Here is a 109,864-nt window from a genome sequence, read left to right on the forward strand (position 1 = left end):
GTACTATTAAGTGTAAGTGGTTCTCCAGAAGTGATTTTTCAAAAAGGAAAAACTGCCATGCCTTTTTTTTTTTTTTTTAAGATTGATTTATTTATTTGAAAGAGTTACACAGAGAGAGGTCTTCCATCTGATGGTTCACTCCCCAATTGGCCGCAATGGCCGGAGCTGCACCAATCCAAAGCCAGGAGCCAGGAGCTTCTTCCAGGTCTCCCACACAGGTGCAGGAGCCCAAGGACTTGGGCCATCTTCTGCTTTCCCAGGCCATAGCAGAGAGCTGGATCAGAAGTGGAGCTTCCAGGTCTCGAACTGGCGCCCATATGGGATGCTGGCGCCTCAGGCCAGGGCCTTTTTTTTTTTTTTTTTAAAGATTTATTTATTTATTTGAAAGTCAGAATTACACACAGAGAGAGGAGAGAAAGGGAGAGAGAGAAGTCTTCCATCTCATGGTTCACTCCCCAATTGGCCACAACGGCTGGAGCTGCACCGATCCGGAGCCAGGAGCCAGGAGGTGCTTCTGGGTCTCCCATGTTGGTGTAGGGGCCCAAGGATTTGGGCCATCTTCTGCTGCTTTCCTGGGCCTTGGCAGAGAGCTGGATTAGAAGAGGAGCAGCTGGGTCTCGAACTGGTGCCCATATGGGATGCCGGTGCTTCTGGCCATGGCATTAACCTGCTGCACCACAGCACCGGCCCCTGCCATGCCGTTTTATTTCTGATAATGTTTCTAACATATCCGCGAACATGGGTCTTAATAAAGCTGATTTTCTTTACTGTGTGAAATTTTTTTAAAAAAAGCCTTGAAAAGATTGAACTCACTTTAAAGAGGATTTATACAATGATATGCTGCAATTTAAGTCAGACCTTCTGAGGAATATCTTTTTAGAAAGCACCACAAATTGTAGGCATTGGAACCGAATCACATTTAAATTGTGGTACAGTTTGCCGGCGCCGCCGTAATTCAATAGGCTAATCCCCCGCCTGCGGTGCCGGCACACCGGGTTCTAGTCCCGATCGGGGCGCTGGATTCTGTCCCGGTTGCCCCTCTTCCAGGCCAGCTCTCTGCTATGGCCCAGGAGTGCAGTGGAGGATGGCCCAAGTGCTTGGGCCCTGCACCCGCATGGGAGACCAGGAGAAGCACCTGGCTCCTGGCTTCGAATCAGCGCGGTGCACCTGCCGCAGCGGCCATTGGAGGGTGAACCAACGGCAAAGGAAGACCTTTCTCTCTGTCTCTCTCTCTCACTGTCCACTCTGCCTGTCAAAAAAAAAAAAAAAAAAAAAAAAAAAGTGGTACAATTTAAAGGTAGTTGAGGTAGTTGTTTGCTCAGAGCCTCTCTAACCTATCCTAAAACAATTGCCAGTCAACGTGGAGAACAGCCCCTTGACTTTATCTCCACTCAAAGTGTAGTTGAATTTTACTCTATTTTCTGACACCTATTTGACGCATAAGTTTTTTATCTGTCCTCCCAGCCTAATCTCCATTACTGACAAAGGATTCTGTCTGTAGAAGCACCCACTCCCATGCTGTTCATGATAGGGCTATGCTTTTAGTTGAGGTCAGGTGAGTGCACCTGCCATGTGCCAGCTGAACCTCTGTAGTGGTGCTGCAAGTCATGGTGTGCACTTTACCCTTGTAATGAATTCCTTGATCTTCAGTTACCATGCAGGACCTGGATGATCTGGGGCCTTTAAAATGGTTTTCCATACTTAGTATATAGACTGCATTATTTCCCTTAAAATCAGTATGTTGAAGCTTAATCTCCAATACCTCCAGAATATGACTTTATTTGGTAGTAAGGACTTTAAAAGTGATAATTAAAAATGAGATGTTTTGGGTGGGCTCTAATCCAGTCTGATTGGTATCCTTAAAAGGAAATTTGGGGCCAGTGCTGTGACATAGCAGGTAAAGCCACCACCTGCAGTGCCAGTGTCTCATATGGGTGCCATAAGCAGGAAGCTGGTTCAGAAATGGGGACTCAGCTGTGGTGCTCATATAAGGTGTAGAGTTGTTTGACTACCACTGTTTCTCTGGTTGTTCCTGCTTTTGGTAATGCAGGCTTCCAAATGCTGGTTCTCTAGTAAGATACATGTGTGAGTTCCTGGGTGGTCCTGTGGACAAGGAGGTGTTCCAACTTGTACAGATTACCTTAAATGGGAGGCCCACTCTGATTACCTCTTGAAGACTCCCCTCAGTTCAGTTCCCACTTGTGGTTTTTTTTTTTTTTTTTTTTTTTTTTTTTGTGACAGAGTGGATAGAGAGAGAGACAAAGGTCTTCCTTTGCCGTTGGTTCACCCTCCAATGGCCGCCGCGGCCGGCACGCTGCGGTCGGCGCACCGCGCTGATCCCAAGGCAGGAACCAGGTGCTTCTCCTGGTCTCCCATGGGGTGCAGGGCCCAAGTACTTGGGCCATCCTCCACTGCACTCCTGGGCCATAGCAGAGAGCTGGCCTGGAAGAGGGGCAACCGGGACAGAATCTGGCGCCCCGACCGGGACTAGGACCCGGTGTGCCAGCGCCGCACGGCGGAGGATTAGCCTATTGAGCCGCGGCGCCGGCCCCCACTTGTTCTTGGTGTTACACTTGACAAGGCTGAAAGCCAGCTACTTCCAGTGATGGTGGCCTCAGAAAGTTCATGGAGAAATGGAATTGAAAGATAATGCAGGGGCTGGCACCGTGGCGCAGTAGGGTAATTCTCTGCCTGCAGCGCCAGCATCCCATTTGGGCGCGGGTTCTAGTCCTGGCTGCCCCTCTTCCAATCCAGCTCTCTGCTATGGCCTGGGAAAGCAGTGGAAGATGGCCCACGTCCTTGGGCCCCTGGACCCATATGGGAGACCAGGAAGAAGCATCTGGCTCCTGGCTTCAAATCCACGCAGCTCTGGCCATTGTGGCCACCTGGGGAGTGAACCAACGGAAGGAAGACCTTTCTTTCTCTCCCTCTCACTGTCTATTACTCTACCTCTCAAATAAATAAAATCTTAAAAAAAAAAACAACAACAAACTTTGAAGTCCCTCATAATCTTTGACCATAGAAATCATGAAGAAACAAGTGTTTCATCATTCCCCATCTGCCCGCATGAAACTTTTTTCCAATCTTCACCCTCCTCACAAAGTTGCTACTCTTCGGCAGGTGCCTTCAGTTTTTGCAAATGATTTTGTTCAAAATTTTCTTTTTTTGCTTTGTGGGAAGTTGGGGCCCATGCCACTCATAATTTTGACAGATTTATTCTCTGTCAAATAACTTGGACAATTCATACATTGTTTCTTCATTCTTTCACATCTCTATTCAGTCTTCAGCTTCTATGGACAGTTTGTATGGTAAAGGGCAGTGATGGACTGGGGTAACTCAAGGCACCTTATCTCTTCACAAACAGCAAAGGGCATTAGTACTCTTTCTTTGGAAAGTGGGGTACTTGATTCCTTGGACAACAGAAAGTTCCAATTTGCATTCTGTTACATGAATACATCTTCCCTTACAAATTTTTTTTCTTTCTCTTTCCTGTGTATTATACTAAAATACAGGAAAATGTCTTGGGACTGGTGTCATGGTGTAGCTGGTTAAGCCGCTGCTTGGAACGCCAGTTTCCCATATTAGAGCACCAATTCGGGGCCCAGCTGCCTCCTTCCAATCCAGCTCCATGCTAATGTACTTTGGAAGGCAGTGGATGGTGGTCCAAGTAGTTGGGCCCCTTTGAGCCCCTGCTGTCCTCATGGGAAATCTGGGTAATAAGTAAATAAGATTAAAAATTTTTAAGTTTCAGAGTTGGAAAACAAAAATTTGTTTCAATTTCATTGAAAATGAATGCTTGGGGTGGGAGCTGTGGCGCAGTGGGTTAATGCCCTGGCCTGAAGCGCCGGCATCCCATATGGGTGCCGGTTCGAGACCCGGCTGCTCCATGTCCAATCCAGCTCTCTGCTATGGCCTGGGAAAACAGTGTAAGACGGCCCAAGTCCTTGGGCCCCTGCACCCATGTGGGAGACCCGGAAGAAGCTCTTGGCTCCAGGCTTTGGATCAGCGCAGCTCCAGCCGTTGCGGCCAATTGGGCAGTGAACCATCAGATGGGAGATCTTTCTTTCTCTTTCTTTCTCTCTCTCTCTCTCTCTCTCTGCCGCACCTCTCTCTGTGTAACTCTGACTTTCAAATAAATAAATAAATCTTTAAAAAAAAAAGAACCCAAGAACTTGAGGCAGCACTTGCTGTCTCCCAGAGTCTATTAGCAGAAAGATGGAAATCAGCAGAATTGAAATTCAGACCACAGCAGTATGGGATGTAGTGTCCCAAAAAGTTTCTTAACCAGCAAGCCAAACAAAAACAGTAACAAGATTAGTGGCTTGGGCCAGCACTGTGGCATAGTGGCCTTTTTAAGCCTCTGCCTGTGGCACCAGCATCCCCTATGGGCACTGGTGAGTTTCTTACTGCTCCTCTTCCAATTCAGCACTATGTTACGGCCTAGAAAAACAGTGGAAGATGTCCCAAGTGCTTGGGCCCCTGCACCCATGTGGGAGGCCCAGAAGAATCTCCTGGATCCTGGCTTTGGATAGGCCCAGCTCTGGCCATTGTGGCCATTTGGGGAGTAACCAGTGGATGGAATACCTTTCCCTGTGTCTCCCTCTCTAACTCTCAAATAAATTTAAAAATTTTTCTTAGAAAAAAGATAGTGACTGAGGATTAAATAAGTCAATGAATAAATGGGGGAGATGTAGAGATATCAGTAGGGGGCATAGTGGTGGCGGTGACAGAATTTAAAGGCATTCTTGGGGCCAGCCCTGTGGTGTAGCAGTTAAGGCCACTGCCCGCAATGCCAGCATTTCATATGGGCGCCGGTTTGAGTCCTGAATGCTCCACTTCCGATTCAGCTCTCTGCTATGGCTTGGGAAAGCAGTAGAAGGTGGCCCAGACACTTGAGCCCCTGCACCCACATGGGAGACCTGGAAGGAGCACCTGGCTCCTGGCTTCTGAGTACAGCTCTGGACATTGTGGCCATCTGAGGAGTGGACCAGCAAATGGAAGACACCTCTCTCTCTCTCTTTCTCTCCCTCTGTAACTCTGCCTTTCAAATAAATAAAAATAAACCTTAAAAAAAGAATGTGAAGGCATTCTTCCTGGTTAGCTTCAGTATTTTAAAAAAATATGGATTGTTTGCATCCCATAGCGGAGTGTCCGATTGTAGTCATGCCTCCTCTGCTTCCAATCCAATTTCCTGCTAATGTGCATCCTGCACATGATGACCCAAGTACTTGGTCCCTGCCATCCACTGTGGAGACCGGGCAGAGTTCTAGGCTCCTGATGTTAGCCAGGTCTAGCCCTCACTACTGCAGGTATTTGGGGAGTGAACCAAAGGAAGTGCTCTCTTGCAACTTCTCTCTCTTTCACGATCTCTCTCTCAAGGAAGTGCTCTCTCATGACCCCCCCTCTCCCTCCCTTTCAAATAAAATGAAATCAAAACAGATGAAAGATTTGGGTGTCTGCGGTGAGGGGAGAATGGATAAGGATGAGATAGCCCAGTATGGCATTTAGGCTGACTATAGGGAAAAGGGAAGACAGAAGGGTATCACAGGTTGTGAGTCTTGGGAGGGATGGATGGGACAGAAACTCCTGAGGATGAGGGGAGAATGTGAGAACATAAACATTTAGGAGGAAAGAGCGGGGGCATAGAGAAAAAGCATATGTGTGAAACATCCTGGATTAGATGGACCTGGGTCACACAGACCCCAACTCTTCACCTCTGTGAACTTGGCAAGTCACTAAATTCGGTTGTTTTCTCACCTGTCAATTACATTGCCCACCTCGTAGCATCATTGACCAATGAGATTTTATACACCCTCAACATCATCCATACCCTCAACCTCATCCACCCCCACCTCTGACTTAAGAAGTATTCAATAAATACTCTTTGCCTTTTATTTTCAGAACATGTTTTTCGGCATCTGAGAAGTTGGCAGGTACCCAAACAGATGATGAGATTCTAATCTTAAGCAGCTAAAGAGCTAGCCCTGTAGCTGCAGATGGTAAGAGGGTGCAGTTTCCTGGGTTTTAATGAACAACAATAGGTGGATGACTCGTCCCCTGCACTGTTAAATGGAGCTAAAAAGTTTTACAAATTCAGCTGTTTTTAATAATGTAGACTTTAATCAAAAAAGCCACCTGTGAGATGAAGGAAGTTCTTGGCAAAGTTGTATTGAAAAACAATCGTTCCAGATTTAGTCAGGTTAAACCCTCAACTAAAAATAAATTAAATCTAGTACAACAGCAAAAATATTAAAACAAAACTTACTATTAAAGAAGCTAGAGCTCTAATCTTTATACAACACAATTTCACTGCAGGAAAATAAAATTGAAATGCTATAAGAATTACAATGAGATTTTACCAACTGTTAATGTTTAAGTCCCTCAAAAGCAAATGGAAACACAAGTTTAGACGGCAGCGACCTACAAATAAAGTTTTAATAATTAGAAAATTAGTGCTCAATACCATGTCCTTTGTATGGGAGAAGGCATTTTTACATGATTTTTTTCTTAGCTATATATAATATTTTAAGATAAGGTGTAATATGTATTGACACAAAGAAAGTGTTCGATGTTCACATTGCATAAAATGAATCCTCTAGCTTTTGAAAGGAGCTTTTTATCTATTAGTGAAGCTAAGGCACTACTTAATTTTCCCCTGCAATGTGGATGTGTGTCATTTAAATCAAAGCAGTTGGTCTTGTGTGATGGTAGGTACCCCGAAGAGGCCATCTTTGAGAGTCATTATCCCCATGGCCCTTGGTAGTGCCTGAGGAAAGCATTCCTAAAACCAAACCAACCTTTTAATCAGAGCATAAGCAACATTTCACAAAAGCTTACAGAAAAGCCAGTTAGGAAATTATGTTTGTGGGCTAAAACCTGCCTGTTTATAAGTGAAGTTTGATTGGAACAGACGCATTCATTTGCTTGCTGTCTACGGCTGCTTTTCTGCTCCAAGGGCAGAGTCCAGTGATTGCAACAGGGACCCTGTGACTGCAAAGATCTGCTATGTGGCCCTTTACAGACTACACTGGCTGACCCATGACTAAAGTGATGATCTGATTTTGGGGACGAAGTCATGTTACGGGGGCCCAGTCTCCTGCAGAGGGGTCTGTTGACAGCATCCAGTGCCACAGACAAGGGAAGCGGCCTGACAGAGGCATCTTCCCACCGACCCGGTGTCCAGGCAGGGCAGGCACTCACTGAGTGCTTAATCCATTTGCTTGTTCCCGATCTGCTTTGCCCACCGGATAGAAAAAGCAGACTCCTTTGAAAGCAACTTAGCCATGTTCCAAGTTTGTCAAAGGTGATAGTTACATTTTCATCCAGGTTTTCCCAGAATAGGACATGCCCTTAACCCTATTTTGTTTCTAGTATGAACTGAGTAATCAAAATAAATTATAAACAATTAAGCTTTTGGACAGGGCCCAATTGCTCTCACTGTTAAGTACACTGTTGCAGTTTTCAAGTTGTAACAGCAGCTGTGGAGGGCTTTCTGGTTCATCAGTTGAGAGGCAAAAGGCTTAGACTCATTTCTCGTTCCGGCCACTGTTTCTCCTGTGTTCTGTGCCTCTCGTAGGGCACCTGATGCAGGGAGCTGCAGACAGCTCTCCCATCCCATTTACTTGTCAGACAGTTACTCCTGTCCTGTGTATTGCCACCTTCCCACCAGCGAGACCAGCAGCCCCCTGGCTCAACCTCACCCGAAGCTTTACCACATGCTTTACAGAGGCAGAAAGCTGTGAAGTCACTGCTAATGCAGGAAAGGTATCCGCTCCCATGATGAGTTCTGGTGTCAAGGTCACTGAGCTGCACAAAGGGCACACTCCCGTGGAGTTCTGTGCACACCTGTGAGCGCTGGCCATTAGGTCTTCATGATGCTTTTGGTTCTCAGAAATGGAAGTAAACACAAAATACAAATACTTATCTGTATGACTTAATGCCACTACCTCCCTCCTGTGGAGAAATTAATAATAAATGAGCAGCAGAATAAGGATTATATTAGGAGAGCAAAGAGGATTCTGGTAGAAATGAGACCAGAGGTTCCTTTTGCATCTGTCAGGGTATTTTTCTGAACCCCCTAAACCAGACACTTGCATGCATTTACATTCTCATGCTCTGCAGATTAACTTCACAACCAATAACTTTCTCTAGAAGTTAGGACATCTGTTAACATTTCACAAACCCCAGAGTATTACAAAGTATTTTGACCCTTTCTCCCTAGTCCAGACACCAAAAGCCAGACTGTATTTTAGATGCTGACAGAACTATTTGCTTAAAGTAACAATTTCCAGTGAGTTCATGGTCATACAAATTATAATAAAACACCAATTTCATTTCTTCAGGTAACCTTTTGCAAATGTAAGACCAAAAACTTTTATAATAGTTAATAACTGGTGCAACGACTGTAGTTTTGATGTATTCAACACTGGAATTCTTTTAAATTACAAAGGATTTTGTGTGCTTGAAATCCTAGGGGGGAAAAAAGAAAAAAAGTTTAAATATAATGTACTAATCCACATTTAAAGATGCATATAAACCTTATATCAAGCTACACGCATGCACTGTAAGAATCTTTACAAACCAGCATATGTAATTGGTCTATTTTAGGGGGAAATTATATACTAGAAGACAAGGTGCTCTGAAACTTTGCTGAGAGTAAAAAAAGTAGCACTGGAAGTTAGAGCAAGAGAAATCCGGTTAGGGGTGTGCTGCTTGCATCGAGGGGGTAAGGGCCAAGGCTGTTACTAAATGTCCTATAGCATAGCCCCCTCACAATGAAGACTTATGTGACCCAAACTGTAAACAGTGCTGGGGTTGACAAATCCTGCTGTAATGCAAAATGAAACTCAAGGAGATTCCAGCCCATAGCTGAGGAACGCAACTGGGAAGACAAAGGAAAAGGCGTTTGTTCTTTAAATTTAAACACAAAAAAAATGCGTCTTACGGCGGATGGGAAGGGACTGCTTGCTGCCACACTCAGGAGTACTTTCCACAAATTGTAAGAATAAATATGGAGTGCTACATTGCTTTTCCTCTAATTAAATAGTACGCTTTTGATATGGTGAAATTGCAACATAAGGTGACTTCTGCAACAGATTGTGGAGTAGATAACTTTTCCAAAATAAAATTTTTATGTCAAGAACTCTACGGAGCAGTAAGTGGTTGTTAACCATGAGCGTCTGCTAGGATAGTTTAAAATACTGATGTCCACGCCCCACTCCACTCTCTCTTGAAAGGAAATCTGAGAAGCTCTGCCATAATGCACTCGGGAATTCAGGGAACCCATGCACTATTTCTCAAGTGTAGGCCTCTAAAAATACTGGAGACTCCCCTTGCCCCACTGTATTCCTAAAAAAACAAAAACCAAGGTTGAATATCCAGCCAAAAATAGACCAAAACGTGAGCAATGATGCTGTTTACTGTTTGACTATATTATGTATGATGTGGAAGTACAAAATGTCTATCTCGTGTTCCTAAATCATCTGAATTAGATAATTAGTGCCTTTTTTCCAGTATTGCTGAAATGTTCCCTTCAGCAGCAGCAGGGGATAATTCGTATCCCTCAATTTTCCAAGTGCTTTGACTAGCCAATGGCAAGTTCCAGAGCTACAGATCTGCTGCTGGTCTGGCTGCCATGAAGCAAGGGTCAGGGGTCCAGCTCAGCCATTGTTACCCCTTGAGAACTCACATCTCAATTTCATCATCTCGCAAGTAGAACCAATAACACCAGACCTAGGGATACTAAAGAGGCAGACTCATAATAGCAAACACCATGTGAAAAACAATGATGGGATGAAGATCACTTTCTGGTACTGCCTGCTTATGCCAGGCACCTTTATCACGCCATCCCAGACAGGGGAAGAAAGCTAACATTCATTTGGCTCCTCTAAATACAAGTGGTAGTCACAAACACAAAGCATATTGAAAGTAAAAATTCCCAACTTCCATACGATTGTTTCATTTCCCTTGCCCTATTCCTAAACACGTCTGTTCTATAAATATGCTTTTAAAAATACTCACTGTTTCACTCATTGTAGTGGCTTTAGATGAAGAACTACTCTTCCTGTATATGCAAAAAGAAAATAATATTTACTACATTATTGCTTCCAACTCTGAAGCACACAGTTTCCTTCAGTTAATGTAACTTGCATACATTTTCTCAACAGGAAGATGAATATTTATCCGAACTAGGTAGAAAAAAGCCAACAATCCTAACTGAATTTCTTACATTCATGGAAAATATTCAGAGAAAGACATGCAAAGTCATGGACATATAAATGTAGCCTAGCGCTAACATACTGAAGATATTTTTGGAATACACGACAAGAGACTGACTTTTTACATATTAACGTTTACTATTTGAAAGCTTCATGATCATCTCAAAACACTTTCTCCCCACATGGAAAGTTGCCTATTATGGTAATCAGGGCTCCAGTTACCAGATTCATCATTCAACAAACCGTAAAGGCCATAGATGCACAAATGGTAGGAAGTATGTCTAGGAATAGATATTCCTTCCTGGATTATTATCTCGCTCCATATACAAATCAATGGGGGGAAGAGTAACCCCTCAGCCACTGCAGCAAGGTGAGCCTCTCTCCTGGTGTAAGATGATCTGTCTCTGAGAAAACCTGTCAGTTACTTGCTGCCTCAATAAAAGAAGAAATCCTGGTAATCGCTTGGGTGAGGGCTACTCATACAGGTTGCTTTGTTCTTCTGAACTCAGTCCCTTGGCTACTGCTACTCTGGTAACTTGGATTTTATTTGGGAATAGTACTGGGATATTATAAAACTGAAAGACCTGGGGGCCGGCTGTTGTGGGGTAGCAGATAAAGCTGCCGCCTGCAACACTGGCATCCCATATGGGTGCTGGTTCGTGTCTTGGCTACTCACTCAATTTCTGATGCAACATCCTTCTAATGGCCTGCGAAAAACAGCAGAGGATGGCCCACGTGTTTGAGCCCCTGCCACCTATGCGGGAGACTTGGATAACGCTGCTGGCTCCTAGATTCAGCTTGGCCACTGTGGCCATCTGGGGAGTGAATCAGAAGTTGAAAGACAGATCTCTCTCAATACGTGTGTGTGTCTGACTTTCAAAAAAGAGTGAGAGTCCAGGGTTCAGCCAGGCTTCTAGCAGCGGGAAGTCAGTGGCAGCTCAGTCTTCCTCTTTTTTTTTTTTTTTTTTTTTGAAAGATTTACTTATTTGTTTGAAAGGCAGAGTTACAGTACAGATAGGCAGAGGCAGAGGCAGAAAGAGAGAGGTCTTCCATCCACTGGTTACTCCCCAAATGGCTGCAATGGCCAGAACTGGGCCAATCCAAAGCCAGGAGCCAGAACCTTCTTCTGGGTCTCCCATGCAGGTAAAGGGACCCAAGGACTTGGGCCATCTTCTACTGCTTTCCCAGGCCACAGCAGAGAGCTGGATCAGAAGTGGAGGAGCCAGCACTTTAACCACCCATATAGGATGCCAGCACTGCAAGTGGTGGCTTTACCCGCTATGCCACAGCGCTGGCCCCAGTCTTTTTTTTTTTTTTTTAAGATTTATTTATTTAAAAGTCAGAGTTAGAGAGAGAGGGAGAAACAGAATCTTCCATCTGCTGGTTCACTCCTCAAATGGATAATGGCCAGTGCTATGCCAGGCCAAAATCAGAAGCCAGGAGCTTCTTTCGGGCCTCCCATGTGAGTGCAGTGGCCCCAACACTTGGACCATCTTCTGCTGCTTTCCCAGGTGCATTAGCAGGGAGCTAGATTGGAAGTGGAACAGCCAGAACTCAAACTGGTACTCTGTTTTCAAAGGATTTAGGAGAAGAAGCCATAGCAGCTGAGTGTGGAAGGGAATGCCTATGCAGCCAACCTTGGGTCTGCTATGTACATACACACAAGAAGAGCCAGAAATCAAAAGCACATAAACTACAGCTCTGGTGATCTCATGCACCAAAGACTCCAACATTTCTATTTCCAGTTAGGATAGTTTCCCTACTCCAGATAAATATATGCAGTTACTTACTGGTTACCTCTACAACATCTCCCAATACTACCACTTTGGTACCTGTCACAGTTCTCTCTTGAATTACTGCCGTAGTCTCCAAACTGGTCTGCTTGCTCCCACCCTCTGTCACCTGATAGTTCAGCACTGGCTATGCTGAGTTTTGAAGAATTAAGATGATGCTACTACTCATTCTCTCCAAGCCCTCCAGGGACTCCCCATCTTACTCAGAACCAAAGCCAAATCCCTCACAGCTACCTAGAAAGGATGCCACACAGTCTGGCCCCTGCTACTTTACTGCACTCCTCTCCCGTCTCTTGTTCCCCTCACTGTTCCAGCCATACTGGTCCTCTTGGTGACCCTTAGACATTTTAAGCACACCTGGCCTGGAGCACCTTCTAACTATATCCTATGCCCATACATTCTTCTAGTGGAAGTCTGCATGACTTGCATCCTTAACTCCTTGGGTCTTTTTCAAGTACCACTTTATCAGGCCTTCCCTAACCACTTCACTTGAAATGACAATCTCTACTCCTGCCATGTATTCCCTATTCACTCACCTGCTTTATTATTCTCCTAATATTTATTCTAGTCTGACATATTGTATAGAATACCTGTGTAGACTTTCCCCCTTTCTCTACTAGAATGAAAGTTTAAGACAGGATTTGGTGGAATTTTTTGTCCTGTCTTATCCATGGCTGTATTACCAATCCCACAGACAGAATAAGGCATAAAATCAGTATACAATTAAATGTAAAAAATAACTGCTGGGGCCAGAACTGTGGCATAATGGGTAAAGTCACTGCCTACAGTGCCAGCATCCCATATGGGTGCTGGTTCGAGTCCCAACTGCTCCATTCCTGATCCAGCTCCCTGATAATGTGCCTGGGAAAGCAGCAGAAGATGATCCAAGTCCTTGGACCCCTATACCCATGTGGGAGACCCAGAAGAAGCTGCTGGCTTTGAATTGGCCCAGCTCTGGCCATTGTAGCCATTTGGGGAGTGAACCAGCAGATGGAAGACCTCTCTCTCCCTCTCTCTCTCTCTCTCACGCTCTTCCACTGTCTCTCTGTAATTCTGCCTTTCAAATAAATCAATCTTTAAAAACAAAAACTGTTTAGTAAAATTTTACTTAAAATTTTCAATTTAACAAAATATATTAAATGCATATTTTTATAGTAGTTCTTAAAAATGTCTACAATAGGCTTGGGGAACTGTTTTCCTGCCAAGGGTCATTTTGATTATTTATAACATCACTCGTGGGCTATACAAAATGATCAATTTAAAAATTGGCCTGCTGGGGGCGGTACTGTGGCATAGTAGGTAAAACTGCCCCCTGAGATACCGGCATCCCTTATGGGCGCTGGTTCAAATCCTGGCTGCTCCACTTCCAATACAGCTCCCTGCTAATGCACCTAGGAAAGCAGCAGAGGATGACCCAAGTGATTGGGCCCCTGCACCCATGTGGGAGGTCCAGAGGAAGCTCCTGGCTCCTGGTTTCAGATGAGCCTAGCCCTGGCTGTTGCGGCCATTTGGGGAGTAAACCAGCAGATGGAAGATTTCTCTCTCTCTCTGTCTCTCCCTCTCTCTCTGTAACTCTGCCTTTTAAGTAAATAAATAAATCTTAAAAAAAAAAAAAAAACTGGCCTGTATAGATTTATTGAATTTCCAGTACGCCCTGCAGTTGCTTTGGCATACCAAATAATTTCACAGGCCGTATGTCTCCCACTTCTGGCCTACAAAGCCAAATAAGTGGCTCTCTTTCTTTTGTTAACTAATGATCATTTACAAGCACACATGAGGTAGAATACATTTCTTGATGAAATTTAGTACTTCCCGTAAGATTAAACCTACATAAATAACCCAACTTTCCATTTTTTTAAAACACTTTTAAAAAGTGTTATTTAAGGTATACAAATTTCATACATACAGATTTAGTAACATAGTGATACTTCCCACCCCACCCTCCTCCTTCCTCTCTCATTCCCTTGGATGACTAATGGGAAACTACTTCATACAGGGGAAAAGGAATAAACTTAAAGAAGGTATACTTACTGGAAGGCGGTTTCTTCTACAAAAAAAAAAAAAAAAGTATGTGTCATTAATGCAAGAGATAACACGGAATGATACAGAGTCACAGAGCTTAATTTCTAAAACACCTCGGTTCTCACCTGCTGACACTTGTACTTTCTAAATCAAGGACTGGCAAATTTTTACTGTAAAGAGTCCAGACAGTAATATTTTAAACTTCGGGGGTCTGGAGGCAAATATCAACAATATACACAGGTACTTTTACAACAAGACAGAAAGCACATTTCTAAAATTTCTATTGATGACATTCAAAACTGAATAATAATCAAAGTCTTATAATACAGGTTTAATAGTTAGAAGAAAGGAATTTTCCCCTTAATTTCAGTTGAAAGCTAGTGCTCCCTATCATCGTATAGACTGCAAATTTTCATCTGTAAAAGCTGTTTTTAGCTCATGGGCCAATAGACAAACAGATGGGGGGCCAGATTTGGTCCTCTTGTCATAGTTTGCCAGCTCCTATTCTAAACGCAAGTCAAAGTATTATGGCTCTCTTGACTAGGTTTTCTGCCAGATTAAATGTGAAGCAACATTCTTGGCAAATGAACTCCTAGTATCCAAGTATGCTCTTTAACTAATTCACTATTTTAAGAAAACTTTGCTCAGGAATGCTTCATTAAAATACTCAGATGATAAATTTTGAATGTGTACAGGCATCGTACTAGTGTGTACTTTCATTGGTAACCAGCAGGGGGACACAGGTGGAGTTCATTCATAAAATTATATTACAATAGAGTACATTGGAATACTATAAACATGAATAATTATTATTAATTCACAGAGCAGTTATTCTTAGTTCTAGAAAATCTCTTTGGATCCATGTTCACAGAAAAAATTTATCACATATAATATTCAATGTATCTCCTGATAGAGTTCTACTGTAAACTTGAAGAATGAAAATCCCCGTACAGAAACAACACTAATACATTAGGTTCCTAGTTTTGACTGAACAATTCTCATCTAAATACATCTGTGCATTTGACATTCAATAATTCACTATTCTGTACTTATAAATATTTCATTTATTACAATGAAACTGCTTACAAAATAAGAAATTAGTTTATCTCTTGAGACATATAATTCCTAACTTAAAAAAAATCTTAAACACATATAAATAAGCTATAAATATTGGCCTACAATGAATATATCTATCTCATGGCAGAGTGCCATGTCTCGGATGTCTCACATATCTCTGTTGTTTCCTGCAATTTTATAATGAGATAGTTCTGTCTTTTCTTCCTAGGGTTGCCACGGTGCTTTGTAACCCACCTGCATGTCATCATAGAGATTTTCTGTAGTAGAAAATCAACAACAAACATTTTCCAGAGTTTTCTAGAAAGTCTTTAGGGTATGTCCATCGGAAGTTGTGAAAGTGCACTTACTTGAAAAGTAACCTTTCCTCTGAGCATAGCACACGCCAAGGCCACAAACCGAAATCACTAAGGCCACCACCACTACGGCTGCTATGATGCCACTTATGTTGAGGTCATCTAGAATGTGAAGTAAACCACGCATGAATCCATTTCAGGTAGCTGAGCAGAGGGAGCATGACATGGAAAAGGTTCAAACAAAGCTCCCGCTTTATAGTCAAATCACAAAGCAAAGTTTCTTATTTTTGTAGCTTGTTCAGCTAATTCACTTCCAGGACATGGCTCAAAATTGACTGCAATATTAATAGAACTAAGTTTTATAAGGATCTTAAATTTTAAAAAAGTTCTATGATCCCGAAATAAAATGTATTTATTTGGTATTCTTTTACATTAATTTGGGCATGAGATAAGTCACAGAATTTAATATTGGTTAAAAGCAAAATTAAAAAAAGAAAACAATACTGTTTGGGTTGGCGCCATTGTGGGTAAGCAGTTGCCTGCAGCACTGGCATCCCATATGGGCACCAGCTTGAGTCCTGGCTACTCCACTTCCAATCCAGCTTCCTGCTAAGGCACCTGGAAAAGCCGTGGAAGATGACTCAGGTACTCGGGCCCCTACACCTATTTGGGAGACCTGAATGAAGTGCCCAGCTCCTGCTCTGGCCTGGCCCAACCCTAGCCATTGCAGCTATTCAGGCAATGAACCTGCAGATGGAAGATATCTCTATCTTTCTGTCGATCCATGTCTCTCTACGACTCTAACTTTCAAATCAATCAATAAATATTTAAAAAGAAAAAAGCATATAGTTCTGGGGCAAGCATGGTAGCACAGCAGGTTAAGCCGCTGCCTGGATGCTGGCATCCCATATGAGTCCCAGTGAGTGTCAGCCACTCCACTTCCAATCCAACTCCCTGCTAATGCTCCTGGGAAAGCAGCAGAAGAGGGCCCAAATGCTTGGCTCCCCGCCACCCAACTGGGAGACCTGGATGGAGTTCTAGGCTCCTGGCTTCAGCCTGCCCATGCCTAGGCTGTTGTGGCCATTGTGGGCAAAGCAGCAGAAGGAAGTGCTCTTTTCCCCTCTCTGTAACTGCCTTTTAAATAAATAAATCTTCAAACAAAAAACATATAATTCTAAAATATACTCTTTTTTATAGTAGTAGTCCATAAATTTGATATATACAGTAGTATGTCCAATCTAAGGGCAATTATTTGACAAAAAAAAAAAATGTCCTGTACTTGGTAGGAGAATTTGACATCCATGAATATTTTACCCTAAATGCAAATTCTGACAAAAAATTTCTTGTCCAGTAAGTGCTAAGTCAGGATACACATTTTACACTGTTTTCTTCAAGGAAACTGAGGATGGAAGAAGAGTGAATTAGAGGTACGTTGCATTCATTTGTCATCTTCTGTGAGGTACTGAGCAAGTCATACAACTGTATTAAGCTTCAGCAAAGAGAAAATGTAACAATAAGTCTGAAAATGTTCTGTGTTCTTTCTTTGGGGGAGAAAAGTCCACTTTAAAAGGAAGATGCCATTATTCTACAGTAAAAGAAAGAAGTCGAACTGGTGAAAGGGAAAGTAGGATTGGGATCTGCTGAATCTGTTCAACGAGGCATCTTGGAAATCATCAGCAAGTCCTACAGAATTTCTGCAGAACAGTTAACAGAGTCTGGTTTTCTTTACAAGTTACTAGTAATAATTCACAAAGAAAATGAATTCAAAAATTCATATAATGAGAGGTCACCACAAAAATCCATGGAAATGCATATGATGAGAAAAATACACATGGATTTCAAATTCCTTTTACATGAAATAAGCTTACCTTTCAATTCCATTTTCCAGAAACTTTTTGAAGTTTCTTTGTATTTCAAAAGATGGAAATGCCAAACCAAGTCACGAAACACCTAGTCTTAATGGATGAGTACTAAACTAATTTTAACTTTTAAGCTAGCTTATACCTCAAGAGTAGATAAGTAGGAATTATTTTCAAATTAAAGTGGTCCTCCTGGAAAACAAAGTTTTAAGTTTTGTTTCTTATATAGTTATTGGGTGCTAGGGAAAAAGTAACTAGAATATCAAAATCACAAGTTCATAGATATTATTCCTTAAAACACTTATGATCATTTAAATGGAAGCAAAAATAAATAGAAATAATGCATATGACACAAGGTTATGGTAAAAACCATGAGGCTAGTACATGAATGAATTTAATTAGGGAAATGCTTCATTAATGCTTTAATTTTTAAACATATTCAGATAAATGTTTTAAATGATAATTCCAAAGTAGCATTGAAAGGGATAATTTCTAATAGTTCCAATAACTGCTTATGATGGACTATAAATACCAGCACTTGAGTGAGCTTGGTGGGTAATATCAATGCTTTACCTTCCTAAATTAAAAACACAACAAACAAACAAACAAAAAAAAAACAGGAGCAGGTGTTTAGATTAGTGAATAAGAAGAAATGACAATATACTCATACTATTGACTATCAAGATATCCTGAATTCTATTAAGATGACATTTAACTGCACATAGACAAAGCAAATTTGTCCATTTATATATGCAGACCTCTAAGGCTCTGAAAAAAATGAATCTTATGAATTTCTGATCCCAAAAATCTGAAGATAAGTTGCTGCAACAAGGAGTATTCTCTGTATTCTGCTGCCAGGGGCAGCCCTCCTGGGTGCTCTGTAACCTTTAGGGACCAACTCCAGCACATACCTCTCTATTATACAATTATATTCAAAATACATGGCTTTTATGCAAGGAAGAACTTTTATGCAAGGAAGAAGGAGCCAAATTTTTCAAAATCAAATGAAAGAATAATAAATAATATATTCTGAAATTCATATAACCTAGAAAAGATTCTTTAACATTAATTCTTTTTGACTCTAAGAAGCTCACTTTGTGATACATAGATATATATGGCAGCTATGCTGTATAGCAAGCTAGATCCGTAAGTACTTGATATATCTGATTTTATTTTCAGAGACAAACAGAAAGATGCTTTATGCTGCCTCACTCCTCAAATACCAACAATGGCTAGGGGACTGAAGCTGGGAAATGGGAACTTAATCTACTTCTCTTATGTTGGTAGCAGGAACCCAACAACTTGAGCCATCACCTACTTCCTCTCAGGGTTTGCATTGGCAGGAAGCTGGAGTCAGGAGCCAGAGCCAGGAATCAAACCCATGCACTCCACTGTGGAATGTGGGCATCCTAACAGGCGTCTTAACTGCTAGGCCTAATGCCCAGCTCTTGATATGTTTTCTGGAAGACTACTCTGCAGTAAGTATAGCTTAGTATTTCAGGGGCTTGAAAAAAATTATCAACAGCTTGATATTAATAACTAAAGCAGCTAATACTTATCAAATGCTTACATTATACCAGTGCTATTCTAACAATTTCAAATATTATTTTAATATTCATATCATCTAAGAGAAAGACATGGGGCTAGCATTTTAGTATAGCGAGTTAAGCTGCAGCCCGTGACACCAGCATCCCTATTAGGTGCTGGTTTGTGTCCCAGCTGCTCCACTTCCAATCCAGCTTCCTGCTAATAGCCTGGGAAAAGCAGCGGAAGATGGCTGGAGTGTTTGGGCCCCTGCGACCCATGTGGGAAACCTCAATGAAGCTCCTGGCTCCTGGCTCCTGGCTCAGCCAGGACCAGCGCTGGCCATTGTAGCCATCTGGAGAGTGACCCAGTGAATGGAAGGTCTCTCTTTCTGTCTCCCCCTCTCTCTGTAATTCTTTCAAAATAAATTTAAAAAATTTTTAAAGACAAAGACATATTACTACTTCCATTTTGGAGAGACTGAGGCATAGGTTGAATGATTTGCCTTAGAGAATGTAACTAGTAAATAGAAGAGTTAGAAATGAAACCATATACAGACTCCTGCCCCTCCACAATTTATAGACTATAAGACCCTTAGCTTTTGTTTGAAAGATTACTCAGGAGAGGATATACTAAACACTTATTTGAAAAATTAGAAAATTTGTTAAAGATAATGCCAAGGGGCTGGCACCGTGGCGCAGTAGGTTAATCCTTCGCCTGTGGTGCTGGCATCCCACATGGGTGCCGGTTCTAGTCCCGGCTGCTCCTATTCTGATCCAGCTCTCTGCTGTGGCCTGGGAAAGCAGTGGAAGATGGTGCAAGTCCTTGGGCCCCTGCACCCACATGGGAGACCAGGAAGAGGCTCCTGGCTCCTAGCCTTCGATTGGTGCAGCTCTGGCCGTTGCAGCCATCTGGGGAGTGAACCAGCAGATAGAAGACCGACCTCTCTGTCTCTACCTCTCTCTGTAACTCTGTCTTCCAAATAAATAAATAAAATATTTATATAAAAAAAAGATAATGCCAAATATTCCTGGCTTGCTTGGGAGACATTAAAATCAGCATCTTTATTGCCTTGTAATATGTCAGGCAAATTGTAAACATTCCCTCATATCTCTTCTTCAAATCACTCCACCTTCTCTATCTCTTGCTCCTTCCACTCCCAAATATTTACACTCTTTAACTGCACATCATTTGATTCTCCCAGTATTTCATGCTTACCTATTTGCATTCGTTTTCCAGGACACCTGCGATATCCGACAGAATTTCGGGCTTCACAGGAATATTCTCCACTGTCCAGTTTGGAAACTGTGTTAAATTGCTATTTGTGGAAGGAAAAATGAATATATATTTTTAAGCAACAAACTACTATGTCTTTTGAAATTTTTTCACATTTTATTTAAGGCTTACAAATGTCATGCATTTCTTATATATTCAGGAACACAGTGATACTTCCCACCCCACCCTCCTTCCTGCCCATGCTCCCATCCTTCGTCCTCCCCCCTCTCCTAGTCCCACTCTTAATTTTTACAAAGATCTATTTTCAGTTAACTTTATACTCATTAAGATTAACCATACACTACATAAAGAGCTCAACAAATACTATGAAGGAAATAACTGTTCCTCAACAGTCAAGACATGGGCTACAATCATCGAATCTCAAAATGTCAATTTCATTCTATTACATTACATTTTAGGTACTCTATTAGTTACCACAGATCAGGGAAAACATATGGTATCTGTCTTTTTGGGTATGTCCCTTGAATTTTATCATTAACTTGGTCTTTCCTTTTTAATGACTCAGGACTTCGTATCTTCAAAACTCTGGTATGACTTCAAGGAGTAAATATATACAAGAAAGCTTTTTTTCTTTTCTTTCATTTATTTTTCTCTTGTGTAGTATCAAGATGTAGTAGGATGCCAAAGGGCTTTTTTTTTTTTTTTTTTAGAAAAAAAATACATTATAGATTACATATTTGGACTTTTTTTTTTTTTTTAAGATTTACCTTATTTATTTGAAAGGCAGAGTTACAAAGAAGATAGGAAGAAACAGAGAGAGAAGTCTTGCATCTACTGTTTCACTCCCCAGATGGCCATAAACAGCCTGGGCTGGGCCAGGCTGAAGCCAGTGGGCAAGAGCTTCCTCCAGGTCTCCCACATGGGTCAGGGGCACAAACATGTGGGCCATCCTCTGCAGCTTTCCCAAGTGCATTAACATGCAGCTGGATCAGAAATGGAGCAATCGGGACTTGAACTGGCACCCCTATGCGATGCAGGTGTCACAGGCAACAGCTTTACCCACTGTACTCTAACACCGGCCCAGTAAAGAGCATTTTAAATTCATTTTATTTTAAAGATTTATTTTATGGGGCCGATGCTGTGGTGCAGTGGGTTAACGCCCTGGCCTGAAGCGTTGGCATCCCATATGGGCGCCGGTTCTAGTCCTGGCTGCTCCTTTTCCGATCCAGCTCTCTGTTATGGCCTGGGAAAGCAGCTGAAGATGGCCCAAGTCCTTGGCCCCTGCACCCACGTGGGAGACCCAGAAGAAGCTCCTGGCTCTTGGCTTCAGATTGGCGCAGCTCTGGCCATTGCAGCCATCTAGGGAGTTTTCCATAGGACGGAAGACCTATCTCTGCTCTGCCTCTCCTCTCTCTGTGTAACTCTGACTTTCAAATATACAAATAAATCCTTTAAAAAAAAAGATTTATTTTATTTATTTGAAAGGTAGAGTTACAGAGACACAGAGAGAGAGAGAGAGATCTTCCATCTGCTGGTTCACTCCCCAAATGGCGGCAATAGCTGGGGCTGTGCCAGGCTAGAGCCAGGATCCAGGAGATTCATCAAGATCTCCCACATGGATACAGGGGCCCAAGCCCTCGGACCATCTTCCTCTGCTTTCCCAGGCCATTAGCAGGGATCTGGAAGGAAGCTGAGCAGCTGGGACTCCAACCAGAGCCCACAGGGGATGCCAGCATTGTAAGTGGAGGCTTAACCTTCTACGCTACCGTACTCACACCAAAAAGGGCATTTTTAAAAGTGCATCACACACAGTAGTGTTCAGGAGTCTAGGCATTTCTAATTCTCAGCAAACATTTACAAATGAAGGCCTCCCAGGTAAAAGGATGGATGTACTTTCCTAAGCCACAGGGGTTCACTGCGGTAGCAAACAATGACTTCTTCCTCTGTAGAGCCAGAGTTACTGCCAGCAAGTAGCTTAGGGCCTAGGAAATCCTAACTGCATCATGCATAGGATTGCATATTCTATCAATTCTAAAATTTTTGAAAATTTTGAGAAGAAAATGTCTAACATTTGCTCCTTCTAGTTACTCCCAAAGCAACTGAAAGGTCAGACTGATATAATAGACTTGATGACTTTTATCAGTACTTTTATCCCCCTTAGAGAATTTCTAGAAGGAATGAAAGCAGACAGGAAGAAAAATAGAAAAAAGAAAGGAAGGAAGGAAGATAGATAGGCGGGTAGGTAAATGCCTTCCTGGACACCTTGACAGACCCCTACAAGACCAGTGCAGAGGTGAGAGGGCTTCAGATCACTTTCAGGAGCTGTGGGGTCACATCCTCAGTGCTGCAGTGGTCACTGCTGACCTCCCCCAGGGAGCCATGAACCTCCAAGGAACAGCGACTTACTGTCCTGGCTCCTACCGCAATGTATGTTACTAAAAACAACTAGGGGCCAGCACCGTGGCTCACTAGGCTAATCCTCTGCCTGCGGTGCCCGCACTCCAGGTTCTAGTCCCAGTTGGGGGCGCTGGTTCTGTCCCAGTTGCTCCCCTTCCAGTCCAGCTCTCTGCTGTGGTCCGGGAGTGCAGTGGAGGATGGCCCAAGAGGAGGAAGAAGCACCTGGCTCCTGGCTTCGGATCGCCAGCCGTAGCAGCCATTTGGGGGGTGAACCAATGGAAGGAAGACCTTTCTCTCTGTCTCTATCTAACTCTGCCTGTCAAAAACAAACAAACAAACAAACAAACAAACAAAAAAAAACTAGGGTTTTGAGCTATGAGTTCCTTTTCCCCTTCTAGGTTTCTTTGCCTACTGGCCACATTCCCCCTTTTCTGGGCCTATTTTCACTGAGTGGGATAGAAAGTTTTTCCTGGTTTGTCTTCATTCTATGAAATTATCTCCCGCTGCCCCCAAAAGCCAGAATGCTTTTGAATATTCACCATGAACTATGGACCACGATTATGTATGAATAATAAGTTAGGCTAAAACCTCAAATGATGTTCCAGGACATTGTAACTGGCAATTAAAAGAACGTCTTTGGCATTTGTACACTGGAGACTATGGTGTTCATTTCTCTCTCTCTCTCTCTCTCTCTCTCTCTCTCTCTCTCACACACACACACACACACACACAAAACCCATTCCAGCAAAACCCAAGTGCATTCCTTTGGCATCACAGGATATTTCAAGGGTAGAGGTTAACTGAGGAAAGTGAATCTATATCATTTTAGACTTGCCTTAGGGCTTTTATCACCTGCTCTGAGAAAAAATAAATTTGATGAAAAGTAAATATAGCCAAGTGTGACGGCAGATTTTCTGCCCAGTTTCTCGGTGTAAAGTCATTTGGACCTGCTGACTGTGCCTGCTGCTGTCCAAAGGGCCAAAGCACAGCCTCACTCAGAGGGCTGCTGCAGATCTTGAACTGCCTAATTACGCAGGCTCTTGACAAGTTTGCTTTATTATTTATCAGAAGATTTAGTTCTAAATGTTATTGTACATTTGTAGATTGAACAAATGAGAGAAAATATTATATCCTCCTTGTAAAATTGTGATTATGATCATGGCTTTAAGGTTCTTTTTTTTTTAAAGATTTTATTTATTTATTTGAGAGGTAGAGTTACAGACAGTGAGAGGGAGAGACGGAGAGAAAGGTCTTCCTTCTGTTGGTTCACTCCCCAAATGGCCGTGACAGCCGGAACTACGCCAATCCGAAGCCAGGAGCCAGGAGCCTCCTCTGGGTCTCCCATGCGGGTGCAGGGGCCCAAGGATTTGGACCATCTTCTACTGCTTTCCCAGGCCACAGCAGAGAGATGGGAAGAGGAGTAGCCAGGACTAGAACCGGCGCCCACATGGGATACTGGCGCCGCAGGCAGAGGATTAACCTACTGCACCACGGCGCCGGCCCCTAAGGTTCTTTTGATGATGGCTGTTTCAGTGATTCTGGAAGTCAGGAATTTTTTTTTTTTTTTTTTTGTATTTTTTTTTTATCTTTTATTTAATGAATATAAATTTCCAAAGTACGACTCATGGGTTACAATGGCTTCCCCCCCCATACCGTCCCTCCCACCAACAACCCTCCCCTTTCCCACTCCCTCTCCCCTTCCATTCACATCAAGATTCATTTTCGATTATCTTAATATACAGAAGATCAGCTTAGTATACCTTAAGTAAGTATTTCAACAGTTTGCTCCCACACAGAAACATAAAGTGAAAAATAATAGATGATTTTTTTAAAATGATGATGAAATCAGATCAGACCTATTGTCATGTTTAATCCCAGTGAGAGTCAAGTTGGGAATTGAAAATTTCTTTCTTTCTTTTTTTTTTTTTTTTTTTTTTTTTTACAGAAGATCAGTTTAGTGTACATTAAGTAAAGATTTCAGTCGTTTGCACCCCCATAGAAACACAAAGTGAAATATACTGTTTGAGTACTCGTTATAGCATTAAGCCTCAGTGTACAGCACGTTAAGGACCGAGATCCTACATGAGGAGTAAGTGCACAGTGACTCCTGTTGTTGACTTTACCAATTGACACTCCTGTTTATGGCATCAGTAATCTCCCTATGCACCAGTTATGAGTTTCCAAGGCTATGGAAGCCCCTTGAGTTCTCTGACTCTTATCTTGTTTAGACACGGTCATAGTCAAAGTGGAGGTTCTCTCCTCCCTTCAGAGAAAGGCACCTCCCTCTTTGAAGACCTGTTCTTTCCACTGGGATCTCACTCACAGAGATCTTTTTGCCAGAGTGTCTTGGCTTGGAAGTCAGGAATTTTCAGATTAACATGTAATATTAATTTGATTGGAAAGAAAAAACCTTGAAACATGATTATCATTTTTTACTCCTAACCCTACCCTGAAAAGCCACAGAAGAAAAAGGAGAAATACTTTTTATAATCAAATCTCATTAAACTTATATTTTTAATTATTTGAAAGAGAGTGAGAGAGGGAGATATCGAGAAAGACAGAGACAGAGATATCTTCTATCTGCTGGGTCAGTCCTCAGATGCCTGCAAGAGATAGGGCTGGGCCAGATTAAAGCCAGGAGCCTGGAACTCAGTTTGGGTCTTCTACGTGGGTATAAGGATGCACCCACTGAACCATCACCTGCTGCCTAGCAGAGTGCCTATCGGCAGGGATCTGGAATCAGGAAGCGGAGCCACGGCTAAAACCCAGGCACTGTTATATAAGATGTGGAGTTTAACGCATTGTGCAAAAATGCCTGCAACTTAAAATGTCATGAATTTTAAAGAGCTTATTTATAGATTTCCATCAGTATTCCTAGAAAAGCCTCTCAATCAGAATATTTTTCAAGAGGGAAACAATCAGAAAATCCGGATGAACTCTAAAGCCATACCTACTCAAGTCCTAGGATCAAATGCTAATGATTTAGAGTCATGGAAAAATTTAATGACCCTGACACCTTCCTATGGATTGACGACAGTCACTATTCTGACATGGTTGGCATTAGGGTCAGGGTATCCCAAAAATGAGCTTGCCTGCATTTCCCTGGTATTATAAATATGGTACTTCACTTGGTAATTTTCCGGACCAGGAAGCTGGTTGTCAAAGACTTCCTGACCAACTATCATGAGGTGGGCTTGGCCTGCTTCAGGTCACTGACATGACCCCACGTCCTCAGCTCCTGGGTTCCCTGTACTGTCTTCTCATCACTTGAGGTGGTCCTTTTTTTTTTTTTTTTAACTTTTTAACTTTTATTTAATGAATATAAATTTCCAACGTACAGCTTATGGATTACAATGGCTTCCCCCCCCATAACGTCCCTCCCACCCAAAACCCTCCCCTTTCCCACTCCCTCTCCCCTTCCATTCACATCAAGATTCATTTTCGATTCTCTTTATATACAGAAGATCAGTTTAGCATACATTAAGTAAAGATTTCAACAGTTTGCTCCCACACAGAAACATAAAGTGAAAAATACTGTTTGAGTACTAGTTATAGCATTAAATCTCAATGTACAGCACACTAAGGACAGAGATCCTACATGAGGAGTAAGTGCACAGTGACTCCTGTTGTTGACTTAACAAATTGACACTCTTGTTTATGGCATCAGTAATCACCCTAGGCTCTTGTCATGAGCTGCCAAGGCTATGGAAGCCCCCTGAGTTCACTGACTCTGATCATATTTAGACAAGGCCATGGTCAAAGTGGAAGTTCTCTCCTCCCTTCAGAGAAAGGGACCTCCTTCTTTGATGACCCGTTCTTTCCACTGGGATCTCACTCACGGAGATCTTTCATTTAGGTTGTTTTTTTTTTTTTTTTTGCCAGAATGTTTTGGCTTTCCATGCCTGGAATACTCTCATGAGCTTTTCAGCCGGATCCGCATGCCTTAAGGGCTGATTCTGAGGCCAGAGTGCTGTTTAGGACATCTGCCATTCTATGGGTCTGCTGTGTATCTCACTTCCCATGTTGGATCGTTCTCTTCCTTTTTTATTCTATCAGCTAGTATTTGCAGACACTATTCTTGTTTATGTGATCCCTTTGGTTCTTAGTCCTATCATTATGATCAGTTGTGAACAGAAGTTGATCACTGGGACTAGTGAGATGGCATTGGTACATGGAGGTGGTCCTTTCTAACACTTCTTTGTGAAGGCGCTGCCATCTTCCTGCATCTCCTTCTCTCTCTATGTGGCAAGTAATCTGTCAGTCTTTTACTCTCCATCACCGTGTGATTTAATCATCTTTTCCTCCACATGCGAGAGTTAGTTATTAGCCCAGCACTTGAAATGACCTTACCAGAGTTCCAGATTTTGTATTCACTGTGTATGAGCTGTTAGTGCTTTGAGAGCCAAGTCTGGAATCCCCTAGCAAACGGACGCCATCCTTAAACCACGTATACTCAGGAGCCGGCTTTCCTTCTTTGTCTTGACATCGTAGCTCTACCACCGTCCCACTCAGGGCAGAAGCGGGGACTTCACATGATGGAACCGCGGGAGCCACTGAACAATGAAAGTCAGATGTTGCTGGTTATTTATAAGCTACACAAGAGTTTTAGCAGCCAGTAGAAATGTATTTACTGTAACCTCCTGGAACAGAGTGGCTACTTGGTCAACAGATCGATTTCTTCATGGGCACAGGGTAGACCGGAATGCCATTCCCCTTGTTGCCAGATGGGGTCATATGCTGATGGAATTTTGGGAAAAGTAATCTATGGCTTTTTCAGGCCTGACTCATGAAAACCTCCTGCAGGATGCTCCATTCATTCACTCTCTTGCCCACTCCCACTCCCACTCCCAAGTGGGTGTCAACAGAAAGCCACATGTTGAAGACAAGACCCTATCAGGCTACCCATCTCTAATGATTTAATGGAGTAATATCGACACGGCCGCCCTTGCTCAAACTATCTAGGCTTGACTTAGGTGAGAAAAAAAATTCTCTTCTGTTGAGCCATTCACTGGGAGTTCAAGGGCTTAACTGTTATAACAATCATTCCTTTAGTTAATACTAAAGTATTAGCTATTATTTTTTAAGCAATCTCTGTTTTTCTCATCTATGGCTTAATTTTTTAAAAAATATTTCTTTCTTTCTTTCTTTATTTGAAAGGCAGATTACAGAGAGATCTTCCATCTGCTGGCTTCACTCTCCAAATGGCCACAATGGACAGGGCTGGGCTAGGCCAACGCCAAAAGACAAGAGCTTTATCTGGGTCTCCCAAATGGGTGGCAGGGGCCCAAGAACTTGAGCCACGTTCTGCTGCTTTCTCAGGCACATTAGCAGAGATTTGGACTGGAAGTGGAGCGGCTGAGACTCGAACTGGGTTTCATACGGGATGGCAGCACTGCAGGAGTCAACTTAAACTGCAGTGTCACATTGCCAGCCCCTCACCATCCAGGGCTCTAATGTTTTATTACCAACTACACTGAAAAGAGAACAAGCCCGAGTATATTTCTCAGGCTTGGTACTCAATTAAAATCCCATTCTGCCTAGAACCGGCCAAGTTATAAAATATCTGACTTAAGAGTTAGGGAGACCAGGATAAGTACCTGGCTCCTGCCATTGGATCAGTGCGGCGCGCTGGCCGCAGGGCGCCGGCCGCGGCGGCCATTGGAGGGTGAACCAACGGCAAAGGAAGACCTTTCTCTCTGTCTCTCTCTCTCACTGTCCACTCTGCCTGTCAAAAAAAAAAAAAAAAAAAAAAAAAAAGAGTTAGGATTATTAAAGAAGAGTTTATTAGGTGACCTAACATCCAGGAAAATCCAGAACTGGCTGTGGCTGGCTGAACTCTAAGATGGTTCTCCAAGACCCATGTCCTTGGTGTACATATACTTTCTTTAAGTTACTCAATCAAACATTTATTTAGGTTCTATTGTAAAGACATTTTGGAGATGTATTTAAGGCCCCAAATCCATTGTCTTCAAGTTGAGGAGATTCAGTACATGGGTTTGACTTAATCATATGGCCCCTTTAAAAGCTGAGAAGTATTCTCTGGTCGCAGAAGGGAAAGTCAGAGATTCAAGGCACAAAAAGGATTTGTCATGCTTCCGTTTCTTGGACAATGGAAGCTGCCAAGTGTCAAGGAATAGGGTGCTCTCTGGTAACTGCATGTGGCTTCTAGCCAACACGCAGCATGGGCTGGCGACGTCAATCTTACAACCAAAGGAAGTGAAACTGCCAACATCGAGAATGAGCTCGGAACCAGATTTTCCCCAGAGCCTGCAGACAAGAACTCAGTCCAGGTAACAGCCTTGTGATACCCTTGGCAAAGAACTCAGCCATGTTGTCGACTTCTGAACCATGAGCTAATAAGTGAGGGCTCTTTTAGATTGCTGCATTTGTTACATGGCAACAGCAAGCACAGACACTGGCTAAATCTGCTACAAGGTTCTGAATTAAATTTCTCCTACACTAGTACATCACTCATATTTCAGAAGAAGCCTGGCCAACACAACATTATGCTAACACCAGTGAAGGAGAAGAGATCAGGTTTCTTTACCAATTATGGTTACAAGGTCTTGATATCTGTCAGTGATTCACATAGTAACTAATCATACTGGCTTTGGAGTTAAACCCTCTGTATCCAAATGGCCTTGGGAGAATTATTTACCTTCTATTTCCTCATCTATAAAAATCAGATTTTTGGTAAAGATTAAATAAATTAGATAGTGCCTTACATACATTAACTGAACAACAAATTCTACCTTCCTTCTGTATCAAATAAATTCTAATGTTACTTCTCATCTGCTTTTTTGCTTTACTGCTTTTCTATCGTCTAATGGACAATAGAGAAATAGTACCTATGCCAAGATCTATTGACAAATAACTGTCTTGAGGAAAGTGCTTCTAGGAACAGAGTAGGAGCATCAGGAATGACCTCAATCTTATACAAAGAAATATTCTGTGATAATGAACTGAGTCACTGTAAAATTTCAGTAGCCAGTGAGGTGACCGGAAGAAACAGCCGAGATCTCGCTGGGAAGGTAGTGCTGGTGAACTCTGAAACTTTACTGGCTGGGGATCCTAGTTATGATGCTGCTGTGTTCCTGGCCCATGACTATTCTGTTGATGGGGGAATGAGAGTGGAGGCAGGGGAAAGGGGATGGAGAGGGAGAGGTGGAGGCAGGGGAAAGGGGCACAAGGAGGGAAGGTTGGAGGTGGGGGCATGTGGTTACGGAGAGGGGTTGGGGACTGTAGGCAACAACACATACACATCACCTAGTACTTCCAGAGTGACTGTATCCTCTTCCAGGTTTTGGCCTTGCTCAGATGGGGCACTAACTTCACAACGATATTTCCCAGCATCATTTCTTGTAACGTTTTTGATGCGTATACTGAAATCTATCATCTCAGCCCGATCTTTAAATTCACCTTTTACAACAAAAAGACAACAATATTAGCAACAACGCAAAGAATTTTCTATGTAATACCCTCTTCAAGTTACTTCATTCGGTAACTAAAGGCATTGATGTTCCTATTAATAAACTTACTTTTTTTCTTTACAATTTAAACATACTTGTCCTTTAAAAAAACATTATTTATTTGAAAGTCAGAGTTATAGAGACAGAGGGAGAGGCAGAGGCAGAGACAGAGAGAGATCTTCCATCCGCTGGCTTATTCCCCAGATGGCTGCAATTGTCAGGGATGAGACAGGCTGAAGCCAGGAGTCAAGAGCTTCATCTGAGTCTCCCATGCAGGTGCAGGGGCCCAAGGACCTGGGCCATCTTCTGCTGCTTTCCCAGGCCATCCGCAGGCAGCTGAATCACAGTAGAGCAGCCAGGACTTAAAACAGTGCCCATATCAAAAGCCGGCTTTGCAGGCAGTGGCTTTATCTGCTATGCCACATCAGCCCCTATACTCAGTTTTAAAACTTCAGAATTATATATGTATGCTGTTATTTTTAATTTATAAGGACCTTTTTGACTATTCAAAAATAATAGTTTCATATGCTTATACTGTATTTTAAAAATTCAACCCAAAGTCTGCCTCACCTCCTTTCTAGTTTATAAAAATAATCCTATCTCCAAAAACGATGGAGAGCTGGGTTTAACTGGCCAAGATCAATGCTGTACCTGTGGTGGCCCACCTGATACTGCCACAGAGGAAAAGGTAAAGGCAGGACGGTCTTAAAGACATTATTTTGGTTATCTTTTAATTGTAATACAGAATCAAAATACGATTTTGAAGAACATGTAGGTGCCAGAATTGGCAATTGTAGAAAATTTAAATAAAGGCAGTTGTGCTATTTTAGCTGTTTCTAGCCTGCAGACATGCCTTGATAATATCAAAAACAGAGAGAATATGTTAAATTTTCTATGAACTTGAAACAGTTTTTTCAATTAATAATTTAAATCTTTTAAATTTTTCTTCTCAAAGTTGAATACATTGTATTTTTAAATATTATTCATGTTATAAAGTTGTACTTCCTGCAGTGCCGGAATCCCATATAGGTGCCAGTTCTAGTCCCGGCTGCTCTACTTCCAGTCCAGCTCTCTGCTGTGGCCTGAGAAAGCAGTGGAAGATGGCCCAAGTGCTTGGGCCTCTGCACCTACGTGGGAGACCTGGAAGAAGCACATGGCTCCTGGCTTCCGATCGGCACAACTCCAGCCATTGCAGCCATTTGGAGAGTAAACCAACGGAAGGAAGACCTTTCTCTCTGTCTCTCCCTCTCACTGTTTGTAACTCTACCTCTCAAATAAAATCAATAAAATCTTCAAAAAAAAAAAAAAAAGTTATACTGCCGGCGCTGTGGCATAGCAGGTAAAGCTGCCATCTGCAGTGCCGGCATCCCATATGGGAGCTAGTTTGAGTCCTGGCTACTCCACTTCTGATGCAGCTCTCTGCTATGGCCTGGGAAAGCAGTAGAAGATGGCCCAAGTCCTTGGAACCCTGTACCCATGTGGGAGATCTGGAAGAAGCTCCTGGCTCCTGGCTTTGGATCGGCGTAGCTCCGGCCATTGCAGCCAACTGGGGAGTGAACCAGAGGATGGAAGACCTCTCTCTCTCTCTCTCTCCCTGCCTCTCCTCTCCTCTCTCTGTGTAACTCTGACTTGCAAATAAATAAATCTTTAAAAAAAAAAAAAAGGCTAGGAAGCAGGAGCTTCTTATGGGGGTACAGGAGCCTGGGGAAAAAAAATTAAAAAAAGAAATCTTCAAGCCAATAAAAAGTCAATTACCTTATTTTAAAAAAAGTTGTACTTCCAACTTTAAAAAATAATTATAATGGGGTCTGGCGTTGTGGGTGTAGTGGGTTAAGTCCCTGCCTACAGCACCAGCATCCTGTATGGGGTCCTAGCTGATCCGCTTCCAATTGAGCCTCCTGCTAATGCACATGGGAAAGCAGCGGAGGATGGCCCAAACCCTTGGGCCCCTGCACCTATGTGGAAGACCCAGAAGAAACTCTTGGTTTACTCTGGCCCAGCCCTGGCTATAGCAGCCATTTGAAGAGTAAATCAATAGATGGAAGACCTCTCCCCCCCACTCTGTAACTCTGCCTTTCAAATAAACAAAATAAATCTTAAATATATATATTTTTATAATGGAAAAACTGAAGCATACACATACTTAAAGAACAAAAGAACTCAATGTACCTGTCGTCCAGTTATAACAATCCATGCCTTATCATTTCATCTGTGCCCCTAACCACTGGACATCTAACATTTTGAACTGTCATTATAAACATTCTAGCTGAAAAGTGCATCATGTATTCAACAGGATGAGCAGAGAGTGGAAAGAAACGTGTAACAGTTAAAAAGCCAAAAAGGCAAACAAAAACAATCACTGTTTCTAGTCACTGTGATTACCCACCTGAAAGCCCAGCTTCCTAAGGTTCTCAATAATGACCTCGCTTTCTAGATGGAAGGAAGGAAATATTACGGAGATATTTATACTGAGCTGCAACTCCTGTCCCAACCTGATATCATGTTTCATTCCATTCTCTCAAGGGTTAACCTACTAGGTGAGCAAGGACAATTGCATTTTTTTAAAAGATTTTATTTATTTATTTGACAGATAGAGCTACAGACAGTGAGAGAAACAGACAGAGAGAAAGGTCTTCCTTCCGTTGGTTCACTCCCCAAATGGCCGCAACGGCTGGAGTTGTGCTGATCCGAAGCCAGGAGTCAGGAGCCTCCTCCTGGTCTTCCATGCGGGTGCAGAGGCCCAAGTACCTGGGCCATCCTCCACTGCTCTCCCAGGCCACAGCAGAGAGCTGGACTGGAAGAGGAGCAACCGGGACTAGAACTGGCGCCCCTATGGGATGCTGGCGCTGCAGGCGGAGGATTAACCTAGTGCGCCATGGCGCCAGCCAAGAACAATTGCATTTTGCATCTTTTAGAATGGCGCCAAGAAAGGAGGACGCAGGGCCTCCACAGGGTTCACCTAATTCTATTTTCTCCTCAGTTTTTGTGATTGTTGTGTTTTAGGCCTCAGACACTGTTGAGTTCATTTCACACGTATAAAAACACATTTTCAGTAATCAGTCATGCCCTGTTCTCATTTGTAAATTTAAGAATCTGGGCTGTACATGGCATTCTCTTGCTCTGAGTTGACCAAGTCAACAGCTTCTTACCTTGGAGAGCCTGTTGATAGTATACAAAGGAGACGCTCCGTCCCAGTTTCTTCCACTCTAATCTGGAAGAAGTGGTCTTCTTTGGGTTTTTACAGGCTAAGATAACCTCTAGGAAGAACAACAAAAATATTTATTTTTAATTGTTCATATGAATTTGTATTTTACTTACATAGCAAACATTTTTAAACATCCTTATACTACTTCTTTATATCTCTGTTTATTCATTCATAAATTACATCTACATATACCATGTTGACTTAACCCCAAAATGAACTGGAAATATTAATTCTTCCACACAACAAGTGGGTGATACTATGTTGCTTCTCCTAGTTACTGGGTTTCCATCTGAAAAATGGGATAGTACCTCATAGAGTTGTGAATCTACAAATGTAATAATACATGCAAAACACACAGACCTGGATATAGTAAGAACTTAACAAATGGTAGTTATGGTTAGTTATTTATCTTATTATTTCCAGTCACAAGAGGCAAATAAGATAGTGTCACTTCAGTCCAGCACTGATAAACTGGCCAGCTCAGACTATTCTGTAAAACCCAGAGAAGGTCCATTAGCAGCCTGCATTCTCACACAGATTCTCGGTCAACCTTTTATACAAACACAATAATACAAACCAATATGGTCTTCTAATACGTGCTGCATTCCTACCCCCAAACAACTGCCTATACCCCTGCCTCAATCCAAAGTATTTCAAAAATGTAATTTTGGGTGGCATAGTGGGTAAAGCCACCGCCTGCAGTGCTGGCATCCCATATGGGCACTGGTTCGAGTCCCGGCTGCTCTACTTCCAATCCAGCTCTTGACCATGGCCTGGAAAAGCAGTGGAAGATGGCCCAAGTCCTTGGGTCCCTGCACCCACGTGGGAGACTCCAGGCTCCTGGTTCCTGGCTTCAGATCAGTGCAGCTTCGGCCACTGTGGCCAGTTGGGGAGTGAACCAGCGGTTGGAAGACCTCTCTCTCTGCCTCTGCCTCTCTGTAACTCTGCCTTTCAAATAATAAATAAATAAATATATAAATCTTTAAAAAAATAAAATAAATAAAAATGTAATCTTAGCGTCAAGTTTAACTGCCTTGATGAACTAAGTTCACTTGGTTACAGGAAATTTACTACAGTTACATTATTAAAGAATTCCTGGAACCTCCAAAGGAACCCCTCTTTTGATTGTCCAAACAAAATGACTGTAGGCAGAAAAATCCAGTGTTTGTTTACAAACTGCTTTAATTCGCCAACTAGAAACTCCATTTATAAATATTTCTCAAGTAAGTTTCAACCAGGGTCTCTAGAATATAAATCTCAAATTTTTGAAATATTGCTTTTCCCATATGCATCTGTTTGACCTAAAAAAGCACAGTATCTTTGGCTAGAAATTATGTTAAACTCTTTTTCATACCTCTGATTTTGATGATAAGCAAATTTAGTGGCATATTTTTAAAGAATGCAGGATATTATTTGGTATAGATTAGATACAGTAGTAGTTACCTTACCCCAGGCTTTATTAAAAATACATCCATAAACATAGACAAAAGGTCTATAGAAATATTATGAAAATCATAACCAGCAGATATTTGTATGTGATATAATTATGCTTTTTTTCTTATTATTATATGTGGTTTCTAATTATTTTTAGTTCTACACATATTGCTAAAGAAATATAATGAAAGGTAGTGAAAAAACAAAGTAGGGCAGAGAAAAGAAAGGTAAGGAAACAAAAGAATTGAAAGTTGTTTTCAAGGATGCCTAAAGTTTTTAAAACAGGTTTTACACTATAAAGAGACACCATTTTACAGATGTGTTTGCAACTACAAAGACAAATGTGTGCTATGGGACCCGTCTGAGGAAACAGAGTTCTGTTCTGTTGATTAAGGAGAATGGGTGGCGACCTTCCGGACTCTTGAGCTTTAGATAGGTTTCCTTCCCGTATTTTGTAGAGTTTTCCAGCAATGAGACACACACCCACCTTCATTTTAGCCCATGTCTTATGAACGTGTCTATGTCTTAAGTATAATTTTATACTCAATATCACACTGTTTCATATATTTAATCAAACACACAGTTGTACACACCACTCTTGGTGAACTCTTACTGATTTCTGTCCTCCCTACTCTGCAGAAATAATAGAAAATGTAACCAATGATTCTCTCAAAGCCAGTGATTACACTCCAGATTCTCCATCATTAACATGTAAGATGTGGAAAATGGTCCTATCTAATTTGCTCCAGCTGCGGTGAGTACTTACTGTGTGCTCAGCATAGTTCTTGAGTTGTATCAGTGGACAGAACAAAGATCCCCTGTGCTTGGGATCGTTCAGTCTAGCAGGGGAAGTCAGGCAAACAGGAAACTCCGTGGAGTGAATTACAGAGTAGGTTAGGAGGTGATGAATGCTGGGGAGAGCAGAGTACAGACAGGAGTGTGGGGACAGAGATGTAAAAGAGGGAATTCATGTAAGAAAAAGTGTCCCAAGTAAGGAAGAGCCATTGCCTAGTCTCTAGGATGTCGATATCTTGATCTTGAACTTCCAGCTTTCAGAACTGTGAGAGAATAAGTTTCTGCTATTTTAAGAAACCTGGCTTATGGTATTTTGCTATGGCAACCTAGGAAGTGAATTCAGAGAAAAATACTGGAATAATGCAGGCATCATCTGAGAATAAAGAACTACCTGAACTTAGACACTAATTTCCTTGAACTTCTCTTTCTGTAGCTAAAATGAAACACTCACGGGCAGGTTTTGGCAGAGTGGTTACAACGCTGCCTGGGACACCGTATCCCCTATCAGAGTGCCTGTGTTGGAGCCTGTTCCCCTCCCAATTCCATCATCCTAATCATGTACAGCCTGGAAGGCTGGAGGTGATGGCCTAAGTCCCCGGGCCCCAGCCACCCACACTGAGGCTCAGATGGAGTTCCAGGCTCCTGGCTTCAGCCTGGCCCAGCATCAGTTTGGGTGCATCTGCTGAGTGAACCAGAAGATGGGAGCATTCATATTCATTCATTCATTCATTCATTCTCTCTCTCTCTCTCTGTCTCTGTCTCTCTCTCTGTCTCCTTCTCAAATAAAATAAAATTAATTAGCTAAAATTAAATATATGTCAATATACATGAACAGCATAATTCTCTATATTGAGCTGCTGGGCTATTACGCCATAAAATGTTAGCTTATAGCCTAGGCTTGGAGTCAGACTTCTGCCATGTATGAGGAATTTCCAGAGTTCTTTATGAGCCTCCGCCATGGACCCTGCGTAGACACACATCTCTCATTCGCATTGTTTCCAACGTGGACTGGTCTCAGCACAAACTGTCCCCTTTTTCTTGGAGGTACCGTTTTTTTTATTTTTTTTCTCCTTCTTGTTTATGAGCAATTCTTTGGCCCACTCATGTTGGGTATTTCTCTGTGTGAGCGACTCACGCTTGCACGTGAATGTATGTTTATTCCCTCACTGCCAAGTAAATTCTGTTCCTATTTGCACACTTATCAGTCTCCATTGAATATATCTGTCCTTGCGAGAGGCAGTATTCTGGATCAAAAACTGATATATTCATTTTAACATCACTAGTGCGGCCATGTCAGAGCTGGGGAAGGGGAAAAGACGGTCCGGCCACCGTCAGCATCCCAGGACTGACCTGATAATCCTGGAGGAAGTGAGGCAGGACTGCTGGTGCCCACAGCCTCCTCACCCTACCTGGACGTGACCTTCCTGGCTGGTACCACTTAGGGGAACCAGAGCTACCCTTACAAAGACACCTGTGAAATGCAGTCTCTGAAACGGGGCGGTTACCCTATGGATTTCAACTTGAGGTCTCTTTCCCCCTTCCCTGGAGGGAGAGAGAGGAGGAGTATGGAAAGCTGGCCAGATGGGTACAAATGTTAACAAGCCCAACAGATCACATGGATATAACTGACTGAGTTCCCTGCTTTCCTTGTTAGCTATGAGAAACTGATTTAGTGAAGTTTCTCCTAAAGGGGAGATCACTTTCCACTGCCTCCTTGTTGTCTTTCTGCCCACAGCAAGGATGCTGGGAATTGCTGCCAAAGGATCAGAAAGAAAGCAGGGTTAAGACACTGCTGCTGATGCCAGCATCAGATAAAAACGCTGGTTCGAGTCTTGGTTGTTCCACTTCCAGTGCAGCTCCCTGTTAATGTTCTTGGGAAACCAGTGCAAGATGGCTCCAGTGCTGGGATCCTATACCCACATAGGAGACCTGAATGAAGCTCCTGGCTTCAGCCTAGCCCAGCCCTGGATATTATGGCCATTTGAGAGTGAAGAAGGGCATGGAAGATCTCTCTCTCTCTCTCTCTCTCTCTCTCTCTCCCCCTCTCCCTCTCTCCCTCTCTCCCTCTCTCCCTCTCTCCCTCTCTCCCTCTCTCCCTCTCCCTCTCCCCGTAACTCTTTCAAATAATCTTAAGAAAGTAAAGAAAAAAGAAAGAGTTATTTATGAAAACAACTGTGCATGGATTTCAAACTTTGTACTGGTTGGACAACTGGCATAATGGCTAAGACACTGTTGGTTGGAGCCAGCATTGTGGCTCATTGGCTTAAGCCACTGCCTGAAATGGCAACATCCCATAGGAGCAGCGGTTCAAGTCCCAGCCAGTTGCTCTACTTCAGATCCAGCTCCCTGCTAAAGCACCTGGGAAAGCAGCAGAAGATGGCTCAAATGCTTGGGCCCCTGCCACCCACATGGGAGACCAGGATGGGGTTCCAGGTTTATGCTTTTGTCTTGGCACAGCTCCAACTTTTGCAGCCGTTTGGGGAGTGAACCAGTGCACAGAAAAGCTCACTTCCTCTCCATAACCCAGGCACCCACATGTCTAGCAGGCAAAACTGCTGCCTGTGACACTGGCATCCCATAAAGGCACCAATTTGAGTCCTGCCTGCTCCACTTCCAATCTAGCTCCCTGCTAATGGCCTGGGAAAAGCAGCAGAAGATGGCTGCAGCACTTGGGCCCCTGCCACCTGTGTGGGAGACCCGGAAGAAGCTCTTGGCTCTTCCCTTTGGCCTGGCCCAGCCCTGGCTGTTGCGGCCATCTTGGGAGTTAACTAGTGAATAGAAGATCTCTTTCCCTCTCTATCTCTCACCTTCAAATAAGTAAATAAATCTTTAAAAAAAAAAATAAAAAGACACTGCTTTTTGATGCCCACATCCCTTTTGGCAGTACCTGGGTTCGCATTCCAGCATTCCTGCTAAGGTGCACCCTGGCAGGCAACAGCTGATGGATGACCCAAGTAGTTTGGTTCCTTCTAACCATATGGGAAACCCAGATCAAGTCCCCAGCTCCAGGTTTTGGCCTGGCCCAGTCTAAGCTGTGCTGGCATTTGGGGAGTAGACAAGCAGATGAGAGATTTCTCTTTGCATCTGTCTCTGTTAGTCCCCCTCCACCCCCAATTCTCAAATTTTTTAAAACATTTAAGTTGTATTTACTACTAAAAACAAATTTTTGGAGCTGGCATTGTGGTGTACCCAGTGAAGCCACAGCTACCAGCACCAGCATTCCAAATGGACACTAGATTGAGTTCTGGCTGCTCCACTTCCAATCCAGCTCCCTGCTCATGGGCCTGGGAAAGCAGAGGAAGATGGCTCAGGTCTTTGGGTCCCTGCTGGGACCTGGAAGAAGCTCCTGGCTTCTGGCTTCAGATTAGCCCAGCTCCGGCCATCACGGCCATTTGAGGAATGAACCAGGTGATGGAAGATCTCTTTCTCTGTCTCTCCCTATCTGTTACTCTGCCTTTCAAATAAATAAAATAAATCTTTGAAAAAATTAAATGAGACCATGTATTATATACAAGGATATTTCAAAAAGTTCATGAAAATGGAATAAAAAATATGATTTATTTTGGTACAAAAAATTTTTGATATGTATCTTTCACAGATTTTTGAAGATTCCTCATATTTGGTACACATAGTACCTTGCATCAAGTATGTGCTCTATAAATGGTCATTATTATTTTCACCCATGAAGAACTTCTCTTTAGTTGTAATGGCAAGTTGACAGGACAGAAATCCATATCCTATGCCATCACAAGATTATCTATGAATGAATCGCAAACGAACTAACATGTTACCTACATCTGGTTGGAACAGCAAAGAAAATGATATACAGATGTCCTATTTTTATTTTATAGAAAAAATATATATCATCTAGACACTCTTTTTCTTTTTTTAAATTTATTTTATTTATTTGAAAGAGTTATTCCCCAAATGACCACAATGGCCAGAGCTAAGCTGATCTGAAGCCAGGAGCCAGAAGTCCCCTCCAGGTCTCCCATGTGGGTGCAGAGGCCCAAGGACTTGGGCCATCTTCCACTGCTTTTCCAGACCACAGCAGAGAGCTGGATGGGAAGAGGAGCAGCTGGGACTCGAACTGGCACCCACATGGGATACCGGCACTGCAGGTCTTGGCTTTAACTCGCAGCGCCACAGCGCCAGCCCCTCTTTTTCTTTTAAAGTGACTATTTCACTGCCAAATATTCGTTTCACTTGGATTAAGAAAAGGTAGTTATTTACAAAAAGCATTAGTCACAACTTGCAGTGAAATAATCACTTGTAGAAATCATAAACCAAGGTCTTCAAAAGGATCATGGAAAAGTTGAATTAAAATTTTTGGTACAAAACTGTTTTGAAATCCATGCATAGGTTTTTCCACAATACTCCTCTTCCATGAAGTTTCATTGAAAGACCTCTTGCAAATAGAATCATTATGAACTTCTACTAGGATTCTGTCCTGCTATCTTGTGTGTATATTCTCTGTGCTCAAGTTTAAAATCCTCAAAATCTTATGCAATATTTAAAAAGTAGTTCTGAGGAATTAGCAGAGATTGTTTCTGTGGGAAATGTTTGCTAATAAACGTGGATGCACAGCTGTCAGAGGGCTGAGCACTCGGCTCGAGGCTGCGTGCAGAACTCACAAGGTCGGCAGAGCTGCCCTGATCTTGGTCTCACTCTGCTTGTGGCAGCCCCGTGGAAGTGAGACAGAATGGCAGCACTGGAGAGGTGCACCCCTCAACATCTGAGAAACCAGAGGCAAAACACGGAGTGGAGCACACAGACACGCGGATACAGATCATCAAATACTAGAGGCTTTGAGTAAAATCAAGGTACCCAATACAATAGCCCCAAACCATGATGTGGAAGAAGGTATATTTATTGTCGATTTACGCAGAGTCAAACTGGAGAAATTGCGGCACATACAAATAGAATTCAAATATAATTTTTTAAAACAAGGTTTATTTAGGGGCATGCCATACCAGCATCTCAGCCCGGAGCGCAGTTCGAGCCCCAGTCCTGACTGCTTGACATCCAGTCCAGGTCCCTGCTGCTGTGCCTGGGACAGCAACAGAACATGGCCCATGTACTTGGGCCCATGTCACCCCTGAGAGAGACCTGGATGGAGCTGCAGGTTCCTGACTTGTAGCCCGGCCCAGCCCTGGCCGTTGTGGCCACTTGGGGAATGAACCAGCAGATGGAAGGTCTCTCTCTCTCTCTCTCTCTCTCTCTCTGTCTCTCCCTCTCTCTGTAATGTTGCCTTTCAAATAAACAAGTAAATCTTTTAAAAAAATATGTGTTGATTTATTTTCAACTACTTGAAAGGTAAGAACAACACAGAAAGACAGAGATCTCAAATCTGCTGGTTCCCCAAATGAATGCAACAGCTAGGGATAGCCAAACCAAAATCAGGAACCACGGATTCCCTCCAAGTTTCTCATATGGGTGGGTGACAATAAACCAAGTATTTAAGCCATGATCTGTGGCCTTCTAAGCTCATTAACAGAAAGCTGGATTCGAAGCAGAGGTTCTGGGGCTTGAACCAGCACTCTGATATGGGGATTCAGGCATCCCAAGCAGCGGCTTAACCTGCTGCACCAAAAATCCCCGCTTCTTTTTTTTTTTAAATATTTATTTATTATTTTTTTGAAAGTCAGAGTTACACAAGAGAGGAGAGGCCAAGAGAGAGAGAGAGGTCTTCCATCCTCCGGTTCACTCCCCAATTGGCTGCAATGACTGGAACTGCGTGGATCCAAAGCCAGGAGCCAGGAGCGTCTTCCAGGTCTCCCAGGTGGGTGCAGGGGCCCAAGGACTTGGACCACCTTCTACTGCTTTCCCAGGTCATCGCAAAGAGCTGGATCAGAAGTGGAGCAGCTGGGTCTTGAACCGGCACCCATATGGGATGCTGGCGTCTCAGGCCAGGGCCTGAATCTACTGCGCCACAGCGTCAGCACCCCCACATCTAAAATACAATTTTTAATTAAAAAGAGTAGAGGTTGGGGCTGGCACTGTAACATGGCATGTAATGCCACTACCTGCAGGGCTCACATCCCATATGGGCACTGGGTCTATTCCAGGCTGCTCCATTTCCGATCCAGCTCTCTGGTATGGCCTGGGAAAGCAGTAGAAGATGGCCCAAGGCCTTGGGCCCCTGTATCCATGTGGGAGACCTGGAAGAAGCTCCTGGCTCCTGGTTCCAGATCGGCCCAGCTCTAGCTGTTGCAGCCAATTGGGGAGTGAACCAGCAAATGGAAGCTTCTCTCTCTCTCTCTTTCTCTCTCTCTCTAACTCTGCTTTTCAAATAAATAAATAAATCTAAAAAAAAAAAAAAAAAGAGTAGAGGTGAGAAAATAGAAAACACTTGTTTTGGAGTGAAACTAACATTTGATTAAATAAACTGGGGCTGGCATCATGGCACAGCGGGTAAAGCCACTGCCTAGGACTCCAGCCCCCCATGTGGGCACCAGTTTGTGTTCCAACTGCTCCACTTCCGATCCACCTCCCTCTAACAGTCTGGAAAAAACAGCAGAAGATGGCCTAGGTGTTTGGGCCCCTGCTACTCTCATAAGAGACTCAGAGGAAGTTCCTGACTCCTAGCTTTGGCCTGGCACAGTGCTGGCTGTTGTGGCCATCTGGGGAGTGAACCACAGATGGAAGCGCCCTCTATCTGTCTCTCCCTCTCTCTGTATCTCTTTCAGATAAAAATAAACAAACCTTTTAAAAAACAAATTAAGAAAGAGGTTTTTATGTTAAAAATAATACATTAAAAATCATGTACATGGGTACAAAGTTTCATTTTGAAGTGATGGGGGTGCAAACGATTGAAATCTTTACTTAATGTACACTAAACTGATCTTCTGTTAAAAAAAAAAAAAAAAGAAATTATCAATTCCCAACTTGACTCTCACTGGGATTAAACATGACAATAGGTCTGATCTGATTTCATCATCATTTAAAAAAAAATCATCTATTATTTTTCACTTTATGTTTCTGTGTGGGAGCAAACTGTTGAAATCCTTACTTAAGGTATACTAAGCTGATCTTCTGTATATTAAGATAATCGAAAATGAATCTTGATGTGAATGAAAGGGGAGAGGGAGTGGAAAAGGGGAGGGTTGTGGGTGGGAGGGACGGTATGGGGGGGGAAGCCATTGTAACACATGAGTCGTACTTTGGAAATTTATATTCATTAAATAAAAGATAAAAAAAAAAAGAGAGGTGGTAGTTGTATAACACTCTGAATATTCTAAGCGCCACTGAACTGTTCATTTTAAAATGATGGATATTATGTTATGTAAGCATCACCTCAAAAAATCTCTTCTAAAATAATACAAAACTGAAGAGTATAATTTTGACATCCTGGCTCAGATACTGTGGCACAGGGCTGAGAAGCAGGGGTGCATATCCTGTGTCTAGTTGCACCTGTCCGTAAGCACCTCCAGGAAAGTGAGAGGTAGGAGAAATGAACAGGATTTCCTTTGTCCCTTGGGGACATCCTGCTCCATTTTTTCCCTCTCCCACTGTGCTCACTCTTGGCCCTTCCAGTCTCCTGGCTTCTCGCCCAGCCCTGTTTATCCTCCAATAAGCACTTACTGCATAGTCCAAATTACTCCCTAACATTAATTCCCTCTCCCACCACTCCCCACTGGACACTAACTCACAATAAAGAGTATTTGTTGTATTAGCTTATTAGCTTAATCATGTAAAAATGAGAACTCAGGAGGACCTAATTAACCTAAAAAAATTCTTAAGCCGTCTGTTACTAAGTGATTCTTTATTTTTGAATGATGGACTGATTCTTATACAACATATTTTTACTTATCAAGCACATGTAACTTACTATGTGCTAGGCACTATTGTGCTATATAAATATTTAACCTGCATCCCCACCCCTTTCCAGTCCTCTTCTTTTATCTTTTTCTCTTTCCTTCAGATCTACTTCTCTCCAAACCAACATGAGGAATCTCATCTAAAATGACCAGTTTCTTTTATGCATTTATTTTAGTTATTTGAAAGGCAGAGAGACACAGAGAGAGTCAGATGGACAGAGATCTCCCATTTGCTGGTTCACTCCCCAAATGCCCCCACTAGTCAGGAGCCCAGAACTCAATGTGAGTCTTGTACATGGTGGCAGGAACCCAAGTACTTGAACCATGACCTCTGCCTCCCAGGTGGCACATTAGCAGGAATGAGAGTGGCTGGGAATTGAACCGAGGCACTCTGCTATGGGATGGGGTCGGGGGTGGAATCTCTCAAGCAGCATCTTAACCACTATATCAAACATCTGCCCCCGCTTCTTAAATGTTTACAACCCCTGGCCTAAACAAGCATTCAGTTTAGAAATAGTAACTCTTCTAGTTACCTAATATTATTGTGCTCTACATCCTTTGGGAAAGTAGCAGGTGGTCCACATTTGAATTATACTTATAAAGCTTTGGTTAATCTTTTTTATTATTAGCTCCTTTAAATTTTTTTAACTGGTAAAATATGCAAAACATAAAATTTTCCATTTTAATAATTTTAACTCTACCATTTAATAAACGTTCGATGTATTCACATTGTTGTGTATATAACAGTGTCCAAAACATTTTCCTCTTGCAAAACCAAAAAATATACTTTTCCATCGATTTCTCCTTATTAGTAGCTACAAGAAATATGGCACCCCAAAATAGGCCACATTAATGTGATCTTAAATACAGAGAGTGAGGGGGCTAGTGCTGTGTTGTAACAGGTAAAGCCACCTCCTGCTGAGCCAGCATCCCACGTGGGCACCAATTAATGGCCCGGATGCTCCATTTCTGATTCAACTCTTTGTTGTGGCCTAGGAAACCATTAGAAGATGCACCAAGAGCTTGGGTCCCTTTCTCAGCAGGGGAGACCTGAAGAAGCTCCTAGCTCCTGGCTTCAGATCGGCCCAGCTCTGGCCATTGCAGCCACTGGGGGATGAACCAGTGGATAGAAGACCTCTCTCCCTCTGTCTCTGCCTCTCTGCAACACTGCATTTCAAACAAACAAATAAATCTTTAAAAAAAATACGGAGAGTGAGGTTTGGAGTGTTAATTTCTATGTACCATATCTAGCTGGCTAGGAACTTTTCAAAATCTCCATCTGTTTCACACACGATTAGAAGACTTCCTGGGACATTCAGTCTTTCATCAAATGTCCAAAATTCCCACTGAAGAGACAGAGAAAGTATTCCTAACACGGAAACAACATGGACCAGCCTTTCAGGCAGAGGGGCTGGTGTAAGGTGAGGCAGAGGATTCTAACAATGAGATAGCACCCCCTGTGTCATCCGAGCCAATTATTTAAACAATACAGCCTGGGCCAGAGTAGCAAATATGCCACCTGTAGCGCTGGAATCCCATACAGGCCCCAGTTCAAGTCCTGGCTGCTCCACTTCAGATCTAGCTCCCTACTAATGCACCTGGAAGTAGCAGAGTACGGTCCACATCCTTGGGCCCCTATACCCACATGGCAGACTGGAGGAAGCTCCTGGCTCCTGGCTTCTGCTGCAGCCCAGCCCAGCCCTGACCAATGCAGCCATCTGGGGAATGAACCAGCAGATGGAAGACTTCTCTCTGTCTCTTCCTCTCTGTCTCTCTGTAACTCTGCCTTTCAGATACATAAAATAAATCTTTAAAACAAAAAATAAAAAAATAAGCAGTATTAGTCCATGAGAATCAGTAAGAGACTATACCTTGGTACTCAACTGCTGTGACTACTTGTTGGTCTTTTGGGGCAGAGAATCCATAGGCCTTATGATCTGAAAGATTAAAACAAGCAAAAAAGTTAAAATTGTGCAAAACGTACATTTTTAAATGTTTGAATAGGATGCAATATTGAAAAAAACTTTTGGATGATAGCTTTTAAAATATCAGGATATGAAAAATCATACCAAGCCATATATGTCTCTTCCATTTTCTGTATTATGGTTTTGGCCTTTAAGCTTAATTTCCCAAAGCAGAACCCATGAATCTTCTTGAGCCTCACCAGCCCAATTGTAAATAAGAAATTACATCTTCAGTTCAGCTCAATATACAATCTAGCAATCGTCCATCCATCCAGCTTTTCATCAATGCATCCTTGCGGAAACTGCTTTTCCAACTCAATTATCTCCCTTCTATATAGTCTGTTATCCTCTCATTGTTTAATTTACTAATTTATTTGATGAAAAGTCATAAACCTGTATCTCCAGCTATGATCTCTGTCCCCGAGCCCCTTTCCCTGCTAGACATCTGTATCTCCACTTCCCAGAGCACCAGAAAAATCTCATGGGCAAAAGTGACCTCATCGGCTGACCCCACAACTTTGTTCCTTTTTACAACCCCATCATGGTAAAAGGCACCATAATTTACACTCATGCCAGAAACTTCGGTGTGGCCCATGATACATCCATCCCCTCATTCATTCACTCGACTGTGGCCACCTGCAGACTGAGAATTGTGTGTTGTCTAAGATACATTTAAAAATACTTATCCTTCCTACAACTGTATTAATCAGCCTTTCATTCCTACGATATATACTGGATGGAAGCTGACTTTATAAACACAAAAGGCTTATTTTGGCTCATAGTTCTAGGGGGTTCCCAGTCCAAGATCAGGCGATCCAATTGGTTGGACATCTGATGAGGCCATTCTTGCTGGCAAAGTCCTAAAATGACACAAAGCATCACATGACAAGGGGGAGAATATGTGTCTGTCACTCCTTACAAACCCACTGTGATTCAAGCTCAGAGCCCACCCTAAAGGTCTAATCTAATCTGACCATCTCCCAGAGGCCACACCTTCTGGCACCATAACTGCATTAAATTTCCACCCTCACCGTACCACCAGCATAACACTTTGGGAACCAAATCTTGAGCACACAGATCTTCAGAGGGCACCCAAACTGATATCCAATCCCACCTTCAAGCAACCAAGGACTCTGCTTCAGAGACGGGATGTGGATAGCCAAGAAAAATTACAGTGCTTCGGCCTTTCTCCACTTAGCCATCAGAGGAATGGGAAAAAACTGCAGCTTATGTCTAAAAGAGACCATCATGGGTAAAGCACACCTGCTTCTCAGATTTGGGGTAGAGAGGAAGAAAGGAGCTGGAAAACACGGACGTCGGTGGGCTCTTGGGGAAGACCACTATTCGTTAATGTTTATTAAGTACTTAGGTGTCATGTAACATCCCTAGTGCTTTTCAAGTAGTAACTCATTTAACTCTCACAACAGTTCTCAGTGGGAGTGGGCCATTTTTATCCACACTTTTTTCTCAGGTGGGAAAACTGAGGCACAGAGAGAGTGAGAACTTTGGCCAACATTACACAAATATTAAGTGGTGGCATTGGGATTTGAACTCTGCCAGTCTGTACCCAAAGCCCACATGGTTAATTACCACCACACCATGTTCCCTGCAAGCTGAACTCTGAGGAAGGATGCACAGCATTGCTCTAATGTAGATGAGACAGGGTGAGAAAGTGGTTATAATGAAAGCCGGACCTGCTCTAAAGTTCAAGAGGAACATGGAAGTGAAGGGGCTGAGACTGGGGAATGAAACACCAAGGGAACCTCAGGCGACCCTGACAAGGGTTCTGTGTGTAAGGGGCTGTCCTGTGCATGGCAGCAACCCTATCTTCTACCCACGAGATGCCGGCAGCACCCCCACTCCAATCATGACAACGATAAACACTTTCTAGACACCGAGAATGTCCCCCGAAGGTAGGGACGGGCAAATCACCCTTGGTTGAAAACCACAACTCTAAACTTAGGCTAGACTTATCACCAGACTAAAGGAGAACAAAGAACCATGCGTTCAATGATTTTCAAAGTTCCTATAAAATTAGGAGTTCCTAACTATGAAAGATAATTTATCATACCCCTGAGAAAGACAGAAAAATCTTCCAAATGACATGGCATCTTGTTTTTGATTAATTCTTCAGTTGCTACACCAACATACAAATCAGTCTTCCAGTACACTAGACTTTATCACTCACAAAGAACATGATGTTCTGGAGAAAATTTTTTTGTTTTCTTGCTTTCTGTTCCCTTTAGAAGTCTGGAGAGCAAAGTAATTATGAAATCAAAGCTCTCATGCCTACAGGACTCAAATTTCTATAAACTGCAAATGTCTTCATCAGGGAAACTGGCCAACCTGCATGAATGGGAAGGTGGAATTGAATTGATCCTTTCTACTGACCAAGAGTTGTAGAAAGCAGTGACCGAGGTGACTACGTCTTAGTGAGGCATCAAGCCTCTCTATTTCAAAATAGCTCATTTGACTGCATATTTCAAGAACCATGAAATGGGTCCAAGCAATCTTTTTAAGTATCCTCCCTCCCCCTGCCATTTTTTTGTACTCTGTCATATAGCAGCCATTCTTTCTTTTCTCTTCTCTGTATTCCTCTGAAACCCTCAGGCCCCATGCCCCCAAATGCTTTTCCTTCCTGGCTTTGCCTCTCCTCCTGTAATTTTTTTTAAATGTTTTTATTAATTTTTCATTTCATGGGGAAGCCAGAGAGAGAAAAACAGAAAGAGATCAACCATTGGTTTACTCTCAAAATGCTGGCAACAGCTAAATTTGAGCCAGACCAAAGTCAAGAACCCAGAACTCCATTTAGGTCTCTCACATGGGTGCTAGGGACCCAAGTATTTGAGCCATCTTCTGCTGCCTCCTAAGGGTGTGCACTATGGGAAACCAAACAGCTGGGACTGAAACACTGATATAGGATACAGGCATTCCAAGCAGCGGCTTACCCACTGTGCCTAACTTCTCCCCTTCAACCTCAATTTTATTTTATGGCATCCAAAAGTAGTCTGGATCTTCAGAAAGCAAAGGAAGGGACATGACTAAGATAGCCAAGCCAGATCTCTTAAATGAGCTAAGGTCAAGATGGGACCTTCCGTGGTCTTGCTGCGTTATCCTACACTCAATGACAGAATCTCAACACTTTTTCCAAGGACGCTGATTCCAAATCATCATTCTGTGAGACTTTCAAAGTACACTTGGAGAAAGATTTCTTTCTTCTTGAGCAATGTACTAGAGCCTCAGAGAAGCTCTAATCAAGACGGACAATTCTTTCCATTTTTGCAGTACACTTTTTAGACAAAACAATGAAGTCTCATACTCCCTAGAAACCACTTCAGAGGAAAATCTGGGCAAAATAGGAAGAGCTAATCTTTGATCTCTCCACATCATCATTTCTTTGAACTTTTCAAACACCTACTTCCTACCGAGAGGGCTTATTTTCTTCAGGAAGTCCCGGCTTTCTTTCGTTTGGTGTGAATTTTTGTACAATCTGAGACAGGGAAGATCTAAGAGTTGAGTTTCAGGAATTGAGAAAAGGAATAATTTCTCCCATCTTTCTCAATTTTAGTTTTCTACTTAAAATTCCCTTGAGAAAGATTTCTTAAATTTTCAGAAATATCTTAAAAATTTCTACAGAAAATAATAACCATTAACTCCAGAAATTTCATTACTTTCCCCCTGAATTTTAAATGTATATATTTGAGGGGCTGGCGCGGTGGCATAGCGGGTAAAGCCGGTACATGCAATGCCGGCATCCCATATGGGCACTGGTTTGAGTCTCCACTGCTCCATTTCTGATCCAGCTCTCTGCTGTGGCCTGGGAAAGCAGTAGAAGATGGCACAAGTCCTTAGCCCTTGCACCCATGTGGGAGACCCAGAAGAAGCTCCTGGCTCCTGGCTTTGGATCAGCATAGCTCCAGCCCTTGCGACCATCTGGGAAGTGAACCAGCAGATGGAAGACCTCTCTTTCTTTCTCTGCCTATGCCTCTGCCTCTCTGTGACTCTGTCTTTCAAATAAATAAATAAATCTTTAAATGTATATATTCAAATAGAAAAAATGGGTCGCAGATGTTAAAACAAAGGATTCAATGAACTGACAAAACTATAAAGAAAAAGAATTATATAAGAGTATCAATTTTTTTTAAAAGATTAACTTATTTACTTGAAAAGCAGGATTACACACATACACATACACACACAGAGGTGAAGGGAGAGAGAGAGGGAAGAAGAGATCTTCCTTCTACTGGTTCGCTCTCCAAATGATCATAATGACTAGGGCTGAGGCAGACTGAAGCCAGGAGCCTGGAACTCCATGGAGTCTCCTACATAGGCGGCAGATGCTGAAGTACTTATGCCCTCTTCACCATTTTCCCTTGCTTTCTTGGGCACATTAGCAGGGAGCTGGATCGGAAGTGGAACAGCCAGGATGTGAACTGGTGCTCACATGGGATGCTGCGGGTGTCATGAGCAGAGCTAAACCTGCTGTGCCACAATGCCAGCCCCGAGTGGTCAGTTTTAACAAATAGGTAGCATTTCTTAGTAGCTGAATATTTATCTCTGTTAGTTTAAGCATCTTGTTCTCCCAGCCACCCTGCTTCCTCTTATCCTACTTATTTCAATGTTTGCTTTTTAATTAATCAAAATATTTAAGTATCTGGTCACCTATTTAAACTTATTTTAGCAGGAACTTTTCAATCTTTATAATATTTATTTATTATAAGATTTCTGCCAGGGCCGGCACTGTGGTGTAGCGGGTAAAGCTGCTGCCTGCAGTGCCAGCATCCCATATGGGCGCTGGTCCAAGTCCCAGCTGCCCCACTTCCTGATCCAGCTCTCTGCTGTGGCCTGGGAAAGCAGTAGAAGATGGCCCAAGTCCTTGGGCCCCTGCATCCACATGGGAGACCCAGAGGAAGCTCCTGGCTCCTGGCTTTGGATCGGCACATCTCCGGCCATTCCAGCCAACTGGGGAATGAACCAGTAGATGGAAGACCTCCCTCCCTTCCTCCCCCTCCCTCTCCCTCTCCCCCCCCCTCCCCCCCCCTCCTCCTCCTTCTTCTTCTTCTTCTTCTTCTTCTTCTTCTTCTCTCTCTCTCTCTCTCTCTCTCTCTCTGCCTCTCTGTAACTCTGCCTTTCAAATAAATAAATAAATCTTAAAAAAAAAGATTTCTTCCTTGTTTTAATCTTTTCACTCTTGGAATTTACTTATATTTTCTTGTACTAAAAATATTTGTATTAAAGCAATAATTTAGTCACAGCAACATTCACTATGAGATATTAGGAATTGTCTCTATTGACTGCTTTCTTGAGCTGATTTCTATTTTTCTTCATTTTTCCAGAATAAATTAATAGGAAAATAAATTAAAAAGGTCATGGAGGCCCACTGTTGAGGTCAAGAATTGTTTTAGAGTTAGCTACAAAACATCCTTAATAGACATGGATGTGGTCCAGAGTCACTGGCAGAAGCTGAGACGATTACTGCCATAACTGCTAACGACTCCAAGTCAAATAGATATTAGTCAAACAAAATATTCTGTGTTTTACTGCCCCCAACTTTAAAAGTTCTTGTATTTTCTATTACTCATCTAAGCCGGTTTGACTAACAATAAATGCTTACATTACTTCAGTTTTGTAAACACTATAATTTTCTATTAACATTTTTAAAGCAAAACACAACACAGAAAAATGAAAAGTGTTATAACAGTTTTCTGTTTCTTTTAAAAGCACAGTACCAACAGTATCACTTTTACTTCTTAAGTTTTAAAAATAAAAATTAAGTCATAAAATTTTGACAATCTCTTATATACAAGTAATTATACTAGCAAATATAAAAAGCTATATAGATTAAGCAGTAACAAAATACTATGCAGTACTTATTGTTGATAAATATTTATATGGATATAAAGTAATCCATTGAAGCAAAAATTATCAGTTAGGTAGTATACTCATCTACATAACCATCATTCACCCACACTGAATCTAGGGTTGTAGGAAAGGGAAAGAAAAATGATGAGACAGAATATGTCCTTCTAGACTTTCAAACTTGACAACCTGGTCTGTCTTCTTAATAAGATATGGGAAGCTACCCAAAGAATAAGGGGAAAGAAAGATGCACTTGACTTTAGAACTATCCATTCTTATGCCCAGCTAGTGATGACCTAAACCAAGGGTGAAAATCCGTCTTTATTTATATTTATTTATTTGAAAGGCAGTTGCAGAGAGAGGAGTAGAGACAAAGAAAGAGATATCTTCCATCTACTTGTTCACTCCCCAAATGGCCACAAACCAATGGAGCTGGGCCAGGTGGAAGCCAGGAGCCAAGAGCTTTTTCTGGGTCTTCCAGGTGGATGCAGGGACCCAAGTACTTGGACCATCTTCTCCCTATTTCTCCAGGCACATTGGCAGGGAGCTGGATGAGAAATGGAGCAGCTGGGAGTCAAACTGGCACACATATGGGGTGACGGCATCACAAGTGGATATGCCACAATGCCATCCCCCATGTGGGGAACATTTCTTCTGCCAAGGACCATTTAGATATTTATAACTTCATTCTCGTTCATGGGACATACAAAACTATCAACTTAAAAATTAGCCCGAGTAAGCTTACAAGTTAGCTGAGTAAACAGGGAGCTTACAGCTCTAGTCTAGGAGAAGACAGTTTAAAAAAGTGGAGAGAGTGCAGTCTCAGGGAAGAGTTAGGGAGAAAACAGCAGAGGAAACTCTATGCAAATTAGAGGGACACAGTAGACATACAAAGAGGGCATGGACGCCCACAACTCGGGACACAGCAGTCGAGTGCCTATGCAGAAGCATTGGGGAATGAGGTGATCCCAGACTGCAGCATCCTAAGCCACAGGTGATAAAGCTGCAGGAAGAGCCTAGAGGGAACTTGGCTTAGAGCCATGTGTGGGGGGGGGAGATAGTGTACCTGCCAAACTAGAGGAGAAAAAAAGAAAAGGGACACATTTCTCTTTTCCCGCTCACCTCACAGCAGAGTCCTGCAACAAGCTGATAGAGTGGGCACCATTTTGGACATATGTAACAGCCAAACCAGCTCATATCCACACCCTGCAACGAGCTGAGCGGAGACTCCTGACTCGTGGGGACAGGCGGCTGGATGCTTGTGACTGTGGGAGGCTTGTGTGCCACGACTGTGGAAAAAAAACTGAGGCTGTGTGGGAGGACTCACGGTGTGGCTGGGACTGAGGGCACTCAATGTGGGAGACTCCACATGCTCAGGGCTTCCTGGTTACCTGGTGAGGGACATTGCTGAGGAATGCACAGAACCTTTTAGTGGTCCTTGGGGAAGAGCGGATGAATATTATATCCACTGGGGCTAGCACTATGGGACTGGTCTCCTCTGAGGAGATCAGCTGAGCAGAATAAACCTCTATTCTGATTTAAAAAAAAAAAAAAAGAAGAAGAAGAAGAAAAGAAAAAAGAGAACATTTACCATGCCAAACTTCAGTGTGTCACTTTATTTTTATTTTTTATTTTATTTATTTATTTATTTTTTTTTTTTTTTTTGACAGGCAGAGTGGACAGTGAGAGAGAGAGAGACAGAGAGAAAGGTCTTCCTTTGCCGTTGGTTCACCCTCCAATGGCCACCGCAGCCGGCGCGCTGCGGCCGGCGCACCACGCTGATCCGATGGCAGGAGCCAGGAGCCAGGTGCTTTTTCTGGTCTCCCATGGGGTGCAGGGCCCAAGCACCTGGGCCATCCTCCACTGTACTCCCTGGCCACAGCAGAGGGCTGGCCTGGAAGAGGGGCAACCGGGACAGAATCTGGTGCCCCGACCGGGACTAGAACCCGGTGTGCCGGCGCCGCAAGGCGGAGGATTAGCCTAGTGAGCCGCGGCGCCGGCCTAGTGTGTCACTTTAGACATGCCCTTCACCCTGGCAAACTGAACAGAGCTCCCTAGCCACACTCACCACATGCCTCTAGATATTCACTGAAAGCAGACACTCCACTTAAATACAGAGGCATAGTACAAAGATAAAAGCTGCCACAATGGAAAACAACAGAAAAGAAACCCACTAGTATCTCCACAAATGCCTAATAGCAAACACACCAATTCAAGAAACAAGAATAAGGAAGACAACATGACGCCCCCAGAAGAACACAACACTTCAATACTAGATTGTGAAGATGATAACATTGAAGAAATACAAGAAATAGAATTCAGAAAATTGATCACAAGATTACACGAAAGTAATCAGAAGCAAATGCATGAAATACTGAAATCCATACAAGAAATGAAAGAAAATTACTCCCACAAAATTCAGATCTTAAAGAGAAATCTAAATAAAATGAAGAATTCAACAGAACAAATAAAAATGCAGTAGAAAGCCTTAACAACAGAATCAGTGAATCAGAAGAAAGAACATCCAACTTAGAAGACAAAGCACAGGAAAACATACAGTCAAACCAAAAGCAGGAAGAGGAAATTAGAAACCAAAAAAAAACACTGTTAGGAATCTACAGGATACTATCAAATTACCCAACATACAGGTTCTAGGAGTTTCTGAAGGTGTGGAAAGAGAGAAAAGATTATAAGATCTTTATAGTGAATTAATAACAGAAAACTTGCCTAATTTAGAGAAAGAACGTGACATCCAAGCAGAGGAAGCACACAGAACTCCTAATAGACATGACCAGAAAAGATCTTCACCACAACACGTTGTAACCAAAAACAGGAGAGAGAAGACCCAAATCAATAAAATTAGAGATGAAAAAGGGAATGTAACAACAAACACCACAGAAATAAAAAAGAATCATCAGAAATTACTACAAAGTGTTGTATGTCAACAAACTGAGAAACCTAGAACATATGGATAAATTCCTGGACACATACAACCTACCTAAATTGAGCCATGAAGACACAGAAAACCTAAACAGACCCATAACCAAGGCAGAAATTGAATCAATAATAGGGACCTTCCCAACAACAACAAAAACCAGGACCAGATGGCTTCACTGATGAATTCTATCAGACATTTTCTAAAGAACTAACTCCAAATCTTCTCAAATTATTCAAAACAATCAAAAGGGAGGGAATCCTCCCAAATTCTTTCTGTGAAGCCAGCATCACATTCATTCCTAAACCTGAAGAAGATGCAACAGAGAAAGAGAACTACAGGCCAATTTCCCTGATGAACATAAATGTAAAAAATCCTCAACAAAATTCTTGCCAATCGAATCTAACAAAACATCAGACAGATCATCCACCTAGACCAAGTGAGACTTACCCCAGGTATGCAGGGATATAAACTCTAAGCAAATTGGGTATAGAAGGAACATCCCTAAACACAATCAAGGCAATTTATGATAAACCCACAGACACTGTCCTACTGAATAAGGAAAAGCTGGAAGCATTCCCACTGAGATCTGGTACCAGACAAGGATGCCCACTCTCACCACTGCTATTCAATATAGTCATGAAAGTTTGAGCCAGACCCATTAGGGAAGAAAAAGAAATCGAAGAGATACAAATTGGGAAGGAGGAAGTCAAACTATCCCTATTTGCAGATGATATGATCCTATATATAGGGGATCCAAAAGACTCTACCAAGAGACTACTGGAACTCATAGAAGATTTTGATAAAGTAGCAGGATACAAAATCAATACACAAAAATCAACAGCCTTTCTATACGCAGACAATGACAAGGCTGAGAATGAGCATCTAAGATCAATCCCATTCACAATAGCAACCAAAAATTAAAATATCTTGGAATAAACATAACCAATGATGTCAAAGAACTCTACAATTAGAATTACAAAACATTGGGGCCAGTGGTGTGGTGTAGCAGGTAAAGCCACCACCTGCAGTGCTGGCACACCCCCCCCCAACTCAATGGGCGCCAGTTCACATCCTGGCTGCTCCACTTCTGACCCAGCTCTCTGCTATGGCCTGGGAAAGCAGCAGAAGATGGCCCAAATCCTTGGGCCCCTGCACCCACGTGGGAGACCTAGAAGAAACTCCTGGATCCTGGCTTCAGGTTGGCACAGTTCTGGCCATTGCAGCCAACTGAGGAGTGAACCAGCAGATGTAAGACCTCTCTCTCTGCCTCTCCTTCTCTCTCTGTGTAACTCTGACTTTCAAATCTCCATTCTTCTGAAACCAATTTATAGATTCTTTGCAATACCAATCAAAATACCAAAGATATTCTTCTCATATATAGAAAAAAGTGTTGAAATTCATATGGAAACACAGGGACCCTGAATAGGAAGGCGATGTTATGCAACAAAAACAAAGCCAGAGGCATCACAATACCAGATTTTAAGACATAATTTGGGGCGGGCGCCTCAGCTCAATTGGTTAATCCTCCGCCTGTGGCACTGGCATCCCATATGGATGCCGGGTTCTAGTCCTGGTTGCTCCTCTTCAGTCCAGCTCTCTGCTGTGGCCCGGGAAGGCAGTGGAGGATGGCCCAAGTGCTTGGGCTCCTGCACCCGCATGGGAGACCAGGAGGAAGCACCTGGCTCCTGGCTTCCGATCGGCATAGCTCCAGCTGTAGCAGCCATTTAGGGGGTGAATCAACAGAAGGAAGACCTTTCTCTCTGTCTCTCTCTCTCACTGTCTAACTCTGTCAAATAAATAATAAAAAAGACATACTACAAGGCAGTTATAATCAAAACAGCCTGTACTGGTACAAAAACATATGCATGGACCAATGTAACAGAATAGAAATGCCAGAAATTAATCCAAGCATCTGCAACCAACTTATATTTGACCAAGGAGCTAAAAGCAATCCCTGGAGCAAAGACGGTCTCTTCAACAGATGGTGCAGGAAAAACTGGATTTCCACATGCAGGAGTATGAAGCAAGAACCCTACCTTACACCTTACACAAAATATACTCAACATGGATTAAAGATCTAAATCTTCGAACCAACACAATCAAATTATTGGAGAACATTGGGAAAAGATACTGGCACATACAAAGAGTTCTTGGAAAAGACCCTAGAGGCAAAGGCAGTCAAAGCCAAACTTAACAAGTGGGAATACATCAAATTAAGAAGTTTCTGTACCGCAAAAGAAACACTTAGGAAAGTGAAGAGGCAACCAACAGAATGGGAGAAATTATTTGCAAACTATGCAATTTATAAAGGATTAATAACCAGAATCTACAAAGAGATCAAGAAACTCCACAACAACAAAACAAACAACCCAGTTAAGAAATGGGTAAAAGACTTAAACAGACATTTTTCAAAAGAGGAAATCCAAATGGCCAACAGGCACATGAAAAAATGTTCAGGATCACTAGCAATAAGTGCAAATCAAAACCACAATGAGATTTCACCTCACCCCCATTAGAATGGCTTTCATACAGAAATCAACAAATAACAAATGCTGGTAAGGATTTGGGGGAAAAGGTACCCTAATCCTCTGTTGGTGGCAAAGAAAACTGGCAAAGCCACTATGGAAGACAGTATTGACACACCTCAAAAATCTGAATATAGACCTACCATATGACCCAGCCATCCCACTCCTGGGATTATACCCAAGGGAAATGAAGTCAGTAAATGAAAGAGTTCTGCACCCCCCATGTTTATTGCAGCTCAATTCATAATAGCTATGACATGGAATCAACCTAAATGCCCCTCAACCAAAGACTGGATAGAGAAATTATGAGATATGTACACTATGGAATACTACACAGCAGTAAAAAAAATGAAATCTGGTCATTTGCAACAAAATGAATATATCTGGCAAACATCATACTTAGTTAAATTGCCAGTCTCAAAGGGACAAATATCATATGTTCTCCCTGATCTGTGAGAACTGACAGAGCATCTAAAAGGAAATCTGTGGAAGTGAAATTGACACTTTGAGAAGGGATGACTTGAGCTGCCCTTGTGTTGACTGTCAGTTTCATTTTTTTTTTTTTTAGTTTTTTTTCCTTCATACTATTTGTTGAACTCTTTACCTAGCATAGTCAGTCATAGGTGTATAATGTCAATTGAGGTTGGATCTTGGTAAAAAATAAGAGTGGCAATAAGAGAGGGAGGAGGAAGTTTGTAATTGTAAAGCTGTATAGGTCTGTATACATTCTTATTGACTTAATTCTAAGGGTACAGTTTAAAAACTTGTCATGGGACCCCTAATCCCATTAAACTGGCTGGTAAAAATGCCATCTTAAGTGTTAAAATGATTATATTAAGTGTTAAAGTGAACATATATATAGAATTAAGTGTTAAGGTGATCATATAAATAAGATCAAGTGTCTGATAATAATAATTGATAGAATTTAAAAGGAAAGAATGTTCCAACATGGGAAGCAGTCTACACAGCAGACTCACAGAATGACAATCACTTTAATTAACACTCTGACCTCAGAATCAGCCCTTAAGTCTTCCAGGTATGGCTGAAAAGCCTGTGAGAGCATTTCAGGCATGGAAAGCCAAGACACTGTGGCAAAAAATGTTCTATATGAAGGATCTCTGTGAGTGAGACAAAGAAGTGGTCATCAAAGAAGGATGTATGTTTCTCTGAAGGGAGGAGAGAACTTCCACTTTGCTTATGGCCTTGTCTAAATACGTAGGGAGTTTGTGGATTCAAAATGCTTCCATAGCATACATAAGAGTGTTAATTGTTAAATTAACAAAAGGAGTCACTCTGCACTAACTCCCCATGCAGGACCTCTGTCCTCAATGAGTTATATTATGAGAATTGACTGTAAAACTAGTTCTCAGTTTTTTTGTGTGTATATGGGTGCGCAAACTGTTGAAATCTTTACGTAGTATATAGTTGGTCTTCTGTGTACAAAGTTAATTGAAAATGAATCTTAATGGAGAATGGGACTTGGAAGAGGAGAGGGAGAAGGAAGAGGAGTGGTAATGTGGGTGGGAAGGGTGGGCATGGTGGGAAGAATAACTATGGCCCTAAAGTTGTACTTATGAAATTTGTATTCCTTAAAAAATAAACAAAAAAATTACCTCATGATAGACTTACTGAATTTTAAGTCCCACCTACAGTTGCCTTGGCATGGCCAGACCAGATGATTTCAAGAGCCTCATAAAGCATGTTGTTCCCCACCAGTGACCTAAACAATTTAAGGGTTATTTTGACTATGAATGAATATCCCCCTAGGAATTTAAGTAGCAGGTAACTCCACATTTGATAACTGTGACCATTGATACAGGTTAAATAAAGTGTTGAAGGGCACAAAGTTTTGGAAAGCAGGGGAGTTTACATCTGCATCTGGTTAGTCCAGGGAATTTGTCATCTCTCTCTCTCTCTCTGGTAGTGTGAGAGAATTGTGCCAAATATGATAGTGCCACTCTGCAAATAGCTTCATTATCCATTTTCAAACTTTAGGGTTGTAGGGGCCAGCACTATGGTGTAGTAGGCTAATCCTCCACCTGCAGCACCCACATCCCATATGGGCACTGGTTCATATCCTAGCTGCTCCTCTTCTGATCCAGCTCCCTGCTATGGCTTGGGAAAGCAGTGGCATATGGTCCAAATGCTTGGGCCCCTGCACCTATGTGGGAGACCTAGAAGAAGCTCCAGGCTCCTGACTTCAACTCCAGTAGTTGGCTCCAGTAGTTGCAGCCATTTGGGGAGTGAACCAGCCGATGGAAGACCTTTCTCTCTGTCTCTCCCTCTCTCTGTTAACTCTAGCTTTCAAATAAATAAAACTCTTTTAAAAAAAAAATAAACATTTTTGGGATTGAATGTTTCAGCACTTAAGAAGAATTGTGTATTGATTACAGTATTCAACCAAAAGTATTAAGTAGAACAAACAAAAAAAATACTAAGAGGGATAACATATTAAGCTGCTCATCAACAGTCAGGGTGAGAGCTGATCAAGTCACCATTTCTCATAGTGTTCATTTCACTTTAACAGGTTTCCTTTTTGGTGCTCAATTAGTTGTCACCTATCAAGGAGAACAAGTGGTATTTGTCCCTTTGGGATTGGCTTATTTCAATCCCATCGAGGTGGCATGTACCAATGCCATCTCACTAGTCCCAGTGATCAATTTCTGTTCACAATTGATCGTAATGATAGGACTAAGAACCAAAGGGATCACATAAACAAGAATAGTGTCTGCAAATACTAGCTGATAGAATAAAAAAGGGAGAGAATAGTCCAACATGGGAAGTGAGATACACAGCAGACCCATAGAATGGCAAATGTCCTAATAGCACTCTGGCCTCATAATCAGCCCTTAAGGCATGCGGATCTGGCTGAAATGCCCATGAAAGTATTTCAGGCATGGAAAGCCAAGACACTCTGGGGAAAAAAAAAAAAAAAAAAACCTAAATGAAAGATCTCCACGAGTGAGATCCCAGTGGAAAGAATGGGTCATCAAAGAAGGAGGTACCTTTCTCTGAAGGGAGGAAAGAACTTCCACTTTGACCATGGCCTTGTCTAAAAATGATCAGAGTCAGTGAACCCAGGGGGCTTCCATAGCCTTGGCAGCTCATGACAAGAGCCTAGGGTGATTACTGATGCCATAAACAAGAGTGTCAATTTGTTAAGTCAACAACAGGAGTCACTGTGCACTTACTCCTCATGTAGGATCTCTGTCCTTAGTGTGCTGTACATTGAGATTTAATGCTATAACTAGTACTCAAACAGTATTTTTCACTTTATGTTTCTGTGTGGGAGCAAACTGTTGAAATCTTTACTTAATGTATGCTAAACTGATCTTCTGTATATAAAGAGAATCGAAAATGAATCTTGACATGAATGGAAGGGGAGAGGGAGTGGATAAGGGGAGGGTTGCGGGTTGGAGGGACGTCATGGGGGGGAAGTCATTGTAATCAATATTCTGTACTTTGGAAATTTATATTCATTAAATAAAAGTTAAAAAAAATAAACAAACACAAAAAACATTTTAGGGTTGTAAAGACAATACTCAGAATATTATAAAATGCCATTTTAGGTAAATGTTTATGGTAAATGAACTAATCTCAGTAAACTGTAGGTTTATTACATATTACACAAAATTTTATGTATATCTCCTTTTCTGCTTCTTTAACAACTTGAGTGCAGGAACTACTGGTGTATTCAGATTGAGTATAAAGCTCTATTCATGTAAGTTATATGCATTAGTAAATTTACAAGAGCTTTCAGAGACTTCCAGTGGCTAAACTGGAATTTTTCAGTGCTATTAAAATGAAATGACATAGGGGCCAGCGCTGTGGTGCAGTAGGTTAACACCCTGGCCTGAAGCACCAGCATCCCATATGGGCGCCGGTTCTATTCCCATCTGCTCCACTTCCGATCCAGCTCTCTGCTATGGCTTGGGAAAGCAGTAGAAGATGGACCAAGTTCGTGGGCTCCTGCACCTGGGTGGGAGACCTGGAAGAAGCTCCTGGCTTCTGGCTTTGGATCAGCGCAGCTCTGGCCATTGTGAATAACTGGGGAGTGAACCAGCGGGTGGAAGACCTCTCTCTCTGTCTCTACCTCTCTCTGTAACTCTTTCAAATAAAAAAGAAATCTTTAAAAAAATGAAATGACATAAATAATTTCTCAAAGTAAAATAGATTTTCAAAATTTTTAAATGTGTCCTTCAGTATATATTCAAATTTCTTTAATTTTTTAAAGATCTATTTATTTGGAAGGTAGAGTTGCAGAGAAAGAGTAGGAGAGAGAGAGAGCGAGAGAGAGAGCTCTTCCATCCTTTCCCTCCTCATCACTCTCCACATTGCCACCATCACCAGGACTGGACCAGCCAAAGCCAGGAGCTGGAACTCCATCCAGGTCTTCCACATATGTGGAAGGGGCCCAAACATTTGGGCCATCTTCCGCTGCTTTCCAAGCACATTAGTAATGAGTTGGATTGGAAGTGGAGCAACCAGGACTCAACCCAGTACTCATATAGGATGATGGCATCACTGGCGGTAGCTTAACCCACTGTGCCATGACGCTGGCTCCTATCTTAAAATATTTAATGGTGGGCATTGGCATAGAAAAGCCATCAGAGACTGGATTTCTCATCAAGTACTCCCCACCAGAACATGAAAGAAGCCACTTAGGGATTCCATAATTTTTCTTGCTATTCCCCAAGTGACAATCTCCATCACTGGTGAAATTAGCAAATTACCAACAAATTTCAGATAAATGCTAATAGTCAAATCCAGCAGAATCCTAAGATAAGATAAATAAAGGTCATATTCCAAAACTGATACTAGTAAGAATCGGAAACAGGGGCCATCATTGTGGTGCAATGGGTTAAGCTGTTGGCTGTAACACTAGTATCCCATATCAGTGCCAGTTTGAATCCCAAATGCTCCACTTCTGATACAGTTCCCTGCTAATGAGCCTGGGAAAGCAATGGAAGATGGCCCAAATGCTTGGGTACCTGCCACCCACATGGAAGACCTGGATGGAGTTCCAGGGTCCTAGTTTTATTCCAAGTCCAGCCAGCCATTGCAGCTGTTTGGGTGAATGAACCAACAGATGGAAGATTCTGTCTCTCCCCATAAGTATCTCTCCCTTTCAAATAAATAAATATTTTTTTAAAAAATCGCAAAATCATTCTTATTTACAAAGGTTATGTTCTAAGACCCCCAGCATACGCCCGAACCTGTGGACAGGACTGAAACCTACACAATTTTTTTTTCTTCTATGCCCGGTAGTAATACCATGAGCATCAGAGAATTAATCCATCTTTCCATGTCTTATGCCCTGGAACCTCCTTTGCATTACTATCCCTATGCTTTGGAGCTATTACTAAGTAAAACAAGGGTTATCTGAACACAAACACAGTAAGCTTGCAACAATTTCTAAGTGACTAACAGGCAGGGAATATACACAAGTGGACTATGTCCCCAGGTGGGACAAAATGGGATATCATTATGCTATTCAGAATGGCATGTATTTTAAAACCTATAAATTGAGGCAGGCATTTGGTACAGTGGTTGAAACACCACTTGGGTTACACCACTTGGGCCGTCTGCATCTCATATGGGAATGCCTGGGTTCGAATTCTAGCACTGCTTCCCATTCCCACTCCGTTAATGCACGCTCTAGGAGGCAGCGTGATGGCTCAAGTAGTTGGGTCCATACCACCCACACATGGGAGACCTAGGATTGAGGTTCAGGCTCTTGGCTTCGACTTGTCCCAGCGCTGGCTGTTCTGGGCACTCAGGAAGCAAATCAGTGGATGGAAGATGTGTTTTTCTCTTTCTCTTACCCCCCCCCCCATCTCTCTGTCTTTCAAATAAAAACAATTTAATAGGTAAAACTTACAAATTGTTTAATTCTGGAATTTTCCATTCAACATTTTCAGGTCACAGTTGACTGTGAGTACTGAAAGCATAGAGAGTGTAACTTTGGATAAAGGGGGCTACTCTACTCAGTAAAGGCCACGGCTGTTGATCATTCCAGGTTCTGATTCTCCTGAAGATTAAGATGCCAGGAAATAATGGTCCCACACCTTCATTAATGTGAAGTAGGAAGTCATTAAAGAGATCAAATATCAAGAGGTGAAGAAATCCAAGCCTGAGTGTTCTCCTTCCTAAGGACACGTTATCGCTCCCCCTCTTCGCGGAGGAACGACACAAGACCCTGCGCTGTTCTTTTGTCTGCTCGGCCCTCCCCGGGTTTGCTGCTGGTCCTTCCCGGGTTGGCTACCGACCCTTCCACCTCCGTGGAAGGGCGGTTCCCCCTGCCACTTTCCCCACTTCCGCGGGGGAGCGGCACACCGCTAGCCGGCTCTCTCGGGGGCTGCTCAGGTGTTCCTTCAGATAGATGTTCCTGGTGCATGTTGTCTCTCTCCTCCTTTATAGTCCTCTTCCACCAATCCCAACTCTGCTACCCACACACCGAGTACGCTGCTCTCCTCCAATCAGGAGCAGGATCAGCTCCTGGAGGTCATCACTCAAGTTGGCGAGAGGCAGCTGCGTAGAAGCTGTTTCCTCCTCTCCCAGCGCCATATTGTGGGAGAGCAGATGCATAGAATAAGTCTTAATTCCAGTAACAGTCTAGTCCGAGTTGCTCCCCACACACGTGAACGGGGCGGGTCGCAAGCACATTGCGACAGTGGAGATGGTACGCAGGATGTGAGAGCTATGCTCGTCTTCATAGATGATCGCTCAGTGTTCTTCAGTCTGAGATCTGGACGGGGCTTCTGAAAAGGAAAAGGTCAGAAGCACTGCCAGCATTCGGAAGTTATAATTCCTGATAGAATTAAATTTATCGGTATAATTGCCCAATCCTTTTTGAGACCATGTTTTGTGAATCATTTCTCCAGACTCTGGTCAACTCTGAGAAACAGCCAAACCCAAGTGTGTCTGAACCTGAGTTCTGAACTCTGGCTCTGAATCACCAATCCAGGTTCTAAAGGTCTGAAAGTCTGGGACTGTCTTCCCAAAGTGTACTAACAGCTGCTGAACACCCAGATAATTCAGGGCCTGCTTCGGTCAGGGCCCTGGGAAATAGCTGCTCCAAAGGTACTGATATTTCTAACACCTTAAACAACATGTGAGAAGATTTCAAAAAAGTTCAGAGGAAATGAACATTATCTCTTTTTTTTAAAGATTTACTTATTTATTTGAGAGGCAGAGTTACAGATAGAGAGGGCAAAAGATCGAGAGAGGTCTTCCATCTGATTATTCACTCCCCAGATGGCTGCAACAGCCCGAGCTGGCTGATCCAAAGCCAGCGGCCAGCTTCCTTCAGGTCTCCCACGTGGGTGCAGGGTCCAAGGACTTGGGCCATCTTCCACTGCTTTCCCAGACCATAGCAGAGAGCTGGATCAAAAGGGGAGCCAGGACTTGAACTGGTGTCCATATGGGATGCCAGCACCACATGCTTTACCTGCTACACCACAGTGCTGGCCCCTGCACATTAACTTTTCAATTTGATTTTTCCCATAACCTTCCTAAAGCCCCCTCATATGCAAGAACTTGACATTCTACTCTACCAAGCTCGTCTGCCCTTCCACTCTACATGGAGTGTTTCCAATGCTCCATGTCTCTTTGAAGTTGTGCTTCTCTGCCTTACTGAATACATGTCAGCAATCACTAACAAGAGTTTAGTATTTCAAATGTTTTCATTTTTTTAAAAGTAGTTCTGAATATAAACTGCATTTTGCAGATTAGCATAAAAAAGGATCAAAAGGATTCTCTCACATCACCAATCTATTAAATTTAGAATCAGAAAATGTTATCATTGTATTAATCCAACAGAGATCATGCCTCTAATGTTTTCAATATTTTCCTGAAATTGAAAATTTATAAAAAACAAAGAATAGACACAGATAGGAAAACAGATTGACCATATTTATACTGAGGCCCTCTCTTGCCTGGTCACCTTCCAAGGCCATCAGGTTGGCTGGGGAAGGCCTCACAATGTGTGCACATTTTGTAAAATAGGCAAAGACAAGATTGTCTTGTATTATTTTTTCCTACACGGGACACTGCTAATCCACCCTTGCACACAATTCAGGCTTTCTTATTAATTTGTTTATTCAGCTTTCCAGATCTGACCACACACAAAACTTAGACAAAGAAAGTTGTCTCCAAAGACCAGGATCTGATAGTTCAATCTTTAAAGATTCTATAGGAATGGTGACTTAGCATGCACTTCAATTCTATTATCAAACTTCAATTCCTAAAATATAAGAGCGGTGTGACTTATTGTTCCACTCTCCTGCTAGATGAAAATCTTAGCCCTTACATTTCATACATGTGTTATTAATTAAATTCTATTGCTACAAATGCTTACAGAAGAAATCTGAAAACTAAGGAAAATCTCCCAGCTTATTGTTGTCTCATGTTTCCTTTGATCAGTCTCCAGGAAACCAAAAGAACAAGAACCATTTATTTTGACGTGCAGAACATGGAACAATGGTTTGGCATGGCTTAACTGTCATATTTACAGCTGTCAGACAAGACTGCCCAGAATTAGCCTCCCTGATTTCTCAGATGTCCAAATCCAGAGACTATAATTTCCCTTTTCGTTTGGTAAAGACAGTTCTTTGGCTTCTTTATTTTATTTCAAAACTGGCCACACCCACCCAACTACAAGCTAATACCAAAACACACTTTCAGCTTAACCAACATCTGCATACATTCACGTCCACAAGACATCTGAAGCTGCCTTCTGGAGTGACCAGGACATCAGTATATGCTCTTGGGAAAAGGCCTGATGTCTGAAACTCATTCAGATCAAGTATTAAAAAGATGGACAGGGACCGGCATCGTGGTGTGGCAGGTTAAGCTGCCACCTGTGACACTGACATCCCATATGGGCACCAGTTCAAGTCCCAGTTTTTCCACTTTTGATCCAGCTCCCTACTAATGTGCCTGGGAAATCGGTGAAAGCTGGCCAAGTACTTGGGCCCCTGCCCCATATGGAAACCCGGATGAGGCTCCTGGCTCCTGGCCTCGTGTTGTGACCATTCGGAAGAGTGAACCAGTGGATGGAAGATCTCTCCTTCTATCTGTCTTTCAAGTAAATGAATAAATCTTTAAAAATAAATAAATAAATAAAAAGGGACAAAAGTTTGTGTCTAAATATGGTATGAAAAAGCCTAAATGTCATAATATAATTCAGGGAAAATGTTTGATAACCTGTATAGAGTTGAGGATGACTGGATTTAAGAGAGAATTAACCAGAAATTTTGCCATTATGTAGAGTGAGCCTTAGTACTTCAGGTTTCAATGAGGCAGTATCAGAATTGACTTCACATTCCAGTTGGGAAGTGAACCAGCGGATGGAAGACCTCTCTCTCTTTCTCTTTCTCTCTTTCGTGCGCTCTCTCTCTCTCTCTGCCTCTCCTCTCTTGTGTAACTCTGACTTTCAAAATAAAGAAATAAATCTAAAAAAATGCCTACCTTAGCTGACTGTAAAGATAAAATTAAAGTATATATTTGGGATAGTTGCTAGTACATAGATTTTCCACATGTACTTGTTTTTCCAGATGGGTGTTTAGCCTAGTCATTAAGACATTTGTTATGATCCCTTTGGTAAACCTGGAAGAAGTTCCTGGCTCCTGGTTTTGGATTGGACCGATTCCAGCTATTGCGGTCACTTCGGGAATGAACCAACAGGTGGAAGACCTTTCTCTGTCTCTCCCTCTCTCCATCTGTAACACTACTTCTCAAATAAATAATAAAAAATCTAAAAAAAAATTGTTATCAACTCTAAAAATAAAAAAATCTTAAGTTTAATAACACAAAGTGAGAAGTTTTTGAGAAAAATAAAATCATTGTTTTCACAGATTTAATATATAACTGAAAACAGCATTGTGATGGTTAATTGTGTTAACTTGGCCTGGCCATGGTCCCTGGATATATACTGAGGTCAAACGTTAATTATTCTGGATGTGTCTGTGATGGTGTTTCTGGGTGAGATTAACTTTTCAATCAGTAGCCTGAGTAAAGCAGATTGCCCTCCGTGATGGGAATGGGTCTCATCCAATCACCTACGTAGATCGAAAGAAAGATTTCCCTCAGGCGAGAGGGAAGTCTTGGCTTTTGGACTTGAACTGCAACATCAACAGATCCTGGGCTTCCAGCCTACTGGCTGGTACTGCTGATTTTGGACTCCTCTTCAATCACAGGAACCAATTCCTTAAAATAAATCTCTTTATACACACATAATACATATAACACACATACGCCTATACCACATACAAACATACACAACACACAACACATGTACATACACATGCACACAACACATACACGTCCACACAACACATGATACACATGCACATATACAGCACACACATACATACAACACATGCATAAGCAATATACAAAATATACATGCACATATAAAACATATGCAACACACATGCACACATATACACACAACCTATTGTATATATTTTGAAGAACCCTAACACAAACTTAAAATATATCATGGTTACATTAATTTGAGGAGGTTTCTACTTTTACACAAATATGCTTTACATCTCAGGGGTTCCTTTGAGGCCTAGTGATATAGTCATTCAAAAAAATGTTCCATAGTCAGTTTGGTTCCAAGGATGCTGACCTAGAACCTTATGTAGTCAATCACTCCCTGTTACACTTTAGCACCATCCTCAGAGCCATGTCTATATCCTCATGCATTCCTCATTCTCTCTAGCTGGATTCTCCTCCCTCCGATATGTCCCTGCCAAGTGGTGAACACTTTGACGTGTTAGACAGCACGCCACTCAAATGTCAGGAAAGGTTAAAAAAAAGAGGAAAACTTCTCCAGCCTCTTCTGTCCCTGTATGCACAGCCATCCCTTTCTCTGTCCGACATGGTACTTTTCATAGGCTTTTACTGTCTTTTGTTAAAAATGATCAGTTTTAGGAATATGATTATGTTAGAAACTACTTGATAGAAATTTGTACCTACATCACACTTAACCCACAGGAGGAGATAACTAAATTTTGTAAACAACACTGACCATATTTTGTCTTCAGATGTATAAACTTCTATTTCATAGATACTACAAGCAATATTTACATGTAAAATATAGTACCAACTACATATTTTTAAACATTTATGTATTTATTTATTTGCAGAGAGAGAAAGTGTGAGTGTTTCCAGATGCTGGTTCACTCCACAGACGCCCACAACAGCTGGGGCTAAGCTGGGCCAGGACAAAGCTGAGAGCTGGGAATTCAATGCTGGTCTCCCACACGGGTGGCAAAAACTGACCTATCTAAGCCATCATCTGCTGCCTCCCAGGGTGCACCTTAGCAGAAAGTTTGAATCTGAAACAGAGACTGGACTTGACCCTATGCACTCTGATATGGGATGCACATGCCCCCTTTGGCTTCTTAACCACTACGCCAAACGCATGCCCCATCAACCACATTTTTAATATCTAACACAACACCTGATCTAGTAGGCAGGTAACTAGTTGAAATAAAAATAAAGTACTGGGGTTGCCACTGCCTGCAGTGCCAGCATTGCATATGGCACTGGTTCAAGTCCCGGCTGCTTCACTTCCTATCCAACTCCCAGCTAATGGCCTGGGAAAGCAGTGGAACATGGCCCAAGTGCTTGGGCCCCTGCACCTACATGGGAGACCAAGATGGAGGTCCAAACTCCCAGCTTCAGCCTAGCCCAGCCCTGGTGGTTGTGGCTATTTGTAGAATGAACCAGTGGAAGGAAGATCTCTCTCTCTTCCCCTCTCGCCCTCTATCATTCAACCTTTCAAATAAATACATCTTTAAAAATTTTTCAGAAAACTAAATGTAATATCTTTTAAAGAAAAATAAAAGGAAAGCAAAGCAACATATATTTTAATTTATAAATGCTCTTGAACAAGAATAGACTAGGGGCCTGTGCTGTGGTGTGGTGGGTAAAGCCACCGCCTACAGTGGCAGCATTGCATATGGGCACCCATTCAAGTCCCAGCTGCTCCACTTCGGATCCAGTTCTCTGCTATGGCCTGGGAAAGCAGTAGAAGATGGCCTAAGTCCTTGGGCTGCCCCTGCACCCACGTGGGAGACCTTGAAGAAGCTCCTGGCTCCTGGCTTCGGATAGGCGCAGCTCCAGCCATTGCGGCCATCTGCGGAGTGAACCATTGGATGGAAGACCTCTCTGTCTCTACCTCTCTCTGTAACTCTGCCTGTCAAATAAATAAAATGAATCTTAAAAAAAAAAAAAAAAAGCTGCATAACTCTCTGTTGGGGGCAGCACTCTGGTAAGGAGTGTTGGTCCAATCGGTTGCCTTGCCTCTCATTTTCAATAAAATTCATGTGTGACTGTCATTGGTTTTTGCAATATTATATTTTAGCTGATGAGTGGATGCCACACACTCACCACTGTGACAATCAAATGGATCCCACCAAATCCCCAACTCTTCCTGGGGCAGTAACCTCCCTCCTGTTGATAGCTCCTAATTTAATGTCAGCAAACAATGTCAGCTAACAGAAACTTGAAAGCTGTGTTCAACAAGCTATATTTTTTTTCCATTTATACAGCAAATATAGCATGATGATAAAAAATTTTTAAAAGATTTATTTATTTATTTGAAAGGCTGAGTTACAGAGAGACAGAGGCAGAGAGAGTTCTTCCATCTGCTGGTTCACTCCCCAAATGGCCACAAGGCCAGAGCTGATCCAATCCGAAGCCAGGAGCCAGGAGCTTCCTCCAGGTCTCCCACACAGGTACAGGGGCCCAAGGACTTGGGCCATCTTCCACTGCTTTCCCAGGCCATGTGGATCAGAACTGAAGCAGCCAGGACTCAAGCAGGTGCCCCTATAAGATGCTGGCACCACAGACAGTGGCTTTTCCTGTTACGCCATAGCACTGGCCCCAATAAAGTTAATTTTTTTAAGTAAAAATTATGATCTACGTTATGCAGAATTGGTTGTACTTGTTCTCACAATACAATGGTAAAAGAGGCATTGGGAAGGCACAGGATTTACTCAAGGACTTTTCGTACAGTTTGAGGCTTTTCAGTTCCGCTCTTTGCTATCTGACCTCTCTGGACTTTTAATTACTCACTGCTGTGAATCTAAGCCCAACATAATTCTTCCTATTCACAACACGCTGTATTCCAAAGGATCACATTTTCAGCTAAGAAAAACTTAACTCTCAGCATTTATCAGATAATAACTATCTCCTTATCAGTCAAGAATAGTGTAAGTAAAAATATTTTTTCAGACAAATACTAACATAGCTTTAAATGCTCTTCAAGTTCTTGGATCTAAATCTTTAATAAAAATCTTAAAGGCAAATAGGGGCCGGCACTGCAGCGCAGCAAAGCACCCACATCCCATATGGGTGCTGGTTCGAGTCCCAGCTGCTCCACTTCCAATCCAGCTCTCAGCTATCTCCTAGGAAAGCAGTAGAAGATGGCCCAAGTTGTTGGGACCCTGCACCCGCAGGGGAGACTGGGAAGAAGCTCCTGGCTCCTGACTTCAGTTCAGCTCAGCTCCAGCTGTTGCAGCCATTTGGGGAGTGAACCAGCAGATGGAAGACCTCTCTGTGTGTCTCTAGTTCTCTCTGTAACTCTTGCCTTCAGATAAATCAAAATAAATCTTTGACAAAAAAAAAAAAAAAAAAAAAAAAAAAAAAAGCTAAAAAAGGCAAATAAATCTTGAAATAATAGCCCACTTTTCTGTACCTTCAAAGATGTAACACAGACTCATACTAAACTAAATGTGCAAGAACCCTAATAAGAAAAATCTAAACTCAGCATTTTCAGAGTCCTGAATATCTTCCAATTGATCTCATTTCCACAGAAACCAAAGTTGGGAACTAGGAAAAGACAATGATATTGAGAAGAGTCAGATGGGTTAATGGATTAGTCAGGGGATCCCAGTGGAATTTGGGGTGTAAAATATTTGCTTCCTTCCCCAAAAGGTTATCTTTAGCAAGAACAAACAGGCCACCCTCCTTCCTTCAGAATCTCCAAATTCACCAGAATAGCAAGGGAGCTCTTCCTGAGCTCACAGCTTATTGGGAAAACAAGTTACCTATCCCACCCTTAGCAGGCCAGACAGGATGGAGAATTGTAAATGAGGTCTTTAGATGAGTTTTGTCCCTGCCTGCTAACTGAATGCCAATCAGTTTGTCAAGTTTTTGTTTTTTTTTTCCTTCAAAATTGTACTTTAAAAAGCCCACTGGGCCGGCACCGCGGCTCAATAGGCTAATCCTCCACCTAGCGGCACCGGCACACCAGGTTCTAGTCCCGGTCGGGGCGCCGGATTCTTTCCTGGTTGCCCCTCTTCCAGGCCAGCTCTCTGCTATGGCCCGGGGGTGCAGTGGAGGATGGTCCAAGTGCTTGGGCCCTACACCCCATGGGAGACCAGGAGAAGCACCTGGCTCCTGCTATCGGATCAGCGCAGTGTGCAGGCCGCAGCGTGCCAGCCGTGGCGGCCATTGGAGGGTGAACCAATGGCAAAAGGAAGACCTTTCTCTCTGTCTCTCTCTCTCACTGTCCACTCTGCCTGTCAACAACAACAACAACAACAACAACAAAAAAAAAAAAAAAAAAAAGAAAAAGCCCACTGTCACACTGTCAGGAGTCCCTTTGGGTTTATTCCTCTCTTGGAAGTACCCTTCTACACCACTCTGGCTGGAGCCCTTTGACGTTAGTAAATACCTTTAAATCTCTTTGCCATCTGCTTGGAAATTCTTCTTCCATGTGAGACAAAGGATTGAGAGAACAATAATTTCTCTGCTGACATTTTCCTAGAAGAATATTAAAAAATTATACCAAAGAAATTGGCTAAGAATTTTTTTTTTTTTTTTTGACAGGCAGAGTGGACAGTGAGAGTGAGACAGCAAGGTCTCCCTTTCTGCCGTTGGTTCACCCTCCAATGGCCGCCACGGCCGGCCGGCGCACTGCGGCCAGCGCACCGCGCTGATCCGATAGCAGGAGCCAGGTGCTTCTCCTGGTCTCCCATGGGGTGCAGGGCCCAAGCACTTGGGCCATCCTCCACTGCACTCCCTGGCCACAGCAGAGAGCTGGCCTGGAAGAGGGGCAACCGGGAAAGAATCCGGTGCCGGCCTGTTCTTTCTTTAAAAAGAAAGGAAAAACACATCCAGCGCCCCACCATCAGGTACAGCAATTTGAAAAAGAATACCTATACCAATTAAGAAAAATTTAGGAAATGCATGATACACAGAAATATTTAACTTTCTGAAAATTATATTAACGGTTCCCTTTTAAAATGGATTTATTCTATTTATCTTTCAAATAAATAACCAAAAGACTTTTTTAAAAAAAATTCCAATTAGAATTGTGAATGTGGAAAGCATTTATGGAAGTTCAGAGACAGCTAGGCTGAGAGTACACTAAAACGCCAAGAAGTATTTTAATGACACATTAAGATAATTAAACCTTTAACCACACTCTAAACAGAGCATTCAAATGATTTTCTTATTAGGACAGAAGAAAACAAAAACCAAAAACCCTGGCCATGCTGGCAGCACCCCCGCAGGGCACTGCAGGCTGACAATGGCCGCACAGAGTAAGGGAAGACCCCTCCCTCTTTGCTGTGTATGCCTATTGCGCAAGGGAGCGGCTGGAGCGCTTTTCCCCAGAAGCCCCTTAGCCTTTTTTCACTCTCCAGAATACACCTCCTATCCTGTGTCTCCTTTAGAAAACAATGTGGGATTTGGAGTCAGCAGCTCTGCCTTCAAGTCCTGCCTCTGTGCATCCCTAAAAATATTCTAAGCCTCTGTTTCTCATTTATGAAACTGTGATAAAAATAGGTCTACAGGCCTCGCAGGGATGTCAGCAAGAGAATGAAATCAAGTCATTCTGTGAAAGCATTTTATCAATTTCAAATCCTCTTCAAATACTAATTTTGTGTTTTCCTTGCTTTTTCCTCCCTCAGGTTATCCATCACTTTACTGCCACCTTTTCCCTTTATCTTTCCTGGCATCCAGATAAAAACTGACTTTGCAGAATTCCTCCAGGCTTCTAGGACACTGGTTCTGCTGGCTGGCTACTATTTCTCTGGGCTCTTTCTCTTCATTATCTCCACTCTTTTACGTCCTTTTAACCAAGCACACGCTCCAGAATTCAGTCTTTTGCCCCACTTCTACTCTTCTCTATGTTTTCTCCCTTTAGTCCATATTCACCATGTAAATGCAGGGAATAGGCATAGAGGATTCACACTTTCCATCATCCTTTTTCCTATGGTCTAAAAAGTCAAAAAGTCATTTTTTTTAATTTGTATTTGTTTATTTAAAAGGCAGAATGGCAGAGTGAGGGCAAGAGATCCATCTTCCATCCACTGGTTCACCTCCCCATCCACCTGCAACAAGCAGAGGTGGGCCAAGTGGAAGCCAGGAGCAAAGAGCTCCATCCTAGTTTTCCACGTGGATGGCAGGGCCCCAAGCACTTGGGCTATCATCTGCTGCCTTTCCAAATGTATTAGCATTAGCAGGAAGCTGGATATGAAGCACGGAGTAGTCTGGACTCCAACCAGTACTCTGATACCAAATGCAAGCATCCCAATAGGTAACTTAAGCCAAACACGGTCATTTATACTGTTGCTTCCTAAATATAAAGTAATATTCTCAATAAAATACCACAATTTCTCTAGTTCTACAAGTTTATGACCTTGCAATTATTATTTTGATTTCTTCAATGTCTCCCATGTTTAATCAATCTAGTTCCAATTTTCCTGAATTTAACTCTCCTGAACAATTTTGACGACAACAGTTACCCTTTTCTTCCAAATCTATTTTACACCAGGGGTCTTCAAAAAGTTCATGGAAGAGGGCCGGCGCCGCGGCTCACTAGGCTAATCCTCCGCCTAGCGGCGCCGGCACACCGGGTTCTAGTCCCGGTCGGGGCGCCGGATTCTGTCCCGGTTGCCCCTCTTCCAGGCCAGCCCTCTGCTGTGGCCAGGGAGTGCAGTGGAGGATGGCCCAGGTGCTTGGGCCCTGCACCCCATGGGAGACCAGGAAAAGCACCTGGCTCCTGGCTCCTGCCATCGGATCAGCGCGGTGCGCCGGCCGCAGCGCGCCGGCCGCGGCGGCCATTGGAGGGTGAACCAACGGCAAAGGAAGACCTTTCTCTCTGTCTCTCTCTCTCACTGTCCACTCTGCCTGTCAAAAAAAAAAAAAAAAAAAAAAAAAAAAAAAAAGTTCATGGAAGATACATACTATGAAAAAACTAAGCATGGACTTCAAAATATTTGTACCAAAATAAACTTAATCTTTTTTAAAAGAATGGAGTGACTTATTTATTTTTAAGATTTATTTATTTAAGGCAGAAAGAGACAGGGAGGGAGATGGGGGGAGGGCAGGGAGAGAAGCAGATATCTTCCATCTGCTGGTTCACTCCCCAAATGTTTGCAATAGCTGAGGCTAGGCCAATATGAAGCAAGGAACCAGGAATTGCATCCAGGTCTTCCACATGGGTGGCAGTAACCCAAGCACTTATGTCATCATCATCCATTTGATGACATTGCCTCCCTGGAGGCTAGCCAGGATTCAAACCAGGCACTCTGACACAGGATGAGGGCATCCCCAGTGGCAGCTTGACCTACCATGCCACAACATTCAACACAAACTCCCATTTTTCCATAAACTTTTTGAAGGACTGTCATATGTTAGAGTAAAAATGATTGTTTACTTCAACTGTCATTTGACATTCTGTGTCACTCTTCAAAACCTCCAAATTCCCACTGCCTACTTCATCAAACAGAAATTTTCTTGCTTAATAATCAATCAACTCCATGAATGCCAAGTTGTTTTTGGAGCCCATTTCTCACTTCCTTCCAAAACAAACTCATTCTAACAAATAAGAACTCTACAAGAAGGTTAAACATGTTCACTACATACAAAATAATTTTGTCATCATAGGCCAAGTATGGTACATTTTTTCCCAAATGTTATTTTTTAAAAACCTAATCATCCTTAAAAGAAACTTCCATTTTACCAATAAGGAAAAGAAATATAACAAAGCAGATTTTCTTAATTACCAAGAATAGAACTGACTCAAGTTAGTTCTTTAGAATCTTAGCTGCGTTTTATTTATATCCTTCTCAGTATCTTTGTAAGTAAACTTGACTTCGATGATGAAGATACAAGGAAGTCCTCTGAATGTCAGTAGAGATATTTCACATGGACGTATAACATATGAATCCACTAATGTATCACTGGAAAGAGATTTTAGAGATATAGTCAATAATACTAATCAATTTTAAAAGTGAAGGTGATTCCGCAATGCGAGCCTGCTCCTAGGTTGCCATATCAGAGTGTGATTAACATTCTTCCAGGTGAAGAATAGGAGTCCACTGTCCGGCTGTGAAGAAACAATGCTTACATTCACCGTATCTATCAGTGAGATAACTCTGTTCTACAAAAGAAGTGTTTCTATGGCCCACTTACAAAACTATTTGTGCTTTTTTAAAAGCAATTGATATCTTAAGCATTTAGATTTTAAATTATTTATTTCCATTCTTTATTTGAAAAGCAGAGAGACAGAGATCTTCACTCCCCACGTGCCCACGACAGCCAGGGCAGGGCCAGGCCAAGGCCAGGAGGCTGGAACTCCAGCCAGGCTTAATCCACATGGTTGGCAGGGACCCAAGTATTTGAGCCGCCATGTGCTTCCTCCCAGGATATGCTTTGTCAGGTAGCTAGTTTGGAAGCAGATGAGCTGGGACTCGAACCCAGGCACTCTGATATGGGATGCAGGCATTCCAAGCAGTGCCTTAACTGCATGCCAAATGACCACCCCTGCTTTTGTTTTCTAATAATTAGAAATAAATTTCCTCAAACATTCTAACCTATGTAATGAGAAAGGGGGGGTCTAGGCTGGTGCCACGGCTCACTAGGCTAATCCTCCACCTGTGGCAATGGCACCCCGGGTTCTAGTCCCAGTCAGGGTGCCGGATTCTGTCCCAGCTGCTCCTCTTCCAGTCCAGCTCTCTGCTGTGGCTTCGGAACCGAACAGCGCACCGGCTGTAGCAGCCATTTTGGGGGTGAACCAACAGAAGGAAGACCTTTCTCTCTGTCTCTTGCTCTCTATCTAACTCTGCCTGTCCAAAAAAAAAAAAAAAAAAAAAAAAAAGAGAGAGAGAGAGAAAGGGGTGGTCTTGATTGCTCTCATCATTACTTAGCAGATTTGGGTATCTCACCACAAAAAATAGTTGAGCACAGAAAACAGTACTAGCAAGAGATAAGACTATTCGTGCAAATAAATAGAACTCTGGATACAGATTCTTTTAAAGGGCTGTGATGCAATCTTGCTTCTACTCTAAAACTAAGAGGTAATAGAGTAGGAGGTTAAGCAAATCTTCTTTCTTTATTAATGTGTACATTCCCTTCCCTGCTCATCAATTTATAGCGTATTTGGGGAAAGTTATGCAGTATGGAAATAGCTTCTGACACAAATGGCTGGAATGATGGTACTCATCCACTGCAGACAGAGTCTAGGTTGCTTCTCATCTGTTAGCCGAGTATCTCTACTTCCACTCTTTCCCCACAACCAGTCACTTCTCTAGACAATCTTCAAGGATCAGGGTTGAATATTCAAGGACAAAGAAAGTATGAGCAATTAAGTTCTATAAAGAAACACACACGGAACTTGATCTTGTCAACAATTTGAATATTAAATGGTCATTTTAGAAGGTATGAGTAATTTTGAAACATGCTAGAGTTTATATGTCAAAGTTGGAGATGCCTTCACCCTATTAAAAGATTTAAGTATTCTCTTTAGTTTAGAAGAACCAGAGGTTGACAAGTGAGGTTGATTTAACCACTCTCCATTAAACAAATGCAAGAGGGAAATTTTAATTTTTAAAAATGTAATCAACTGTCTTTTTTATATTCACCTTTTCTTGCTAGCAGCCTATGAATGTGACATGCACTCATCTGATGGATATTTTTATATTTTAAGGGATAAAATATTAAAGCCCTTTTAAAAGAAATGCACTGAAAGGTCCACCATGTACACCATGAAAAAAAATGTAGCTCTTACACAGTGGATTTGCTAATGGACTTTTCTGTATAATCTGGGACCTTATGGTCCTAATTAATGACAGTGTTAGGTTTTCGGGGTTTTGTAAGGAATTTTATTTTTCTATTGGTTAGCGTGAAATAGTATATCTTAAGAAGGGGACTATTTAAAAAGAATGTACATTTCTTATACTGACCACCCTGGTTAAGGTATAGAGTTTAAGACAACAGATATTTCACATAATTCAAGCAGACTCACTGTCTTATTCTGATTGAGCTGCTATAACAAAATACCTTAGGATGGGTCATTTATAAACAACAGACATTTCTTGCTTCTTAGTCGGGAAGGTGGGAAGTCCAACATCAAGAGGCTGGCAGATCGGATGTCTGGTGAGGGCTCATCTCCCTGAGATGGGAGAGATGGCACCTCCCCTGTGTTATCAAGCTCCTTCAGGTCTCTTCTATAACGACTCCGCTCTCACGACCTAATCACCTCCCCAAAGCCTCACTTCCTAATCCCACGGCACCTCAGGTTAGGTGTCAGCATGTAATTTTGGAGGGAAACAAACCTTCAGACCCTAGCACTCATTTTAGTCTTTTTATTATCTCTTTAAATCAGCAGATCCTAAGGTGGAATGTACAAGAAACCTCAGAGGTACAGAAAGGAAATAGGAGCTCCCACTCACTGGTTCACTCTAACTGTCGCCAGTAGATGAGATTGATCTGAAACTGTGACACTGGAACACAATTCAGGCTTTCCACCTGAGTGCAGGCACCCAGGTACTTATACCAGCACTTGCTGCCTCCTAGAGACATTAGCTGGATTGCCAGCAGAGCAAGACTTCACTGCAGGCACTCCAGTATGAGATGTGGATGTCCTAACCGGTCTCTTAAAAACTGGAACAAGGGGCTGGCACTGTGGCATTGTAGGTTAAGCCTCCAGCTGCAGTACCGGCATCCCACATGGGCGCCGGTTCGTATCCGGCTGCTCCTCTTTTGATCCAGCTCTCAGCTAATGGCCTAGGAAACCAGTAGGGAAACCAGTAGAAGATGGGCCATGTCTTGGGACCTTGCACCTGCAGGGGAGACCTGGAAGAAGCTCCTGGCTCCTGGTTTCAGATCAGCCTGGGTCCAGTCTCTGCTTCTCAAATAAATAAAAAAAATGTTAAAGTAAACATGCATACTTTCAAATTATTGAGAGTTTCTGGTTCTTTGTTACTTCATCAAAGCTGACTGACACTGGTTATGATTTTTCCTGGACCTTTCCACTAGACACAGGTAGGAAATATATAGCTTTCAAAAGAAAAATAAAGTAATGAACTCATAAAAATATTTTCAATTCAAATATAACATTCTAGGACTTTTTACTTAACTTTTAAAACTTTATATATACATTTCTTTTCCCCTACACTAAAAGACTTGATTTCAATGTACATTAGTATAATCACTGATTTGTGTTATCTTGTAACCTAACAGGTTTAAAATAACAAAACAAATATTTTAAATGATTAAAGATTAAGATATATTTTCACCTATATCTCTTACTTTCAATTAAATATATATTCTCTTGTTGAATGAATAGTACATTCTTAAGATCAAACTAGAGGGGCCGGCGCTGAAGCACAGCAAGTTAAAACCCAGGCTGCAGCACTGGCATCCCATATGGGTGCCGGTTCTAGTCCCGGCTGCTCCACGTCCCGTTCAGCTCTCTGCTACGGCCTGGGAAATAGTAAAAGATGGCCCAAGTCCCTGTACCCCTGCACCCACATGGGAGACCTAGAAGAAGCTCCTGATCGGCTCAGCTCCGGCCATCACAACCATTTGGGGAGTGAACCAGCAAATGGAACATCTTTCTCTCTGTCTCTCCCTCTCACTGTCTCTAACTCTACCTCTCAAATAAATAGATAAAATCTTTTTAAAAAATCAAACTGGAATAATTTTTCACTCTGTGTGGTCATATCATTGATTTGGTAAACAGTTTGGTAAACAGTAAATTCATTTCTTTTTTTCTTTTTCTTTTCTTTTTTTGACAGGCAGAGTGGACAGTGAGAGAGAGAGACAGAGAGAAAGGTCTTCCTTTGCCGTTGGTTCACCCTCCAATGGCCGCCGTGGCCGGCGCACCGCGCTGATCCAAAGCCAGGAGCCAGGTGCTTTTCCTGGTCTCCCATGGGGTGCAGGGCCCAAGCACTTGGGCCATCCTCCACTGCACTCCTGGGCCACAGTAGAGAGCTGGCCTGGAAGAGGGCCAATGGGGACAGAATCCGGCGCCGCGACCGGGACTAGAACCCGGTGTGCCGGCGCCACGAGGTGGAGGATTAGCCTAGTGAGCCGCGGCGCCGGCCCATTTCTGTCTATGTATTTCCAGTTTTTAGAGATGCTGTTTTGGTAAAATAAAGCATTTTGAAATAAAGCATTTGCAGTTTCAGAATCAAATCTATGCAGGAGGCTAGAGGAAGACGAGCCTGTTCCATTCTGTCCGCTGTGAACAATTTTCTTTCAACCTCCCAGCACGACAGTGATCTGGCCGCTTGTTTTTCATTTACCACATGGATACTTCAGAAAGTTTATGGGAAAATGGAATTAACAGATAAGTTTACTTTGATGCAAATCATTTTAAATCCATGCACAGTTTTGTCATATTATGCATTTCCATCAACATTTTGAATGCCCAGTGTATATCTGTAGATAGCGGTACAGAGGGCTCATGTGCATTCCTTTATATGGCTACATTGTATTCTTTTGTTATTTTCTCAGACAATTCCCTAGGGATGACTATTTGATTGTTTTCAATCTCTTTTGTAAGAAACAATTTTGAAGTAACTAATACCACATAAATCGTGTCCTAGTTTTGCAAGTACAGCTTTGGAACAGACTCTCAATATTGGGGCTGATAGGTCAAAGAGCAGGTTGTTCTACACAGAGCTGAATTCCATTGCCATGACATTCTCACAGGACCCCATCAGCAATATGTGAGAGCACCTGCTTCTGGTCAGTTTTGATAATAAAGAGTATGGTGATGGCTTTTGATGACTTTTATGTTTCTGATAATCTGATACGGAAGTTATGCTCTCTTTGTGATGAGGTACTTTGCATTTCAAGAATAAGGCTTCAGGGGTAGCAGCGTATGGGTAAAGCCACAACCTGCAGTGCCAGCACCCGATATGCGTGCAGGTTTCAGTCCCAGCTGCTCCACTTCCAATCCAGATCCCTGCTAATGTGCCTGAGGAAGTAGCAGAAGACGGTCCAAGTACTTGGCCCCTGCCACTCATGTGGGAGACCTAGAAGAAGCTCCTGGCTCCTGGCTTTGGATCGGCTCAGCTCCAGCAGTTGTGGCCATTTGTGGAGTGAACCAGTGGATGGAAGCGCTCGCGCGCGCTCTCTCACTCTCTCTCTCTCTCTAACTGTTCCTTTCAAATAATCTTACGAAAAGCAATAAAAATTTTAAAAAGAATAAGGCTTCATATTTGAAGAACAATTTACATCTCTGGGAACCCTCTGGAGTTTTAAAGTTTCCTTTGATGTTTGTATTTCATGCTGCTTTTTAATTAATGTAGCATCCATAGATAAAAACTTGCAGATAATTTATGACCAACAGCTTATGTACAGGCTGACACTTCTTTTTCAAAATCTTTTGACATTTTAATCTAACAAAATGTCAACTATTTAAAACTCAGGTGTTCAGGGCAGGTGTTTCGCCTAGTCTTAAGGATGGCGGTTTGGCTGAGTACCTGGGTTCAGAGTCCAGCTCTGGCTCCTGACTCCAGCTTCCCAATAACACACACCTTAGGAGGCAGTGGCTCGAGTACCTGGGTCCTTGCCATCCACATGGTGAATCTGGACTGAGTTCCCAGCTCCTGGTTTTAGCCTGACCCAGCCTTGGCTGTTGCGTGTACTGTGGGAGTGCACCAGCAAATGAGAGACTTTGTTGGCCTGTCTCTGTCTCTTTGCTTGCAAATAAAAATTTTAGATTTTTTAAAAATTAAAAAGTAGAAGTTTTATTCCCTCCTGTCAGTGTTTTCTTATATAAAAAAACTGCTAGAAATTGCTGGAAATTCCTTCCTAAATTTTCCCATATTAGACAAAACATCACAGGGCATATGCTCTTTTTAAAAGATAGAATATGAAGATCACCACCCCAAATAAGTGTTTCTCAAACATTCCAACACCCTCAGACAGCTTTTCTGGGGGAGTAGATGAGATTCTGAGGATGTATCTATTCTTGGCATCTAACCTTGCCTAATGCTGAACGGCCTGATGATACCCTTGGATGGAGATGATGAGTCACCTGAACACAGAGGAAACTTTCTCTGTGCTAATAAGCAGGTGTCAAGATCCCACGAGAAGATGCAATGACTACTAGAAAAGAAAGGCTAGAGGAAGGGGGCTGGCATCATGGCACAAGGGGTAATGCTGCTACCTGCAAAGCTGGTATCCCATATGGGCACCGGTTCAAGTCTCGGCTGCTCCACTTCCAATCCGGCTCCCTGCTAATGGCCTGGGAAAAGCAGAACATGGCCCAAGTGTTTGGGCCCCTGCTACCCACATGGGAGACTTGGAAGAAGCTCCTGGCTCCTGGCTTCGGACTGGCCCAGCCCTGGCTATTGTGGCCACCTAGGTAGTGAATTATAGAATGGAGGATTTCTCTCTCTCTCTCCCTCGCTCCCTCCCTCCCTCCTTCCTCTTCTGTAAGTCTGATTTTCAAATAAATAAATAAATCTTAAAAGAAAAGAAAAGAAAAAGAACAGCTAGGAAAGCCATCTTTGGTTTGGAAATAAAGATCACTTTGGCTCTATCTTCTTATCTCTCTTAATACACTTTTGCCCATTACAGGAATAGTTTGTTATGATAGTTGAATGGCAAAGAGATCTGGCCATGAGAGGAAAGTTCAGAATCCCCTGTTCCCAAGAGTATTTGCACTGCATCCTTGTCCTGTTTTATGTCAGGCAACTTCTCAGGGGTGTACTTTTTGATTCATCTGTGTTTTTAATCAGTGCTTACTAATTCAAGAAGATTTTCTTTGCTTTTACAATCCAAGGAAGTGTTGGGCAATCAGCAACATTTCTTCAACTCTATAAGGCAAACTAGTCAATACATTTCCTTGTAAGTCTAGGGAGGTCATAGTTAATAAGGAGAGGAATGATTTCAAGGAATAATAAAAATAATGTATTCATTTGGTATTATTAACTTTACATGTGTCCTTGGATTTTACTATTAAAATTTTATAGAGCTAAGAAACATTTAACTCCAGGTTTCTTACTTCTATTTAACTAATTATTGAAGAACCACTGTGTGCCAGGCACCACTCTAAGTACTAAGGGCACAAAGATGTGTCTTTGGCCTTAAGAAACTCACAATCCAGAAAGATACACAGGTAAAAATTCCAACAGTCCAGTCCATCGTGCCATGGGAAAACTAAGAATATACTAAGAGCACTAGCGTCTGAGATTTGTGTTTTGTTTTAAAGATTTACTTATTTCACAGGCAGAGTTACAAAGAGAGAGGGAGGCAGAGAGAATGAGAGAGATCTCCCACCCACTGGTTCATTTCCCAAAAGGGCTGGGCCAGGACAAAGCTAGGAGCCTGGAACTCCATCGGGGTCTCCCATGTGGGTGCTGGGGCCCAAGTATTTGGGCCATCTTCCACTGTTTTCCCAGGCACCTTAGCAGGGTGCTGGATAGGAAGTGGAACAGCCAGGTCTCACTCTGACAACTCTGGTCCCCAGAAAGTCTTAGGCGATAAGGAATTTTGGAAGCAGACCTTCAAAGGAGAAAATGTATTTGGTTACATGGAGAAAAAAATTACAATAATGATGACAGGAACAACTAAAATTACAGCATGGAGAGGTTGGGAAGAAGAACCATTCAGGTAAAATGGCACACGTGTACACACAGACACACACACAGCAAGACACAAAGGAACCTGACTTGTTCTGGGACCAAAAGCATTACATGGGCCAAAACTACAATGATTCCATAACTCCGATGCGTTTCTGTAAAGTTTTATATTTTTTATGACACAGACAGCTGTGTGCTTAGGTCACTGAACAAACACGAGTGATTATTTCTTCCATGTGTCAGTTCTACTTCTGACTAGAGTCCACTCCTGTTTAAAAGTGCCTCTAGAGCATTTTTTAAGAACATAAATACCATTCTCCCCTTTCAAATATAGAGCACTTTCCCAGTAGTTCAACATGTTCCCTTTTTATTTGTGGTCATCACTTCTTCTTTGGGCTTCGTTAAAAATAGTACCCATTCGCACTTGTCTGCCCATCTTAGCTGGCACTTGTGTCTCTGTCGTCCCTGGGTTTGGTACATAAGCTCTTTTCTCTTTTGGTCTTTGAACTTCATTGGATCTGGGTTGGGATTTCCCCCTTTTCAGATCTGGTCCCTGCTTATTTTCCTCTGTGCTGTTCATCACTTTCTCTCACTGCTTACTTCGGTGGCTTCAGATAGAAGGTAGTGCCTCCTCTATTTCGACACAATAGTTCTAAAGGTTTCCATGGATGTTAAAAGTCTCGTGTATGAGATGGGGCTTTGGGATGTGGCCTCATTACTAACAAAACTCATTACTAATTTTTCTTGTAGGAAGGCATAGAACACAGATATGATCTGATCTGCTGAACATCATAGAATAGTAAATTTTGACTTTTATTTTTAACGAAGCTGTACAGGTATACTCATATATGCTGAAACTATTCAGTTTTTCAATTTTCCTGGAACTCTATGAAACTTAAGAGTGAACTACCTGTGAAGTGTCCAACAGGAGTCAGGAGCCTGAAAAGAGACTTATTTTTAAATTATAACAGTTTTGTGCTATTTGAACTTAACAAAAGCAGATATTATTTTTAGTTAAATACATAAGTAAATGCACCTAACAATTATTTACTTTTACCTTAGGTTTTGCTCATTGTAAAGTTTTAACAATGTGAAGAAAACCAAAACTAAAAAGAGCAGGTGATTTCTTTGACAAAATGAAAATAAGCAAACAAAAAAGCCCAGCAGAAAGGACAGCAGGAAACACCGTTATTTTCTCTGAGCACTGGTTGAGTATTCCTTATCTGAAATGCTTAGGAAGTGTTCTAGATTTTGGATTTTGGAATATTTGCATGTACATATGAGATATCTTGGGGACAGGACTCAAATGTTAAACATGACATTCATTGTTTTTTTTATATATATATACTCCTTATACAAATAGTCTGCAGTTAATTTTAGACAATATTATGGTGCACCTGCATTTTGACTGAGATCCATCGCAGTTGGAAGCAGTTCTGGAAATTTCTGCATGTGGTGCATGGTCAGCACTTAAAAGAGTTTTAGATTTTGTGACATTTCCAATTTTGGATTTTTGGATTAGGGATGCTCAATCTGATAGACAAATTAAGACAAATCTGTCCTAAATTGTCCCTGAGGGAAATTCTGACAAATAAAACAGAAAATCCAAAAACAAATTAAATCTGGACGTTGAATAAGAAAGAGAGAGGCAGGCAGCAGGAACGGCACAAGTGGCATGGCCCTCCTACTCATGTGGGAAACCATAGTGAACTTCGTGCTCCTGGCCGTTGTGGGCATTCAGCGCGTGAACAAGTGGATGGGAGCACCGTCTCTTGTGCTCTCCCTCTCTTTGTACAGTGGTCCCCTGCCTCCCCTTTCTGCCTCTTGAGTTAAAAACAAGCCTCAAAGAGCAATCTTCTCAAATCTCTGATTAGATTTAATTAACTACATTTCTGACGTAAAACAATTCTCTGTGGGTGTAGGTATATTTCAATAAGCCAAACAAAAGAAGCACTTATAAAAGTAATTGCCTGATTACTCCAGCAGCTTCTAACCAAACTCCCCACTATAACTCCCCACCAATTCCCTCCTACCCATTCTCTATACTTCATCCAAAGTGCTCCCTTTGAAATGTGACTGATATTCTGTATTTAAAAACCTTCACCGGCTTCTCTAGTTTTCTGTGTGTGCTATACACGTCAACACATTTAACTCTCCCTAAACCTCAAGGGGATAAGCATTCTTACTGGGATTATCACTGTTACAGATGAGCAAACTGACACACGCACAAGTTAAATAACTCATACAAGGTCATACAGCTAGTAAGCGAGCACAGACTTTAGCATCAGAATCCATGTTCTCCACCTCAAGATGCAACTTGAAATATAAGGAATAAAAAAACCACAGATCTATGTCACTATCATTTATAACATAAAGATAAAAGTTACATGGCCATGTACTGATTACACTGCTACTGTTACATATCCTTACTTTGGTTGGTATGGCAGGCAGAATAATGACTCCACAAAGATGTCCACATCCTACTCCACAGACCTTATAAGTAAGTTACTTTATAAATCAGGGTTGGGGAACCTTTTTTTCTACCAAGTGTCATTTAACTATTTATCATTCATCCCATCTGTTACGATCTGAGTTTTTGTGCCCCTCTTCTATGTTGAAGTCTCATCACCAATGTGACAGTATTAGGATATGGGGCCAGGGGAGAGTGTCTGGGTCATGAGAACACAGCCAACATGAGTGGGACTAGTCCCTTACAGAGAGGTCCCAGAGTGCCACCATATAGAGAAACGGAATACAGATATTTTCTACAAAGAAGAAAGTGCACCCTCACCAGACCTTGCATCTGCTAACAGCATTTTGATCTTTTTTTTTTTTTAGATTTATTTATTTATTTATTTGAAAGTCAGAGTTACTCAGAGAGAGAAGGAGAGGCAGAGAGAGAGACAGGTCTTCTATCTGCTGCTTCACTCTCCAGATGGCTGCAATGGCCGGAGCTGAGCCAATCTGAAGCCAGGAGCCAGGAGCTTCTTCTGGGTCTCCTACACAGGTACAGGGGCCCAAAGACTTGGGCCATCTTCTACTGCTTTCTCAGGCCACAGCAGAGAGCTGGATCAGAAGTGGAGCAGTCAGGTCTTGAACCAGCGCCCATATGGGATGATAGTGCTTCAGCCCAGGGCTTTAACCCACTGCGCCACAGTGCCGGCCCCAGCATTTTGATCTTAAGACTTGATTGCAGGGCTGGGGCTGTGGCACAGCAGGTAAAGCCTCTACCTGCAGTGCTGCCATCCCATATGGGTACCAGTTCAAGTCCTGACTGCTTGACTTGCAATCCAGCTCTCTGTTTGTGGCCTGGGAAAGCAATGAAAGATGCTCCAAGTGTTTGAGCCCCTGCACCCATGTGGGAGACCAGACGAAGCTCCTGGCTCCTGGCTTCAGATCAGCCTAGCTCCAGCCATTGTGGCTATTTGGGGAGTGAACCAGCGGATGGAAGATCTCTCTTTGTCTCTCAGTCTGTAATTCTCCCTCTCAGATAAATAAATAACTCTTAAAAACAAACAAACAAACAAAACAAAAAACTAAAACACCTGCAGGTTATTAAAAAAAAAAAAAAAAAAGCCTTGTTGCTTGCCTCCAGAACTGTGAGAAAGAAAGAACTGTCAACAAGCCACCCACTTCATGATACATTGTCCTAGCAGCCTGAATGAACATCACAAGTTATATATATTTATACCTTCTATCAGTCAGGCACTTGGCTCTGCAGTAGGCATACAGTGATGGACGAACATCAAGAAATTCCTCCCTTCACAGAGTGGGAAGGAGAAAGTACAACTTCACTAAATCAAAAAGACTAAAAAGTGTCCATATATCTGTCCATATATCAACAGGGACACTGAAATAATAGCGCAATTAACAACAAGCAATCTTCTAGACTACTACAGAACATAAAGGACGTTAACGAAAGGGAAGAAACAAAAAGGGAAGAATGGTGTAAGCCTGATATTATCCATGATAGGATCGGGTGAAAGAGTGGTGCAGTCATATTGGGGATGAATATTTATGAGTATGCACAGGTGGGTGTTGCATTGCAGCAGGTTAGGCTGACAAATGGGATAACCACATCCCATATGAGAGTGCTTGGAAGCAAGTCTCACTTCCACTTTCTTTGAAGAATGCTTTATGTTGCAGACAAACTTCTTTGAAGTAACCTGGACTTTTTTTTTTTTTTAAGATTCAAATTTATTTATTTGAAAGGCATTCGATGGTTTACTCTCCAGATGGCCACAGTGACCAGGGCTGTGCCAAGCCAAAGCCAGGAGTCTGGAGTTTCTTCTGGGTCTCCCCCATGGGTGCCAGGTGCATTCTCAGGAAGCAGTTTCATCCCTTCCACTTCTTACCCAGCTTCCTACTAAGGCTCATGTACTTGGCTGAGTTCAAGCCACTCACATGTGAAACCTGGAAGAAGTTCCACGCTCCCAGCTTCAGCCTGGCCCAGCCTTGCCTGTTGCGGGCACTTGGGGGAGTGAATGAGTAGAAGGCAGATCTCTCTTCTCTCTCTCCCTCTCTGTCACTCTGCCTTTCAAATAAATAAATAAAACTTTAAAAAGAAGAGTATGTAGTTGCAGCATAACAAATCCACTGTCTTTAGTAAATAAAATTGGATTATAACCTAAATTATAAATTATCTATGAGCCTATGTGGATACAAAAATGATAAAGTAAATATATGGGTGATGGGAGCAACACCTCTCCCACACAGAAAATTGTGAATAATGTACAAATATTCTCCACCCTATGGCAGTGGAGTGTAACTCTCTTCCTAAGGGTGGGCTGCACATAGTGGATTCCTATCAACAAGTACAGCATGGAAATGAAGAAGAAAGGATAGAAAATCCGTGGAGAAACCTGATACCCACTTTGGCGAGGTGATCAAGGTTGACCTGGTGCACAAGTCATGATTACAGTATGTGCCCTGGATAGGATGTGATGCAAGTGACACTTCAACTCTGCGATCTTCCGTCCCCCAAATCTCATACTCCATAAAGGGAAAAACAGCAGAAACGCACCAATTGAAGGATATTCTATAAAACTCTCAAGCACTACTGTTCACAAGTGTTAAAGTAGAAAAAAATAAACAAACAAACCCACAAGAAGTATGAAATCACCCCAGCGAAGAGGAGCTTGGGGAAATATGACTATGAAAAGTAATGTCCCAGGGCCAGCCCTGTGGTGCAGTGCCTTCAACTGCTGCTTGCTACGCCGGCATCCCATAAGGGTGCCAGTTCAAATCCTGAATACTCCACTTCCGGTCCAGCTTCCTGCTAATGCTCTTGGAAAAAGCAGCAGAAGATGGTCCTAGTGCTTGGATTCCTGCACCCACATGGAAAACCTGGATGAAACTCCTGGCTACGGCCTGGCCCAGCCCGGGTCGCTGTGGCCATCTGGGGAGTGAATCAGCAGATGGAAGACCTCTCTTTCTTTCTCTCTCTTGTCTCTCTCTCCTCGGTAACTCTGCTTTTCAAATAGAATAAATAAATCTTAAAAAAATAAATAAAATGCAATGTCCTGTCCTGGATAGAATCGTGCAACACTGAAGGACAAACGGTAAGAATGAATAAAGGGGCCAGCACTGTAGCGTAGTGGGTAACATCGTCACTTGCAGTGCCAGCATCACATATGGGCACCTATTTGAGGCCCGGATGCTCCACTTCCGATCCAGCTCTCTGCTATGGCCTGGGAAAGCAGTAGAAAATGGCCAAAGTCCTTGGTACCCTACACCCTCGTGGGAGACCCGGAAGAAACTCCTGGCTTCTGGCTTTGGATCGGCACAGCTCCAGCCATTACAGCCATTTGGGCAGTGAACCAGAGCATGGAAGACCTCTCTCTGCCTCTGCCTCTGCCTGTCTGTAACTCTGCCTTTCAAATAAATAAATAAATCTTTCAAAAAAAAAAAAAAAAAAAGAATGAAGAGAATATGAACACAGTGCACTCTGCTCACCTAAGTCAGCAACAGGGAAAACTGACGGTGGGTTACACAGCAACTCTCTATCCTAACTTGGAAAATTCTCTTCAAATCTATCTGTTCTAAAATTTCATTAAAAAACTTTCATAAAAAAAAAAAAAAAAAAAAAAAAGACTTTAGCAATGCCAGACCTTGGCCATCCCAGCAACAAGACAGAAAAGATCTCGGCAACATTTCCCAAGTTAATCCCCGGCACCATGGTTAGCAGGGTTATTCTACCCATTCATCCAAGCCTTTGTTTGCCTCTTAGTTGATTGTCAGCTACAATTTCAAACTTAGTGTACTGCTTCTATCTTAATGATGGGGCAGGGATCACAGGAAAATGCTTTGCTCCTTCCACAACTAAAGTCACAGGCTTTTCAGATCTGAAACGGAAGATTTTAGTGGCCACCGTAACTTCCCCAGCTTTGTTTCTATCCCTGCAGCCTGCCTCTTTGTTGCCTTTCTGCTGAGCACATCTCCCTGCGCGTTCAGCAGGACACCAATGGATGGTCAGAAACTGTTAAGGGTCTTACTGTGAAACTTGGCCTTCCCGGCCTGATTTTCTATAATATAGGTCAGCACATGGCCCTTCCCTTGGAGAACCGCGAGTCCACCCCCGCCGCAAGGGACACAGCTCACACACACGAGGACCTTGGGCTGAGCGAGATTCACTTGGGCAACCAGAGACTGAGGGGAAAAACTCAGTGTATCGTGGTATTACACACTCACCAGGAGGTCTATTTTAAGTACTGTAAGCATTACATTACCAGAATGAGCCAGGATAACTCATTTTACCAGGAAAGGCGAAAAACAAACAAACAAACAAACAGGTAAGGCAAGAAGAATGTAGGAAAAAACGAAAAAAGGAAGGGGTAGGGAGGGGACGAAAGAAAAAGGAAAATACTTCATGGCGCAAAATCTAGTAATTTCCTGCATTTTCCTAACAAGTCCACGCGAAGAAAACAAAAGGAAACGTTCCCAGGGTTTTCAATCTCGTGCGCCCAGAATCCGTGAAAATCCGGCTTATACGCGTCCCGCGGAGCGTCTGCATCTTCCTCCCAGTCGTCCCGTGGGACGTCCCTGAGGACCCCCGCCGCTGTCCGGGGTCGTGGGCCGGGACGGCGCCCCGCAGCAGCACAGGTGCAGGCGATCTAGGGAATTCCAGCTCCGCAGCCGCGCACGCCCCCGCCCCGCAGCACGAGCGCTCCGCCGACCCCGGGCACTGATGGGACCCTCACGGAGAAGCCAGGAGCACGGGGACTGCGGGAGTGGCCGGCGCCCGCCTCCCAGTGATGATGCCATGTTTCAGGGGGTTCTTAGCATCTCAGGAGTCGTTAGTGAGTTTTGCATTCGGATCACGTCCCTGTGCCTTTGAAAACTTAACCCAACTTTGCACCTGGTAGTGGGGGCCCTTAATTTTCTCAAACTAGCACTGACACAATCACACGCACTTACGAGAAGCCCAAGACCCGCCCCTCGCTTCCCACCGCCGCCGCCGCCACTACACTGCCCGCAGCCCCGGATCCCAGCCCGCGGGGTGCAAAGTCCGAGCCCCGCGTGGACCCGCAGCCCAGGGCCGCCCCGCTCCGTCCGCGCGCTCAGAGTCTGGGGTCCGGGGGGGTGGGTCAAAGCAGGACCGGGTGGGAGGATGGAGGCTCCCGAGCGACTTACAGCCCAGGACGACCACCAGGTACCGCAGCAGCAGTAGGAGAAGGCGGTGGCGGCTCCGCCTCGCCATCTTCGCGGGGCCGGAGTGGGCAGCTAGGGTCCGGCGTCTGGAGAGTGCGCGGCCAGGCGGGGGCGGGCGAGAGGGGCGGGTCTGGAGGAGACGTCAGTTTCCCCCTCCAGGGTGCCTTCTCGGCTGGCTGCCCAGAAGCTGGTCTTCCAGCCTTGGAATGGGGGGTCTGGGCCGTTCTTTTTTTGGGGGGGCGGGTGGGGTGCCAGGGGAGGGCGTGGACGCGGGACGAGGTGTCCGCGGGGTCCTAGTGAGGGGGCAGCAGGAGGCGAGCAGCGCAGGGAATGCCCTGGCCGGTCGCCCCCGCCCCGCGCCGCGCCGCCGGCATTGATCGGCTTTGTGTTGGGTCCGGCGCGGGCAGCCAGCTGTCCCCAGGGCCGGGAGCCCGGGGCGCTCGGGGAGGGGGCGGAGTGGGGAGGGGTTCCCGCCTGCCTCGCTCCAACTCCTGTCTTCCCCGCCTCTCCAGGAAACTTCTTTTGAGGTTTTTCAGCCCGGGGGTGGAGTCTTTGGAGAATTTCTGCCCAGAGCAGGAGGCGCGCGGAGGAGATGGGGTTCGTGGGCTCCGCCTTGGACTCAAGACTTAAAAAAAAAAAAAAGCTGCCTAGACTCGTGCGGGAAGTCAAGTCTCAGACTTTAGCAACAGCCTCAGCCCCTTCTCAGTGTGCGCTTTTCGGTCCTTGGAGAGCTTAGGGGTGTTTTGTGTTGCTTGCTTCTTCCTGTGCCGGAGTTGGAAGTTCCTCTATCGGTGTGAAATATTTATCATGTTGCTTTCCAGTTACATAACTGCCGCCTGTGGAGTTTTCCACATGTTAAAACTCTACAGCTGCCCTTTGTCAGGTTTATTTTTGGCCTACTGTGCTTTTAAAAGGGAAACCCATTATGAATGCGCTGTTGCGTGCTTTAAAATTGACCCACACTTAAGCTGCACTCACTGACGAAGGCTGAACTGGCAATGTGTGTGTTTGTTCCTAGGGACCGAAGCTGTCTGATGTGTTCAAAAGGATGGATAGGTCTGGGAAGAGCCATTCCCGGGAGAAGAAATTGTTGCACATCAGAGTTTTGTCTAAGGTAGAATAATGCATAAAGTTCTGTGTAGAGAGTTGATTTAGTGGCCTACACACAAAGAATTCAGCCAGCTCAGTGGACAAAGGCGAGCAGAGTTTAGATATGCAGAGCTGTGAGGAATGAGGCATCCCTGCCGTTGCCTTGGTGACAGGGACGAAAGCTTAGTACCCATGGGGAGGGCGGGGCGCGGAGGACCCAGGGGGCCCAGAAGGGAAAGTGGCAAATGGCTGAATGTTCCAGCTCCTGCCCCAGTCCAGCGGGAAGGGGTGCCGAGGTAAGGACAGCCGTCTGCCAGCTTTTCCAGGCAGTAACAAGATTCAATACTTGGAAAGAAAAGCTGTCCGTGACCTCTTTTTTTTTTTCTCATTCTTGCTCCAACTGTGCGTCTTTTACTCCTCTGTAAACAAAACACACACAAAGGCAGATTTTTTAAGGAGCAGGGATTCGACCTCATGTTAAAACTCACCCACCGGCCTTCATCAGGCTGTCTGGCTCCTGACTCCGGCTTCCTGGTAATTCAGACCCTGGGAGGCAGCCGTGGTGGCTCAAGTAGCTGGGTTCTTGCCATCCATGCCTGAGACTTGGTCTGAGCTCTTGGCTTCCGCCAAGCTTTTTCAGCCTACTCCCACCCATTGTGGGCATTTGGGGAGTGAACCAATGGATAGGAGCTCTCCCTAACTCCAAATGCCTCTCTGCCCTTGCAAATGCGTAATTTGTTTAAAGGATTATACCTTTTTTATAAAAATTGTATTTATTATTTATTTTAATGCAGAATTACAGAGCTAGAGAGGGAGAGACAGAGATCTTCCATCTGCTAATTCACTTTCCAAATGGCCGCAAAGACCAGGGCTGGACCAGGCTGAAGCCAAGAGGCTGGAGCTTCCTCCAGGTTTCCCACATGAGTGGCAGGGGCCCAAGCACTTGGGCCATCTTCTACTGCTTTCCCAGGCACATTAGCAGAGAGCTGGATAGGAAATGGAGCAGCCAGGACTCAAACCAGCACCCACATGGGATGCCAGCACTGTGGGCTATGGTTTAACCTGCTGTGCCACAATGCTGGCCACAGGAGCTTTTGTAAACAGCTATTTTAAACACAAATTTTGTGACATACCATATGAGTAATGGACTCATTCATTTATTTGCCACTCAATTGAGGCATTTGTCAAATGACTCTAATGTGCCAGATGCTGGGGGATAGAGATGAAGAAACTGAGTCTTTGTTGCTGACAAGCTCACAGTCTTGAGTTGAGAGTCCTAGATGGAGTCCCATATGGAGTTCTTTGAATAGCCGTATTTGACCTTCTCAATAGTCAGGTGGAGGTAGGAACTACTGTATTGGACAATAAGTATATACAGCATTCCCATCATCACAGAAAATTCTCCATAAAGGTGCTGCCCTAGAGCAGCAAATCTATGAAAATGTAAAGTGGATTAGAGAGAAGAAAAGAAGGATGTTAGACCAGTGTAAAACTATTATAATATCCTGAGTAGAGGATGAAGGCATGATGGATGTGGTTACAGAGTTATGAGTGAGACACCAGGTAGACTCAGATAATATGTCACAAACTTGGCTAGGAGGATTTCGTCATCCATTAAATGCTATTTAATTAAATTTAATTAAATGCTATCTGCTATGTCTATATGGTTAGGAATAGTGTTATTAACCGAGTGAGAAGCAAAGGGAGCATCCTAAGTTTCAGCAGGTTTGGCAAGAGTTGACTGCGGGCTGTCTAGCTGAGCTGCTGGCAGTCTGGCAGAATGATGGAGCTAGAGCTCAGGAAACTGTCAAGATTGACCAAAGAAATAAATGTAAATATCATCAGCATCTCCTAAAACAGTGATCACCAAGGCTGTCTGCTCCGAATCCCCTGGAGACATATATGATTCTCTTCCTAAAATTATGTTGAAGTTTTGAGTTCCAGAACTTTCAAGGTCAGGGGTACCGGTAAAGCTATATTTCTCTCTCTCTCTCTCTCTTTTTTAAATTAATTTATTTATTTGACATGCAGAGTTACAGAAAGAGAGGGAGAAATAGGGAGAGTGGTCTTCCATTGGCTGGTTCACTCCTCAGATGGCCACAGTGGCCGGAGCTGGGCCAATTCAAAGCCAGGATCCAGGTGTTTCTTCTGAATCTCCTATGAGGGTGCAAGGGCCTAAGACTTGGGCTATTGGAAGAGGAGCAGGGCCGGCGCTGTGGCTCACTTGGTTAATCCTCCACCTGCGGCGCCGCCCTCCTATATGGGTGCTGGATTCTAGTCCCAGTTGCTCCTCTTCCAGTCTAGCTCTCTGCTGTGGCCCGGGAAAGGCAGTGGAGGATGGCCCAAGTGCTTGGGCCCTGTACCCGCATGGGAGACCAGGAGGAGGCACCTGGTTCCTGGCTTTGGAAAGGTGCAGCACCAGCCGTAGAGGCCATTTGGGGCGTGAATCAATGGAAGGAAGACCTTTCTCTCTGTCTCTCTCTCTCTCTCTCATTGTCTAACTCTATCTGTCAAAAAAATAAAATAAAAAAAAGCAAGAGGAGCAGCCAGAACTCCACTGGAACCTATATGGGATGCCAGTACCTCAGGAGGAGGCTTAACCTAGTACACCATAACTTTACACGGCCCAGTAAAGCTCTATTTCTATCTAGTACTCGGGTTGAAGCTAAAGTTTATTTTTATTTATTTGAAAGGCAGAGAGAGAGAGAGATCGATCTGTCTGCTGATTCATTCCCCAAATGCCCACAACAGCTGGGCTGGGCTGAGCCAGGCTAAAGCCAAAAACCAGGAACTGCAAATGGGCTTCCCCCATGGGTGGCAGAGTCTTAAGCACTTGAGCCATCAACTGCTGCCTCCCAGGATGCACATTAGCAGGAAGCTGGATCCAAATTTGGAATGTGGTTGTCCCAAGTGGTGGCTTAACCCAGTCCACCACAACACCTGCCCGCCCGATTGATTCTGATGCAACAAATCCATGTAATGGTGTTTGAAGGCATAGAATTGCTTTAGAGGGCAGGGGAAGCCACAGGAGTAAATGAGATCCACAAGAAGGAAAAAAAATGCCTAAATATCTAAGAAAATCTAAGGAAATAACTGTAATAAGGGGTAGGAAAAAGATTCAGAGAAAGAACACAAGAAAGAGCTGCCAAAAAAAAGTAAGAGAGGAATCGTGAGAATCCGGAGCCAAAGGTAGAAGTACTTATGGTGTCAAAGCTAAACCAAAGGTTGAGAATTGAGAATTGTCTCCTGCAATTAATAACAAGGAGACCATTATCCACTTGAATCATCAATAAAGCCTCCAACAAACTTGTAGAAAAAATTTACACACTTGTGCCCTATACTTAATAAAGTGACTAGTGCATAAGATCTGTTTAAGGAAAAATTGTTCTTGACACCTATTAAAAATGGTAAAGCTGACTTTACTCAAGGAGGGGTCTGTGGTGATGGGTCTGGGAGCCACTGCCCCAGGGTCTTGCAGTGGGAGAGCTCAACTCCCATTCCAACAAGGACCAGTGGGGTTTGTGACAAAGGATGGAGTTGGGACAGTGGGGGTGGGGGTAAGTAGATTGAAAATTACAAAGAGGAAATAGCAAGGATAAGGGCTCTGGCCAAACTGACATGGTAGAATCATTGTCAAAGACAAGCCAGAGTGATAAAATGTCAAAGATGATCAGATATCAGAGGTGGGAGATTTCTACCTAGCTGGCTTAGCCCGATTCTTGCTCAAACTGGTTTCTACGTGGGCAGAGGGACAGTAACCCAAGGTTGGGTCTAGTCAAGCAGAGGACTCAGAAGAGCCTGACTAAAGGTGTGGTCAAGGGAGAACATCCTTGTCAGATGAAAATAAATAATGAAATGATTTTAAAAGAACAAACACTAAACAGCAGCAGGATGGCAAAAGGATAGCAGTAGTTAATACTGCTTCATCCATCAGCGGTTGGCTGAGTATAGGTTTCATTACTGTTCTACTTGTCAAAATGCTGTCCCAGGGAGTTCTGGGGCAACATGGAGGGAAGAATAGGGAAGAAACACTAGGGACATCCCTCCAGCCTCTGTTCTTCCTGCTTGATCACATGGCATGGCCCCCTTCGTCATCACTTCCACTGGGACACTGTGAGTACTTTTGACAAGAAAAATAATGGGGCTTGGGTGTTTTAGGACATCCTACCAGTTTTTATTCTTTCCACCACTCTCATTCTGAATTCAAAGTAATGTTGGCGAGGTGTCAAGGAACATTTCCTAAAACAAGCAATGTAGGGAAGGGCTGGGTTGAGATTAAACAACTCCTCACAACATCTCAGATTTGGTATTTCTGTAGTGGATGAGTTATTTTTCCTCATGGGTGTAGAGAAGGAGCTGGAAAGTGTGCCTACACACTGCAATTTAGAGAAAAGAGAGAAAAAAGTCTTCTTTTTCTAGAACCACATAAATTTCCAATTGTTCCACATAGCCATTCTTAAATTCATATGTGTAGAATTCAAGGTCTTTAATGGGTTCCTTTTTCCCTAACTCTCCCTACCCCTACCATCATATCCCCAGAGCATTTTCTAGAATAAGCCTGATTTCCACGTTCCATCCTGATTTTTACCCTCAAGCTGTGGCAGCCCTACCCTCTATTCAAGCCAAATAAACCTGTTCAGAGAATCCATGATGTCTCCAGCATGCAGTTTATGTTACTCTTCCCAGGTGATACCTTTCTTCAGGTGCATTATAAATAACAGTGCTCCGAATTTACTCCCAAGAGGACAAGCAGACAACCCCCTCACTTTGTGCTATTTTCTACAGGTAGAAACATTTTTCCATGTCTTCTGCTCTTAAATTACTTAACATCACCAACTTAGTTTTATCAATTAAGTGAAGTTCTCCAATAGCCAGTAAAGTAGTTATTAATGCTTTCTTTTTAAAAAATCCATAGACATTGCAGCCGGTGCAGTGGCATAGTGGATTAAGCCACTGCCTGCAGCGCCAAGTATCCCATGTGGGCACCAGGTAGGGTCCTGGCTGCTCCATTTCTGATCCAGCTCCCTGCTGATGTGCCTCGGAAAGCAGTGGAAGATGGCCCAAGTGCTTGGGTCCCTGCATCCGCATGGGAGACCCGGAAGAAGCTCCTGGCTCCTGGCTTCGAATTGGCCCAGCTCCAGCTGTTGGGGCCAATTGTAACTCTACCTTTCAAGTAAAATAAATACATCTTAAAAAAAAACATACATTATCAACTCTACAGTTTGTTTTTTCATTGAATAAGTAACAATTTCACAGGGATTTAGGTGACATCAACATTTTAACAATTTCCTTGAGAAAGGAGCTAGTATTTAGTAAACACAGGTCTCAAAGGATGGGCAGGCATCAATTAGTGTATTGGCATGGAATTGTAACAAAAAGGGAGAATTTAGAGAGAATTTCCAACTTCCTTAGCGTTCTACCCTTCCTCACTTCATATTTAAGAAAAATGAGACTCAGAGTGGTGAAATGACTTACTCAAGTTCATACAGCAAGATGAGACAGGAGACCTTCCTGGAAAGGACGTCAGGTATGTCTTTGCAGTGCAGTCCCTGAATAAGCATGTGTCCCTCTGTATTTGCCAGGAAGGGATTTCCCTCTGTATGTAACTTAACCCAAGATATACCTTAATTTATTCTTGCCTAGCATAGCTACACCTAATAGTGAAAGTAATGAGGAAGATGTGAACGCCATTGAGTTGCACTGTAATAAAAATCAGCATCTAGGATGTCGGGTGACGATCCAGATGAGAGGATGCTGAAAAGATTTGGATAGACACACTGATTCTTCCATTTTTGATCTTCGCTCTCCAAAGCATTCTTAAAGTTAATGGTGATACTAATTGTTAATTGATTTCCATCTTGTAAATGGGGAAACAAAGGCTTGGAAAAGTTGAGACCTTGACCCAGGACCAGGCAATGAAGAAATAATTCAGTCAGATTTAAACTCAGGCTTGTTAAAGACTCGTGTTCTTTGCCACTACAAAGATGGACTCCACTGCAGTGCATTTCTCCTTGCCTATATATAGGAAGCAGGAATAGCCACCCTCAGTGTTGTCACTTTATTTCTGTACTGACAGTGTCATTCCCATGTGTTTGACACTTGATATTTTGCTATTTGAAAATCCTTTCCCTTGCATCTTTCCCTTGAGTCTCTAGAGCAACCCAACAAAGGAGTTGGGAAAGGTATGGTTACACGTATTTTAACAGTCCTGCCTACAACTGACATCAGTAAGAGTGTAAGAAACTCCAGATACCAACCAATGGAGGCATTTCATTTCTGTACAATGTTCAGGGCTCTCAGGGTGACCAGTCTATGCAGGAGGCCCAGGCTGCATTCCTCCTTGTCTTCCACCCTTTCAATCTTCCATTATCCAATGTGAAATGAGCACCTACCACATTTCAGCTGTGGTCAGGCTGAAACCAAGTTTCAGAACTCCATCCGGATTTCCCATGTCACTTGTAGGGGCCCAAGTACTTGGATTATCTTAATTTGCTTTCACAGGCACATTTAACAGAGACTTGGACCAGAAGCGGAGCAACCAGGACTAGAACTGTTGCTCTAATATGGGATGTTGGTGTCAAAGGAGGCAGCTTAACTCACTGTGCCATAATGCCACCCCATGTCAATATCTCTTCAGGCCAAACTCCTCACTGAGTTCTTCATTTGTGTCATCTCCTTTGATTCCACATATGAAGGCACTGTGGGTCATAGTGGATTGTGATAAGTTGTCCAAGTCATGTAGAATCTGATTTCAGGTTCATCTCCATCTAGAGCTTTTAACAACTCTGCCACATTACTTCTACTCTTAAAACCATCCATGTAACTCAGTCTTGTTTTTTTTTTTTTTAGATTTTTTTTTTTTTTTTTTTTTTGACAGGCAGAGTGGACAGTGAGAGAGAGAGACAGAGAGAGAAAGGTCTTCCTTTTGCCGTTGGTTCACCCTCCAATGGCCGCCGCTGCAGCCGGCGCACCGCGCTGATCCGATGGCAGGAGCCAGGATCCAGGTGCTTTTTCCTGGTCTCCCATGGGGTGCAGGGCCCAAGCACCTGGGCCATCCTCCACTGCACTCCCTGGCCATAGCAGAGAGCTGGCCTGGAAGAGGGGCAACCGGGACAGAATCTGGTGCCCCGACCGGGACTAGAACCCGGTGTGCCGGCGCCGCAAGGTGGAGGATTAGCCTATTGAGCCACGGCGCCGGCCTTTTTGTTTATTTTTAAAGGCAGAGTTATAGACAGAGAGAGAGAGAGAGAGAGAGAGAGAGAGAGAGAGATCTTCTACCTGCTGGTTCACTCCCCAAATGGCCACGACAGAAGCTGGGCCAGGCTGAATCACCAGTCCTGATGGCTCCATTGTGCTGACTTTAGAGAGATAATAACTTATTTATCAGGCCTAGCCCATATTTTATTGATTTTTAGGTTTTTTTTAAATTATTTAATGTTATGAAGAAAGCTGCAATTCACACCCCTATGTATTTGTATTGTGTTTAATTATTTACTCAGGGTGTCTGGTAAAAAAGAAAAAATTGGGGCACTTTTTAAAGTTTTTAATTCATGTGGCCAAGTTGCCAGTAGTAACACCTGAGTCTGTAGTAGTGGATTCTATTGCCCTGCGTATATGCAAAGAGTATTTCTGCATGTGCCAACAAAGAAACCCAGGACTTCAAGAATGTCTTTTACATTTTTGTTCATTTGTTTTACAGTACAGGAAAAGAAAAAGATCAAATCCACTGTAGCCCTTTTTCTGTGGACTTAGCCCTCAAGGCATTCTTTGAAGTATAGAATTTAGTATGTACTCCAACTTAAGGCAGATAAGGAGTGCATGTAGCAAAAACAGGAGGCTTATGATTTATTTGGTGTTTATCATGTGTCCTGAACACAATTTTTCTAAAGTATCTATATAAAATTTTTTTTGGCATTTTTTAATGCTTAATCCTGGTGGAATTCTGTATCTATAGTGACTTTGCAACTTTGAGAAGGGGTCAGAGAGCACAGATAAACTTGATCAATGTTGCTTCAGCAGAAATTGCATGCATAGGGAAGAGAAGGGTGCCTTTTCACTCCCAAAGATTGAGTGGTTCTGCTCTGTTCCCGATCTGTTCCATGACTCCAGGTGGATAGCTTTAGTTCTTCCAAAATGCTCCTTTTTGGCCTTGATGAAATGTAGCTGACTAGAAGAACAGCAGAAAAATTAGTTTCACAGCTGATGCACTGTTAAGTAACACCGTTGTGTCCACCAGCCAAGAATTTGTTCCTTTGGAGAAGTCAAGTAAGGTGATATTTTCTCAAAACATAGCTTTTGAAACCCTATGATAATTTGACTATGTTTTAATGCTTGCCTTATACCTCACAGATGTCAGTACTCTTAGGAATTGGAGCAGTTTTCAAAAATATTTTTTTTCCTGGGAAGGGTAACATTATGAAGAAGGCCAGACTGTTGATTCCCTGAAGTGCTACGGATTGTCACAGAGACAAAAGTTCAAATGCTTGTGTGCTGGCAGGGTGCCAGTACACACAGTGGTGGGGAAGAGTGAAGACTTTGAAAGTGCCCCTTAGCGTGGATGATGTTTAACAAGGAGGCTGCAGAATCTGGGGCAGAAAAGGGACCATCCTGTCATTCACTCTGAGGACAGGAACTACATATCCTGGAGCACTAAAAATCAAAAGTAGAGATATAACATCTATTCCAAAAGCAACATTCTCTTTCCTGGAGACACTCTTATATATGCCACCCCACACCTTTGGAATTTTGGTTGATCGTATATGGAAAATTAGGCTGAGGTGTGTGATTTTAAAGATACTCACAAATTCAGGCCAGTGCTGTGGTACAGCGGGTTAACGCCCTGGCCTGAAGTGCTGGCATCCCATATGGGCGCTGGATCGAGACCTGGCTGCTCCACTTCCAATCCAGCTCTCTGCTGTGGCCTGGGAAAGCAGTAGAACATGGCCCAAGCTCTCTGCTGTGGCCTGGGAAAGCAGTAGAACATGGTGCAAGGCCTTGGGCCCCTGCACCTGTGTGGGAGACCCGGCGGAAGCTCTTGGCTCCTGGCTTCGGATCAGTGCAGCTCCTGCTGTTGCAGCCAACTGGGGAGTAAACCATCAGATGGAAGATTCTCTCTCTCTCTCTCTCTCTCTCTCTCTCTCTCTCTCATTCTCTGCCTCACACTGACTTTCAAATAAATAAAATAAAACCTTAAAAAAAAGATATCCACAAATGCAAAACCAAAGACAGTGGCCGCTGCAGCCGGTGCACCGTGCTGAATGGGAAGCCAGGAGCCAGGTGCTTCTCCTGGTCTCCCATGGGGTGCAGGGCCCAAGCACTTGGGCCATCCTCCACTGCACTCCCTGGCCACAGCAGAGAGCTGGCCTGGAAGAGGGGCAACCGGGACAGAATCCGGCGCCCCATAAAATAAGAATTTGCTTAGCAAAATCTTTTGAGATTAAAACTGGAGACATTTCCAGTACCAAAAATTTCTCTTATTATTCTCAACACTTTTTCTCCTATTAGCATGAGGTGAAGAAAAAAACCCTGGATCTGTTAGAATTAGGGACAGCTGAGATTTTATTTATTTTGGTGTCTCCAGAGGGGCCTTGACAGCCAAAAGCAAAGTTCTCATGAATCTCAAACTATTAGTGAAGACTGTGATCAAGTTAGGCCAAACACGAACGCGCCCTCTCCTCAGTGAAAAATGCTGGGGAAAGATTGGACTAAAACCCAGAAGCTGCTGCTGCTTATTTAAACTGGGGGAAGGGAAGAGGAGATAGAGAATATGAATCTCCTGTCCACAAAAGCTAAAAAAGGCTTGCAAAGTCCAGGGCTTGGTCAGTCCAAAGCCAGGAGCTGGGACCTTGAGACTTCCATATGGGTTTCCCATGTAGATGGCAGGGACCCAACTACCAGGTCTACCACCTGCTGTCTCCTAGGATGTGCACAGGCTGGACACTGGGGTTGGAAGCAGAGTGGGACTTGAACTCCAGGCATTGGGTATGGGATGTGGGAATCCCAAGCAGCATCTTAACTACTAGGCCAAATGCCTGCCCCAAAAGCTCTTTCTTAATTAAGAATCTCAGTCAACACATTAGAGGTTTTGAATGTTGAGAGAAGGGAAGTGGAGGTAGAAAATGCAAAAGTGGTAAGAGAAAGGTCAGAAGAGAGAGAGAAAAAAAAAACAAGGCTTTCTAAAATCTAACTTACATGTTCACAACCAAGGTTTCTCTTATTTTTCGATTTGCACATTGTAGAGTTAGTAGGAAAAAGATTAAGAACACTTTAAACAGAGAAAGAGAGACAGGTGGGAGGGGAGAGAGAGAGAGAGAGAGTTTGTGTGTGTGTGTGTGTGTGTGTGTGTTCCAAGGCTGAGGACAGAAGAGAATATCTGAAACTAGTTGAGTGTAGGTTGCTTATCTTACTGACAATTTTCCAGCAGTAATATGAGTGTAATACAGTTTTGCTATTAGAATTTTTTTTTTTTTTTTTTTTTGACAGAGTGGATAGTGAGAGAGAGAGAGACAGAGAGAAAGGTCTTCCTTTTTGCCGTTGGTTCACCCTCCAATGGCCACCACCGCTGGCGCGCTGCAGCCAGCGCACCGCGCTGATCCGAAGGCAGGAGCCAGGTGCTTCTCCTGGTCTCCCATGGGGTGCAGGGCCCAAGCACTTGGGCCATCCTCCACTGCCTTCCCGGGCCATAGCAGAGAGCTGGCCTGGAAGAGGGGCAACCGGGACAGAATCCGGCGCCCCGAACCTGGTGTGCTGGCGCCGCAAGGTGGAGGATTAGCCTATTGAGCTGTGGCGCCGGGTGTTAACACGCTGAGCCACAGCGCCATCCCCATAGACCTGTTTTATAACAACATTAATCCTATCAGGTCATCCCATCACATGGGGGATTAGGTTGCAATATGTAAATTTTGGGGGTTCACATAAATTCAGACCATAGCGCTGGGGGTGGAAGTGTAGCATTTGTTACACATGTTTTTCTTCTTTTCTGTGTGTTTGAAATGTTCCACACATGTTTTAAAATTTCACATATGTAAGAAAAATATAAAAAAAACTCAATTTCATCAATAAAGAGTTAAAGTATATTGGATCAATTCTGTGCCTTCTCCTAGGCTAACTTGCTGGCTCTTTAAAATGGTAAAATAGGCTGGCGCTGCGGCTCACTTGGCTAATCCTCTGCCTGCAGCACCAACACCCCGGGTTCTAGTCCCGGCTGAGGTACCACATTCTGTCCCAGTTGCTCCTCTTCCAGTCCAGCTCTCTGCTGTGGCCCGGGAAGCCAGTGGAGGATGGCCCAAGTGCTTGGGCCCCTGCACCCGCATGGGAGACCAGGAGGAAGCACCTGGCTCCTGGTTTCAGATCGGCACAGTGCGCCGGCTGTAGCGGCAATTTAGGGGGTGAACCAATGGAAGGAAGACCTTTCTCTCTGTCTCTCTCTCTCACTAACTCTGCCTGTCAAAAAAATAAATAAATAAAATGGTAAAATAGATGACATCTCTTTGCTGTGTTCCTGATTCTCCTTGTTCATTGATTCAAGAGAAATGATCTCTATCCAAACAACTTTGATTCTATAGCAACCTTGACTAAGAGTAAAAATGTGGGGAGCAACTCGGTCTAGACTAAGTTACTCGAATTAAGACTTATTCTATGCATCTGCTCTCCCACAATATGGCGCTGGGAGAGGAGTAAACAGCTTCTACGCAGCTGCCTCTCGCCAACTTGAGTGATGACCTGCAGGAGCTGATCCTGCTCCTGATTGGAGGAGAGCAGCATACTTGGCATGTGGGTAGCAGAGTTAGGATTGGTGGAAGAGGACTATAAAGGAGGAGAGAGACAACATGCACCAGGAACATCTATCCGAATAACACCTGAGCAGCCCCTGAGAGAGCCAGCCGGCAGTGTGCCGCTCCCCCGCAGAAGTGGGGAAAGTGGCAGGGGGAACCGCCCTTCCACGGAGGTGGAAGGATGGTAGCCAACCTGGGAAGAACCAGCAGCAAACCCGGGGAGGGCCGAGCAGACAAAAGAACAGCGCAGGGTCTAGTGTCGTTCCTCCACGAAGAGGGGGAGCGACAAAAAAGGCCAACTCTTTGGGGGAGAAAAACAGAAATTTCTGTTCTTTATTGTTTTAATCTGGATCTATAACTGGGTCTAACACCCTAGCTTTCTGGAAGAGAAGAACACAGGGAAAGAAAGGGGCAAGAGAGACAGCTGACCACCTCCAGGTAAAGGGGCAGCTGCTGCCCATGGACCACACACAGAACAGCAAGGCATTATGGGTGGAGAATAGAACAACTGAATACTTTTCTGCTGTTGAAAATAAGCTGCAGGAAGAACCAGATTTGAGGAAGATGAGCCATCCTATAGTTTGCTATTGAATAAAATCTGAATACTTATGCCAGGACATGTGTTCTCAACAGGGCAAATGTTGTTCCCAAGGGAGACACATATACAGGACATAAACAGATATATAGTATATTGACAGTATGATATTAAAATCTCACTGGGGGATGGATGTTATGTCACAGCATGTTAAACTACTACTTGGGACACCCACATCCCATATTGGAGTGCCTGGGTTGAAGTATTGTCTGGGCTTCAGATCCAGCTTCCTGCAGATGTACACCCTGGGAGGTAGCAGATGATGACACAAGGGCCTGAGTCCCTGGTACCACATGGGAGACATGGATAGAGTTCCGGTGCTTGGCTTTGGCAGAGCTCAGGTCCAGCTGTTGGAATCATTTGAAGACTGAACCAGTAAATGAAAGATCTCTGTTTCTCACTCCGTCACTCTGCCTTTCAAATAAGTAAAAATAAATAGGTAAACATTTAAAAGATAGAGGGTCTTAAAAATGCCCCAGAGTGCCGACGCTGTGGCGCTGCAGTGCCAGCATTCCATATAGGCACCAGTTCAAGTTCTGGCTGCTCCAGCTCTCTGCTATGGCCTGGGAAAGCAGTAGAAGATGGCCCAAGTCCTTGGGCCCCTGCACCCATGTGGGAGATCTGGAAGAAGCCCTTGGCTTTAGATCAGCCCAGCTCCAGCCATTGCAGTCATTTGGAGAGTGAACCAACGGATAGAAGACCTCTCTCTCTCTCTCTCTCCCTGCCTCTCTGTGACTCTTCCTTTCAAATAAAAAATAAATAAATAAATCTTTAAAAAAAATGCCCCAGAAGTGGTTAGAAAATGGCTAAGCTGGCGCCGTGGCTCAATAGGCTAATCCTCCACCTAGCGGCGCCAGCACACCGGGTTCTAGTCCCGGTCGGGGTGCTGGATTCTGTCCCGGTTGCCCCCCTTCCAGGCCAGCTCTCTGCTATGGCCCGGGAAGGCAGTGGAGGATGGCCCAAGTGCTTGGGCCCTGCACCCCATGGGAGACCAGGAGAAGCACCTGGCTCCTGCCTTCGGATCAGCGCGGTGCGCCAGCCGCAGCGCGCCGGCCGCGGTGGCCATTGGAGGGTGAACCAACGGCAAAAGGAAGACCTTTCTTTCTTTTTTTTTTAATTTTTTTTTAACTTTTATTTAATGAATATAAATTTCCAAAGTACGGCTTATGGATTACAATGGCTTCCCCCCAATAACGTCCCTCCCACCCACATCCCTCCCCTTTCCCAGTCCCTCTCCCCTTCCATTCACATGAGGATTCATTTTTGATTCTCTTTATATACAGAAGATCAGTTTAGCATACATTAAGTAAAGATTTCAACAGTTTGCTCCCACACAAACACAAAGTGAAAAATAATAGATGATTTTTTAAATGATGATGAAATCAGATCAGACCTATTGTCATGTTTAATCCCAGTGAGAGTCAAGTTGGGAATTCATAATTTCTTTTTTTTTTTTTTTTTTACAGAAGATAAGTTCAGTATACATTAAGTAAAGATTTCAACAGTTTGCACCCCCATAGAAACACAAAGTGAAATATACTGTTTGAGTACTCGTTATAGCATTAAGTCTCAATGTACAGCACATTAAGGACAGAGATCCTACATGAGGAGTAAGTGCACAGTGACTCCTGTTGTTGACTTTACAAATTGACACTCCTGTTTATGGCATCAGTAATCTCCCTATGCACCAGTCATGAGTTTCCAAGGCTATGGAAGCCCCTTGAGTTCTCCGACTCTTATCTTGTTCAGACAAGGTCATAGTCAAAGTGGAGGTTCTCTCCTCCCTTCAGAGAAAGGTACCTCCTTCTTTGAAGACCTGTTCTTTCCACTGGGATCTCACTCACAGAGATCTTTCATTTAGGGTAGGAAGACCTTTCTCTCTGTCTCTCTCTCTCACTGTCCACTCTGCCTGTCAAAAAAAAAAAAAATGGCTAAAAAGACTACTTGAGGGGCTGGCACCGTCGCACACTAGGTTAATCCTGTGCTTGTGGTGCCGGCATCCCATATGGGCGCTGGTTCTAGTCCCAATTGCTCCTCTTCCAGGCCAGCTCTCTGCTGTGGCCCGGGAAGGCAGTGGAGGATGGCCCAAGTGATTGGGCCCCTTCACCCACATGGGAGAACAGGAGAAGCACCTGGCTCCTGGCTTCGGATCGGCGCAGCTCCGGCCATTGCGGCTATTTGGGGAATGAACCAACAGAAGGAAGACTTTTCTCTCTGTCTCTCCCTCTCACTGTCTGTAACTCTACCTGTCAAATAAATAAAATAAAAATCTTAAAAAAAAGACTACTTGGGTGAGGAATATAAAGGGAAAAACTTGAAAACTGCTCTAAACTAAAAAATCTCATGAAGTTCGGACAAGTGAAAATTAGCCAACTAACTTAAGTATAATACTCAGTTACCAGCATTTGGGACATTTGTTGTGTATCACCCCTTAGATTTCCAAATTCTCATTGACCAACATCATTGAAATATTTTATTCATGTAAGAGGATACTGGGTTGAAAAGTCAATCTTTTCAAGCATCTAAATATAGTGGATTGCAAAGGAAAGAAAAGAGAATAAAATACACCATGAGTATTAGTAATGATTTATACCAATGGGGAAATTAACCTAAATTAAACAAAAAGCAGGCAGAGTATATACATATGAAAAGTTGGAAACTGGAGTTGCAAACACATTCCATTTTTCTCAGTCTATAATGTTCACTTGCCCTGGAGTGCATTTCTTTCTATTCACATCTGAGGAGATTAACTCTACATCGCTTGGGAAAATTGTCATGGTTTCCTGAGACTGATGTCAGCAAGATATTGCTGATTCCCCTTAGGGCCCATTTCTAGAAATGACGTAGGACGCCTGCTTAATTCTTACTTTATCTACATAAGCAGGAAAAGCCTAGGTCAAGTGAACAAACATCTAATATGTGTTACTGAAGGAGTCACACTCCTTAATCAAGTGCCAGTCTTGAGCCAGTTTACAGTCACAAGCCCTTTAATGAAGGAGAGCCCAGGTCCCCTTTGATGTATGCCACCAAAAAGTTAGACTCTTAACCTTTCTCTCATTCCTCCCCAAAAGGACCTATGACCTTTTGCCAATGTAACTTTGAATCAGGGAAAAGGAAATAATTCGACCTTTTTAGAACTACTGGACACTGGACACTGGCTCTGAACTGCCACCAATTCTGGAGTCCACCAGTCAAAGCAGGGGTCTACAAGATGAGGTGTTCTATGGTCTTTGTCGCAGTGGCCCGGTGAGTCCCCTAACCCGTTCTGTGGTTATTTCTGCAGGTGTAGAACGCATAATTGGAATAGATATGCTCAGCTGCTGGCAAAATTTCTGCATTACTTCCCTGACCTGTGAAGTGTGGGAAAGGCCAGATGGAAGCTACTAGAACTGCATCTGTATGGACAGCAGAGAACTAAAAGCAATGCCACGTTCCTGGAGGGATTGCAGTGATCATATCATCATCACAGACTTGAAGGGTGCAGGGTGGGGATTCTCACCACATTCTCTTTCAGTTCAGCCATTTGGCCAGTTCAGAAGGCAAATGAGTCTTGGAGAACGGCAGTGGGTTTTCATAAACTTAACCAGGTGGTGACTCAAATTGCAGGTGTCATGTCAGACACAGATCAGTACATTTCCTGGTACCTGGTAAATGCAAATGCTTTTTTTTCCTGTCAACTTGAAATAAATTTGTTAACTAGAAACAAATCTTCATGCAAAGGCTTTATTTGGGACTATTACAAAAAGAAGAATTGCAATTAGGAACACACATACGCGCACACACACACACACACACACAACAGGATGGCCTCCCTTATGTCCATAGAACAAAGGAGAGGATTAGGATTTTGCAGGGGAAAGAAGAGATTTTATAAAATTTTTAAAAATATTTATTTTATTTATTTGAAAGGCAGAGTTACAAAGAGAGAGGGAGAGACAGAGAAAGAGAGATCTTTCATCTGCTGGTTCACTCCCCAAATGGCAGCAACAGTTTTGACTGGGCCAGGCCAAAGCCAGGAGCCAGGAGCTTCATCTGGGTCTCCTGCTTAGGTGCAGGGGCCCAAGTGCTTAGGCCAAACTCCACTGCTTTCCCAGGCACATTAGCAAGGAGTTGGATTGGAAGTGGATCAGCCAGATACAAGCCAGCGCTCGCATAGGATGCCAGCACTGTATGTGGCAGCTTAACCTGCTATACTGCAACATGGGCCCCATATTTTTAAAAAAATATTTATTGTTTTATTTTTATATAACTTTTTAATTTGAAAGGCAGAGAGAGAGAGAGAGAGAGAGAGAGAGAGAGAGAGATCTTCCATTCACTGTTTCACTCCCCAATGCTCACAAGCCTTGCTCTGCCAGATGAAAGCCAGGAGCCTCCTCCTGAGTGGCAGGGATCCAAATACTTGAGCCATCCCTGCTGCCTCCCAGATTGCACATAGTCAGGAAGCTGTATTGGAAACAAAGTAGCAAGGACTTGAGCCAGGCACTCTCATATGCAATGTGCATCTGGTAAGAATAACTTAACCAAATGCTTACCCTCACAAATTATTCTGAAAGAAAGTTCTGAGGCTGTAGCTGTGGTGTAGAAGGTTAAGCCCCGTATGCGGCGACAGCATCCCTTATGGCGTTGGTTTGAATCCCAGCTGCCCCGCTTCTGATTCAGCTCCCTGCCAACATGCTTGGGAGGGCAGTGCAGGATGTCTGAAATGCTTGGGCCCCTGCACCTGCATGGGAGACCCATAGGCAGCTCCTGACTCCTAGCTTTGGCCTGTCCTAGCCCCAGTTGTAGCCACTGGGGACTGAACCAGCAGATGGAACATCTCTCTCTCTCTCTGTCTCTCTATAATTCTGCCTTTTAAATAAATAATTCTTTAAAAAAGAAAAAAAGAAAGTTCATTAGCTCTGACAGTGGCTTATTAGAAGTGGAAAGTATCAGTAGTTGGTAGGTAAGACTTGTAATCTTGTATACTCAACTTTTACATTTCTCAATATTAGTAAAGGCCACCAAAGCAATTTTCTTTCAGGTGGGAAGGCCAGAAATTTACCCTCCCTGTCTTACTTCAAGGGTGTTTCAACCCTTCAGAAGCATGTCATAATTTAGCTTGCAGATATGATCACTCATCTTTTCCATCCCTAAATATCACACTGATGCATGATGTTGATATTATGCAGACTGGACCTAGTGAACAAGAAGTAGCAACTACTATAGACTCATTAGTAAGAACTTAATATAACAGAAGGTGGGAAATAAATATGAGGAAAATTTAAGGGTCTTCTATTTCAGCAAAACTTTGAGGGGTCCAGTGGTATGTCCATATCAGGATATGCGTTCTAAAGTGGAAGATGTACTGTTATATTTGGCCTTTCCTAAAAATGAAGAAAGAGGAGCAATGCTTAGTGGGCCTTTTTAGATTGAGGGGGCAACATATTATTAATTTGGATGTGTTATTCTGGACTATGTACCAAGAGGGCTGAAAAGCTGCTAATTTTGAGCAAGGCCTAGAACAAAAAGCGGCTCTGAGACAGGTCCAAGCTCTGTGCAAGCCTTCTGCTGTGTGGGCCATAGAATCCAGTAGATCCACTGGTGTTTGAGGTGCTGGTGGGAGGTAGGGATGCCATATAAAACTATTAACAATCTTCAATAGGTACATTGCAGTGAAAGCCCTTAGGATTTTGGAGCAGAGCCCCGTCATCATTCACAGATAACTACTCTCCCTTGGGAAAATGATACTGTTTTAATGTGATTTGACTTCTGAAGTCATGCAGGAGTTTACATCTCAGTGTCATACATTAGTGGTACTAAGCAGGTGGAAAATTGACCCAATTATGGTACTTGGGAATTGGGGTCTAGTGGGAAGTAATTAGGTCACTGGAGGCATGACCTTGATAGGTAATTCTCATGAGAAAGTTCCTATAAAAACCCAAGTTTGGGCCGAGCATCTGCGTGTGTGTGTTTCTTGCTTGTCACGTGATTCTTCCTCTGCACATGATCCATAACCCTCCATGTTAAAGCCTAAAACATACCATTTGGGTTTCTAGCGTCCAAAACTATGAGCTAAACAGACCTCTTTGCTTCATAAGTGGCTTGTCTCAGGTATTTTTTGTATAATTGTATGGATATAGCTCTTGGCCTTTTATAGGACCTTAGTACAGATTGAAAGCTTAACTGAAGACCACCAAGCTACTATGCAACTAGAGCTGCTCATCATGAACTGGGTGACCTGACCCAGCAAGCCATCAATTTGGGCATCACAGCAATGTTGCATCACTAAGCGATTAGGTCCAAACAGGCTTTGAAGGCATAAGCAAGTTACCCGCAGAAGTGGTCCAAATGCCTATGGCATCCACTCTTGCTACACTCCCTTCTATCTTCCAGCCTGCATCCATGGTATCATGGACAGATCCCTGTGATTAGTTGACAGAAAGAAAAGAACCAAGCCTGGTTTATAGATTGCTTTTCATGACACGCAGGAACCACCGGAG

The 109,864-nt window shown here is 43.1% G+C and overlaps 1 protein-coding gene and 1 long non-coding RNA gene across 3 annotated transcripts; one reads left to right on the plus strand and one right to left on the minus strand.

The window, feature by feature from the left end:
- Positions 1-6,098: 6,098 nt before the first annotated feature.
- On the minus strand, positions 6,099-90,477 carry JAM2 (junctional adhesion molecule 2). 2 transcript variants are annotated; one of them, XM_017346699.3, is made up of 10 exons: positions 89,910-90,477; positions 45,013-45,078; positions 33,037-33,144; positions 29,685-29,837; positions 26,769-26,971; positions 20,004-20,103; positions 15,457-15,564; positions 14,042-14,057; positions 10,021-10,063; positions 6,099-8,469 (listed from the first exon to the last, which is right to left on the minus strand). In XM_017346699.3, the coding sequence occupies exons 1-10, from the start codon at positions 89,974-89,976 to the stop codon at positions 8,437-8,439; spliced, it is 897 nt and encodes a 298-aa protein (XP_017202188.2). In that variant the 5' UTR covers positions 89,977-90,477; the 3' UTR covers positions 6,099-8,436. The 2 variants fall into 2 exon arrangements, with proteins under 2 accessions (XP_017202188.2, XP_051675165.1); XM_051819205.2 differs by lacking the exon at positions 15,457-15,564 and having other exon boundaries at positions 89,910-90,429.
- A 466-nt stretch (positions 90,478-90,943) lies between these two features.
- Positions 90,944-107,092, plus strand: LOC138849249 (uncharacterized). The gene is made up of 2 exons (XR_011387755.1): positions 90,944-91,041; positions 106,669-107,092. It is a non-coding gene; the product is annotated as an uncharacterized lncRNA (long non-coding RNA).
- Positions 107,093-109,864: the final 2,772 nt, after the last annotated feature.

Source organism: Oryctolagus cuniculus, chromosome 4, assembly GCF_964237555.1.
Source record: "Oryctolagus cuniculus chromosome 4, mOryCun1.1, whole genome shotgun sequence".
Lineage (NCBI taxonomy): Eukaryota > Metazoa > Chordata > Mammalia > Lagomorpha > Leporidae > Oryctolagus > Oryctolagus cuniculus.

Bases quoted from the DNA above. Each gene is read 5' to 3' on its own strand.
- JAM2 (XM_017346699.3), bottom strand. From the start codon at position 89,976: ATGGCGAGGCGGAGCCGCCACCGCCTTCTCCTACTGCTGCTGCGGTAC. The intron at 45,079-89,909 runs GTAAGTCGCTCG...TTAATCTTTCAG, and splicing joins CCTGGTGGTCGTCCTGGGCT to ATCATAAGGCCTATGGATTC. The intron at 33,145-45,012 runs GTATAGTCTCTT...TGTTCTTCCTAG, and splicing joins CACAGCAGTTGAGTACCAAG to AGGTTATCTTAGCCTGTAAA.